At 40.2% G+C, this 114,669-nt stretch overlaps 1 protein-coding gene across 5 annotated transcripts; it reads left to right on the forward strand.

Annotated features, from left to right (window-relative positions):
• Window positions 1-31,013: 31,013 nt before the first annotated feature.
• ABCG2 (ATP binding cassette subfamily G member 2 (JR blood group)) lies at window positions 31,014-112,248 on the forward strand. Of its 5 annotated transcripts, none has more exons than XM_023553264.2 (17): window positions 31,131-31,241; window positions 35,065-35,174; window positions 59,043-59,264; window positions 68,950-69,009; window positions 69,801-69,915; window positions 70,261-70,413; window positions 72,876-73,033; window positions 77,247-77,398; window positions 79,131-79,235; window positions 79,622-79,872; window positions 86,326-86,408; window positions 91,721-91,810; window positions 93,041-93,165; window positions 94,799-94,953; window positions 99,108-99,197; window positions 100,480-100,571; window positions 103,222-112,248. In XM_023553264.2, exons 3-17 carry the CDS (start codon window positions 59,062-59,064, stop codon window positions 103,367-103,369), a joined length of 1,980 nt encoding a protein of 659 aa, XP_023409032.1. In that variant the 5' UTR covers window positions 31,131-31,241; window positions 35,065-35,174; window positions 59,043-59,061; the 3' UTR covers window positions 103,370-112,248. The 5 variants fall into 5 exon arrangements, with proteins under 5 accessions (XP_003414134.1, XP_023409032.1, XP_064141648.1 ...); XM_023553265.2 differs by lacking the exon at window positions 31,131-31,241 and adding an exon at window positions 31,351-31,668; XM_003414086.4 differs by lacking the exon at window positions 35,065-35,174 and having other exon boundaries at window positions 31,014-31,241.
• Window positions 112,249-114,669: the final 2,421 nt, after the last annotated feature.

Here is a 114,669-nt window from a genome sequence, read left to right on the forward strand (position 1 = left end):
ACCGACAGTCAGGAGGGTCTCCATTGGCCCAACAAATTTCTACTCACTAAATGTGAATAGAAAAAGGTAAGAGTGGAAAGTCTTTAGTACTGGTTTATGTGAAAGGGTCCCTAAAAGATATTTTCCAAGATTATTCTACCTATTGCCTTTATACCTCAGGGCCCAGTTGATGTGTCCTTGTGAGTCCTTGTGAGCCCAGCTCCAGCTGGGTCACATTCTCTATGCTCAAGGACGGGGAATAATGATTCCAATATTATTTCCTAAATCAAAACTCACAGACCATACTCACAGTTGTGAGGTTTAATAGGTAAGTAACAGGTTACAGTTCAGATTCAGAAATGCTCAGGATCAGGACAACCTCTTCCAAGCCATGCCGGTAGTCAGGCTTCTCTCTGGCTCTTGGCCCCTTGGCCCGTTGCCCAGCCTCTGCCTTGCTTGGGCAAGTGTTACAAAGCTCCTTTAGCATTGCTGACAAGTGCCCAGAGGCATCCCACTCTGAGAAGTGACTTAATTAGTAGCACAAATCCTTCATCAGTTCATTTGCAAAATTTCCAAATCATTTATTAATTTACAAAAACTGTTGATGATATCTTTTGTTTGATGCAGCTGTCACTAGCTAAATGATGTCCCTGTCTGAACCATGTTTTGACTTGTTGTTGTTGTTAGGTGTCGTCGAGTCGGTTCCGACTCATAGTGACCCTATGCACAACAGAACGAAACACTGCCTGGTCCTGTGCCATCCTTACAATCGTTGTTACGCTTGAGCTCATTGTTGCAGCCACTGTGTCAATCCACCTTGTTGAAGGTCGTCCTCTTTTCCTCTGACCCTGTACTCTGCCAAGCATGATGTCCTTCTCCAGGGACTGATCCCTCCTGACAACATGTCCAAAGTATGTAAGATGCAGTCTTGCCATCCTTGCCTCTAAGGAGCATTCTGGCCGCACTTCTTCCAAGACAGATTTGTTCGTTCTTTTGGCAGTCCATGGTATATTCAATATTCTTCGCCAACACCACAATTCAAAGGCATCAACTCTTCTTTGGTCTTCTTTATTCATTGTCCAGCTTTCACATGCATATGATGTGATTGAAAATACCATGGCCTGATGTTTTGACTTAGGAAGTATATTATTTATCTGTTACTGTATCTCTTAGTTCTCATGAGGAGCCTTTACATAGATCAAGAGGCAGTTGTTCAGACAGAACAAGGGAATACTGATTGGTTAAAGTAAAGAAAGGTGTGTGTCAGGGTTGTGTCCTTTCACCATACCTAGTCAATCTGTATGCTGAGCAAATAATGCTAGAAGCTGGACTATATGAAGAAGAAGGGGGTATCAGGATTGGAGGAAGACTCATTAACAACCTGCGTTATGCAGATGACACAACCTTGCTTGCTGAAAGTGAAGAGGACTTGAAGCATTTAATAATGAAGATCAGAGACCACAGCCTTCAGTACGGATTGCACCTCAACATAAAGAAAACAAAAATCCTCACAACTGGACCAATGAGCAACATCATGATAAAGGGAGAAAAGATTGAAGTTGTCACGAATTTCATTTTACTTGGATCCACAATCAACAAACCATGGAAGCAACAGGAAATCTAAGGACGCACTGCATTGAGTAAATCTGCTCCAAAGGACCTCTTTAAAGTGTTGAAAAGCAAAGATGTCACCTTGAAGACTAAAGTGCGCCTGACCCAAGCAATGGTGTTTTCAATCACATCATATGCATGTGAAAGCTGGACAATGAATAAGGAAGACTGAAGAAGAATTGACGCCTCGGAATTGCGGTGTTGACGAAGAATATTGAATATACATACCATGGACTGCCAAAAGAAGGAATGAATCTGTCTTAGAAGAAGTACAACCAGAATGCTCCTTAGAAGCAAGGATGGAGAGACTGCATCTTACATACTTTGGACATGTTGTCAGGAGGAATCAGTCTCTGGAGAAGGACATCATGCTTGGTAAAATACATGGTCAGCAGAAAAGAGGAAGACCCTCAATGAGGTGGACTGACACAGTGGCTGCAACAATGAGCTCAAGCATCACAATGATTGTAAGGATGGCTCAGGACCGGGCAGTGTTTCGTTCTGTTGTGCATAGGGTCACTATGAGTCGGAACTGACTCGACGGCACCTAACAACAACAGCATATGACTTAGTTATTTAGTGCTGCTATAACAGAAATACCACAGGTGGATGGCTTTAACAAAGACAAATCTTTTTTTTTATAGTAAATTAGGCTAAAAGTCCAAATTCAGGGTGTCAGCTCTAGGGGAAGGCTTTCTGTCTCTGTCGGCCTTCTCATAAATCTTCCCCGGAACTAGCAGCTTCTCCTTGCAGGGACCCCAGGCCCGGAGAACGTGCTCTGCTCCCAGTACAGCTTTATTGGTGGTATGAGGTCCCCAGCTCTTTGCTCGCTTACCTTTTATCTCTCGTAAGATAAAAGGTGGTACAGCCCACACCCCAGGGAAACTCTCTTTATGTTGGATTAGGGATGTGACCTTAGTAAGGGTGTTAAAATCCCACCCAAAACCTCTTTAACATGAAATTACAATCACAAAAGGGAGGACAACCACAGAATACTGGGAATCATGGCCTAACCAGGTTGACACGTATTTTGGGGGGACTCAATTCAATCCATGACACAATATAACAAATTACTTCCAAACTTAAAACTGGTTGCTGTCAAATTGATTCTGACTCATAGCAACCATTTAGGACAGAGTTGAACTGCCACATAGAGTTTCCAAGGCTGTAATCTATGGAGGAGCCCTGGTAGCACAGTGGTTAAGAGATTGGGTGCTAATCAGAAAGGTCAGCAGTTTGAATCCACCAGCTGCTCCTTGGAAGCCCGAGGTGCAGTTCTACTCTGTCTTATAGGGTCTCAAATGAGTTGGAATTGACTCGACAGCAATTTTTTTTTTTTTTTTTTTTAAATCTTTATGGAAGCAGGCTGTCACATCTTTCTCCCAAAGTGGTGCTACCTGGTTCAAACCATTGACATTTCAGGTAGCAGCTGAGTGCTTAACCACTGCACCACCAGGGCTCATTCCATTCTCAAACTTATTGGCTTAAAACAACAAACATTTTCTCGCAGTCTCTGTGGATAGGAGACTGGGTGGAGCTTAGCTGGGTGTCTCTGGCTCAAGGTCTCCTGCAAAGTTGTAGTCATGTCTTTGGTGGGGCATTTAGTCTTACCTAAAGACTTGACTGTTGGAGGATTTGCTCACACATGTAGTAATTTGCAGGATTAACACATGTTGTTGTTGTCAGGTGCCATTGAGTCAGTTCCGACTCATAGCGACCCTGTGCACAACAGAACGAAACACTGCCCGGTCCTGAGCCATCCCTACAATCATTGTGATGCTTGAGCTCATTGTTGTAGCCACTGTGTCAGTCCACCTCATTGAGGGTCTTCCTCTATTCCACTGACCCTGTACTTTGCCAAGCATGATGTCCTTCTCCAGAGACTGATTCCTCCTGACAACATGTCCAAAGTATGTAACACACCGTCTTGCCATCCTTGCTTCTAAGGAGCATTCTGATTGCACTTCTTCCAAGACAGGTTTGTTCATTTCTTTGGAAGTCCATGGCGTATTCAATATTCTTCACCAACACCGCAATTCAAAGGTGTCAATTCTTCTTCAGCCTTCCTTATTCATTGTCCAGCTTTCACATGCATATGATGTGATTGAAAACACCATTGCTTGGGTCAGGCGCACTTTAGTCTTCAAGGTGACATCTTTGCTTTTCAACACTTTAAAGAGGTCCTTTGGAGCAGATTTACTCAATGCAGTGCGTCCTTAGATTTCCTGTTGCTTCCATGGTTTGTTGATTGTGGATCCAAGTAAAATGAAATTCGTGACAACTTCAATCTTTTCTCCATTTATCATGATGTTGCTCATTGGTCCAGTTGTGAGGATTTTTGTTTTCTTTATGTTGAGGTGCAATCCGTACTGAAGGCTGTGGTCTCTGATCTTCATTATTAAATGCTTCAAGTCCTCTTCACTTTCAGCAAGCAAGGTTGTGTCATCTGCATAACACAGGTTGTTAATGAGTCTTCCTCCATTCCTGAAGCCCTATTCTTCTTCATATAGTCCAGCTTCTAGCATTATTTGCTCAGCATACAGATTGACTAGGTATGGTGAAAGGACACAACCCTGATGCATACCTTTCCTGACTTTAAAACATGCAGTATCCCCTTGTTCTGTCTGAAGAACTGCCTCTTGATCCATGTAAAGGTTCCTCATTAGCACAATTAAGTGTTCTGGAATTCCCATTCTTCGCAGTGTCATCCATAGTTTGTTATGATCCACACAGTCGAATGCCTTTGCATAGTCAATAAAACACAGGTAAACATCCTTCAAAAAAATCTTTTTTTTTAACATCCTTCTGGTATTCTCTGCTTTCAGCAAGGATCCATCTGACATCAGGAATGATATCCCTGGTTCCACGTCCTCTTCTGAAACTAGCTTGAATTCCTGGCAATTCCCTATCGATACACTGCTGCAGCCATTTTTGAATGATCTTCAGTAAAATTTTGCTTGCTTGTGATATTAATGACATTGTTCTATAATTTCCACATTTGGTTGGATCACCTTTCTTGCAAATAGGCATAAATATGGATCTCTTCCAGTGAGTTGGCCAGGGAGCTGTCTTCTGTATTTCTTGGCATAGATGAATGAGCACCTCCAGCATTGCATCCATTTGTTGAAACATCTCAATTGATATTCTGTTCTTTTTGATGATGAATGCAACACCATTCCTCCTCAAGTTGTCATCCCCAACATAGTAGACTATATGATTGTCTGAATCAAAATGGGCAATAGCAGTCCATTTCAGCTCACTAATGCCTAGGATATTGACGTTTATGCATTCCATTTCATTTTTTTTTAATTAACTTTTATTAAGCTTCAAGTGAACATTTACAAATCCTGTCACGTGTAAGTTTACATACATCTTACTCCCTTCTCCCACTTGCTCTCCCCCTATTGAGTCAGCCCTTTCAGTCTCTCGTTTCGTGCCAATTTTGCCATCTTCCCTCTCTCTCTATCTTCCCATCCCCTCTCCAGTCAAGAGTTGCCAACACACTCTCCAGTGTCCACCTGATTTAATTAGCTCATTCTTCATCAGCTTCTCTCTCCCCCCAGCTGACCAGTCCCTTTCATGTCTGATGAGTTGTCTTTGGGGATGGTTCCTGTCCTGTGCCAACAGAAGGTCTGGGGAGCATTGCCGCCGGGATACCCCTAGTCGCAGTCAGACCATTAAGTATGGTCTTTTTATGAGAATTTGGGGTCTGCATCCCACTGATCTCCTGCTCCCTCAGGAGTTCTCTGTTGTGCTCCCTGACAGGGCAGTCATCGATTGTGGCCGGGCACCAACTAGTTCTTCTGGTCTCAGGATGATGTAGGTCTCTGGTTCATGTGGCCCTTTCTGTCTCTTGGGTTCTTAGTTGTCGTGTGACCTTGGTGTTCTTCATTTTCCTTTGCTCCAGGTGGGTTGAGACCAATTGATGCATCTTAGATGGCCGCTTGTTAGCATTTAGGACCCCAGATGCCACATTTCAAAGTGGGATGCAGAATGTTTTCATAATAGAATTATTTTGCCAATTGACTTAGAAGTCCCCTCAAACCATGTTCCCCAGACCCCCGCCCCTGCTCCGCTGACCTTTGAAGCATTCATTTTATCCCGGAAACCTCTTTGCTTTTAGTCCAGTCCAATTGGGCTGACCTTCCTTGTATCGAGTGTTGTCTTTCCCTTCACCCAAAGCAGTTCTTATCTACTGATTGATCAATAAAAAACCCTCTCCCTCCCTCCCTCCCTCCCCCCTTCGTAACCACAGAAGTATGTGTTCTTCTCAGTTTTTTCTATTTCTCAAGATCTTATAATAGTGGTCTTATACAATATTTGTCCTTTTGCCTCTGACTGATTTCGCTCAGCATAATGCCTTCCAGATTCCTCCATGTTATGAAATGTTTCACAGATTCCTCACTGTTCTTTATCGATGCATAGTATTCCATTGTGTGAATATACCACAATTTATTTACCCATTCATCCGTTGATGGACACCTTGGTTGCTTCCAGCTTTTTGCTATTGTAAACAGAGCTGCAATAAACATGGGTGTGCATATATCTGTTCGTGTGAAGGCTCTTGTATCTCTAGGGTATATTCCGAGGAGTGGGATTTCTGGGTTGTATGGTAGTTCTATTTCTAACTGTTTAAGATAACGCCAGATAGATTTCCAAAGTGGTTGTACCATTTGACATTCCCACCAGCAGTGTATAAGAGTTCCAATCTCTCCGCAGTCTCTCCAACATTTATTATTTTGTGTTTTTTGGATTAATGCCAGTCTAGTTGGTGTGAGATGGAATCTCATCGTAGTTTTAATTTGCATTTCTCTAATGGCTGATGATCGGGAGCATTTTCTCATGTATCTGTTGGCTGCCTGAATATCTTCTTTAGTGAAATGTGTGTTCATATCCTTTGCCCACTTCTTGATTGGGTTGTTTGTCTTTTTGTGGTTGAGTTTTGACAGAATCATGTAGATTTTAGAGATGAGGCGCTGGTCTGAGATGTCATAGCTGAAAATTCTTTCCCAGTCTGTAGGTGGTCTTTTTACTCTTTTGGTGAAGTCTTTAGATGAGCATAAGTGTTTGATTTTTAGGAGCTCCCAGTTATCTGGTTTCTCTTCATCATTTTTGGTAATGTTTTGTATTCTGTTTATGCCCTATATTAGGGCTCCTAAGGTTGTCCCTATTTTTCCTTCCATGATCTTTATCGTTTTAGTCTTTATGTTTAGGTCTTTGATCCACTTGGAGTTAGTTTTTGTGCATGGTGTGAGGTATGGGTCCTGTTTCATTCTTTTGCAAACGGATATCCAGTTATGCCAGCACCATTTGTTAAAAAGACTATCTTTTCCCCAATTAACTGACACTGGTCCTTTGTCAAATATCAGCTGCTCATACATGGATTTATATCTGGATTCTCAATTCTGTTCCATTGGTCTATGTGCCTGTTGTTGTACCAGTACCAGGCTGTTTTGACTACTGTAGCTGTATAATAGGTTCTGAAATCAGGTAGAGTGAGGCCTCCCACTTTCTTCTTCTTTTTCAGTAATGCTTTGCTTATCCGGGGGTTCTTTCCCTTCCATATGAAATTGGTGATTTGTTTCTCTATCCCCTTAAAATATGACATCGGAATTTGGATCGGAAGTGCGTTATATGTATAGATGGCTTTTGGTAGAATAGACATTTTTACTATGTTAAGTCTTCCTATCCATGAGCAGGGTATGTTTTTCCACTTAAGTATGTCCTTTTGAATTTCTTGTAGTAGAGCTTTGTAGTTTTCTTTGTATAGGTCTTTTACATCCTTGGTAAGATTTATTCCTAAGTATTTTATCTTCTTGGGGGCTACTGTGAATGGTATTGATTTGGTTATTTCCTCTTGGGTGCTCTTTTTGTTGATGTAGAGGAATCCAAGTGATTTTTGTATGTTTATCTTATAACCTGAGACTCTGCCAAACTCTTCTATTAGTTTCAGTAGTTTTCTGGAGGATTCTTTAGGGTTTTCCGTGTATACGATCATGTCATCTGCAAATAGTGATAGCTTTACTTCCTCCTTGCCAATCCGGATACCCTTTATTTCTTTGTCTAGCCTAATTGCCCTGGCTAGGACTTCAAGTACGATGTTGAATAAGAGCGGTGATAAAGGGCATCCTTGTCTAGTTCCCGTTCTCAAGGGAAATGCTTTCAGGTTCTCTCCATTTAGAGTGATATTGGCTGTTGGCTTTGCATAGATGCCCTTTATTATGTTGAGGAATTTTCCTTCAACTCCTATTTTGGTTAGAGTTTTTATCATAAATGGGTGTTGAACTTTGTCAAATGCCCTTTCTGCATCTATTGATAAGATCATGTGGTTTTTATCTTTTGTTTTATTTATGTGATGGATTACATTAATGGTTTTTCTGATATTAAACCAGCCTTGCATACCTGGTATAAATCCCACTTGATCAGGGTGAATTATTTTTTTGATGTGTTGTTGGATTCTATTGGCTAGAATTTTGTTGAGGATTTTTGCATCTATGTTCATGAGGGATATAGGTCTATAATTTTCTTTTTTGTCATGTCTTTACCTGGTTTTGGTATCAGGGAGATGGTAGCTTCATAGAATGAGTTGGGTAGTATTCCGTCTTTTTCTATGCTTTGAAATACCTTCAGTAGTAGTGGTATTAAGTCTTCTCTGAAGATTTGGTAGAACTCTGCAGTGAAGCCGTCCGGGCCAGGACTTTTTTTTGTTGGAAGTTTTTGATTACCGTTTCAATCTCTTTTTTTGTTATGGGTCTATTTAGTTGTTCTACTTCTGAATGTGTTAGTTTAGGTAGGTAGTGTTTTTCCAAGAATTTTTCCTTTTCTTCTAGGTTTTCAAATTTGTTAGAGTACAATTTTTCGTAGTAATCTGAAATGATTCTTTTAGTTTCATTTGGCTCTGTTGTGATGTGGTCCTTTTCGTTTCTTATTCGGGTTATTTGTTTCCTTTCCTGTATTTCTTTAGTCAGTCTAGCCAATGGTTTATCAATTTTGTTAATTTTTTCAAAGAACCAGCTTTTGGCTTTGCTAATTCTTTCAATTGTTTTTCTGTTCTCTAATTCATTTAGTTCAGCTCTAATTTTTATTATTTGTTTTCTTCTGGTGCCTGATGGGTTCTTTTGTTGCTCACTTTCTATTTGTTCAAGTTGTAGGGACAGTTCTCTGCTTTTGGCTCTTTCTTCTTTTTGTATGTGTGCGTTTATCGATATAAATTGGCCTCTGAGCACTGCTTTTGCTGTGTCCCAGAGGTTTTGATAGGAAGTATTTTCATTCTCGTTGCATTCTATGAATTGCCTTATTCCCTCCTTGATGTCTTCTATAACCCAGTCTTTTTTCAGGAGGGTATTGTTCAGTTTCCAAGTATTTGATTTCTTTGCCCTAGTTTTTCTGTTATTGATTTCTAGTTTCATTGCCTTGTGGTCTGAAAAGATGCTTTGTAATATTTCGATGTTTTGGACTTTGCAAAGATTTTTTTTATGACCTACTATGTGGTCTATTCTAGAGAATGTTCCATGTGCGCTAGAAAAAAAAGTATATTTTGCAGCAGTTGGGTGGAGAGTTCTGTATAAGTCAATGAGGTCAAGTTGGTTGATTGTTGTAATTAGGTCTTCCGTGTCTCTGTTGAGCTTCTTACTGGCTGTCCTGTCCTTCTCCGAAAGTGGTGTGTTGAAGTCTCCTACTATAAATGTGGAGGTGTCTATCTCACTTTTCAATTCTGTTAAAACTTGATTTATGTATCTTGTAGCCCTGTCATTGGGTGCATAAATATTTAATATGGTTATGTCTTCCTGATCAATTGTCCCTTTTATCATTATATAGTGTCCTTCTTTATCCTTTGTGGTGGATTTAAGTCTAGAGTCTATTTTGTCAGAAATTGATATTGCTACTCCTCTTCTTTTTTGCTTATTGTTTGCTTGATATCTTTTTTTCCATCCTTTGAGTTTTAGTTTGTTTGTGTCTCTAAGTCTAAGGTGTGTCTCTTGTAGGCAGCATATAGATGGATCGTGTTTCTTTATCCAGTCCGTGACTCTCTGTCTCTTTATTGGTGCAATTAGTCCATTTACATTCAGCGTAATTATAGATAAATAAGTTTTTAGTGCTGTCATTTTGATGCCTTTTCATGTGTGTTGTTGGCCATTTCATTTTTCCACATACTTTTTTGTGCTGAGATGTTTTTCTTAGTAGATTGTGAGATCCTCGTTTTCATAATGTTTAACTTTATGTTAGTTGAGTCGTTACGTTTTTCTTGGCTTTTTCCTTGAGTTATGGAGTTGATATTCCTTTTTGTGGTTACCTTATTATTTACCCCTATTTTTCTAAGTAAAAACCTAACTTGTATTGTTCTATATCACCTTGTATCACTCTCCATCTGGCAGTTCAATGCCTCCTGTATTTAGTCCCTCTTTTTGATTATTGTGATCTTTTACCTATTGATTTCCATGATTCCCTGTTATGTGTATTATTTTATTTATTTATTTATTTTTTAGAATTAATCTTAATTTGTTTGTTTTTGTGCTTTCCCTATTTGAGTTGATATCAGGACGTTCTATTTTGTGACCTTGTATTGTGCTGGTACCTGATATTATTGCTCATCTGACCAATCTCCTTTAGTATTTCTTGTAGCCTTGGTTTGGTTTTTGCAAATTCTCTAAACTTGTGTTTATCTGTAAATATCTTAATTTCTCCATATTTCAGAGAGAGTTTTGCTGGATATATGATCCTTGGTTGGCAGTTCTTCTCCTTCAGTGCTCTGTATACGTCGTCCCATTCCCTTCTTGTCTGCATGGTTTCTGCTGAGTAGTCTGAACTTATTCTTATTGATTCTCCCTTGAAGGAAACCTTTCTTTTCTCCCTGGCTGCTTTTAAAATTTTCTGTTTATCTTTGGTTTTGGCAAGTTTGATGATAATATGTCTTGGTGTTTTTCTTTTTGGATCAATCTTAAATGGGGTTCGATGAGCATCTTGGATAGATATCCTTTCGTCTTTCATGACGTCAGGGAAGTTTTGTGTCAGGAGTTCTTCAACTATTTTCTCTGTGTTTTCTGTCCCCCCTCTCTGTTCTGGGACTCCAATCATTTGCAAGTTATCCTTCTCGATAGAGTCCCACGTGATTCTTAGGGTTTCTTCATTTTTTAAAATTCTTTTATCTGATTTTTTTTCAGCTATGTTGGTGTTGATTCCCTGGTCCTCCTGATGTCCCAGTCTACATTCTAATTCCTTGAGTCTGCTCCTCTGACTTCCTATTGCGTTGTCTAATTCTGTAATTTTATTGTTAATCTTTTGGATTTCTACATGTTGTCTCTCTATGGATTCTTGCAACTTATTAATTTTTCCACTATGTTCTTGAATAATCTTTTTGAGTTCTTCAACAGTTTTATCAGTGTGTTCCTTGGCTTTTTCTGCAGTTAGCCTTATTTCATTTGTGATGTCTTGAAGCATTCTGTAAATTAGTTTTTTATATTCTGTATCTGATAATTCCAGGATTGTATCTTCATTTGGGAAAGATTTTGATTCTTTTGTTTAGGGGGTTGGAGAAGCTGTCATGGTCTGCTTCTTTATGTGGTTTGATATGGACTGCTGTCTCCGAGCCATCACTGGGAAACTAGTTTTTCCAGAAAATCCGCTGACTGGTACGCTGGCTCCTGGCTCTGAAAACAATTGCCGTCTCCCCGTATTTGTTCGTTCTCCGTCTCTAAATCTGTGTTTGTTGTTCAGGGTTAGTAGATTGTTATGTATGTGATCGATTCACTTTTTTTTTCCGAGTCTTTGTTGCAAGAGGGATCCGCGGTAGCTTCCACCTAGTCCGCCATCTTGGCCCCACCCCGGAAGTCTCCATTTCATTTTTGATGATTTCCATTTTTCCTAGATTCGTACTTTGTTCATTCCAGGTTCCGATTACCAATGGATGTTTGCAGCTGTCTATTCTCATTTTGAGTCATGCCACATCAGCAAATGAAGGTCCCGACAGCTTTACTCCGCCCACATCATTAAGGTCAACTCTACTTTGAGGAGGTAGCTCTTCCCCAGTCATCTTTTGAGTGCCTTCCAACCTGGGGGGCTCCTCTTCCAGCACTATATCAGACACTGCTATTCATAAGATTTTCACTGGCTAATGCTTTTCAGAAGTAGACTGCTGCGTCCTTCTTCCTACTCTGTCTTAGTCTGGAAGCTCAGCTGAAACCTGTGCTCTGTGGGTGACCCTGCTGGTATCTGAATACCGGTGGCCTAGCTTCTAGCATCACAGCAACATGCAAGCCCCCACAGTAGGACAAACCGACAGACACGCGGGGGGATTATGTGAGGAGTCTTGGTGGTGTGATGAGTCAGAATTTGAGATAGGGAAGAAAAGAGGACTGAGACCCTAGGGAAGGAACCCTGCAATACCTGCAACTTGCAACTTACAGAAATTACGTGCTTAGCTAATGACATAAAAACCCTCGTCCTGGAATGTGCAATAAGGAAAGAACAAACAATGTACTTCCTTTAAGATCTTTTTCATAAGAACGGGCCGGATCTGGTCCCTGGAGCATGGGCAGACATCCGCAAGGTGACTGACAGATGACATCTGCCTAACACAAGTATTCATGAGAGGAATCCAACCAGTGCCACAGGGGACACCACATAATAATTCCAGCCACCCAGTCCCAGGATCCTTTGCTACGGGTTCCATCTTGGATTACAGATGCGCACACAGCCTAATTTCATATGCACTGCCATTCTGAGATGTACCCGCCACTTGAAAGAAACCTGCTAAATATTCATTATTATTCTAGCCAAACCCATATAAGCCCCAGAAAAACCTTTATTTGGGGGAACAGAGGCTTGCGTTTCTTAGTCCCTTTTTGTTCCCCACTTGTGAGTCTTTACTTTCTTTCTGCCGCTAATAAACCTTCGTTTGTGTGGGTTCTCTGAGCCTCTTCTGGTCATTCTTGGACCCAGGCAGGGCTTAGTCCCAAGCTGGGAAGTCTTGCTGTGCAACAAATTGACTGTACAGCAACGGATATGATTTTTTTGTTTGGTGCTGCAATGGTTAAGCTCTTGGCTTCTAAGTAAAACGTTGACGGTTCGAAACCACCAGTGGCCCTGCAGAAGAAAAGAACTAGCAATATTCTTCTATAAATAGTACAGCCTAGGAACCCCTTTGGGACAGTTCTACTTTGTCATACGGGGTCCGTATGAGTCAGAATAGACTTGATTGCAAACAGTAACATCTAATTTTGGTTAGAATTTACATAAAATATCTTTTCCATACCTTGGTTTTCAACCTTTCTATGTAGTGTATTTTATTAGGGAGTGGACAGTGAGTGAGGTGGCGGTGGGTGGGTGAGGAATTGGTGTAAGGAACTGTATCAATCTTGGGTCCAGGCAGGAGACAGAAACCACATCAGTAATTTGAATGGGGAAAAGTTAATATAAAGGATTATTTATTTGTGCTAAGAGGGAATAAGTTTAAATTCTAAAGAATACCCTTGGGCTGAGGCAGAGTATTTAATGAAGGAAAAACTTGGAAGGGGGCATCCTCCCGAAGGCTGAGATTCAGACTTCATTGGAAAGGGTGTGACTATGGTCCACAGGACAGCAGAAAAATTTGCTGGCTGTTTGGGTCAAAGTTGGTCCAGAGCTACAGGTTGAGATTGGTAAGCAGAGAATCAAAGTTCAGCACTGGGAGGCAGAAAGTCTCCCACTGAGGTGCCAACAATTCTTGCTGAAGTGTAAGCTACTGGGTGTCTTGCATGCATGCCCATGGCTACTGTGCCCAAGGAGCAAGAAGGGAGAGATCACATAGAAACCAAGAAGAGAAGCAGTAACCCTGCAGCACTATCCACTAACAAAGCTTCGTATTGTGCTAGGTGGCAAAGGAGATCTGTTTACAGGATCCAGCTCCAGCATCAAAAGCAGGGCAATCAAGGATGGATTTGGAGCTGACATAGCAGCATATACCTGGATTTTAAAAAGACAATCTGGATAGTTCTTTCTTTAATTGGTGTAACACATTAAGTTTATTCTCAACCTATACAGACTCAGATCTTACCATTGCCTTGTATGTTCCCCTAGCCTGACTTCCACCTGGCAGCATCTGCCATCTTTTGTTTGAGATCTTTTTTCTGGCGACTGGAACTACTCTGGCTATAGGCTTGATGTGTCTGGAAATTAATGTCCCGGGGAGAAGCCATCAATGAATGTCTCCTAGGAATCGGTGTATAAATGTCTCATCTGCCTCACCACTCAGGTAGGGAAACTCACAAGAGTAAGCTCTAGTTGCCACAGAGTCATCTTGCTTGATAATTTGCCCTTTATTGGCTATGTTCTTTCCCCTACCTTTCTTCCCTACTTCACTACAGTATTATCTAGAAACAGCTCCCAAATAAACTACTTGCAGGAAATCCTTGTGTTAGGTACTGCTTCTGGAGAAAGTCAAAATAAGACAATTGGTGAGTTTAATTAATTTACATGTATTTTGAGTACTGATATTTAAACTTATTTCTAACATTGCATTTTGTATTTTAAGTTTGCCATCGTTTTCTTCTCTGCCATGTATTAGATTGATAAAGCTTTCTATGCTCCCTTTTCTTTCCTCTGTTCATTTGAAATGTATATATCATATGGCCTTTCTTTTGGTAGTCACTCTTCCATTTTAAAATAGATGCTGTCTTAGTATTCTAGTGCTGCTGTAACAGAAGTACCCCAAATGGGTGGCTTTAAAGAATAGAAACTTATTTTCTCACAGTTCAGGAGGCTAGAAGTCTGAATTCAGCATGTGGCTCTGGGAGGAGGTCCTTTCTTGTCTATTTCAGCTTCTAGTAGCCAGCAATCCTTGGAGTTCCTGGGCTTGAAGATTCATCTACCTCAGCTGTCTTCAGTTAGTGTCTGTCTTCCCTGTTTGTGCTTCTTGTCTCTGTGTCTATGCTGCTTCTTATAACTCAGCAGTGATTAGGTTTAGGACGCACTCTATACTGAAATGGTCTTATTAACGTAAAAAGAGAAAACCCTATTCCCAAATGAGATTACGTCTACAGGTGTAACCAATTGCCATCAAGTCGATTTGGGTTCCTGGTCATCCTATAGCACAAAGTAGAACTGCCCCATAGGGTTTCCAAGACTGTAAATCCTTACAGAAGTAGACTGCAATATCTTTCTCCTGTGGAACGGCTGGTAGGTTTGAACCGCCAACCTTTCAGTTAGCAGCCAAGTGCATAACCACTGTTCCATCAGGGCTCCTTATCTACAGGTATAGGGATTAGAACGCCAACATATATTTTGAGGTGACACAATCCAATCCATCACAGATGCTTAACTACAAATTTTTCTAATCATATCTACCAGTATTTACTATACAAACTTTACCTACTAACTAAATGCACCTTCTGGATTTTGTTATTTTTATTTAGAATTCTACTTCAATATAACTTTACCACTAAAAAAATCAGTTGTTTTTGCAGTCATTTTCTAATTAAATTTACTGATATATTAGATCAATTTCTGTGTTCATTGTTTCTTGTCTTCTACATCTTCTCTCTAGGTTTACTTTCCCTTTTGACTGAAGCCTATCTTTTAGAATATCTTTTAGTATAAATTTGTAGTGACGAGTTTGTTTAGACTTTGTATTTCTAAAGAAGACCTTATTTTCTCTTTACTCTTTTATGATACTTGTTGCTGGGTATGCAAATTTTTAAGTTGATGGATATTTTCTCTCCACATTTAGAATATATTACATTCTTGTCTTATGGTATTTTTTGTTGCCAATTAGAAATCTGCTTTTCATTTAATCGTTAAGTCTTTGAAAAACTGGTTGCCATTGAGTAGACTTGCCTTGTCGTGACCCCCTTGTGTATCAGAGTAGAACTGTGTTCCATAGGGTTTTCAGTGGGTGATTTTTCAACAGTAAATTGCCAGGCCTTCCTTCCAAGGTGCCTCTGAGTGGGTTAAAACCTCCAACCTTTTGTTTAGCAGCTGAGTGCACTAAACATTTGCACCACCCAAGGACTCCTAACTCTTTGTCAGTAATCCTTCCTTTTTCCTCTAGTAGCTTTAAAACTTCTATAAAAACAGCTCTTGGTCATTAGACTGTATTTGTATCTTCCTGTTTCCTGTGGCTCAAGCAACCCACAAGCTACATTCCTAACCAGAGTTTAGCAGCATTTTTTTTTTAAGGATTAACACCATTTATTTCATTACCAGTTTTAAATATTGCTGAGCTTGAGAAAAACCAAGATGGCAGTTTAAATACCTAGCATTTTTGTTGAGTAATAACTTCGTTAGTGGGACCCTGTTACTGAGCAGATGGCAGTGGAAGGCAACCCAGGAACCACAGCTTATGTGGCTATGTTAAAAATAAAACCCTTCCCCTTAAAATGGTGCAGCCACTGTGGAAAACCCTTTGGTGGTTCCTCAAAAAATTGAACATAGATTTACCATAAAAAAAACAAAAACAAAAAAATCCCTGCTTCCATAAAGTCAATTCCGACACATAGCAATCCTCTAGGACAAGGAAAAACTGCCCCATAGGGATTGGAAGGCTGCAGATCTTTACAGAAGCAGACTGCTACATCTTTCTCCTGCAGGGCTGCTGGTGGGTTCGAACTCTGACTTTTCAGTTAGCAGCTGAGCAATTAACCACTACAACACCAGGGATATGGTTCAGCAATTCCACTCCTAGGTATATACTCAAAAGAATTGAAAAAAGGGACTTACATACTTGTATGCCAATGTCCATAGCAGCATTATGCACAATATCAAAAGGTAGAAATAACCCAAGTGTCTATTAATAGATAAATAGATAAGCAAAATGTGGTATATCCATATGACGGAATATTATTCATCCATAAAAGGAATGAAGCCATGATACTTGCTACAACGTGAATGGAACCTTGAAAACATTATGCTGAATGAAATAAGCCAGACACAAAAGGGCAAACATTTTATGATCCCACTTATATGAAATATCCAGAATAGGCAAATGCATAGAGACAGAAAGCAGGTTAGAGATTACCAGGGAATGAGGGGAGAGAGGATGAAGGGTTATTGCTTAATGGGCATGGAATTTCTGTTTGGGGTAATGAAGAAGTTTTGGAAATAAGTAGTGGTGATGGTTGTGCAACATTGTGAATGTAATTAATGCCACTCAAATGTACACTTAAAAATAATTAAAATGGCACATTTAATGTTATATGTACTTTATCACAGTAAAAATTAAAAACATAAAACCCTTTCCAGAGGCAACAAGTGCGACTTGACGCTTCACCGCTAGGGGTGCTCTCAGTACCCACTGTCGCCTTGAGAGGAGCCACAGAGGCCTCCAGAAGCATCAGGGAGGCAAGATGGGCTGGGTGAACAGCAAGCCTGGGGCTTCCCCACTGATGTTTTTTGTCTCTGGCCTCGGTATTCCCCATAGGGGGACATCAAGGTCAATCGGCATAACAAAGTTTATTAAGAAAATGTTCTGGATCCCACTTTGGTGGGTGGCGTTTGAGGTCTTAAAAGCTTGCAAGCAGCCATAAAAAAAACAAAAAACAAAAACCAAACCCAGTGCCGTCGAGTCGATTCCGATTCATAGTGACCCTATAGGACAGAGTAGAACTGGCCATTAGAGTTTCCAAGGAGCAACTGGTGAATTTGAACCGCCAACCCTTTGGTTAACAGCCATAGCACTTAACCACTACGCTACCAGGGTTTCCAAGCAGCCATGTAAGACGCATCAATTGGTCCCAACACACCTGGAGCAAAGGAGAATGAAGAACACCAAAGACACAAGGAAAATATTAGCCCAAGAGACAAAACCCAGTGCCGTAGAGTCGATTCCGACTCAGAGACAAAAGAGTTACATAAACCAGAGGCTCCATCAGCCTGAGACCAGAAGAAATAGATGATGCCTGGCTACCACCAATGACTGCTCTGACAGGGAACACAAGAGAGAGTTCCTCACGGAGCAGGAGAACAGTGTGGAGCAGAACTCAAATTCACGTAATAAGACGAGACTTAATGGTCTGACTAAGACTGGAGGAACCCTCAGTGCCTTGGCCCCCAGACGCTCTGTTAACCCAAAACTAAAACCATTCCTGAAGCCCACTCTCCAGATGAAGCTTAAACTGGACTATAAAACATAAAACAATACTCTTGAAGAGTGTGCTTCTTAATTCAAGTAGATACAGAAGACTAAACGGGCGGCTCTTGTCTGGAGGCAGGATGAGAAGGCAGAAAGGAACAGGAGCTGGTTGGAGTTACGTGGGAAACCCAGGGTGGAAAAGGGGAGTGTGCTGTCACATTATAGGGATTGCAATTAGTGTCACATAAGAATATGTGTATACATTTTTCTATGAGAAATTAACTTGAGCTTTGAACTTTCACCTAAAGCACAATTAAAAAAAAAAATTGACTCGATGGCACGAACACAATAACATCAGTGAGGACATAGGTAAGACTAAATATAGATCTGGGTGAGGCTCTAAGCATTTAGCTTTGTCAGTGTCATCTATTGTAATATTTAATATGACATCCAGGTGTGAAAAATATTTTGACATTGCATAATGAATTACAAGCCTCGTTTAAGGATCATTACACTCTGACTTTAGTTGCTCCCACAAATAAACTCTTATCTCTACAGGCAATAAAACGTTTATAGTAGTCAATAATATATCATATGAAAGAGGTCAGTCTTTTCATGAAACTCTCTGCTAGTTTTACAACATGGCAGATTCAGGTAAGGCAGGGTAGTCCCTGACCTAAAGGGTTGCTATGAGTCAGAATTGACTCAACAGCAAAGAGTTTTATCAGTCCCCAAACCAAAACCAAACCCACTGCTGCCGAGTCGATTCCCACTCATAGAGACTGTATAGGACAGAGTAGAACTGCCCCATAGAGTTTCCAAGGAGTGCCTGGGGGATTCGAACTGCTGACCTCTTGGTTAGCAGCCGTAGCACTTAACCACTACGCCACCAGGGTTTCCTATCAGTCCCCAGATGCTATAAATTCTTCCTTTACAATATTTCTCATGACCTTTTCCTCATAATTTTTTTGCCACCATTGCTCTAGCTCGGCCTTTATTTTTTCATTTTCAAATTAGTCTCTAAATTCCTACATCTCCCACACCCATTCATAAATGAACACATTGGTTTCTCTAAAACACTACTTAAAGAACGTCATCGCTCTGCACTAAACTTTCAGTGGTTTCTCACTCTCAAGATAAAGTCCGTACTCCTTGGTCTGGCGTTCAAGTTGTCAATCTGGACTAGAAAATTCTCTCACATTTTCCATTAGTATGTTGCAGAGAATACAATCTTTGAGATGGTTCTTGAGAAAGTTTCTATGATCAAATGCTATATGCGTATTCCACAATGATGAAACCTACTTGTTTTAATATAGCATTTCCCCATCTTTCTTTTCTTCATAACACCTCTTCTAATTCGAAAGATAAAATGATCTTTCCCTCATTCATTTACTCATCACATATTCCCGAGCATGGACAACATGTCAGGCACAGGTTCATGAATTATTTCCACACAAGGCAGAATGTAGAAAGTGTTGTATAAGTGGTAGGCAGTAAATGTCTTTGGTGTTGAAAATAACTTCGTGCTTGATTCATCAGGAAAAATGTAGTCCATCTATACTACTGTAGCACAGCATAAGGAATTATCTAAATACCTGAGGGATAAGAATCAGAATTTGTGCAAAGCTGGGTCCTATGAAGCCAGGGTCAGGTATATCTCCACCTCCCCACTTCCTCATAATTTCTGACAACAGAAACTCCTCCAGTGCCACTCTCTACTTCTCTGCTAGGTTCAATAATTCATTGCAATGGCCACACAGAGCTCACAGACCATACTCACATTTATATGGTTTATTATAGAAGTAACAGGTTACAACTTAGGATCAAGATCGGCTTGGAAGTAACAGAAACAGCTCAGAATCAGGATCAAGAAGCATATAGGCAAGGTCTGGGGAAAAAAAAGGCTTTACCAAGTGGAGAACACATTCCTTCCTTCTTCAGTGCAGGACACCTTCTGACCATGACAGCTCTATCAGCTATTCTCTGCCATCAGATTTCTCTGGTGCTATAATTAGCCCAGCTCATAGTGTAGCAACTTGTTCAGCTTTTTTAGCTGCTTTCTGCTGTGGGACCTCTCTGCCATCAGGGTATCTGTCATTGTCCTCTCTGCTGTTGGCCACTCTGCCACTAACTAGCCCAGCTCATAGGCAGTGTAGTAGCCTGCTCAGCTGCTGCTCCACTAGCAGCCTCTTGCTGCTGGCTCTGCTACCGGGCCCTTCTGGGCCTCTTGCTGTCTTAAGTGGTACAGCCTTTGATCCATATTACAGCTCTTTTAGGAGGTTCCCCTTGCAGGAACCCCAGTCCAAACTGTTCCACTCTAGGCTCTTCTTGGTCTTCAGGTTTCCTCCTTGCATCTCTCTAAAAACCTCTGAGGGGTTGGCTGCTTATATAAGCAAATCCTTGTCAGTTTCAAGGCATGGCCCTCCCAGCAGGACCATGAACCAATCAATCGCCTTGGTGAACCACAAATTTCTCAATCCTATTGGATGGTTTTACACAGAAAGGCCATGGATAACAGAAACCCATTGTATTTCAACTGTTGTTGTTGTTAGGTGCCATCGAGTCAGTTCCAACTCATAGCGACCCAATGTATAACAGAAGGAAATACTGCCTGGTCCTATGCCATCTTCACAATCATTGCTATGTTTGAGCCCATTGCTGCAGCCGCTGTGCCAGTCCATCTTGTTGAGGGTCTTCCTTGTTTTTGCTGACCCTCTACCTTACCAACCATGATGTCCTTCTCCAGGGATTGGTCCCTCCCAATAGCATGTCCAAATTACATGAGATGAAGCCTTGCTATACTCGCTTCTAAGGACCATTCTGGCTGTACTACTTCCAAGACAGATTTGCTCGTTCTTCTGGAAGTCCATGGTATATTCAGTAGTCTTCACCAACACCAGAATTCAAAGGCATCAATTCTTCTCCGGTCTTCCTTACTCAATGTCCAGCTTTTACATGCATATGAGGTGATTGAAAACCATGGCATTGCAACTATTAAAGTATGATTACACCATACTTTAAGAAGGAATATTGGTAATTCATGACCACATTTGAACCAAGAGAACCATGAGTTTGTATTAGAGCCCTTAAAACAATTAATGGAAGCTATTTTTTTTATTCTTAAAAGAACTACCCAATTTTTTTTTTTTTTTTTAATTTCTGCACATAATAAGCTCAGATGTTTCCTCCTAGCTCCATCATTCCAGGCCCTGAATTCCCAGGCAGACTTAATCATAACGTTCATAAAGCCTTTATAACACTTTTCATACCATTTTCATTGTGATTCAGCCATTTAGAGTTCTGTCTCCTCTTTTCTATCTGTTATTTATCTTTGTGTCCTCAGAGCTAAACACGGTGCCTAGTCAAGGTAGGCCCTCAGGAAAACATTCTTTATATTGTGTGGTTAGATGGAATCTGCTGTGTGTGAATCATGTTCCTGGAGGGAGACACGGAAACAGGGGTTACATATTTGTTCTCTTCTACAACATTGATCCTCATATCTCCTATTTTCCTTTTTCTTTGTGGTATTTCAGGCATAATCAATTGGAGAAGATTTTAGGCCTCCAACTGTGCCATTTTAGGGCATGATGGGGCAGTCCTTGGGAGTGAAAATGGTTAATAAGCTCCGCTGCTAAGCTAAAGATTGAGTACAGTCAGAGACACCTGGAAAGAAATGCCTGGCGATTTACTTCAGAAAAATCAACAGTTGAAAACCCTATGGAGCACAGTTCTACGCTGACACACATGGGGTCATCATGAGTCAGAACTGGCTCCACAGCTACTGGTTTATTTGGTTTTAGTGGATGACAAAGTAAGCTGATCATTTAGATTTTTTCCTGGTCTAACATTTTAGGATATATCTCAAAACTAGAAACAGCTCAAATGCTCATCAATAGTACAGTGAATAAGTGGTGGTATATTCACACAATGGAATTCTACATAGAACTTACAATTAATAAATTTTAATTACAAGCAAAATATGTGGATGAATCTCACATAAATACTATTGAACAAAAGGAGCCAGGCTCAAAAGAGTACCTACTTCATTTACATACAATTTAAAAGCAGACAAAACTAATACGTAGTTATAGAGGTCAGAATAGTGGTTATCTTTGGAAGAAATAATGATGAGGATGGAACATGTGGGAGACTTCTGGGATATTGATACTCTTTTTTAAATTTTTGTCTTTAAACTGAGTGGCAGATATACAGTTGTGTTCACTTTGTAAATAAATATACATCAGGCTGTTTACTTGGAATTTCTGCACTTTTTCATTATGTGTGTTATATGTCAATAAAAAGTTTACTTAATGAAAGACCTTTATGGCTATGTCAAATTTAGTTTGGTAAACTCTCAACATTAAAGATTTCAGCTCGTTTTGCAGGGACAAATGTTAGGCACTCTACTCCACTTTCTGAACTTGCAAGTTAAACGGCAATAGCCAATCATATATTTTCCACCACTTGTCTGTTAGTTTGTCATACTGTGGTGGCTTGCATGTTGCTGTGATACTGGAAGCTATGCCACAGTGTTTCAAATACCAGCAGGGTCACGCATGGTGGACAGGTTTCAGTGGAGCTCACTAAAACAGATTAGGAAGAAAGATTATCTACTTCTAAAAAATCTTGGCCAGTGAAAACCTTGTAGATAGCAACAGAATATTGTCTGATACTGTGCCAGAAGATGAGCCCCTCAGTTTGGAAGGCACTCAAAATACAACTGGGGAAGAGCTGCCTCCTCAAAGTAGACTTGACCTTAAAGACATGGATGGAGTAAAGCTTTTGGAACTTTCATTTGCTGGTGTGGCACATCTCCAAATGAGAAAAAAACAGTGGTAAATACCCATTAGTAATGGGAACATGAAATGTACCAAGATTGAAACCCGGAAAACTGGAAGTTGTCAAAAAAATGAAATAGCATGCTTGAAGATAGATGTCCTAGGCATTTAGTGAGCTGAGATGGACTTGTACTGGCCATTCTGAATTGGACAATCATATGGTCTTCTACGCCAAGAATGACAAATTGAAGAGGAAGGATGTTGTTTTCATGGTCAAAAAGAACATTTCAAGATCTATCCTGAAGTACAACGTTGTCAGTGATAAGACAACATCTATACTTATGGGAAAGAAGAGTTAGTATGAGCATTACTCAAATTTACACACCAACCGCTAATGCCAAAGATGAAGAAACAAAATTTTTACCAACTTCTGCAGCCTAAAATTGATCAAACATGCAATCAGGATGCATTGATAATTACTGGTGATTGGAATGCGAAAGTTAGAAACAAAGAAAATAGATTGGTAGGTGGAAAATACGGCCGTGGTGATAGAAACAATGGCAGCGATCAAACAATAGAATTTTGCAAGACCAATGACTTATTCATTGGAAATACCTTTTCCCAACAACATAAATGGCAACTATATACTTGGACTTAGCTGTGTGGAATACACAGGAATTAAATTGACTACACATGTGGAAAGAGATGATGGAGAATCTCAATATCATCAGTCAGAACAAGGCCAGGGGTTGAATGTGGGGCACACCATCAATTGCTCATATGCAAGTTCAAGATGAAGCCGAAGAAAATTAAAACAAGTCCACAAGAACCAAAGTGTGACCTTAAGTATATCCCAAATGAATTTAGAGACCATCTCAAGAATAGATTTGACACATTGAACACTGATTACTGAAGACCAGGCCGGTGGTGTAATGACATCAAGGACATCAACCATAAAGAAAGTAAAAGGTCATTAAAAACAGAGGAAAGAAAGATCAAAATGGATGTCAAGAGACTCTGAAACTTGCTCTTGTGCATAGGGTAGCTAAAGCTAACAGAAGAAATGAGGAAGTAAGACAGCCGAACAGAAGATTTCAGAAGGCGACTACAGAAGACAATGTAAAGCATTATAATGAAATGTGCAAAGACCTAGAGCTAGAAAACTAAAAGGGAAGAACACACTTGCTATTTCTCAAGATGAAAGAACCGAAGAAAAAATTCAAGCCTTGAGTTGCAATATTGACAAATTCTATGAGCAAAATCCTGGATTCATGCAGGATGAACCTAGGAAACCATTTCAGGAGGTAGCATATGATCAAGTACTGCTGGTATCAAAGGAAGAAGTCCAAGCTGCACGGAAGGCACTGGTGAAGAACAAGGCTCCAGGAACTGACGGAATACCAGTTGAGATGTTTCAACACATGGATGCAATGCTGGAAGCTTTCACTTGTCTATACCAAGAAATTTGGAAGACAACTACCTGGCCAACCAACTGCAAGTGATCCGTATTTGTGCCCATTCCAAAGAAAGTTTACCCAACAGAATGTGGAAATTGTGGAATAATATCATCAATATCACACCCAATTAAAATATACTGAAGATAATTCAAGAACAGTTGCAGCAGTATATTGACAGAGAACTGCCAGAAGTTCAAGCTGCATTCAGAAGAGGACATGGAGTGAGGGATATCATTGCTGATGACATATGGATCTTGGCTGAAAGCAGAGAATACCAAAAAGATGTTTACCTGTGTTTTATAGACTATACAAAAGCATTCTTCTGTGTGGATCATGGCAAACTATGAACAATATTTTGAAGAGTGGGAATTCTGGAACACTTTATTGTTTTTATGTGGAAACTGCACGTAGACCAAGAGACAGTTACTCAAATAGAACAAGCGGATACTGGGTGGTTCAGAATCAGAAAAGGTGTGCGTCAGGGTTGTGTCCTTTCGCTATACTTTTTCAATCTGTATGCTGAGCAAATAATCTGAGAAGCTGGACTATGTGAAGAACGAAGCATCAGCATTAGGATGGCACGAAGATTCATTAACAACTTGCGATGCGCAGAGGACACAACCTTGCTTGCTAAAGTGAAGAGGACTTATAGCACTTACTGATGAAGATCAAAGTCTACAGCCTTCAGTATCGATTGCACCTCAACATAAAGAAAACAAAAATCCTCACAGCTGGACCATAAGCAACATCATGATAAAACAGAGAAAATATTGAAGTTGTCCAGGATTTCATTTTATTTGGATCCACAATGAATCCCCATGGAAGCAGCAGTCAGGAAACCAAACGGCATATTGCCTTGGGCTATCTGCTGCACAAGACCTCTTTAAAGTGTTAAAAAGCAAAAATGTCACTTTGAGGACTAAGGTGTGCCTGACTCAAGCCATGATATTTTCAATCGCCTCGTATGTATGTGAAAGTTGGACAATGAATAAAGAACACCGAAGAAGAATTGATGCCTTTGCATTATGGTGTTGGCAAAGAATATTGAATATACCGTGGACTGCTGGAAGAATGAACAAATCTGCCTTAATAGAAGTGTACCCAAAATGCTCCTTATAAAAGAGGGCGGAGAGACTTTGACTCTTGTACTTTGGTCATGTTATCAGGAGTGACCAGTACCTGGAGAAGGACATCATGTTTGGCAAAGTGGAGAGTCAGTGAAAAACAGGAAGAACTTCAATGAGGTAGATGGATTACTGTGGCTGCAACAATGGACTCAAACATAGCAATGGTTGTGAGGGTAGCACAGGACCGGGCACCATCTAATTCCGTTGTACACGGGGTCTTTATGGGTCATAACTGACTCTGACAAGACCTAACAACAGCAGCAATACTGGATATTTTATTCCACTGAGCTACATTTTATAGGGCTTGATTACTCTGTGAGCTTTATAACCAAATTAATTATTTTCTAATAGGTCTCTTGTCTGTTATCTAAAGCTCACTATATGAACCAAGGTGTTCTGGCTCCAGTGTTTAGGCTCTGAACATCCCCCATTCTCCACAACTATGCTGTCTTTCTCTGTGCTATGGCCATCATATACCACCTTCTCTTTAGTCTTTCGTGTTTGTAAAGATATGGAACAAAAAACTTGGTGTTAGCATTTCTCTTCTCTGTAAGAGTGCTACCATCCTGGCAACTTTTGTGTTTATGAAGCTGATCTGCCCATCATACTAGGTTCTTGGCTCTTTAATCTTCTTCACTCAAGTGAACTTCACTTTCAGCGACAGGCAGAATTCTAAAGATGTGCGCCTCACCCCTACCCCCAGGATTCCCATCAGTCCCCTGGTTATTTAAACACTGCTTTGAAGGAATTTTTCAGTGGTAAGTAAAGTCCCAAGTCAGTTGACCCTAAAATAGGGAAATTTTGGGGATGGGTTTGTTTTAATCATAGGCGCCCTTTAAAAGGCAAAAGGGGAAGTCAGAGAGAAACCAATGTGAGAACCACTTTACCACCTTTGAAGATGGAGGGGGCCATGTAAGAAGGAAAGTAGGCAGCCTGGAAAAGATGAGGGTGGCCCCAGACTGACAGCAAGGAAACAGGGAGTTCAGTCCTAAAACTGAAAGAAACTAGATTCAGCCAACAAACTGAATGAACGTGGAAGCAGATTCTTCAGATAAGGTCTAACAGATAAGAGCCCAGCCGGCTGACACTTTGTTTTAGCCTTATTATAACTGTAGGCAGAGCCCTGCCTAACCTGCCTGTACTCCTGAACTACTGAGCTGAGAGATAATAAATGGGTGGTGTTTTAAGATGCTAAATGCAGACTAATTTGTTACCCAGCAATAAAAAGCAAGTACACCTTCCTTTCACTTCCAAAACCCTGCTCTCATATTCAAATTATGAGACCTTGTCAAAACCTGGAATGCCAGTACTAAATGTCAGTATCCTACAGAGTAATCTCAACTCCCTGTTTTGGCTCTTTCAGCCTCAAAGTGACCCCTCATGCGCTCCTTTTCTACCTGCCTTTTGGTAGCTTCCCTTTCCAATGATTAATCACTTCACTCACTCAACTCCTTTGCTCTACTTTTTTGTTGACTTATCTACCCAGCAAAACCACATCCTACAATTAATTCAGTCCTTTACCTTCTGTATGTTTATCTCTTTGAGAACGGGAAAACCATGCCCCTTTGTGGGTTTGACACCACTACGTTTATAATTTACAGAATCTAATTTTTTTTAATCTTATGGAAACCCTGGTGGCGTAGTGGTTAAGTGCTACGGTTGCTAACGAAAAGATCGGCAGTTCGAAACTGCCAGGTGCTCCTTGGAAACTCTGTGGGGCAGTTCTACTCTGTCCTATAGGGTTGCTATGAGTCGGAATCGACTCGATGGCAGTGGGGTTTTTTTTGGTTAATCTTAGGGGCTGTTCTTGTTCCTGTACAATCTCTCTCTAGGACTTTTTTTTTCTTTTTAACATCCTCTTCCTTTTTTTTTTTTTTAGGGTCTTGTGGTAGGCAGAATAATGGCCTCCTAAAGATGTTTTTATCCTACTCCTTGGAAAGTGAGTAATGTTAGGTTACCTGGCAAAGGGGAATTAAGTTTGCAAATGAAATTAAGGCTGCTAATCAGATGACCTTAAAATATAGAAATTTTCCTGGATTATCCAAGTGGGCTGGGCCCAAAGTAATCTATCTGTTTTAAGGATCCTTAACAGTGGAAGAAGGAGGCAGAAGAAGAGAGTCAGAGAAAGAAATGGGATGACTCAAGCAAGCAGGGTCAAAGAGGTGCTATGTTGCTGGCTTCGAAGATGGAGGAATAGGACCATAAGCAAGGAAAGCAGACAGCCTCTAAAATCAAAAACCAAACACGTTGCCATCCAGTTGATTCCAACTCACAGCAACCCTATAGTAGAACTGCCCCATAGGGTTTCCAAGGAGCAGCTGGTGGATTCCAACTGCCAATCTTTTGCCAACCACTGTGCCACTAGGGCTCCAATTGTATACCAGGTAGCGAATATAGTCATAGAAGAATATTGAATGACTGAAACTTTGTTTGCTACCTTCAACTGAAAAAGCAGCTTACAAAATAATAATAATAAACCAAAAAAGCCCATTGCCTTGAGTCGATTCTGACTCATAGTGACACTGTCAGACAGAGTAGAACTGCCCCATAGGGTTTCCAAGGAGTGACTACCATCTACTGAGTGCTAACCTGTGACAATGAAGAGCCCTGGTGGTGCAGTGGTTAAGAGCCAAGGTTGTTAACCAAAAGGTCGGCAGTTTGAATCCACTAGCCGTTCCTTGGAAACCCTATGGGGCAGTTCTACTTGTCCTAAAGGGTCACTGTGAGTTGGAATCGACTCAACGGCAATGGGTTTTTTGGTTTTCTGTGAGGATGACTTTGGTAAATGATTTAGAGGCATTATATCATATAATCTTTACAACTGCCCTGAGAGACTGTTTCCCCTGGTTACCAAGGAACACCTAGAGAAGGAGAGATCTTAAGTAATTTATTAAAGGTCATGTCCTGAGGGTTTTGGAGAGGTAGAATTCAGAAGCAGACTGTCTGACTCCAGAAACTTGTTTTTAACCTCTGTGCTTTGTGTATTAGCCCATTTTTTTTTTTTTTTGCTTTTTAGAAAATATGCATGAAACCCTGGTGGCGTAGTGGTTAAGTGCTACAGCTGCTAACCAAGAGGTCGGCAGTTCAAATCCTCCAGGCACTCCTTGGAAACTCTATGGGTCAGTTCTACTCTGTCCTATAGGGTCGCTAGGAGTCAGAACGGCCTCAACAGCAGTGGGTTTGGTTTTGGTATGCATGCATAGCTAAAGCCTGGAGGCAGATAGTATGTGGCTGGTAGGCTTCAGGCAAGTTTAAGATCTTGCTTGATGTGTAACCAGAAAATAAAAAGTACTAGATTGAGAACACATTCGGCAGAAGTCCCAACGCTGGGCTCAATAAATCTTGAGCAGTTACTCTTTTCAGGTAAAATAAAAGTGAGGTCATGGGGTGGTGGGAAGAGGGCAATGGTCTCGGGTAACTCATCTGTCAAATGAGCAAGCTTATCTGTAAGACTCCACCCTCCCTAAATTTCTGTGCCCTGAAAGGCCAAACACTAAATGCAAAAACAGGGCATTTAAAAATATTAAGCCCCCAAAATATAATGTTAACATAAATCTTTACGGTGCAACACATTTATGAAATGCTGGCTTTAATCTGAATTTCTCAGACAAATTTGATGGCATTTATAATCAGCTTGACAAAGTACTAGGGTGAAGTAGCAAATAAACAGACACGTCAATACGGAAGAACACAAACTAAACATTAAAAAAAAGTTAGACTAAAATAAGGCCAAATGTTTGTTTGCTTGTTTTAGTAGCTTTACCGCTGTTTTGGGTGAAGCTGTGACTTCACAAGTTATCATGTGCCTTTTATGTGTCCATTTTATGGACTGAAAACATTGAAATTTTATCAACTTACATTTTATTTTTAAACAAAATTCATTTTTTCATTATAAAATTTATATATCTGTATTACATCAAATTTAGGATGTGACGACATTGAAGTAGAAGGGAAAAAAAGGCATCCATACATTTACAGTCCAGAACAAACTAACGTTTTCTTATATTGCCATCCAGCTATTTTCTATGTATAGGTTTTTAGTTTGTTTTTATTTTACATAATTGTGTAAGGCTATACTCAACTTTTAAAAGAATGTACTTTTTATCAATTTCATGTGTGGTTTTTATATTTGTGTAAGTCCCCTCTTGGAATTGCCTTCAGAGTTTGCTGGAAATTATTTTAAATAGACTTTATTTTTCAGAGGAGTTTTAGATTTACAGAAAAACTTCGCAGGAAGTACAGAGTTCCTGTTCACCCTCCTCTGTGCATTGGGTCTCCTAGTAATATTTTACATGGCTGGAGATTAAAAAATCTTTAATAATGTGAACAAGGTTTTGTTTTTTGGAGGGTACTTTTCGGTTTTGTAGTCAGTAAGTGCCAGGGCTGAAGAACTTCCTAATTTTGGTCTAAAATGAAGCGCAACTAAAATGTAAATGATAATTGTATCTGGGTCTTTAAACTGACTCAGAAATTAACTCCAAAAGAACAATTTCACCTAAATGTTTGGGGTCATCAGGGACATATTTTTAAGTGCTTTAAAAGTATACATTTTAGTGTTCTTAATATTCTAAAAAATTGATGTATAATCAGTTTTCTTATCTAAGCTTCTTCGCTAAAACTTTCACGTATTGGGTGTAGAATTAAGAGTAATTCCCGGTGGTGTTTCCAATAATCTTACTGATATTATGATTTCTATTGGCAGATGCAAGCCAGAAAATATCTAGATGCATGTACTAATCCACAGGGTTGATGTAACAGGTGAATTTCGGGACAGCCATACACACTCCAAAAGCCTGATAATCAACCCTTTTCCTTAACCTGCACCATCACTTTCCAGCGTTTCTATACAATTCAGAGTATTGCAGAGAAGTGCTTCTTACAGGAATGTGAAGGTTAGAAAAGGCTTTGGACTTTTTTCCCACTCTAGGGGCCCTATGGAAATCCTGGTGGTGTAGTGGTTAAGAACTACACCTGCTAACCAAAAGGTCAGCAGTTCAAAACCACCAGGTGCTCCTTGGAAACTCTATGGGGCAGTTCTACTCTGTCCTATAGGGTCACTATGAGTCTCGACTGGACAGCAAGCGGTTTGGTTTTTTGGTTTTAGAGATCCTATGAGTCACAATCTACTCTAGGCGCTGGGTTTGGTTTGGGTTTACCCTTAGATTCAGTTCCTGCTTTTACTAACCCCGGGGCGCCTGCAGGAGCCCAGGTAGGTCAGAGGTTGGAACCCATCAGCAGCTCCCTGGGACAAAAATGTGGCACTCTATCTACTATTTTAGATCAAAAGCACACAAACAAAAAAACCCCTCATTGCTGTGGATTCCGACTCATAACGACCCTGTGGCGACCTGATGGGACACAGTAGAACTGCCCCATAAGGTTTCCAAGGGTGTAATCTTTACCGAAGCAGACTGCCACATCTTTCTCCCAAGGAGGGGCTGGTTGGTTGGAATCGCAGACCTTTCAGTTAGCGCTCTAAGCCTCCTTTCCGTCAAGATTTACAGCCTTGGAAACCATATTGAGCAGTTCTACTCTGCCCTATAGTGGGTTTTTTATTTTTTTAATTACTCTGCCCTATTATTATTATTTTTTTAATAGGGTCACTATGAGTCAGAATAGACCGGATGGCAAAGGGGTTTGGTTTGGGGCACCCGCACCTAATTTCTCAGGGGCATATTCACCAGAAAACGATTGCTTGGTCTCGGAGTGGACAACGTGTGGGACAGAAAAAATACTTGGCGACAAAGTTTTCAATTGCACAGGGCAGTGACCAAACTCACGCAGTGTGGAGAACGTACTGATTAGGTGGGATAGAGTCCAAGGATTACTAGGGCTGATCGCCTTTGGCCATTTCGTACTGGTCCTGGAGGCGGGAGTTTTTTGTTTGTCCCTGCGTGGGCGGGGACGGCTGTCTCCCCTGACACGGTTCCGCGGGAGGGTGGCGGTTACTGTCCTGTGCGTGCCTCGGCCGCGCGCTCCGCCTAGGTGCTCCTGGTTTATCTCGGCCCTGCAGGCGACACCGCGCCTTCCGCCAGCCCGCCCACCGCCCCCGGTCGGGAGCGCATGAGCAAGGGGCCGCCGCTTTGTGCTCGCCAAGCCTGCATCTCGAAGTGCGCGAAGGGAAGCACTCGTACGCGTCGCTTGCGCTCGCGGAGTTCGCCTGTTCGCCAGCAGTCCCAGCCTGTTACCAGCCACCGTTGACTGTGACCCCGGGCCCTAGCGCCTTCCCAGGCCGGCCGCCGCGCGTGTGAGTGCCCGGCCACAGGGAGAAGGGCGAACGCGGCTGGTGGGCTGCCGGGGGCTGCGGGGATTCGGCCTGGGAGGGTCGCCTCTGGCCGGGGCTTCGCTGGGCGCGCGCGCTGTGTCTCTGTAGTTCGGCTCCCGAGCTCGAAAGGGGGGGAAGTCAGTCTGGACGGTTCGACTGAGATTGGGGTAGACGCGGGAAGGAGATTGCTTGGGAAGGATCCAGTGAGATTTTGGAAAAACTTCTCACTATTTAGAAAGCACAGTGCAGATGCTTTGTGTAGGCGCTGCTTCCTTAGGGCACGTTTGGACGATCTGGCTGACTCATCTCAGCGTCTACATGAATGATTGTTAACTGCTCTGCCTCGGAGCACACGGATCTTCGCATTGGAGCCTTTGGTTTAACTTTGAACCGCTATTAAATTGCGTGAGTAAGTGATGAAATCCATCTGTGCCGTGTGCGTGTGTCTTGAAAAGTTGATGAGTATTGTTTGTACATTTGTTAGAAAATGAGATGACTAGGTTTTTAGCCTCTCCAGTTTCGTTTGAAAGTGAGTATGAAATAATAATAAAAAAAATAGTGACTGAAAATTCAGGATGGATTTTCAGAAAACCGTGGTTCAACTGATTCCTTGTGTGGTGGTGTGTTAACTCTTGCCTTTCCTCATATGTATGAAGCTAAATAGAGTTGATATTGTGGATGGATTAAAGGCTAAGCATGAAAGCTACTACGAGGTAGGGGGAAAATTTGCAAATACTAGTCTTTTTAGAGGGATTAACCAATATATTCAATGTTTTATCTTATCCCCATTTTGCTGAAAGTTTGCTAAAGAATCGTTAAGCTCCCTTTTGTAATTTTTCTGTGGATAGCTAAGTTTTAATGATACTTTTAAAAATGAACCAGCTTATTACAAAAATAATAATTATTAAAAATAATACTGAAAGGTTGAACAATATGAAAAATTACAAGGAAAAAAATCTAGGTTTTAACTCTACCACAGTTAAAAAATATACCTTGGAACGTAGCCTCATTTTATTTTCTTGCCTAATAGGAATGTAAAAGCTCATTTCTCTTTCAGGAAGAATACAAATGAAACATTAATCATAAATGTTTATTGGACATCTTTGTTCTAGGTACTGGGCATTCAGCAGGAGTCCCTCAGGGAACTTTTAATCTTTTGCATCACAACACAACCAAAATTTTATTTCTGTGTTTATTTTTATTAAAGATCCACAAAGCATTTGAGGTGCAAATAAATATTACAAGTGGAAAATAAAATGCGACCTAGAGTAGAAGTTTCGAGGAGAGGACAGCATTAGAATGGACATGAGCTGATTGTAGGGGTCCTATGCAGTTGTTAAAGTTTCATTCTGGAGCCCAGAATCAAAGGGAATGGTCAGTCACGCAGTTCTGTGAGGGTAAAGGGGGAAACATACCAGCTCTTCGCCAGAGCTTTTCCTGGCATTTATTTCTGAGAGAAATGTCTTATGTGTGTGCGACAGAGGGATGCAGAGGAGACCGAAGAATGGCAGTGGGAGAGCTTAGTGCCCACTGATAGTACGCACAATAGTGGCTTTTCTAAGACTTCTTGATCATTGTGGGAAACACTTGTTGGAGGCTAAGACTCTCAGGTTACATATGCAGCTTTCTGGTGGCTGCAGTGTATCCAGGGATAGATCTAGATTATATAGAGGGATAGATGGGCCTCATGTTCTTCAAATACTTTATTTCTGCACAAGTTTTTAATAGAAGTTTGGCAGCTCTTGATTATATCAAGTGGGAAGGTTTATTCTGTGTTTCTGAGGTTATAGGTTAGGGTTGAGATCTTTCATCGAAAGAACCTGAACCAGTGAAGAGCTCTAGAAGAAGCTAAAACTCATCTTTTAAAAAATTAGTTCCCACTTCACACCCACTAAAATGTCTATCAGCACAAGAACAGAAACTAGCAAGTGTTGATGAGAAACCCTATTCCATTGCTGGTGGGAATGTAAAATGGTGCAATGGTGTAGAAAATAGTTTGGCAGTTCCTCAAAAAGTTAAACATGAAATTGCCATATGACCCAGCACTTCCACTCCTAGAAGAAAGCAGGGACTAAACAGATACTTATACACCACAGCGTTTATTGCAGTATCATTCACAACAGTCAACCCATGTACTCATCAACAGATAAATGAATAAACATAATATGGTATGTATATACAATGGAATGTTAATGAGCCATAAAGAGAAATGAAGTTGTGATACATGCTATGACGTGAATGAACACTAACAAACTGTACTGGGTGATATGTCAGACGCAAGTCAGATTACACAAATATTGTTATGATCCCACATAGATTAAATTATTTAGAATAGACAAATGCATAGAGACAAAAGTTTATTAGTGGTTAAGGGGTAGGGGGAGGGAATGGGAGTTATTACTGAAGGGGTACTGGGTTTCTGTGATATAAAACTTTTGGAAATGAATAATGGTGATGGTAGCATAACATGATGACTAATGTCACTGAATGGTACACTTAAAAATGGTTAAAATGGCAAACTTTGTTACATATTTAAGATTACAACAGACTAGGAAGAAAGACCTGGTGAAATCTACTTCCGAAAATCAGTGAAAGCCCAATGGATTACAACTGCAATCTGCAACCAATCATGGGGATGACTCAGGACCAGGCAGCAGTTCATTCAGTTGTGCATGGGGTCACCATGAGTGAGGGGGGCTGACTGAAGGGCAGCTGACAATAACATAACATTGCACATGCCAAATGGATTCTGCCCATAATTTAGGTTTGAAATGGAATTTATTTCTTTTCTGTAAATCTCAGAATTTTGAGAAGCAGTGCTGCTGTCCACCTCTCATTTTCTATTCAGAAGCAGTTATGATTATTGAATATTACAAACTGGAAGGGAACAGGGACGTGGACCTTAATGTAGTAGACATGTATTAGACTCTTGAGAAAGGACTGGGTTCTAGACCCCAGACAGTATAGCTTTGGGCAAATTATAGCTCAAAGACTCAGCTTGATTTTTATCTTCTTCCTGATTTCCCCTTGGGACATTGGGATTCTGGAATTCTTAATCACTGTTCTCTTCCAGCTGCTCATCTCACCGTTCTCTTCCTGCTGCTCGTCACCAGTGGGGTGAATAGCATGCCTGGAGAGGAAGGGAAAGAGTGATGACTTCTCCAGGGCCTCTGCTAGTATCGTCTGAAAGCATCCCTACTCCCTTCCAGCCCCCACCCCAAATGCCTCTTCACAGCTCCAACTCTATTATTTTAATCTTATTGTACATATGTTTTTGAAAGAGTAAAATATTAAAAATCCTTACGTATTCATTCATATTTTATATTAAGCAGTATAATGTCTAATGATACTTTTTGTTGTCATAATTTCCTTTTCTGATCTATTAAAGTTTCCTAATACCTCATAAATTTCTACCTTTAGAAATTATTCTAATACCAAAATGTATAATTGTAACATATTCTCTTCATTATAACAACATTATAGTAATACAACTCTGAAGTCAATCTCATTATTTTTAGTAAATTTTTCCCACAGCAAATTTGATTCTGGCTCATTTTCTTTTAATTTCATTGGACTTGTGGTGAGAGTTTACAGCTCAAGTTTCTCATTCAAAAATTTATACACACATTGTTTTGTGACAGTGGTTGCAATCGCAGCAGTGTGACAGCATGCTCCCCCTTTCCACCTTGGGTTCTCTGTGCCATTCATCCAGTTCTTGTCTCTTCCTGCCTTCTCTTGTTTTTAGGCAGGATTGAACTAAGAAGCACGCTCCTCACGTGTGTTTTTTTTTGTTGTTGTTTTATAGGCCTGTCTAGTCTTTGTCTGAAAAGTGGGCTTCGGGAGTGGTTTCAGTTTTAAGTTTGCAGAGTGTTCTGGGGGACAGAGTCTCAGGGATTCCTCCAGTCTGTCAGACCGGTAAGTCTGGTCTTTTTATGTTAATTTGAATTTGAATTCTGTTCTACATTTTTAGTTCCTTTCATTTAAGTTAACAGGATTTTCTCTGAATCTGTTCCTTCTCAAATGTAAATGTTTTTTCTTCAGTTCTCCTGAACCCACAAGCCGAGTATTATTATTTATAGACTTGCCATTGTTTTCCCTGATTGGGCAGGGTGGAGGAGGTGGGAATTGCTGTGTGGCAAAAGTGCCTCCTGCCTGCAGACATCCTGGACCCTTCCTTATCCTCTCCCACCCCACCCATGTTGCAGGCAAGGTGTGTACCTGGCATCTTAAGATGTATATCTGAAAGCCATTTTCCTCTAGAAACCTTGTGCTTCTTCTCCAAGTACTTCTATTATGTCTGGTAATGTATTGGGGACAACAGAAATAAGGCTTCAAAGAGCTCTCAATGGCCCCATCGATGCTCTTGGATTGTCATGTAGCCTCTTAAGTGGTCTCCTGTCTCCCCCACTCCCCAAAGTTCCCCACTGAAATCAGAGTGATCCATTTACATACACACCGTTGGAACTCCGCTCCGTTGCTCAAAACTCTGGTGACATCCAGTCTCAGAGTGAAAGCCAAAGTTCTTATGGTGGCCAGTGGTAGGTGCTGCCTGACCTGGCTGTGTCCTCTTATCTCCCTCTGTCTGCTTCAGCCCCACTGGCCTTACTGTTGCTCATACTAGCACTTGAACTTGGCACATGCCTTTTCCAGCTAGACATCCTCAGGTTTCTGGCCTTCCCTGACCACCCTTCCCCTTTTACTTTGTTTTTTTTTTCCAGGTTGTAAATATTAATTATTTTATTTTTGTTATGTATTATTTAAAAAATAATTTTTTTATTGTGCTTTAGGTGAAAGTTTACAGAGCAAATAATTTCCCATTCCATAGTTTGTACATAATGTGTTCTGTGACAAACATCTTCTGCCATTTGAGCTTTTTAAGTTATGTTTGGTGTCTGTTTATGCTATATATTAGGGCTTCTAATGTAGTCAGAATAAGGCCAGGGGCTGACCCTGGGAACAGACCATCAATTGCTCCTACGCAAGTCCAAGTCGAAGAAAATTAGGACAAGTCCATGAGAGCCAAAGTACGGCTTTGCGTGTATCCCACCTGAATTTAGAGACTATCTCAAGAATAAATTTGATCTACTGGCCCCCGGCACAGGTGGCTGGGCATTGGGGCAGGTGCTTCTGGTTCACAGGCTCCCAGCACCGGTGGCTGGGTGGAGCAGCTGGTGCTTCAGGTGTGGATGGGTGGAAGAAGGGGCGTAGGCATCTTTCATTCAGAGCCTGTTATGTTGAACTGTGAGACATGAGAGAATCATTCCTTATTTATAAACTCTTTACACATCAGAAGAAACCCTGGTGGCATAGTGGTTAAGTGCTACGGCTGCTAACCAAAGGGTCAGCAGTTTGAATCTGCCAGGCGCTCCTTGGAAACTCTATGGGGCAATTCTACTCTGTCCTACAGAGCTGCTGTGAGTTGGAATCGACTCTATGGCACTGGGTCTGTTTTACAACATCAGAAATCAGATGATCATCTGTAAAATAAATGATTTGTTGTATAATTTGTGGGAATGAAAGAATTGTTCATTTTTAACTTTGTGAAGTTATGTATCTCTTGCTGTTACAGATATATAAACTTGACAAACTTCCTAACCTCCTCACTTTTAATTATAGCCTCAAGGCTCAGTCCTTGGACTTCTGTATCTATAACACTCCTTTCATGACCCTGTCCATTCTCAGCAGGGCCTTAACATCACATATGGATGTCTCTATACTTCTAGCTGAGACTTCTCCTAAACTCTAGACCAGTGCCTCCAACCCTCTACTTGATGTATCTACTTGAATGCCTAAAAAAAATCTCAGAGTTGGGTATGTCCCAAACTCATGCTCTGAAACCAAAGTGAAGAAATGGTTTCAAGGAGGGAGTATTCAGCTCTGTCAGTATTGTTGATGGTTTGCTTAAGAGGAGGACTAAGAATTGAGCATTAGTATACTAAACCCGACTGAAACATGCGTCCTTTAAAAAAGTATGTTTTATGGTATGTAAATTATATATTAATAAAGAATTGATTATTGGCTGTGTCACTTTGAAGGGTACCTGATTTTGTCAAGAGCAGTTTTGGTATAAAGGTGGGGTGAGGGTGGGGCGAAAGCTGAAAGTTGTGGGTTCATAAGAATGAAAGGAGAAAAATGAAGACTGGCGGTTGTAGATAGCCGTTTGGAGGAACAGTGGGCAGGGGCTGTGGTATCTTCTTTTTTTTTTTTAAATGTGTTGTTAGTTGCCGATTCCAGCTCATGGTGACCCCACATATGCAGAGTAGAGCAGCTCCATAGGGTTTCCAGGGTTGTGACATTTCAGAAGCAGATCACGAGGCCTGTTTTCGGAGATGCCTCTGGGTGTGTGCGAACCGCCAAACTTTTGGGTAGTAGTTGAGTGCTTAACTGTTTGCATCACCTAAGAACTCTTTTTTTTTTTTTTTTTACTATTTTTTAAAATTATGCTTTAGATGAAGGTTTACAGAGCAAATTAGTTTCTCATTAAACAATTAATACACATACTGTTTTGTGACACTGGTTGCCAACCCCACAATGTGTCAGCACTCTCCACTGTTGACCTTGGGTTCTTTGTTATCAGCTTTCCTGTCTCCTCCTGCCTTCTTGTCCTTGCCCCTGGGGTGGTGTGCCCATTTAGTCTCCTTTTGTTTTCTGGGCCTGTCTAATCTTTGGCTGAAGGCTGAAGGGTGAACCTCAGGAGTGACTTCAGTACTGAGTTAAAAGGATATCTGGGGGCCATATTCTCAGGTTCTCTCCAGTCTCTGTCAGACCAGTAAGTCTGGTCTTTTTGTGTGTGTGTGTGAGTTAGAATTTTGTTCTACATTTTTCTCTAGCTCTGTCCGGGACCCTCTGTTGTGATCCCTGTCAGGGCAGTCAGTGGCAGCCGGGCACCATCTAGTTGTGCTGGACTCAGTCTGGTGGAGGCTGTGGTAGTTGTGGTCCATTAGTCCTTTGGGCTAATCTTTCCCTTGTGTCTTTGGTTTTCTTCATTCTCCCTTGCTCCATGTGGGGTGGGATCAGTGAAGTATCTTAGCTGGCTGCTCACAAGCTTTTAAGATTGCAGATGTTACTCACCAAACTAGGATGTAGAACAAATTTTCTTTATAAACTGTTATGCCAATGGAGCTAGATGTCCCCCAAGACTATAGCCCCCAGCCCTCAGCCCAGTAGCTTAGTCTCTCAGGGTATTGTATGTCTGTGAAGCAGATTACCAGGCCTGTCTTTGGAGGTGGTACTTCTGGGTGGGTTCAAGCTGCCAGCCTTTCAGGTAGTAGTTGAGTGCTTAACTGTTTGCATCACCTAGGGACTCCTCTTTTTTTTATGAGAATTATAAAATTTTTATAACTGTCAAATCAGCTGTGACTCATGGCGAAACCCATGTGTGTCAGAGTAGAACTGTACTCCATAGTGTTTTCAGTGGCTGCTTTTTTGGGGAGTATATCACCAGGCCTTTCTTTCAAGGCATTTCTGGGTGGATTTGAACCTCTAACCTTTCAGTTGTCAGGAGGCATATTAACCACTTGTACCATCCAGACACTAGAGAAGGAAAAATTGATGCAGGGGAGAAAAAGTGAAGGGTGTTAGAAGTTGCTAAAGAGATGTCCTTGAATATGTCACAGGGAATGAGAAGTGGTGCATAAGTAGAGAGGGATTAACCTTAGCTAGGAACAGAGAAGTCATTGGAGTTGGCCTCTGATAACTAAAACAAGCTGGAAAGATAGGAGATGGTATGTGAGAAGCCAAGCCCGTTGCTGTCCAATCGATTCTGACTCCTAGTGACCCTATAGGACAGAAGAGAACTGCCCTGTAGGGTTCCTAGGGAGTGGCTGGTGAATTTGAACTGCCAGCCTTTTGGTTAGCAGCCAATCTCTTAACCACTGTGCCAATCCTGTTCACAGTGGCAGGGTGGGAGAGTGCACAGCTGAGGTAATGGGGAGGAGGACAAGATCATTAGAAGAAAGGAGGTCAAGGAAATTAACTTCAGTCACCAACATACTAAATTTTAAAATTGTGTTGTTGTTAGGTGCCCTGAGTTGGTTCTGGCTCATAGTGACCTTAAGTATTACAGAACAAAACTTTGTCCGATCCTGCGCCATCCTCACAATCATGGCTATTTGAGCCCATTGTTGTAGCCACTGTGTCAGTCCATCTCATTGAGAGTCTCCCTCTTTTTCCTTAACGGTGTAAATCCATCGATACAGCTCAGAAAACAGCTCAAACATTGACCCATAGCACAATCAAACATGGGTTTATAGTGTTTTAAAAAGTGAAGAGCAGTATGTTATTGCATGAAGACCTGAAGAGATGACGTAGTTTGTCATCCATGAGTCTTGTTCTGTGCTTTAGGTGAAATTTTACAGCTCAAGTTAGTTTCTCATTCAAAAATTTATACACATATCGTTTTGCGACATTGGTTGCAATCCCTGGAATGTGACAGCACGCTCCTCCTTTCCACCCTGGATTTCCTGGGTCCATTCTTCTAGTTCCTGTCCCTTCCTACCTTCTTGTCTTGCTTTTGGACGGGAGTTGCCCATTTGGTCTTGTATATTTGATTGAACTAAGAAGCACGTTCCTTATGTGTGTTATTTTTTATTTTATAGGCCTGTCTATGTCTGAAAAGTGGGCTTTGGGAATGATTTCAGTTCTGAGTTAGCAGTGTGTCCGGGAGCCATAGTTCTCGGGGGAGCCCTTGAACTGCCTTTCTTGTCCAAACATATCCCATCTGATTTTCTGCAGTAGTCTCCTAACTGATTCCTCTTCCTCTGCCAGTCTCCATACATCAGTCAGAGTGGTCTTTTAAAAATATTATTAAAATCAAGACTCTTTCCTGCTTAAAAGGCCTCAGTAGCTTTTCCATGACAGTATAGACCTTCCGTGATGTGGTCTCTTTCTGTCTGTCCAAACTTTCTTGCCACATTTCCTAGATCATGCTCCTAAAAGATGTGGGCGATCCTAGAGTGCCTAGGGTCCCCAGAATGCCAGACTCGGACTGTTCCCTTGGCTTAAAGACTTCGACTTCATACTCAAACTCTACATTACTGAGCTATCTTTGGACCTGAATACTGTGTCAACATTGGGTGCTTCAGAGTAGATCAAAGGAGAGACAACATGAAAACCCATTGAAAGGCAGAAGACATTTTAAATGCAAGGGATACTTTATGGAAGTTAAAATTCAGATTTTGAGTTTCTTTTCTAACAAGAGTATTCAATATGATCCTACTTCTGTTTCCATGCCATTGATAATTTTGTGACAATCACCTGACAGTGACTTGAGAAACCTAACGCCTTGTAACATTTGTAATCCCAGGGCATTAACTTCAGTATGTAGGTTAACAAGGTATGTGTTTATACAGTATGCTGTTAAGGCTATGAGACCAAACCCAACTCTTCTTCTGCTATTATCCTTAGGTGAAAAATGTAAGGGAAGGGAGGGCCCAGAACTCTTGACCTGAGGCTGCTATGGTTTGTACCATCCTGTGCAATAATTATAACTGAGCAGGGCTTTTGAGAGGTCTTTGGAATCTGTATACTTTTCTTAGCTCTTTGCTGTTTTCATTGTATTGTTCACTGTGTTTAGAGTAGACTTCATAATTAAGAGTACGGTATATATTGAAGAAAAATGTTTGAGCTTTTCAAACAGAAAAGATGTTGTCTTACTGTTTGGAAAGCAGTAAGAAATGGGTTCAGAGAGGAGAGGTGAGATAGGTAGACCACCAAAAAGGGAACAGGTGGAAAGGGGAAAACAACCTTACCATACATAGCCTATCAATCTTGTTGGAAAATACTCTTCCAGCTGGCTAGCAATATAATGGAAACCCTGGTAGTGTACTGGTTAAGAGCTACGTCTGCTCATCAAAAAGTCCCCAGTTCGAATACTCCAGGCACTCTTTGGAAATTCTGGGGCAGTTCTGCTGTGTCCTGTAGGTCGCGATGAGTCAGAATTGACTCGATGGCGACAGGTTTGGTTTTTTGCTTAAGAGATGTAATGAGCAGGCTAAGTTCAAGTGAGTTGAGAAGCCATTTGGAGACTTCTTTTATGCAAAGACTTAGGGTCTTTGAATGGGTAAAATAGATAGACAGTGATGAGGACTCAATTAAAATAAACAAGTACTGTGGAAGCAGGGAAACAGCAACCAGGTGGGAGGCTGATTTTTGCTACAGGTAAATTTGGATGTGATTTAGGTTTATTTCTTTATATTAAAGAAGATAGTGCTAGTTCAATGATAATAACACACACGCCCAGGAAACTTCTGATCATGGAGAAAGACTAATGTTCACTTGAAGGTAGTTCTAACTTTTAGTAAGTCACCTAAACCCAGTATACTGTATTAAGTAGAGATTGAGTACTTTGAGGTTAGAAAAAAGCTGAGGTGTTGTATAAAACTGATGCATCTGTCAGTTTGTCGTACTGTGGGGCTTGTGTGTTGCTGTGATGCTGGAAGCTATGCCGCCGGTTTTCGTATATCAACACGGTCACCCCTGGTGGGCAGGTTTCGGCTGAGCTTCCAGATTAAGACTAAGAAGAAGGACCTGGTGGTCTACTTCTGAAAAGAATTAGCCAGCGAAAACCTTAAGAATAGCAGCAGAACATTGTCTGATATAGTGCCAGAAGGTCAGCCCCTCTGGTTGGAAGGCACTGAAAAGATGACAGGGGGTGGAGACAAGCTTTTGGGACCTTCATTTGCTGATGTGGTACAACTCAGAAAGAGAAGAAACAGCTGCAAACATCCATTAATAATCAGAACATGGAATGTATGAAGTATGAATCTTGGGAAATTGGGAATCGTCAAAAATGAAATGGAATGCGTAAAGATCAACATCCTAGGCATTACTGAGCTGAAATGGACTTGTATTGGTCATTTTGAATGGGACAATCATATGGTCTATGTCATGGATTGAGCTGTGTCTCCCCAAAAATGTATGTATCAACTTAGTTAGGCCATGTGTGATTGTCCTCCATTTTGTGATTATAATTTTATGTTAAGAGGGCTAGGGTAGGATTGTAATACCACCCTTACTAAGGTCACCTCCCTGATCCAAGGTAAAGGGAATTTCCCTGGGGTGTGGCCTGTACCACCTTTTATTTCTCAAGAGATAAAAGTAAAGGGAAGCAAGCAGAGAGTTGGGGACCTCATACCACCAAGAAAGCAGCACCAGGAGCAGAGTACATCCTTTGGACCCAGGGTCCCTGCACCTGAGAAACACCTTGACCAGGGGAAGACTGAGGACAAGGACCTTCTTCCAGAGCCGACAGAGAGGGAAAGCCGTCCCATGGATCCGACACAGTGAATTTGGACTTGTAACCTACTAGATTTTGAGAAAAGAAATTTCTCTTTATTAAAGCCATCCACTTGTGGTATTTCTGTTACAGCAGCACTAGATGACTAACACAGTCTACCATGCCCGGAATGACAACTTGAGGAGGAATGACATCGCATTCATCTTCAAAAAGAACATTTCAAGATTTATCCTGAAGTATAATGCTTTCAGTGATAGCATCATATCCATATGCCTACAAGGAAGACCAGTGAATACGACTATTATTCAAATTTACACACCAACCACTAAGGCCAAAGATGAAGAAATTGAAGATTTTTTACCAACTTCTGCAGTCTGAAGTGATCAAACATGCAATCAGGATGCACTGACAATTACTGCTGATTGAAATGAGAAAGTTGGAACAAAGAAGGAGGATCAGTAGTTGGAAAATATGGCCTTGGTGATAGAAATGATGCCAGAGATTGCAGGATTGAATTTTGCAAGACCAACGACTTCTTCATTGCAAATACCTTTTTTCAGCAACATAAACGGCAACTATACACATGGACCTCGCCAGATGGAATACACAGGAATCAAATCAACTACATCTGTGGAAAGAGACGATGAAAAAGCTCAATATTATCCGTCAGTCAGAACAAGGCCAGGATCAGAACATCAATTGCTCATTTGGAAGTTCATGTTGAAACTGAAGAAAATTAGAACAAGTCCACAAAAGCCAAAGTACAACCTTCAGTATATCCCACCTGAATTTAGAGACCATCTCAAGAATAGATTTGATGTGTTGAACACTAATGATCTAGGACCAAACAAGTTGTGGAATGACGTTAAGGACATTACACATGAAGAAAATAAGAGGTCATTAAAAAGACAAGAAAGAAAGAAAAGACCAAAATGGATGTCAGAAGAGACTCTGCAACTTGCTCTTGAACATCGAGTAGCCAAAGCAAAAGGAAGAAATGAAATAAAAGAACTGAACTGAAGATTTCAAACGACAGCTCGAGAAGACAAAGTATTATGAAGACATGTGCAAAGACCTGGAGATTGAACACCAAAAGGGAAGAACACGCTCAGCATTTCTCAAGGTGAAAGAACTGAAGAAAAAAATCAAGCCTCGAGTTGCAATTCTGAAGGATTCTACGGAGAAAATATTAAACGATGCAGGAAGCATCAAAAGAAGATGGAAGGAATACACAGAGTCACTATACCAAAAAGAATTGGTCAACAACTTCAACCATTTCGGAAGGTAACATGATCAGGAACTGATGGTACTGAAGGAAGAAGTCCAAGCTGCACTGAAGGCACTGGCGAAAAGCAAGGCTCTGGGAATTGATGGAGTACCAGTTGAGATGTTTCAACAAATGGGTGCAGCATTGGAAGTGCTCACTAGTCTATGCCAAGAAATATGGAAGACAGCTACCTGGCCAACTGACTGGAAGAGATCCATATTTATGCCTATTCCCAAGATAGGTGATCCAACTGAATGTGGCAATTATCAAACAATATCATTAATATCACATTGCAAACAGTCCCTGGCAACCTCTGATCTACTTTCTGTCTAGGAATTTGCCTAGACTAGATATTTCATATAAGTGGAATCATACAGTGTTCTTTTTGTGTCTGGCTTCTTTCACTTACCATAGCGTTTTCAAGGTTAATCCCCGTTTTCTGGCTGAATAATATTCCATTGTATGGATGTACCACAATATGTTTATCCGTTCATCTGTGGACACTTGGGTTATTTCCACTTTTTGGCTATTTTGAATGATTCTATGAATATTGGCATACAAATATCTGTTTTAGTCGCAGTTCTTTTGGGTATACACCTAGGAGTGGAATTGCTGGATTGTATGGTAATTCTGTGTTTAACCTTTTGATAAAGGCAAACAGCTGCTGTGCTATTTTACATTCCCACTAGCAATGCACAAGTGTTTGAATTTCTCCACATCCTTGTTATTTTCCGTTTTTTTTTTTTTTTTTTAATTAAAGCTATCCTAGTGAGGAAACCCTGGTGGCGTAGTGGTTAAGTGCTACGGCTGCTAACCAAAGGGTCGGCAGTTTGAATCTGCCGGGTGCTCCTTGGAAACTCTATGGGGCAGTTCTTTTCTGTCCTATGGGGTCGCTATGAGTTGGAATCGACTCGACGGCACTGGGGTGGGGGCGAGCGAGTGTGATGTGGTATCTTGTTGCAGTTTTGATTTCCATTTCCCTAATGACTAATGATGTTGAGCACCTTTTCATGTGCTTTTTGGCTGGTCATTCATGTATCTTCTTCGAAGAAATATCTGTTTAAGTCCATTGTCCATTCTTTGTCTCTTTGTTGATGAGGTACTGGAGTTTATTTTGATGTATTCTGAATATGAAACCCTTATCAGATACATAATTTGCAAATATTTTCTCCCATTCTGTACATCATCTTTTCATTTGTTTATGTCCCTTAATGCATATAAGTTTTTAATTTTGATGAAGTCCAACTTACCTATTTTTTATTTTGTCGATCATGCTTTTGATATCATAGTTAAGGATCTGTTGCCAAATCTAAAGTCATGAAGATTTACCCCATTTTTTTTTTTTTTTAAGGAGTGTTATGGCTTTAGTTTTTACATTTAGTTCATTCATCCATTTTGAGTTAATTTTCATATGTATTGTGAAGTACGGGTCCAACATCATTATTTTGCATGTGAAAATCCAGTTGACCCAGCACCATTTGCTGAAGAGACTTTCCACGTTGAATAGACTTTGCACCCTTGTAAAAAACCTGTTAGCCATAGCTACAACTGCTAACCAAAAGGTCGGCAGTTCGAATCCACCAGGTGCTCCTTGGAAACTCTATGGGGCAGTTCTACTCTGTCGTATAGGGTCCCTGAGTCGTATTGAGGGCAATGGGTTTGGTTTTCTATAGATGAATATGAGTTTATTTCTAGAATCTCAATTCTTTAAAAAAATTTTTTTTTAATTGAACTTCATTTTTTTTCACATTTTTTTTTTGTTTACTTTTTTATTGAACTTTAGATGAAGGTTTACAGAACAAACTAGTTTCTCATCAAAGAGTTAGTGCACACATTGTTCTATGACATTGGTTAACAACCCCACGACATGTCAACACTCTCCCTTCTCAACCCTGAATTCCCTATTACCAGCTGTCTTGTTCCCTCCTACCTTCCAGTCCCTGCCCCAGGGCTGGTGCACCCCTTTAGTCTTGTTTTGTTCCATGTGACTGTTCAATCTGTGGCTAAAGGGTGAACCTCAGGAGTGGCCTCATTACTGAGCTGAAAGGGTGCTCGGGGGCCATACTCTCAGAATTTCTCCAGTCTCTGTTAGGCCAGCAAGTCTGGTCTTTCTTTTTGAGTTAGAATTTTTTTCTACATTTTTCTCCAGCTCTGTGTGGAACGCTCTATTGTGATCCCTGTCAGAACAGTCAGTGGTGGTACCTGGGCGCCATCTGGTTTTACTGGACTCAGTCTGGTGGAGGCATTGGTAGCTGTGGTCCCTTAGTCCTTTGGACTAATCTTTCCCTTATGTCTTTAGTTTTCTTCATTCTTCCTTGCTTTCGAAGGAGTGAGACCAGTGGAGTTTACTAGATGGCTGCTACAGGCTTTTAAAGACCCTGGACGCTACTCATCAAAGTAGAATGCAGAGCATTTTCTTTATTAACTGTGTTGTGCCAGTTGATCTAGATGTTCCTGGAGACCATGGTCCCCACAGTCCTCAGCCCAGCAATTCAGTCCCTCAGGGAGTTTGGATGTGTCTGTGGAGCTACCTTGCCTTGTACAGGCCATGCTTTTTCTCTCAGTATTGTGTACTCTAGTATTGTGTACCGTCTCACCCTTCACCAAAGTTTCCACTGATCTTTTGTCTATTAAGTGTTTTAATATCCCCTGCCCCTCCGCTCCCCTCCCTTGTAACTGTCAAATATTGTTTCTTTTTGTATGTAAACCTTTTCAGTACTTTTTACAGTAGTGTTCTCATACAATATTTGTCCTTTTGTGATTGCCTTATTTCACTCAGCATAATGTCCTCCAGATGCATCCATGTTATGAGATGCTTCCCAGATTTGTTGTTGTTCTTTAACATTCTGTAATACTCCATTGTGTGTATGTACCACAGATTGTTTATCCATTCATCAGTTGATGGGCATCTAGGTTGTTTCCATCTTTTTGCTATTGTGAACAATGCTGCAGTGAACGTTGGTGTACATATATATCAATTCATGTGATGACTCTTGTTTCTCTAGGATATATTCCTAGGAGTGGGATTGCTGATCATATGATATTTCTATATCCGGCTTTCTAAGGAAGTGCCGTATCATTTTCCAAAATGGTTGTATCATTTTACATTCCTCCGAGCAGTGCATAAGAGTTCCGATTTCCCTGCAGCCTCTCCCCCATTTGTTATTTTCTGTTTTATTGATTCGTTCCAGTAATGCCAGGGTGAGATGGTGTCTCGTTGTGGTTTTGATTTGCATTTCTCTGATGGCTAGAGATCATCAGCATTTCCCACGTGTCTGTTGGCTGCTTGAATGTTTCCTTTGGTGAAGTGTCTGTTCATTTCCATTGCCCATTTTTTAATTGGAATATTTGTCTTCTGTAAAGATGTTGGATTTTCTTGTAGATTTTAGAGATTAGACCTTTGTCTGATTTGTAATAGTCAAAATTTTTTTCGCAATCTATATAGGTTCTCTTTTTACTCTTTTGGTGGAGTCTTTTGATGAGCATAAGTGTGTAGTTTTTAGAACATCTCAGTTATCTAGTTTATCCCCTGGAGCTTGTGTGTTGTTGGTTGTGATTTGCATCCTGTTAATGCTGTGTATTGGTTCCTTTCTATTAGTTCTAGTAGTTTTCTCTCGGAGTCTTTTGGATTTTCTAAGTATAGTATCATATCCTCTGCAAATAGGGACAGTTTAACTTCTTCATTACCAATTTGTATGTCCTTTATTTCTGTTTCTTTCCTTATTGCTCTAGCTAAGACTTCAAAAACAATGTTAAATAGGAGTGGTGCTAAAGGGCATCCTTGTCTTGTTCGTGTTCTCAAGGGGAATGTTGTCAGCCTCTCTCCATCTTGAGAACGATATTGGCCATTGGTTTTGCATAGACACCCTTTATTAAGTTGAGAAATTTCCCTTGTATACCTATTTTATTGAGAGTTTTTTTTTTTTTTATCAGAAATGATGTTGGACTTTGTCAGATGCCTTTTCTGCATCGACTGAGATGATCATGTGATTCTTTTCTTTCCTTTTATTTATGTGGTAGATTACATTGATTTTCTAATGTTGAACCATCCTTGCATACCTGGTATGAATCCTACTTGGTCATGATGTGTTTTAGTCATCTAGTGCTGCCATAACAGAAATACCACAAGTGGATGCCTTTAACAAAGAGAAATTTATTTTCTCACACAGTAGTGGGTTACAAGTCCAAATGCAGGGTGTTGGCTCCAGGGGAAGGCTTTCTCTCTCTCTCTGTCGGCTCTGGAGGAAGATTCCTTGTCCTCAGATTTACCTGGTCAAGGAGCTTCTCAGCCGAGGGACCCCAGGTCCAAAGGATGCACCCTGCTCCCCGTGCTGCTGCCTTGGTGGTATGAGGTCCCCAACTCTCTGCTTGCTTCCCTTTACTTTTATCTCTTGAGAAATAAAAGGTGGTACAGACCACACGGCAGGGAAACTCCCTTTACCTTGGATCAGGGAGGTGGCCTGGGTAAGGGTGGTGTTATAATCCCACCCTAATCCTCTCAACATAAAATTATAATCACAAAATGTAGGACAGCAACACGATACTGGGAATCATGTTCTAACCAAGTTGATAGACATATTTTTTGGGGGACATAATTCAATCCATTACATGATGTATTAGTTTTTTGATATGCTGCTGAATTCTATTGGCTAGAATTTTGTTGAAAACTTTTGCATTTATATTCATGACAGATATTGATCTGTAATTTTCTTTTTTTGTGATGTCTTTGCCTGGTTTTGGTATCAGCATTATTCTGGCTTCATAGAATGAATTCAGAAGTATCGCTTCCTTTTCTATGTTCGGAAATAGTTTCTGTAGTACTGGGATTAGCTCTTCTCCGAATGTTTGGTAGAATTCTTCAGTGAAGCCATCTATGGCAGGCGCTTTTTTGGTTGGGAGTTTTTTAATTACCTTTTCAATTTCTTCTCTTGTTACGGGTCTGTTCCGACTTTCAATGTCATTTTGTGTTAATTTGGGTAGGTTGTGTGTCTCTAGAAATATGTCCATTTCCTCTGGGTTTTCAAATTTGTTGCCATATAGTTTTTCATAATAGTCTGTTATAATCCTTTTTATTTCATTTGGGTCTGTTGTAATGTCCCCCATTTCATTCCTTATTTGGGTTATATGCATTCTCTCCTGTTTTCCTTTTGTCATTTTGGCCAGTGGTTTGTTGGTTTTGTTGATCCTTTACAAGTACCAGCTTTTGGTTTTGTCGATTGTTTCTATTGTTTCTGTATTTCATTTATTTCTGCTGCGATCTTTATTATTTCCTGTCTTCTGGTTGCTGTGGGCTTCTTTTGCTATTTGTACAAGTTGTGTAACTAACGTTTTGATTTTGTCCCTTATTTTTTGATGTGTGCATCTAGTGTTGTAAATGGACCTTTGAGGACTGCTTTTGCTGTGTCCCAAAGGCTTTGGTATGATGTGTTTTCACTGTACAAATGAATGAATGGTTTGATTCTAGGAACTTTTTGATTCCATCTTTGATTTCTTCTATTACCCAGTGGTTTTTAAGCAGGGTGTTATTCAGTTTCCATGTATTTGATTTTTTTCCTTATTCTTCCTGTTGTTAATTTCTACTTTGATGGCATTGTGGTCAGAGAAGATACTTTGTGTATCTCAGTGTTTTGGATTTTGTTGAGGGTTGCTTTATGGCCTAAAATGTGGTCTATCGTGGAGAACGTTCCATGTACGTTGGAAAAGAATGTGTACTCTGCAGCTGTTGCGTGGAGTGTTCTATATGTGTCTATGATGTCAAGTTGGCTGATATGTGCTCTTTAGCTCTTCTGTATTTATGTCTAGATGTTTGGTCCTTTACTGAGAATGGTGTTTTGAAGTCTCCTATTATGGTGGAAGAGTCAATTTCTCTTTTCAGTTCTGTTAGAGTTTGTTTTATGTGTTTTGGAGCCCTGTCGTTGGGTGTGTGGATGTTTATTATGGTTAAGTCTTCATGATGAATCGTCCCTTTAATCATTATATAGTGCCCTTCTTTGTCTTCTATGGTGGATTTTGTTTTAAAGTCTATCTTATTTGAGATTAGTATTGCCATCCCTGCTTTTTTTCATAGTTATTTGCTTGATATTTTTTATATCCTTTGATTTTTAATAAATTTACATCTTTGTTTCTAAGGAGTGTCTCTTGTAGACAGCATAGGATGGATCTTGTTTTTTTAATCCATTCTGTTATTCTGTGTCTCTTTATGGGTACATTTAGGCCATTTACATTCAGTGATAGGTGTGAGTTTATTGCTGTCATTATGTTGTGTTTTTTTTTGTGGTGCTAATATTTTATTTGTTCTTGCCTTCTTGTGCTGAGTTCCTTCTGTTTGTGGATTTCTTTTTCATTTCTTTTGTTTTTGTCGATTTTGTTTTTTTTGGAGACTTTATGTTTTTCTTCTTTATTTTGATGAGTAGGTTTTTTAACTTTCTTTGTGGTTACCTTGAAATTTATCCTTATCTTCCTAGGTTTGAACCAGTGTATTATTACTTGGTATCACCTTGTCTTCCTCTCCATTAGAAAGTTCTACACCTATACCGTTTATTCCCTCTTTTATTGTTCTGACGTTGTTGTCATTTACAGATTAACCTCTCTGATTCCCTGTTGCAATTGTTTTGGTTTTGGATGATCCTTGAGAGTTCATTTCCTAGGTTAGTATCTGGCTGGTACAATCTCGTGTCCTAGATTCAGGCTGTGGTCTGATGTTGTTTCTTCTCTGATTGAAGGACTCCTTTTAATAATCCTTGTAAGTTTCGTTTGGTTTTTACATATTCCCTTAATTTCTGTTTATCTGGAAATGTCCTAATTTCACCATCATATATGAGTGAAAGTTTTGCAGTATATATTATTCTTGGTTGGCAGTTCTTTTCTTTCAAGGTTTTATATATGTCATCTCATTGCCTTCTTGCCTGCATGGTTTCTGTTGAATAATCAGAGCTTAGTCTTATTGTTTCCCCTCTGTATGTGACTTTTTTTTGTTTTTCTCGAGCTGATCGCGGGGTTTTTTTTTTTGGCTTCAACAAACAGAAGTTTATTCTCTTACAGTCTAGTAGGCTAGAAGTCCAGATTCAGGGCATCAACACCAGGGAAAGCCTTTCTCTCTCTGTCAGCTCTGGAGGAAGATCCTTGTCATCAATCTTCCCCTGGACTAGGAGCTTCTCCATGCAGGAACCCTGAGTCCAAAGGACGTGCTCTACTCCTGGTGCTGCTTTCTTTGTGGTATGAGGTCCCCCTGTCTCTCTGCTCACTCCCCTTTCTTTTTTTTTTATTAACTTTTATTAAGCTTCAAGTGAACGTTTACAAATCCAATCAGTCTGTCACATACAAGTTTACATACATCTTACTCTGTACTCCCACTTGCTCTCCCCCTCTTGAGTCAGCCCTTTCAGTCTCTCCTTTCCTGACAATTTTGCCAGCTTCCCTCTCTCTCTATCCTCCCATCCCCCCTCCAGACAAGAGTTGCCAACACAATCTCAAGTGTCCACCTGATATAATTAGCTCACTCTTCATCAGCATCTCTCTACCACCCGCTGAGCAGTCCCTTTCATGTCTGATGAGTTGTCTTCGGGTATGGTTCCTGTCCTGTGCCAACAGAAGGTCTGGGGACCATGGCCGCCGGGATTCCTCTAGTCTCAGTCAGACCATTAAGTTTGGTCTTTTTATGAGAATTTGGGGTCTGCATCCCACTGATCTCCTGCTCCCTCAAGGGTCCTCTGCTGTGCTCCCTGTCAGGGCAGTCATCGATTGTGGCCGGGCACCAACTAGTTCTTCTGGTCTCAGGATGATGTAGGTCTCTGGTTCATGTGGCCCTTTCTGTCTCTTGGGCTCTTAGTTGTCGTGTGGCCTTGGTGTTCTTCATTTTCCTTTCCTCCAGGTGGGTTGAGACCAATTGATGCATCTTAGATGGCCGCTTGTTAGCATTTAAGACCCCAGACACCACATTTCAAAGTGGGATGCCGAATGATTTCATAATAGAATTATTTTGCCAATTGACTTAGAAGTCCCCACAAAACATGTTCGATCGCGGGGTTTTTAATCTGTCTTTGGTTTTAACAAGGGTGAGTATGATATGCCTTGGTGTTTTTCTTTTGGGGTCTATCCTATACGGGGTTCACTGAGCTTTTTGAATGGTCAGGTTTTCATCATTCATGATATTAGGGAAGTTTTCTGTAAACAATTCTTCAACGATCTTCTCTGTGTTTTCCATTTTCTCTCCCTGTTCTGGAACTCCGATTGCTCACAAGTTTTTGCTTTTGATTGTATCCTACATAATTCTCAGTGTTTCTTCATTTTTCTTTGTTCTTTTTTCTGATTTTTCTTCAAACAGCTGTATCCACGTGTTTGTCTTCATTTCCCTGATTCTTTCTTCCATTGTTTCAAACTTGCTCCTCAGCCCTTCTAAGACACTGTCCATTTCTGAAATCTTGTTGTTTGTCTTCTGGATTCCTAATTGTTGTTTTTGTAAGATTTCTAGTTGTGAATTTATTTTGGCATTTTGTTTCTGTATTACTTCCCTACAGTTGTTCCATTTTTTGGTCTGTATTTTCCATGAATTTGTCTGCCCTTTCCAAAAATTTGTCTATTTTTCCTCATTTTGTCTTTTTGCTTCAACTCTTGGATTGCTCTGAATATTAGAGTTTTGAATTCCCTGTCAGGTAGTTCTAGTGCCTTTTCTTCTCCTGGAGAGTCATCTGATGTTTTATTTTGGACACCTACTGGACCCATCCTGTCCTTTTTTTTTTAAATATGTTTTGATATTGTCTGCTGTTTTTGGGACATTCAGTAGTTATTTTTGTCATTTCTTGATTGTAGATTTGTTTGTTGTGTTCTACTTTTTGGTTTTATTTGTTCATGCCTAAGTAGGGGGCTGTGTGTCCTTTGTTGTTTGGCCACCTGTATTTATGATACTTTTCACTTGCTTGTCCAATGGGCAGGGCCAGTTATTCAGCTGTGGTGCAGCAGGGCAGGTCCAGCTGAAGGGGAGGAGCTGGAATGGGTTGTTTGTGGTATGTACTAGAGCTGACAGAGTGGGCCAGGAATCAGTGCTGGGCCACTTCTCTCAGACCATGGTTGTGCTGCGTGGAGGTGTGATGTTCAGTGTGTGATGTAGGTAGGCAGGAAAGATGGGGGAGGTTGTGATGTGTGGAGCTAATAGGGGTATGGAAAAGAGGAGAGAGAGAAGAGAAAAACAGGAGCCAAAAACAAAGAAAGACAGAAAAAAAAAGAGTGCTAAGGGAGCTTGCTGTTGGAGTGGAAAGATGAGAAACCAAGAAATGGAGAAAAGCAAAAAAGGAAAAAAGAAAAAGGGAAGAATAAGGAAAAAAAACTGGATAAAAATTTGGAAAAGGACATAAAAGCCCCCCGAAGTCCCAGAGTCCCACCAGTGGGGCTGCTAAGACTGGGGAAGTGGCTCCCAGACTGCACAGTACAGTTTGGTTTGAGGGGGTATAGATGTCACACATCACCAGGTATTCAGGAGACAGGAAAAGAAGATAAGTGTAGAGAGATGAGAACTGAGAAATGAAGACAGACAGAAAGGGAAAAAGAGAAAAGAAAAGAAAAACAGGAATGAAAGAAGGAAGAAAAAAATAGTACCCCTAGGAATCCCACCTACGTGGCTGCACAGATTGGAGGAGTGGCTCCAAAGCCGTGCAGTGCAGCCCGGCTAGAAGGGGCTCCCCAGCTGCGAAAAGAAAAAGAAAACAAAGCAAAACTAGGGGAAAAAAAAGCCCCAGGGATTCCATCAGTGAGGTGTCGCAGGCAGGGGGAGTGGTTCCCCAGTTGAGCGTGGCTTCACAGTAAAGATGGCACTTGGACCCAGGTGTTCCAGAGAAAGGAGGGGGAGGTGTCGGAGGCATAGAAGGAAACAAAGGAGTTGGAAAGAACCAGTGCCAACTCAGGGGCCCAGCTAGTGTGAACAGGGTGAATCCAAACATCCTGAGGCCAGAGCAGTTGTCTTCTGGCCAAGAGACAGAGAAGGCCGAAGGGGGAAAGGAAGAAGAGGGGGTGGGGCTAGGAGAGCGTATATCACTCACTACTGGGTGCTCTGTCTCCTGCTGGGATCTTTGTGAAGCTCCTTTCCAGTACTCCTTGTCCGCTGATCTCAGACTTGCGTGGGGCGAATCCAAGTGGCACGGACGCTGCACTTCCTGGCCGTTTGTGCCACAGCAGCCAGCCAGGAAGCTTGGAGGTAGAGCAGCGGGGAGAGAATGGGGGGTGGGAAAGCGTGTATCACTGGTTACCAGGTGCTGTGTCTCCTGCTGGGAGTTCTGTGAAGCTGCTTTCCCATGCTGCCCGTGTGCCAGTCCCTGACTGGAGTCTAAGATGGTGGATCTGTGCTGCGTTAACTGGTGGGGCCCTACGCTCATATCTCTTCTTACTCTCTGTCCTCTGTTAGTTTCTTATTCCATTTGGTGTTTGGCTGAGTTCTGTATCTCTTCATTTGGCATTTCAGGTTCCAGGAATTATGTTTGTGTCTGCTTTACTTAGTTTTTTGGGTCTTTGCTGTGGAGGGATGGTGTGGTGCTTTTGTCTGTGGAGCCATGTTGGCCGGAAGTCTACACTATCCTGTTGGGATTTTCTTTCTTCCTTAATCCTTACTGTATCTTTTTTTTTGTTGTTTCATCTTAGAGTATTGCACTGTCCATATTGTTGTTAGAAATAAAAGACTTGTGATGTAATATGCTAGATGTGCCTTAATTATACTTTTTTAATCCCTTGGCTTTTTACGCATACTAAGCCTGTGCTGTCTCTCTGAGGAAGTTGTTAGAATCCTAGGAAAGAACTAAGTACCTTCTAAAAAAAAAAAAAAAAAACCCAGTGCGGTCGAGTCGATTCCGACTCATAGCGACCTTATAGGACAGGGTAGAACTGTGCCATAGAGTTTCCAAGGAGCGCCTGGCAGATTCGAACGGCCGACCCCCTGCTTGGCAGCCGTAGCACTTAACCACTACACCACCAGGGTTTCCGAGTACCTCCTGGGCAATGTAAATTACAAATTACAAATTTAATACTATACAGTGAAGGCAAACTCTATATGCACGTACTTCTAAAATTGTTATTGTATTTTTATAAGTTTTAGTCCTCTGTCTTCAGTGTGCATGGGTGGTCTTTCTTGGGTCTCAGTTACAATTGGTGCCTTTTTTGTAGGATAAATCACAAAAATCCTTTAAAAATTTCTGTCTTGAGCCAACAACGTATTTATATTTAAACAATAGATTATTTATATATTCAAGTAGCAATGTTATTTGATTTGCTTAATGAGCCTAGAGAGAGGGTTAGAAAGTGTCCTCAGTGGCTGGACCTGAGAACCTCAAATGGGGATGGCAGTAGGAGAAGTTATTGCTGGCTTTGGAACTGGCATCTCCTCATGAAGGCTACTTCAAGAGAATAGGATTTTGCTTAATTATTACCATTTATTGTGTTCACAGATTAAAAACTCAGCTATTTACCTTTAATTTCCTAGGTGCCAATCTTTAAATGGTTACTTATATTTATAGCTCCCAAAAGGAGTAGTGTTGTAAATGTAATAATAGAGCAGTTTTTGAGTACAGAAATAATTATTCAGAAATTACTTTGGGTTTTAGCAGCTTTACTATGATATAGCTACATTTTTTTTTTTTAAGTTTATCCAACTGGGTGTTTCCAGAGGTTTTGCAGCGTGTGGCTTGATAGCTTTAGGTGATTTTGAAAAATTCTAGGCCAATATTTTTTCAAATATTGGTTCTGTTCCATTTTTCCTTCTATCCCAGGTGTCTAGTTACATGCATCATGTCATACTTTCTTCATCATATGGTTCTTATGATCTTTTATGCAGTTTTTATCCTTTTCAATCTGGATTTCTTTTTCTTTTTTCATGGTGATAATTTATTTTTATCCATGCTTCAATCTGGATGATTTCTACATACCTTTTTCTTTTTTATCTTCTAGTTCACAAATTCTCTTATGTTTAATCTGCTGTTAAACTCATCTGTTGAATTCTTAATTTTGATTATTTACTCTTTTTTATAGTTTTGGTTCTTTGGTGATGTTCCCTATTTTTTTCTTTTTTTTTTTTGAATGTACTATTCAGCTTTTTTTTTTAATATTCAAGCTTTTTTTATTCAGTTGTTTTAATGTCAGTGTCTGATAATTGCAATATCTGGATTATCTGTGGGTATATTTCTATTTTTTTGTTTTGCTTTTATTTTTGAAACGTTGGGTTTCTGGCATACCTTGTAGTTTTTGACTGAAATTTTGGATACCTTCTTTGAAATGGAATTTAATTTTTGTTTTCTTTTTTTAGGAAGCGGTACAGACTTACCACCTTGATTAAGTAGAGGCTTGTTTATTTCTGGTTTGCCCGTTTTCCCAGGGTATAGCCCTTCTGGAGTATCAACTGAAAAGCTCAAAGTTACCAGGGTCTGTCTGGCCAGCCTGTAACTCCAAATTTTGTCTGCCCATAACCAAGGCACTCTGAAGTATTTGCTCAGCTTATTTCTGCTTGATTTTTCTGAGTTTTGCCCCATGTGTATGCAGTTTAACAGTTGACAAATGGCACTAAAGGAAAAAGTATAGAACACTGCGTTTGCCTCAGTGCTTTTCCGTCTTTTCCAGGATCTCGGCCTCTCAAGTCCTGGCTGCTTTGGTTGCTCTCTGATCTGTTCAAACAGTTGCTTCTCGTATTTTGTTTTTTATATTTTGTCTAGTTTATTGGTGCTCTCAGTAGGATGCTTAGTTTGGGACAAGTCCCATCATAGCCAGAGAGAAACTTCTTCATAGGTTAATTTGATGTTTAAAAATTAAAGCTAAATTTATCAGGTTTCAAATTCAGGACCTATTTCATAAGCTGTTAAATTCATCTTTAGATTTTACTCTAATCTTTTTTAAGGGGTCTTTTGTAACTGGTTTAATGAAACATTTTAAATTTCATTAATAGATTTAATGGAAACCTTGGTGGTGTAGTCGTTAAGTGCTACGGTTGCTAACCAAAGGTTCGGCAGTTCAAATCCACCAGGTGCTCCTTGGAAACTCTACGGGGCAGTTCTACTCTGTCCTATAGGGTCGCTATGAGTCGGAATCAACTCGATGGCACTGGGTGGGTTAATAGATTTAATATTACGTTACTATTTTAAATTCTTCAGTTGCTTAACTGTTGGTTTGATCCTGTTAATCATGTCTATATTCTAAATCTTCCTAGAATTTAACTGTACTCACTAAGGAAACATTTTGTCATCCCAAACAATTTTAGAGTCTGCCTTTGTAAGATGGTAGTAGTAGCATCGGAACCTAACTTCATTGGGAATAACGAGAATCAAGATTAGCACAAGGCTGATTCTTAGGAGGTGGAGGTCAGACCTACCTCCACTCTCCAACCTTTTTACCAGTTTTAACACTAGCTGTTCATCTCACAGCACACTGTACTTCTCTTCTGGGTTTGATAATCTATTTCAGTGTCACATAGAACTCACAGACCATACAGTTAAGTGGTCTGTTAAGGAGCAACAGGTTACAACTTGAGATCAGGACCAGCAGGCAGCAACTCAGGATCAGTATCAAGATACAAGTAGGCAAAGTCTGGAAGACTCCCCCAAAGAGGAGAGCACATCTTCCCTTTATCAGTGCAAGACAGCTCCCTTAGTTCCTGTCAGCTGTGCAAGCGAGCAGGGCCTTCTCTCTGCCGTGTATGGTCCCTCTTAGCCATGCATGGTCCCTCTCCACCGTGCAGGCCTTCTCACAGTCCCCTGAAGACAGCTTCCTCTCAGCCCCCTCAGGACAAGCCTCTCTGTCTTTGGCCTCCCTGCTGTTGGCCTCTCCACTGCTAACTCACCTAGCTTATAGTCTGTGTACTGGTTCTGTTCAGCCCTCTTAGCTGCATTTTTAGCAGCAGGTTTCTGCTGTCACCGCTGACTCTGCTGCAGAGTCCCTTCCAGGCTTGTTGCTGCCAGCTCTGCTGCAGTGCCCCTTCCAGGCCTCTTACTGTCTTCATTGTTACAGCCCTTGACCCGTGTTACAGCTCTTTTAGGAGGTTCCTTTCCTCCTCTCTCACTTCTTCTCTCTTGGCTTTTCACCTTTCTCCTCCTTTTTTCCTTCTGTCTGCCTGAAAACATCTGTGGGGTTGGCTCCATGTATAAGCAAACTGCTGGTCAATTTCAAGGCATGGCCCTCCCACCAGGGCTACAAGCTGACCAATCTCTACTCAGTAGGCCACAGATACTTCATTTGCATAGTAGGCCATAGTCACTTAATTTGTCTAAGTGTATCCACCAATCCCTGCAAGTTGTGTAAAATAGATCAATCATAGGGCATGCTGCTGCCCAGGGCCAGACGAAGTATCAAACCTATAATTGTTTATAGCTTACCTATGAATGTCAGTCAACCTGGACAAAAGTAACAAACACTCTGGGATAGCAAACTAGGGCAGAGGTAACTCCTCAGGGTTTAAGTGGAAAAATCTTTCAAGCTGTTTTTCCGAAGAATCAAGGCAAAAGGCCACGTAAAGAACTTATTTCTTAGCAGGTTAAAGGTGCATAACAACCAGAGATGTAAGGCCTGAACTTACACATTCCAGAGAAATTTCTCCTGTCCCTGACCGCCTGGCTAAGTCCTTTTTTATAGTAACTACCAAAATTAAAAATAAAAAAATATGCAGGGGGTGGAAACCCGGTGGCGTAGTGGTTAAAAGGTAGAGCTGCTAACCAAAAGGTCAGCAGTTTGAATCCACCAGGTGCTCCTTGGAAACCATATGGGGCAGTTCTACTCTGTCCTGTAGGGTCGCTATGAGTTGGAATTAACTTGACCGCAATGGGTGGGTTATGCAGGGAGTGATGGTGATCATGTAGTCTGTCTCTGAGCTTTAGTTGTAACATTATAGGCTTTCCAAGCCAGACAGGTTTGACCACCGCCCATCTTTTTTGCTGCTTAATGAGTTTTGAGTAGTTTTCATACTCTTCCCACTTACTTATTAGGGTCGTAATCTTAATGTATTTAATTGACATCTAATTGGAAGTTAATTGACATTTAACTGTAGTTAATTGACATCTAATTGGAGTTTGACATTTAACTATATTTAATACATTTAATAAACACCTAATTGGAGTTTATGTTCTCAGAATTGTGTCTGCCTCTGATATAGGTTCTAAGGCTGTTCTGGGCACAGTGTTATGGGCTGTTCCCCGGAAATGGAGCTCTTCATTGCAGTGCAGTTTAAAATGGACTTGTTTTAAATGTATTACTGTGTAGTGTTTACAGCCTTTTTATCTGGACTATCAACTTACTGTTGCTTTTTTTTTTTTTTTACCTGCAGAGAGGCAGAAGCTTTCCAGATGTCTTCCGATAATATCCAAGTTTTTATCCCAATGTCAGAAAACACCAATGGCCTACCTGGGACGATGACCTCCAATGACTTAAAGCCATGTACTGAAGGAGCTGTGTTAAGTTTTCATAACATCTGCTACAGAGTAAAAGTGAAGAGTGGCTTTATACTCTGTCGAAAAACAGCTGAGAAAGAAATACTGAAGGATATCAAGTATGTGGACCAACTTTCTTTTAAACCAGCATTACTGACATGAAATACACTTCACAGGTTTTGCCTATTACAAAAGAAGCTACTATGAATATTTGTGAGGAGTCTTTGTATGGACACATGGTTTCATTTCTCTTGGCTAAAATAGGAGTGAAATGGCTGAATCACCTGAGAGCTGTATGTTTAACTTTTTTTTTTTTTTTGGTGGAAATACACATAACAAAACACACACCGCTTCAGCAGTTTCTACATGTGCCTTTCAGTGACGTTGGTTACATTCTTCAAGTTGTGCCACCTTTCTTGACAACCTTGTCCAAGCTATTCCACCTTACTGTCCCCCAAAGCTTCTCATCTATCCTTTTCAGTTACTGTTGTCAATTTGATCACATATAGACAATTCTTTAAAAGAGTATGTTGCTTAACGCAGACTTTTTTTTTCCTCATTAGACTATTATTTGGTTCAAAGATGACTTCAGGGGATAATTTCAGTTCAAAGTTTGAAACTTTCCTCAGGGCAATAGTTTTAGGGAGCCATCCAGCCTTAATGGCTCCAGAAAGTTTGAATTCCATGAGAATTTGGAATTCTGTTCCTCTTTTTGATCAGGATTCTTTGAAATGTTTAGTAATGGTAGTTGGGTACCATCCAGTTCTTATGGTCTAATGGCAGAAGAGGCAGTTGTTCCTGGAGACAATTAGACATGTATTCCATTTCTACCACCAGTTCCTCCTTCTTCTGGCCCTCCAAGCAAATAGAGACCAATTGTTGCACATTGGATGGCCCCTCCACAAGCTTTTATATGTTTAACTTTTTAAAGGAACTGCTAAATTGTTTTTAAAGTGGTTGTACCGGAACAATTAATGTGTCATTTTGTTTTCTCTGGGTAAACCTTGGGCTTAATACAAAGAGGCATGGTTGTATGGTTTACAGCTTTCTGATTATGGGGATATAGTTATAATCTCTGAGCCTCAATTTTTCTAATCCGTGAAATAGAAGATCTGCTATTGTACCTTAGGAGCCAGTCACTTTTGGGTACTTGGACACTTTATGTCCTGTGCTTTTTAGAAACAAGAGTCAGGAGGTTGAAAGGATAATATATTGTGGAAAGCTTTTGGTTTTCAAACAGACTTGTTTTAAATGAGTGGGCTATTTATAATAATTTATAACAACTTTCTTATTGCTTTTTTTTCCTCTTATACAGAGCTGCAGAAGCTTTTTAAATGTATGACACAGTTTAAGTTTAGCTTAAGTTGTGCTATATGAGTCCAAAGGGATAAGAAAGCTTAGGATCCAAGTCGTTACATTTAGTTATATTTAATAAGCACTCAGTAACTGATTTCCATTTTCTGTATCCAACTAATTCATCCTGTGGTATTGGTGGCGTTGGCAGTAGAGTGGGTAGGAAAATGAACATTTATATAGGACCTTCTAGGTACCAAGTATTTCTGTTCTTTCACAGATGATAGCTATTGGCGTAGTTAATGTTTTTCTGATTCTAGAGAATTGTGCATGGTTCTTCTCCTCTCTGGGGTGGGGGGGAATGAATCTGGGTTTACTTGGACAGCGTGGCCTGTGTGTTATATTTTGTTTATTTGTTTAAGAGGTGAAATAATTACTCATACATAAGGCAAGCAACTTTTTCGGGCTCTCCACTGCTGGAGGAGTGATTACAAAAGAGCTATTTAATAAGGTGTGGCTACAAACTTATATGAAATCAAATGTTTCTTATTTTTTTGTTGCTTTGTATGGCACTGGTCTTTTCTGTTAATAGCAATCCACTTCTTCTAAGGGCTGGACAATGACAAGATAGGGGAAGATTCTTTTGGATGTGGGTCAGGGAGGCAAGATCTGAAGCTTGATTGGGTTGAGGCAAGGCCTGGAGTTGTGCAAGTGAGACCTTTGTCTAGGCAGTAGTACCTGCTGTCATTCCTACGTCCCGGTAGCTTTCTTGTATTAGTTGAGAAGAACTGTGAATGCAAAGCTTTTATCTTTTGTTCCTGGCCTAGATAGAATTGACTTTTTTAGAAAGGTGACAAATTTCTTTTTTTTGTGTGTGTGTGAAAACCAAGGAAATGTTGGTCATGTCAGATTTTGTGCTAAGAGGTAGAAGGCAACAACTGATTTGAAAATGTGTAGGTTGATTAGATTTAAAATGTGAAAGGCTGAATTCGCCACGCTTAAAAAACCCAAACAAACTAAACCAAGGCAAAAAAACCCACTACCTTTGAGATGATTCCAACTCATAGTGACCCTGTAGGACAGAGCAGAACTGCCCCATTGGGTTTACAAGGCTGTAAATCTTTATGGAAGCAGACTGCCACTTACTTCGCCCACTGAGCTGCTGATGGGTTTAAATCACTGACCTTTTGATTAACTGCTGAGTCACCAGGCCTCCTCAGGCTTTACAAATGTCACCTGCTCAAGGCTTGACAACATTTTTATGGTTGGGATGGTATGCATTTCAGCAATAGGTGAGTTCCTCCTTTGATGTGTTCCTGGGCTCATAAAAACTCAGTCAAATCTTGGAATTTTCCCACGTGTTTAGTAGTTTAGTGAATACCAAGGATTGGTGTCTTTGCTTAATCACATTTCTGGTTGACGTACGCATAACAGAAGTCATTGCTTTTGTGCTGTAGTGTTTCAACTAAATAGAATTTCTGGGATGAGGGAAGGGTCACTGTAAAAATGGCATGGGGACAGCGTCTGACCATCTCTCTTCGCAAGGGGGAAGGAGAGTCAAGATCAACAGTCCAAGGCTGATTCCTGTAAGGCAGGGGTCAGACATGCCTCCTCTCTCTACTGCCTTTACCAATTCTGATACCAACAGCCCCTCCCATGGCACTCTCTACTTTTCTGCTCAGTTCAATAACTCATTGAAGTGGCCACACAGAACTCACAGTACTTATGATTGTGGGGTTTATTAGAGAAGTAACAGGTTACAATTCAGGTTGAGGAATGCCCAGGATACAGTTCTTCCATCAGGACAGCCTTTTCCCAGCCGTGCTCACAGTCAGACCTCTCCCTGGCCCTTGGCCTCTACCCTGCACAGGCAAGTGTTACAAAGCTCTTTTAGCTCTCCTGATAAGTGCCCAGAGGTACTGCCCTCTGCCGGTAAGCCTTGGCCCAAAGGAAGCTTTCTCACCCTGTGGGCCTCAAAGCGCACTGCGTGGCTCTCTCTCTCTCCATCTCCTGGTTTCAGGAGCTTCTCAGTGCAGGAATCCTGGATGCAAAGGGTACATTCTGCTGTTACTGCTCTTCCTTGGTGAGGGGATCGTCTCCCTCTTTTAAGCCTGGCTTGATGGCAAAACTGACCATCCCCTTGGTGGGCCACAGTTACCTTATTTGCACAGTCCTGCCCAGTCAGTTGGGTGGGATTTACAAGACCATGGTAAGAGAGGCCACACAAAAGTGATTTCATCACACCACAGTTGCCCTATTTTATTTTTGACTTTGCTTGACAGCACCACCATCATTTCGAAGAGTATCATATTCCCAGAAAGTTGATGAGATTCTTGGCTTTTTTCCCTTGAACATTTTGCATTCTCACTTCTGGAAGTAAATAGCTGTCACCTGATGTCCTTTGTGGAGGAAAGAAGATAAAGCAACATCTGATTTTTGTACCTTCTGAGAAATTTTTCTCTTAGGCTTAGATTTGTCACTGTATACAGCATTTGTATATACTGCTGAACATCTGTGGAACAAAATCATCTATTCCACTAGGTGTGTGGATCGCCTATAATCTTCAGGAAAATTCATTATACTATTTAGGGGAATTTTTAATTAATAATTTAATTTGAATTTCAAACTTTAACCTTACAAGAACATAACCCCTCACCCAGATTCACCAACTGTTTCACTGCATTTGCTCTATCAGTTTTGTTTCTTTATATGCCTATTGTCCTTGGTATTTTTCCGGACCATCTGATGTTCCATTGTCCCTACCTGCTCCAGTGTATTTAAAAAAAAAAAAAAAAAACCCGACAAAATCCATTGCCGTTGATTCCAACTCATGGTGACCCGATGTGTTACAGAGTAGAACTGAGCTTCATAGAGTTTTCTTGGCTATAATCTTTATGGAAACAGATCACCAGGTCTTTCTTCCATGGCACCTCTGGGTGGGTTCCAACTGCCAACATTTTGGTTAGTAGTTGAGCACAAACCAGTCATTGTCTGGGACCAGCCAGGGGAAATATAATCTCTACAAGAACACAGTGGGGGATCCTGAAAGGCTGGTAGGTAGTCATGCTGTCTTAGTTGACCCACCACTGTGTCATGTCTCCTCAGTCTCATTCAGTCTGCTATCTTCCTGTTCCTCCATGGGTGAGGTTGACCTTGATCACTTGGTCATGTTAGTGTCTGCCAGGTTTGTCACAGTAAAGTTACCATGTTCCTCTTTGTTATTAGTTAGTATTACCAAGGGAGGTATTCTGAAATTATTACAAAATTCTGTTGCTCACTGACTATCCACCTACCAGCTTTAGCCTCCACTGGTGAGTCCTGCCTGCATCAGCCACCACTATGATAGTTGCCAAGTGGTGATTTTCTCTCTGTCCCTTCTATGGAAACCCTGGTGGTGTAGTGGTTAAGTGGTACGGCTGCTAACCAAAGGGTCGGCAGTTCAAATCTGCCAGGTGCTCCGTGGAAACTCTGTGGGGCAGTTCTACTCTGTCCTATAGGGTCGCTGTGAGTCGGAATCGACTCCATGGCCCTGAGTTTGGTTTTTTCAGTTTGGTCCCTTCTATATATATTAGTTTATATTTACTAAAAGAGCCCCGGCGGCGCAGTGATTAAGAGCTATGGCTGCTAACCAAAAGGATGACAGTTCAAACCCACCAGCTGCTCCTTGGAAACCTTATTGGTTGGTTCTACTCTGTCTTATAGGGTCGCTATGAGTTGACATTGACTAGATGACAACAGGTTTGTGGTTTATTCTAAAAGTAAAAAGCTTCATTCATCATTCATGTATTTATGTCAGTGTGGACTCATAGAACTTCATTTTATTCAATGGGTTGTAATGTATTACTGTCATTATTTATGTTGATTCTCATATTTGTTCCCTATTTGGTCACTGTGACCTCTTTCAAGGTTTTTTTCTTTAACTCTATGCTCTTTTTTTTTTTCTTTACTTGTAAGTTTTATTTTGTTGTTGAGAATATACATAGCAAAACATATGTCAATTCAATAGTTTTTACATGTACAATTTAGGGATATTGATTATATTCTATAAGTTGTGCAAGCATTCTCCCCTTCCTTTTCTGAGTTGTTCCTCCCTCATTAACAAACTCACTGCCCCCCCAGGTTCCTATCTAATCTTTCTTTTCAAGTTTCTGTTGTCCACAAACTGCTTTTTTGACCTGTCCCTTCATTCTTCGAGAAGCTCCTTAGAACAGCAAGATATTCCTGACTCACTGTGTACTTCCCCACCTCAGGCCTGGGATCATTCTGTTCCTTTGGGTGGAACATGGCTGTATACAAAATGTTCAAAGTGTTCCCTATTGGGACGTCGTTGCTTCTAGGTCTTCTCAGTGGACAGACTTAGGGAATAGATGTATATATATGTTGTCAGAGTAGTTAAAACACTTGCGAAAGGTTGGCAGTTTGAACCCACCAGCTGCTCTATGGGAGGAAGATGTGGCTGACAGTCTGCTTCCATAAAGATTACAGCCTTGGAAACCCTGCGGGACAGTTCTACTCTGTCTTATAGGGTCACTGTGAGTCAGAATCAACTCAGTGGCAATGGGGTTTTATGTGTGTAAACGCATGTGCATACTCGTATGCAGATACACCTACAGCTGTATCTACCTGTGTATATGTGTTAAAACCTATGAGTTCTCATCAATACCTCCAATTCCAGTCAGGTTCTTTCCATCTTTCCATGTTTGTAAATATCTTCTCAAAAGGTGAAAAGCCTCACTTTCATTGTCCTTAATATACTTACTTATTCGCTCAATCAGTATTTTTATTCCTTCATCTAAGCAATCTCTCCACCCTCTGGCTGTTGCTTCCTCTTGCCCTCCTTTACCCACTGCGTTCTTGGGTGTTGGCTGTTGTTGTGCTTCTAAGCGGGGCTTCACCACCTTTGTACTGAGAAGGGAAGCAAGGAGTAGGGAAAACCTAATAGAGACGGTTGACATATTATTTGAACTTGAAATAACATGTAGGAAATGTAAGAAAGCTTTTTTTTCCAGATTAAAAACAAACAAACCCATTGCCAGTGATCCAGTCCAACTCTTAGCCACCTTATAGGACAGGGTAGAACTGCCCCATAGTGTGTCCAAGGCTTCATGCCTTTCTCTTGAGGAGCAGCTGGTGGATTCAGACTGCCCACCTTTTGGTTCGCAGCTAAGCACTTTAACCGCTGTTCCACCAGGGGTCCAGGCTTTCTTTCCAAACAGACTATACTTATTTTAAATAGTTTTTTCCTGCTTCTTGGCATTTGTGATTTATCAAAAACATTTCTTTGCTTCTCTAGAAGTAATCCTATTTATAAAAAAAGGGGAAGTAGAGATTTGTTTATTCAACCAATTTTCAATGCTGCTAGATGCCTGGCATTGTGTAAGATGCTAGATACAGGTATGTTCTTGTTCTTAGAAACCTTGCTGTCTATTGGGAGATTGAGATAAACACAGTACTCATAACGTGTTGTTGTGCTGTGAAAATGTGATTAGAAGATACTGTGGAAGTCCCTATCCCTAAATGGGGGGGGCGGGCGGCTAGGGGTGTAAGGATAGAGAAGGTAAATGTGTGTGTGTGTAGGAGAGAGGTGTGATGCTCCAAGCAGTGTGAATAGTATTAACCTTTCTCGTCCGTAAACAAAACAAGCCCAAGTGATTCACCATTATCCACTAATGTGTAATAAATGCGACAGAAATACTTCAATTTAGTTTCATTTCAGTGGTCTGCATATGTATTCGGTGGTAGAACACTGTACTGCATGCTGAGTGGAGTGATAAGAAAAAAAATATGATGCAATTCTTGTCGTCAAGGTTTTACAGCGTAGTGAGAGAGACTTACTTGCACATGTATACTGTAAAGCAGTGAATCAGGTGGTATGATAGAAGGGTGGAGGGTGGTGTGGGGAAACAAAGCAATGTAGACTGTAGAACAGGGTCAGCAAACTTTATCTTTTTCAGCTTTACAGGTTATGTGGTGTCTGTTGTGACTGTTGAACTCTGCTGTTGTAGCGTGAAAGAAGCCCTTGACAATAAATAGTAGAATGAGCATGACTGTGTTCCAATAACATTCTGTTTATGACTGCAAGGGGCCAGCCGATCCCTGGACTAGAATGTAAAACCCATGAGAGCTAGAACTTTTTTTGTCTGGTTCCCATCTCTGCCCTATGTCCTAGCGAGGTGCCTCTGACTGGAGTTGAACCACGAAACTGCACCATTCAGGGAAGTTTATATTTCACTCAGACAATTGTGTAATCATATGATTGGCCTCTGTAATAAATAATATCTGGGAATGAAATAGCCTTCTGCTGTGGAACTTCCATTTGAAACAGATATTGTTTTCTTTATGGAGTAAACTACCTACCTACCAATTCCAAAGAGGGCTTGGGCATAGACACCAGGGTTTTGAAAGTACTGAGTTACACCTCCATTTCATCATGCCTGAATAACTGCATTGGCCTACTCCCAATTCTCCTTTCTCTGGTCCATTTTACTTACCATTCCACCCATTACATTCCAGATTAAATTCAACTATTTGTCTTCTTTGGTTTCTGCATGGTCAACATTGCCTTAGTTTTTTTCCCCACCTTCCTACTCTCAATAAATAAAACTTTTATGCTCTGTAGAAGGGAAGATGGCAAAACTTAGTCATGCTTACTTTGGACACATCATCAGGAAAGACCCATCTCCTAGAAAAAGACATCCGGTTGGTAGAGGATTGGCAAAAATGAAGGAAAGCCCAGCGAGATGAATTGAGACGCTAGCCACAACAATGAGCTCAAACATACCAAAGATCATGAAGATGGTGTAGAACTGGGCAGCGTTCTATTGTTATACATGAGGTCATTGAGTCAGGGCAGTTATGACTCATGAAATATGCTGTTTCTGCACCTTAGCTATATACATCCTTAAAGGACCTTCCTCACAGAGAGTGATATCTCCCACTTCTAAACTGTGAGAATTTTCCAGTCCACTTAATGAGGACGAAAACGATCTATTGTGAGGTTGTACCCTCAAAACTGGATTTAGAATTAAAAAAATTAATTAGATTTAGAATTTAAAACTTTTTAGTGTGGTAAAATATTGTTGTTGCTGTTAGGTGTCATGTAGTCAATTCTGATACATGGCAATCCTATGTACAGCAGAACGAAACAGTGCTGGGTCCTGCACCATCCTCACGGTCTTTGCTATGTTTGAGCCCATTGTTGCAGCGTCTGTGTCAGTCCATCTCATTTAGGGTCTTCCTCTTTTTCCCTGATCCTCTACTTTACCAAGCATGATGTCGTTTTCCAGGCATTGGTCCCTCCTGATAATATGTCCAAAGTAAGTGAGGCGAAGTCTTGTCATCCTCACTTCTAATGACACTCTGGCTGTGCTTCTAAGACATATTCGTTCCTTCTACTGGCAGCCCATGGTATATTCAGTATTCTTCACCAGCATCATAATTCAGAGGCATCAGTTCTTTGGTCTTCCTTTTCATTTTTCAGCTTTCAAATGCATATGAGGTGATTACAAATACCATGGCTTGAGTCAGGCACACTTTAAAGAGGTCTTTTGCAGCAGATGTGCCCAGTGCAACAGTCTTTTGATTTTTTGACTGCTGCTTCCATGGACATTGATTGTGCTTACAAGTAAAATGGAATCCTTGACAACTTCAAAATATATGTAACATAAAATTAGCCATTTTAACCATTTTTATTTGCATAATTTAGTGATATTAATTACATTTACAGTGTTGTGCAACCATTACCATTATCTAGTTCCAAAACTTTTTTGTGTTTCCATGATACAGAGACTCTGTCCTCATTAAGGATTAAGACTTTTTTGAAGGTCAGGAATTGGTGTTTTTTTTTTTTTTTTAAATCCTCTGAAGTACTTTATTCCAGTGGCTAGCCATTGAATTTCTACTTAAGATGTATTGGTTCTTGCTCTGACGAGATCTGAGCAGTGAGCTTTCAACTACTGGTGATTCTAGAAGTCTGTTGACTAATTGTGTACAACTTGACTAGATAGGAGATGAGGTGACTTGAAGATAAGTATCATCGAATATTACTAAGAACCTGTTATAAATTTTACACTGTGTTAAGGGTTTTTTTTTTTTTTTTTAAAGAGAAGCAGCTGCAACACTGGGCTCAAACAACGATTGTGAGGATGGCGCAGGATGGGGCAGTGTTTTGTTCTATTGTACATAGGTCTCTGTGACTTGATGGCACCTAACAACAAAAAGTTACTTTTTTCAAGAAACCTTGAAAGTTGGATGTGCCATTTTCTAAAAAACATAATTGGTTTAGGGAAAGTGAAAGGAATTTAGGGGGACCTGAGCCATTTTTCTTACAGGTCCTGACTAGCGATTAACATCTTTTGTATACTAGACCTCTATCAACTGTCAATTCTTTTTAATCTTTCAAAGTTGGTTTGTGCTTGTTTTCTGTCTGTTATTTCAGCAACCATAACCTTTAAGTAATGGAACACATTTTAAAGTAGAGCGGTGGATCAGCATTTTTTTTTGTATTTACAGTGGGATCATGAGGCCTGGCCTCAATGCCATCCTGGGACCCACAGGTGGAGGCAAATCTTCGTGAGTAACAGAATATTTATATTCTCAAAGCTTTTTCTTTGGTGTTTAATGTGCTTTTAAAAATCACTTTTCTGTGAGAAGGTATTTAATGAGCATTTACTGCATGTTCAGTCTGGTTCAAGGTGCCGTGGAGAACATGCAGTTGTGGTAGATTGGGGTTATGTATCCAGGACCATTAATCCATTGCTGTCGAGTCGATTCCAACTCATAGCAACCCTACAGGACAGAGTAGAACTGCCCCATTGAGTTTCCAAGGAGCTCCTGGTGGATTTGAACTGCCTATCTTTTGGTTAGCAGCCGTGGCACTTAACCATTATGCCACCAGGATTTCCAGGACAAGGTGGCCTTATTAGGTCGGTCTTACTAATGGGACATGGCACTGTGATGGTCATACAGCTGTTGGCCACCTTTTGAGCTAATGGAGTGTTTAAGGAAGCGTGTAAAATTAAAAGAGGGGTGATGGAGCAGGAAGTATAAATGAAAGCTTGAATCCTGGATAAAAGAGCAAATTGTCTGTGTTGGCATCACCAAGGCCAGGCATCAGGAAGAGCCTTTGGATAAACTTAATTTGTGATGTCTGTGCTGGATCAGCCAACAGTGCCTTGTTTTTATGTTTTTGGGCTTTGTGTAGTGAGAAAAAGGAAGGTGAGAATTTTAAATGATATGTAATCCCAGTTAAACCATAGAATTTCTTGACCTGTTAATTTTCTAACTTGAAACAGAATTTGGATATAGGTATGCTGAGACATACAGCCTTGATTAGAGAAAAATGCATATATGTCCTTTTATAGGTTGTTAGATGTCTTAGCAGAAAGGAAAGACCCACACGGATTGTCTGGAGATGTTTTGATAAATGGAGCACCTCGACCTGCCAATTTCAAATGTAATTCAGGTTATGTGGTACAGGTAAGTATTAGTGGGTTTGGATTTTAGATTTCTTCTCTTTCTATACAGGCAAGCACCTTGGCAGATCATTTAGTGTGCTTCTGATTGATTACACGACATGCTTATGGAACCAGCCCTTCACAATCTCCTGTAAGATTCAGGAAAAAAAAAAAAAAAAGATTCAGACAGATAGGAGATGGAAATTATTCCATCAGGCTTTGCATCTGCATCAGGCGTGACTATAATTTGTATAATTGAAAGCTGATCATTAACTAGTGTGTTATTTTTGTGGATTAAGTTTCACATACTAAAGAAGGAGGTTACGAAAAAAGACTCCACCTTCTTAAAATACCGTTTTGCCTTAAGGATGATGTCGTGATGGGAACCCTGACGGTGAGAGAGAACTTACAGTTCTCAGCAGCTCTTCGGCTTCCAACAACTATGAAGAATCATGAGAAAAATGAACGGGTTAACATGATCATTCAAGAGTTAGGCCTGGAAAAAGTGGCAGATTCCAAGGTAATGTGGAAAAAACTGGTAGTGTCATGGCCAGCAAATAGGACTTCATCTATATGCATAGTATATAACTCTTATTCAGAAGTTTTCTATTATGTATGTGGTCAAAAGTGACTGCTTTCTGTAACAATGAGAAAAGTTATTAATAACAGAAATTAACCTGGAAAAATCTAACAGTGACTGAGTCTTGGAAATGCAGTGTAACTGTGTGGTTTAGTATGTAAAAGTGTTCTTCAGCGAGGATGCCCTTTGCATGTGCTTACAGCTCTTGATCTTTCCCTCACCCCCAGTTGGTTAAGTCATACCCTCATTCGATATCTTTGCACTAACTTTCCTTCTTCCTGTTTTTTTCTTTCCCCTTCTAGATGTTCTTCTCCTCCAACGGACTTTGTTCTGTTGCTTTTGAGGTATATTTCTAGAATTGATAAATGACTAGAATTCAATGGTTCTTCCTTTATATGTTTCACTTTACTATAAATTGGCTTCCAAAATTATATCCAGTCAAAGTAGGACTCATTTCTAATTTGTGTAACATGCAAGTTATTTTTCTATAGCCTTTCTTTTGTCAATTTTGTCTCCCATCCTTCTCTTCTTCTTTCTCTCTCTCCCTTTCTTGTGCCAGTATTTATTTATAGTCTTCTAGGTTTTAGGGATAACATGGAGAAGAGAGGAAAAAAGCAGCTCCTGCTTCTGTGGGTTTTGGAGGTTCAGGAAGAAGAATTAACCTTACAGTTGATAAATAGGAATGGAAGATTTGCGGAGAGGACATTTGAAGCCGTAGATAGAAACGAGCCTTATAGATTGTGATGGCTACAGTTTAATGCCCCTGTGATATCCCTCATTTAGAGGCAATGAAGAATGGGGCAATTCTGTTGGCTGCTGCTTCATATGACGGTCTCTATGTGATGTATATTTTGCAGTATTTTTTAGGAAGAATATTTCGAGATGCTACCATTTACTGTTTATGTTCATTTTATGAGTGATTGAGTTTGCTTTGGCTCTGTTTTTGTATTTGATTTTTGTCTTTCCAGTAAGGTACTTTGTTTGCTTTGTTGTTTGCCTTTCGGTGGTCATCACCCTAAGTTGTTTGTTTCAATTTTCAGTGAAAACATTGAAGTCATAGTACTGTTTTCTAAGAATTGATTTATGTAATTAACTGAAACAATACATTTTTTAAAATTTTCGTTATGAAATTATTAAATGTAACAGACATATAGAGAAAATAGTATGATTACTATTAAAAAAAAAAAAAAAACCCGTGGCTGTCGAGTCAATTCCAACTCACAGCAGCCCTATAGGACAAAGTGGAACTGCCCCATAGGGTTTCCAAGGAGTGACTGGTGGATTCGAACTGCTGGCCTTTTTGGTTAGCAGCTGTAGCCCTTAACCACTGCACCGCCAGGGCTCTATATAGTAATGATGTAATTGTGGTATGGTTGGTTACTAATACCATTCACCTACATTTCCCAGTTAACATCGTATTCCCTAATTGCTTTATCTTTCTTAACTATTTTAAAGAAGGTTATATCATGATATTTCATCTCTGAATACTTATTATACATCTGTAAAAAACTAAGGTTTGCCTACATTAATACAGTACCATTATCACCTAACAAAATGAACAACAGCTTAATACAGTCTATGTTGAGCCCATATTTATTCACACTTACTAAATTATATCTAAAATGTATTTTATAGCTTGGTCGTTAATAGGATCCAGTCCAGGGCCATGCGTTGCATTTGCGTGTTATATTTCTGAACACGGTTAATTTGTTTCCTGCTTTCTGCCTCCAAAACCTTCCTGTCTCCCCCCACCCATACTCTCACAAGGACACTGATTTGTTGAAAGACCAGGCCAGTTGCCCTATAGAATATTCCACCTTCTGTATTTATTTGAAAGAATGAGTCAGGTATTTTGCAGTCAGGCGGGGCTTTGACAGGGTGACTTTGGGAAGCCTGTGGTAATTTAAGAAGGACTGATGTGGTGTGGTAGAAAGTGGGCTTTCCTGGCTGCCAAGCCCACCTTTTTTTCTAAGCCTACTTCAGGGCTTTTTTTTGGGAGGTGGTATATGAAGACTTATAAATAATAAATGTTCTTACCACCATTTCCTCTCTTACCTTTATCACCCTTTTTAGTCTGTGATTTTACTATGCCAGGACCATATCTTTTAGTGTTCTGACTTACTATCCTAAAACTATTTGTCTTGTTAAGGAACACATTCTTTTGACTTTTTAGCAAGTATAGAACTGTTAAAAGCATGGGCTTTGTATCAGGCTTAGCCACTCATTAGCTCTGACCTGAGCCTCAGTTTCTGTGCCTGATAAAAGAGAAACCAACTTGGTAAATTTGTTTACTGTTCAGAATAAATGAGGAAAAGTGCCTCTGACAGGGCTGGCACGTGTTTCACATCAAACAACAGTGGCTGTGAATGTTATTGTTAATGATGTTGATACTTGTGTTATAGGTTGGAACACAGTTCATCCGTGGTGTGTCTGGAGGAGAAAGAAAAAGGACTAGTATTGGAATGGAGCTTATTACTGACCCATCCATCTTGTTCTTGGATGAGCCCACAACTGGCTTAGATGCGAGCACAGCAAATGCTGTCCTTTTGCTCCTGAAGAGGTAAATGCTATGAGACCTTTATTCTTTAATTCACCAAATATCTGAGTACCACTGTGTACCAGGCATTATTCTTGGTGCAGAAGATTCAGCAATAAGTACAACAGACCAGAATCTCTTCTTTTTCTGGTGGAGGCAGACAGTCGATAAACAAATGTTAAGTGTTACTGAGAAACATGAAGCAGGGTAAGAGCATAGGGAAGGATGGCTGTGGTAGGGATAAGTGTGCTATTTTATATAGCAGGGTGGTCAAGGAAGACAGCAGGGTGGTTAAGGAAGACCTCAGTAATATGACGTTTGAGCTGTACAAAGTGAGTTAGACCTGAATATTTAGGAGAAGAGAGTTCTAGTTAGAGGGAATAGCCAGTGACCCCAAGGGAGAGCGTGCCTGCTGTGTTTGGAACATCAGAGAGACCAGAAGGACTGGACCCTGTGACCCAGAGGTTATAGAGGTTGCTTAGAATAGATATAAGCTGAAACTGGATGGGCAAAGACTATATAGGCCTTGTAGGCCCCTGGGCGGCAAAAACAGTTTGCACTTGGCCACTAACTGAAAGATTGGTGGTTTGAATCCACCCTCAGCACCATGGAAGAAAGGCCTGGAGAGCTACTTCTGTAAGATCACAGCCATTGAAACCCTATGGAATGCAGTTCTACTCTGAAACACATGGGGCTGCCATGAATTGGAATTGACTCGACAGCAGTGGGTAGGCCACTGTAAGAACTTTGCCTTTTGTTGTTACTGGGTGGCACGAGAAGCTTTTAGAGAGTTTTACAACAGAGGAGTGGTAGCAGTACAGAGTAAAGACTGCATAATTGAGCAAGGCTGAGTGCGAGGAAACCAGTAAGGAGGCTCTTTGTGGTATTTCCATTGAGATACAAAGGCGACTTTCACTAGCATGGCAGTGGCGAGGTGGTGAGGAGTGATGGGATTGGATATACGTTGAAGATAGAACCGACAGGATTAGGTCATGCATCGGTTTTGGGGTGTGATTACTGGGTGAGTGACTTATAAGATTTGGAGACAGAAACTGGAAGAGCAGAGTAAAAGGAATGCAATTTCCTTTTATGAAGAAAGACGACTAGAAGGAACATGTTTAGAGGAGAAATTGGAAAAGTTCCATTTTGAACTTTTGTTTTTTTAATTTTTAAACATAGTTTTAAACTTAGAGAAAAGTTACCAGAATAGTACAAAGAAATCCCGTGTGCCTTCACCTAGATTCCTCAACTGTTTTATTGTCTGTTCCCTTTTCCTCCCTACCCCTTACATAGTCTTTTTCTGACATACATCCTTAAGTATCCTAACACGTAAATCCAAAAAACAATGCCCAATCAGGAAGTCAACATTGATGTCATCACTGCCATTCACTGTAGACTCCATTGAATGTAGACTCCTCCCCAGCTGTCCCAATGGTGTGTCTTTTTCCTTTTTGGCTCAAGATCCTCTCCCGGAACACATGCCTTTTCAGAGTCTTCCTCAGTCTTTCCCTATTCTCATGTCCTTGTCAGTCCTCGACAAGTAACATTTTGTAGGGTGAACCTCAGACTGGATCCATCCAATGTTTCCTCCTGACCAGACTCAGGCCATGACTCAGGGACACCCCAGAAGTAAATAATGCTGTGTTCTTCTCACCTCAGAGGTTGCACAGTTTTGACCTCTCACTGTTGATGGTGATAACCTCGATCACCTAGTCATGTTGGCATCTACTGGGTTTCTCCACTGTAAAATTACTACTTTTCACTTTGTAATTGATTTGTATATGGTGGAGCTAACCAGCTTAGCATTCCCTGACAACACCTGCCTGTGTCAAGTACTAGTATTGTGATTACCAAATGGCGATTTTCTCTTTCCATCACTCTTTCTACATATGTTAGTGGGCATTCTGCTGTATGAAAGAGGTTTCCCGTCTTCCCTATTTATTTACTCATGTTCCTTTTTTTCCATTGGATTCTAATCTGTTACTTGTTTTTATTTATTATTATTTAAAAATTTTTTATGATTAAATTAACCTTGATTTGGCTAGTAGAAGACCCTTCAATCTGGCTTTGTGTCCTTTGGACATGTCCCTGTCATTCTTTAAGTGTTCCTTTACTTTATGTTTAACAAGATGTTCCAGGCTTATCTTGTACTTTTTCTGTGTTAGGTCTGACTCCAAAAAGTCCTGGTTCCTTCTGACGTACTTAAATGTTTAGACACTGAGTGTGTTTATTGCTACTATGATATCTTTGCTTCTAATCCCTCTCAGCAGGGAGAGCTAGGAAATAAACACACATATACGTATTACATATTTGTGTGTATGTGTACATAATATATATTATAAAAAGACTCATCTGTAACTATTGCTGTATCTGTCAGTGTATGTGTATTTTAAAACACCTGAGTTCATAATAACATTTCCAATTCCACTCTAACATCTCATTGTTCTTTTTAGTCTGCATCCTTTCAATGTTTGCAAAGGCCTTTCAGACGATGGGAAGCATGGCTCCCACTATCTCAATATATCTACTTACTTGCTCATCCAGTGAACTTGTTTGCTCCATGTAACCAATTTCCTGATCACTGTTCACTCTCTCTGTGCACTACTGCTGTTCCTGATCACTGTTCACTCTCTCTGTGCACTACTGCTGTTCCTGATCACTGTTCACTCTCTCTGTGCACTACTGCTGGGACTCTCCATCTGTCCCACTTTTTCAGCTGCCAGGACCATCATCTTCACATGGTACCATCTCCCTGTCACTTCCTGGCTTCCTCTGCTGCCTATGGCCTGGTCAGCAAGCCTGTCTGCTAGGATGAGAAATGGGAAGATGGGAAGGGAAGGGCTATTTTAGACATCTTAAATTAGAGATCAGTTACTCCTGTAAAGATGCTGAGTAAGTAATCACAGGCCTGGTGTTCAAGTTCAGTTAGAGAATTCATCCATGGTTTTTATATTTTCTGTATCTCTGCTGACAGTGTTCATTAGGGAATGATTCATTTACATGGAATAGTATAAATATTTTCTTTATGTTTTAGATTAGTTAGGGTACAAACATCCTCAAGCATGGTAGGTGCTTAGAAAATGCCTAGATCAAAGTGATTATTCTAATGAAATGCTTTAGAATGATGATTTTTGGCCTTTTTCTGCTACCCATAGGTAATAACTTTTGTGAGAGGGTAGTTTAGTACTGCTTTGACTGTGGAGTTACACCAGGGATCAAATCCTGCTCTGTCTCATGCTAACTGGGCCAGTTGTATAACCTTTAAGTCCCATCTATAAAATGAAGGTAATAATAGTATTGATACCGCCTCATAACAATGTTGTGAACATTTAAATGAGTTTAGCTAGAAAGTCTTTAGCCAAACCAAAAACTCATTGACATTGAGTCAATTCTGACTCATAGCAACCCTATGGGACAGAGTAGAACTGCCCGGTAGAGTTTCCAAGGATTGCCTAGTGGATTCGCACTGCTGACCTTTTGGTTAGCAGCTATAGCACTTAACCACTACGCCACCAGGGTTTCCAGTCTTTAGCCAAAGTCATAGTAAATACTCAGTAATGTTAACCATTATTAGGGCAGGAGGATGCAAACCATTCCTGAAGAGCCAGATGACTTAAATGATCACTGAGAGTGGGGTATTCCACTGTTGTTTTCATATTTAGTCAATAATAAGTTCTTAAACTTGAGTGCACTTACAAATTGCTTGGACTGTTTGTTAAAAATATGGATTCTCTAGACCTACTCTCAGAACCTCTAATTCAAAAGATTTGAGAAGAATGTCCCAGAATCTGCATTTTTAATAAACACTCATTCAGACTGTCCATACGCCAAAGTTTAAGAAATCTTTGCCTTTAAGCATTGAATTTATGTTCAGTAACTATCACTTAGGAATCATGGTGGTACAGTGATTAAACGCTCAGCTGCTAACTGAAAGGTTGGTGCTTCGAACCCACCAGCTCCTCCATAGGAGATAGATGTAGCAGTCTGCTCCTGTAAAGATTACAGCCTTAGCAACCCTATGGGGCAGTTCTCCTCTGTCCTGTAGGGTTGCTATGAGTTTGAATTGACTTGGCGGCAATGGGTTAACTACCAGGTAGAGAATATGAGATGAGAAGTTAGTAAGAGAAAATCAGGATGAACCAGGAACAGGTGATCTAAAGGCAGGACTAAAGTATTTTACCAAGAAGTGCCAATTTCAGATATTTAATGATTCATTATTTTCTCATTTTTAACTTAGGATGTCTAAACGGGGACGGACTATCATCTTCTCCATTCATCAGCCTCGATACTCCATCTTCAAGTTGTTTGATAGTCTCACCTTATTGGCCTCGGGAAGACTGATATTCCATGGACCTGCTCAAGAGGCTTTGGGCTACTTCGCATCAGCTGGTATGGTTGACTTTTTCATGCAGTAAGATCCTTCGTGGCTATAATTCTGAGAGTGAACAGAGTGGGGTTGACAGGAGTGCTGTTTAATTTTTGAGTAGAAGTACCATGGTTTTTACCACTTCAGCCTGGTGGTAGAGTATTTCTTCTTTTTGCAGCACTTCATTCTTGCTTATGTCTCTTTCCTGTCCTTTTTGAGTATGCATGCATATGTATATAAGTATTTTTATACCTATTCTACTTCCCAATTATGGTAACCTTTTCCTAAAAGTCCAATAATTACTATGTTGGCCTCATGGTCAGTTATTCCGTCACTTGAACATGATTAATACCCCATAATCATTGTCTTCTTGACTATGTAACAGATCAGGCTTTATCATTATTCTCTCCAGCTCATGATGTTGGCCTGCCTTGATGAGGGTTCATTATGTTACTGAATTTTCTGATGACGTTGGATTGCAGATTTAGGCCTTGAGTGGGTGTGAGTGACCTATCAGTCATTCAACTGGTCAGTCATAATTGTGGCTTCACTGGCCAACTTTTCTGACAATTCTGAGTCTTCTGGTTCTTTCTATTTCAAATGGAAATGTGTGTGTGTGTGAGAGAGAGAGAGAGATTGTATGTGTTTTATGGGTCACTATGCAATTGGTTTTTTTTTTTTTTTATGCAGTATGCTTCATTTTAGAAATATTTGGGTAAGATTCTAGATGATACCCTCTGACCCTAAGTATAGTTTTAAATATTCACTGACTAGTTTTCTTAATTGTTTTTGTTTGAAGTCTGTCCTTTAACATAATCAAGTATGTGTGGATCTAGGGAGGCTAGGGGAGATGAATCTCAGAGTCAGATTATTGGCCAGGTTGAGTTCAGATGATCATGGCACAGGAAAATGAGGTTAAGGGTTCAGGTGTGCTCCACTAGTTCTGTTCTCTTGAGAATATGATTGTGGTGATTTATTCTCTACATTAGAATCATGGCAGCATAACAAATAATATTTTGGATCTCTGAATTCAGGAGGTAGGGAAGCAATAGTTGTTGTGTGCCCTCGAGTCAGTTCTGACTCATAGCAACCCTATAGGTAAGAGTAGAACTGCCCCATAGGATTTTCTAGGCAGAAATCTTTACTGGAGGAGATCTCCAGGTCTTTTGTCCTGCAGAGCTGCTGGGTGGGTTCAAACTACTGACCTTTTGGTTAGCTACTGAGCTCTTAACCTTTGTGCCACGAGAGCTCCTTGAACCAGCAGTAAGCATTGCTAAAGCGGGGAGTGCCATTCACACTCTCCCCAGCTGGACTCAGCAGAACACACTGCAGGCCTTTCTCCAGCATAGCCCTGCTCTACCTTAGGCTGTGCCTTGCTTGCCTTTTCATTTTGAGGAGCATTAGTTCTACTTTCAGGTCTTTTTTCCAACTTTTTTTTTTATGGACCTATGTTTAGAATTTTGAAGAAGTACTGATAAGCACCAGAGCATATTGATGGTTGTTTCAGGTCTCATGAATTATGAATGGTAACCACCAAGCACTGATGTAAGACTTTCTGAGAGTCCATGGTTGGTTTGGAGTGTGGTTTTTGATGGGAGACAGATAATTGTTGAAATAATGTGTGAATGAGAAGATAAGAAAGAAGTTGTTGGATTCTGTCTCCTTTAGCCAGTCATCCTCATGCCCTGAGAGTAAGTCTTCTGTATTTTCCAAGATGACATCAAATTTGTGTACTTGGGTTGCCTTCTTCTTTAGGTTACAACTGTGAGCCTTATAATAACCCTGCAGACTTCTTCCTGGACATCATTAACGGAGACTCCTCTGCTGTGGTATTAAACAGAGAGGAAGAAGACCGTAAAGGTATGTGAGTCTGTTCACTTCACAGATTTTGCCTAATTAGATTCCTGAAGTTGGGCAATGTGGTGTCTCATTAAAGCGTAGCTTTGTGAATTTATGTTAATGTGTTGGTCTGATACCAGTCAACACGTAGAGTTGGTTGTCCTTGAATGCTGTTGGTTTTTATTTATTTAATTTATAAATTAGCATTTGTATGATAGAATCAGTTATAAGAGGAGTTTTTTTCTTTATTTTTGTAATGCATAAAGGAATGACAAATCAAATAATTTTCTGACAGACTTATAATTAAGGTCTGAGGGAAGAATCTAAGGAAGGGATAACAGAAAAATGGGCTAAATAAGTTATCTTGTTAATAATGTTTCCCTTCTTTATCTACTTTTATTCCAAAGCCAGGGGAGCTAAAGAGCTTTCCCAAAATGATCAGACCATAATAGAAAAATTAGCTGAGTTTTATGCCAATTCCACCTTCTCCAGAGAAACAAAAACAGAGTTGGATGGACTCTCAGGGGTTCAGAAAAAGAAGAAGAGCACAGCCTTCAAGGAGATCACCTATACCACCTCCTTCTGTCATCAACTCAGATGGGTTACCAAGCGTTCATTCAAAAATTTACTGGGTAACCCTCAAGCGTCTATAGCTCAGGTAACCTGACAGATTTTTTCAGTTATTCTGTGAAATGCTAACATTAGGAACACAGGGTTCTGATGTGATTTACTTCAGGAGCATGCTTATCGTCTTCCCACCCTTCCATCTGTTACCCTCATTCCATTTGGACAAATAGAACGAGGAAAACACAATTAAGTTTTTACTTACGGCAAGACTTTTATTTTACTTTATTTTTTGGTAAGTGGTTACTTGTTGATTTGGACAAGCTGTAATGGATAATCTGTGTAGAAACAATTTTTCCCCAAAAAAACTGTGAATTAAAGGAAATGCCTAACCACATTTGGGTTTTTCTAGTAGCTGTACAAGGAGCCTTGGTGGTGCAGTGGTTAAGTACTTGGTTGCTATCCAAAAGGTTGATGATTTGAACCTGCCAGCTGCTACACAGAAGAAAGATGTGGCAGTCTGCTTCAGCCTTGGAAACTCTATGGGGCTGTTCTACTCTGTCTTCCAGGGTTGCTTTGAATCAGAATCGGCTTGATGGCAATCAATGGGTTTGGTTTTAGTAGCTGTACACTTTCATTGAACAAGTCCTTATTGATCATGTTCTGCATTCCAGTGGCTTGTATACAGTAATGAGCAAAACAGGCAAAAATAAAAATTTCTGCTGTCATAGAGCTAATTTTCATTTGAGGAGAGACAGACAATAAATGAACAAGGAAATAAAATACATAGTACTAGTTTTTTTTTTTTTTTTTTTTTTTAGAGGGGCCATGGAGAAAAATTTAAGCAGGCAATGGATGGAAAAAGAGGGAGAGGGAAGGGGATGGGGAGAAAGGGAGGTGAGGTAGGGAGAAAGGAGGATGGGTTTACAGTTTAAATCTGATGGGCAGAGAAGCCTTCACTTAGGTGACCTTGAATACACCTGAAGGTAGTGTGAGGCTGGCTTCTGTCTGAGGGAAGAGCCTCTGTGAAAATGCTGTCCCTTATAACTAACCAGCCTTATTTAGTGATTCTGATATTAGGAGAGTACTAAAAACTTTCTTAATTAAGATGAGGTGATGTCTTTGCCTCTTTTTGTTGACTTTGTTGGTACTTGTTGATTATTATTCTTTATTGTTTTTCTATTATTCTCAACCCCACTGTCCGACAAAACACTAGTACTCCCAGTTCATTGGTCCACCTTTGTTTTAATCTTAATTGTGTTTTTGGTGATAGTTTGCACAGTAGTTTAGGTTCCCATTCAAAAATTTCTGTGAGTATCGTTCAGTGACATTGGTTACATTCTTCGCAATGCATGACCACTCTCATTATTTCTGTTTTGGTTATTCCATTTCCATTAATCTAGTTTCCCTGTCCTCTTACATTCTTATCTTTGTTTTAAAGTAATTGTTGACCATTTCATCTCATACAGATGATTTTTCAAAGGCGCATGGTACTCGTGGGTGGTATTTATTTTGTGAGTCAATTTGTTATTTAGCTAAAAGGTTAACCTCAGAAGCTATTTAGGTTTCAAGTTAAAAACATCTCACGGCAGTAGTCTTCTGGAGTTCTCCAGGCTCAATGGTCCAGTAAGCCTTTTTTTTTTTTTTTTTAAGAATTTGAGGATATGTTCCACATTTTTCTCCTATTCTATCAGGATACATTTATTGTGGCCCTGATCAGAATGGTCAGTAGTGATAGCCGGGCACCATCTAGTTCTTCTAGTCTCAAGGTAGATCAGGCTGTGGTTCTTGAGACCATTAGCCCAATAGACTAGTTTCTTCTTTGAGTCTGATTTTCTTCTTTCTCTGTTGCTCTGGATGAGTAGAGATAAATAGTTGTATCTTAGATAGCTACTTTCAAGCTTTTTAAGACCCCAAACACTACTCAAATCAGTTTATCCAGTTATTTTTGGGTTGTTATTTTAGTTTCTCTTGAATTCTGAAAGACAGCACATTGTTAGCTCTAGTGAAATATTACTGACTTCTTAACATGTGTACCATAATTTTTTATACTTAAGTTTTGTCACCTTCTAGGTATTAATGCTGAGAGCTTATGTCCCTGTTAAGGAGCCCTGGTGGTGCACTGGTTAAGCATTTGACTGCTAACTGAAAAGTTGGTGGTTTGAACCCACCAGCCACTCTGCTGGAGAAAAGACCTGGTCTGCTCCTATAAAGATGACAGTCTAGGAAAACCTATGAGGCAGTTCTACTCTGTCGTATAGGGTCTTTATGAGTCAGAATTGACCCACACAACAACATATCCCACTTGAGTCATTGCTAATTGTTGCAGACATTTTTGGTACTTGTTATTTGGCATTTCTGTCAGAACAGACACTTTGGTGTTCTATCAGTCAAGGGTAGATTTGATGTCGTTTGAAAACAAGTCTGGTGCACTGGGTTATACATTGTTCAACAAGGAGATGATGCAATTGAGTAGATTCTTTAGTGTGATTTGTGCATTAGATTTTTTTTTAAACTTGGAAACTTACTTAAATTTCCCTTGCCTCTAAAAGTGGACTATAAGTGTCTTACCCAAGTCACACTTAGGGCAGTTCTAGGCAGGGGTGTGATTTGAACTCCATGATATTTCCGGTATACCATGATTCTGTATCTTTTGGTGCTAGGCTTCTTTCCGATGCAAACCCTAGACCCCTCATACCTCCAGATTGCATGGTTCAGGTTCCTGCCTTTATCAGTGAACTCAGTTCCAGAAAAGGAGTTCCCAAAATTCCCACTCTCAGAGCAGTGACAGTCTCATAAAGATAGAATCTTACATTTCCTGAGCATCTGCTTAGATTGGCAACTCTTATTCAGATTTGCAAATACTAGAATGTTAGCCTAGGTCAGGAGTAGGCAAACTTACTCTGTGAAGAGCCAGATAGTAAATATTTTAGACTTCGTTGGCCATATGGTCTTTGTTTCAGCTTCTAACCCTTTGCCATCAAGTAGATTCCGACTCATAGTGACCCTATAGGACTGAGTAGAACTGCCCAATAGGGTTTACAAGGCTGTAAATCCTTTTGAAATCATACCACCACATCTTTCTCCCACAGAGCTCCTGGTGGGTTCAAACCACTGACCTTTTGATTAGCAGCCAAATACTTAACTTGTAGCACAAAAACAGCCATAGACAATACATAAACAAATGAACGTGGCAATGTTCCAATAAAACTTTATTCATGGACACTGAAATGTGAATTTCATATAAATTTCATGTGATGAACAATATTATTTTTGATTTTTTTCCCAACCAATAAAAATGTAAAAAACATTCTTTAGCCCATGAGCTGAACAAAAATAGGCTACGGGTCATATACAGCCTGTGAGGCATTGCTTGTTGACCCCAAATGGGGTTTTTTAATCTTGTATGTCATTTACTTCTCTAGGTTTTTGAATGTGGAGCTATTAATGTTTTATGGCTTTCTGTTGATAAATATTGTATGCATAGACTTACGGCTGTACTTTGGTTTGAAGTAGTTATTTATATGATTCAGAATTGGCCTCAGATAATGGGTTTAACCAAAGGTTATATCTGACAGATCTTGGAATGAATGTACGAGAATATTTTATGTTGATTTGATGTGTGGCAAGGGCTTCCTGATCAAATAAATTTGGAAAACACTGTAATATCTCTTTCCCTACTTGTCTGTCAGTTTGTCCTACTGTGGTGGCTTGCATGTTACTGTGATACTGAAAGTTTTCCACTGATATTTCAAATACCAGTAGGGTTCAGTGGAGGAGAGGTTTCAGCTGAGCTTCTAGACTAAGATAGACTACGAAGGAGGACCTGGCAGTCTACTTCTGAAAAAATTGGCCAATGAAAACCTTATGACTAGGACTGGGCAGTGTTTCATTCTGTTGTACATGGGGTCAATACGAGTTGGAACTGACTCAACGGCACTTAACAACACTAACATCGTATCTCTTGGAGATTGATTGTGTCTATTAGCATAATAACTGACTATGGGTTCCTTTTGTACGTGGCAGCCATAAATATCTCCCAGAATATACCTTGAGAAATACTGGTTAAATACACTTCAACAAAGAAAGAGTAACATATTTAGGGAATTTTTTATACTTTTGCTCAAAATAGAGGCCAGATGCATAGAGCTCACAGATAAGATCCTTTTGTGCTCCGTGATGCAATGTTTAGTTTGCCTGTTTTTTTTATTTCTTCCTCTTTATGAAAGAAAGAATAATACAGACCAATCTTGTAAAAACATAACAAAATTACCAGGCTAGGATTAATCATATTTTCAATATGTTTGAAAGCTGGCTTTGAAAATACTTTTAGAACTTTGAAACACCCTAATGATAATAGTGTCAATCTGTTGTTAAAAGATATCAACTTTAAATGGAAAAGGAAACAAAGCACCTGGAGTGTCCAATTTAAAAGGTCTGGATATTTTTTTTTAAGTGAAAGTTTACAAATCAAGTCAGTCTCTCACACAAAAATCCATATACACCTTGCTACACATTTCCAATTACTCTCCCCCTAATGGAGTAACCCTCTCTCTCCCTCCACTCTCTTTTTGTGTCCATTTCACCAGCTTCTAACCCCCTCCACCCTCTCATCTCCCCTCCAGGCAGGAGATGCCAACATAGTCTCAAGTGTCCACCTGATCCAAGAAGCTCACTCCTCACCAGCATCCCTCTCCAACCCATTGTCCAGTCCAATCCCTGTCTGAAGAGTTGGCTTCAGGAATGGCTCCTGTCCTGGGGCAACGGAAGGCCTGGGGGCCATGACCACTGGGGTCCTTCCAGTCTCAGTCAGACCGTTAAGTCTGGTCTTAGGAGAATTTGGGGTCTGCATCCCACTGCTCTCCTGCTCCCTCAGAGGTTCTCTGTTGTGTTCCCTGTCAGGGCAGTCATTGGTTGTAGCTGGGTACCATCTAGTTCTGGTCTCAGGATGATGTAGTCTCTGGTTCATGTGGCCCTTTCTGTCTCTTGGGCTCGTAATCACCTTGTGTCCTTGGTGTTCTTCATTTTTCCTTTGATAGGTCTGGATATTTTTTAAGTTGTACTGTGTGAAAGTATAGCCTCTCATATTCAGGTACCTACCTGCATGTTGACAGAGAGCTGTCATCATTTATTTTTGAGAACTTGATCTGTTGACATGAAGTATGGTGTATTCTGAGGATATTGAAAATATGCCAGGGTTAATAGAATTTTTTTCCCCCCAAATTTCTGTCTTAAGCCTTAGTAGCCAGGAAATTTAATTACATTTTATGACTGAAATATTTAAATCATATTCTCTCAAGACTATAGTCTTCATAGCTCATGGTCCTCTTTTTCCGCTTTGGTTTGTTTCATGCCATTACATGTCCTTAACAAGTTACTTCTGATTTTACTACCATTGGACTTTTGTAGTATTGAGATTTTTTAACATTGAAGGTTCCAAGATAGCTCAGGGTGTTTTCTTTTCTTTAGATTACCATTTCTTATATATAGATCTAAAATTAAAAAGAAAATGAATATTTTTATTGTGGTGAAAATATACATGAAAAAACATGCTATCTCAACAATTTCTACATATATAATTCAGTAGCATTGATTACATTCTTCAAATTGTGCAACATTTGTTGTATTTTTTATATTTAAGCTATGAATAATAAGAATTTCCTGAAATAATTTATAATGTCACCCATAACTCTTTGCTTATTCATGTCCTTAAGAGACTTTTTATCAGCCTTAAAAATGAAAGTGATGTTTATCTGGCCTTCTTAGGAGCCATCAGAACAGATTGGGTAGCTGAAGATAGTAGATAAGAGTGCCAAAGACTTAGCATAGGTCCACACTGTTGGCTGGAAGCCCTGATGGCTGAGGTTGCTGGAGAAGCAGTGACAGAGAAGATGTACAACGGAAGCACACTGGTGTCCTCAGAGATAGCTGGCTGCATGTTGTGGAGACAGTGACAATGCACTATTCCAGTGTAGGCACTGACTCCCCAGAGGTTGCATAGGCAGGCCCCAGCTCACCCCTACTTCCTTGTCGTGCAAAATGCCATTGTTAGAAATTGTTTATGTATGTTTTAAAAATTTTATTTATTTTTAATGTTGGGGAAAGATATCCTGTTTTTACTTGAATCTCTTGAAATAGGTACAAAGGTTCAGAGTTCAGGCCAAAATTCTTAGCCACTTGGGCAGTATTTTACTCGTAAAAGTACTTAGCCAGGCGCTTGCATTGCTGAGCTACTCTATGTGGCGTTCCCAGGCCCAGTAGTCTGTCACGGCCTGGTGAAATACGTGTCGGAATCTTAGCTTCTCCAGTATTCTGCTTTTTTCTGTCAGTCCCCCCAACCCACAAATTACTGTCTTTATTATTTATTAAACATACAGAGCAGTTTATCTTATTGTTCTAGGACATTTGGCCAAACCATTTAAAATATTTATCTCACTGGAGAGATCTGATTATGTAACTGTCCATATGTAGTATAATAACAAATGGTGTGTATAAATTTTTACCTCTAATTAAAAATCTTTCCTTTTTCATTTTTCTTTTTGAAAAGTTAATTGTCACTGCCGTCCTAGGACTGATTATAGGTGCCATTTTCTATGGACTGCAAAATGATCAAACTGGAATTCAGAATAGGTAAGTAAATCTGGATCTTGTTTTTCAGAAAGTGCTGTAAATTTCTTCAAGCTTACGAAAATTCGTTAAGAATTTGAGACAAAACTCATTGCTGTCAAATCAATTCTGACTCATAGCGACCCTGTAGGATGGAGTAGAACTGCCCCATAGGGTTTCCAAGGAGCGGCTGGTGGATTCGAACTGCCAAACTTTTGGTTAGCAGCCATAGCTCTTAAACGCTGCGCCACCAGGGGCTAATGGAAGAGTTAGTTTTTGTTTTACTTTTTGATTTGACTGGGGAGGTGTACTTGGTTGCTGTAGGGTTGCTATGAGTCAAAATTTGATGGCGATGGGTTTGGCTTTTCTTGGTTTGTTTTGGGAAGGTGTGTGGGACTCAGTTTTTTGTAGCCATTATGTGGTTAACACTTGTTGGTGTTGTGATCCTTACCTAGCTTCAGTCATAATGTGCCCTTAAAAAAAAATACTGTTTCATGATGAGACTTTTTTTGTGCCAAGTTTTTATTTATTTTTAATTTTTTGTTGTACTTTAGATGAAGGTTTACTGAACAAACTAGCTTCTCATTAGATAGTGCATATATTGTTTTATGACATTGGTTAACAACCTCATGACATGTCAACACTCCCTTCTCGACTTTGGGTTCTCCATTACAAGCTTTCCTGTTCCTTCCTGCCTTCTAGTCCTTGCCCTTTGGGTGTTGTATCCATTTAGTCTCGTTTTGTTTTATGGGCCTCTTTAATCTTTGGCTGAAGGGTGAAACCTCCAGAGTGACTTCATTACTGAGCTAAACAGTGTCCAGGGTCATACCCTCGGGGTTTCTCCAGTCTCTGTCAGGACAAGTAAGTCAGGTCTTTTTTTGTGAGTTAGAATTTTGTTTTACATTTTTCTCTAGCTCTGTCTGGGATGCTCTATTGTGATCCCCATCAGAGCAATCAGTGGTGGTAGTTGGGCACCATCTAGTTGTGCTGGACTCAGTCTGGTGGAGGCCTTGGTAGCTGTGGTCTATTAGTTGTTTGAACTAATCTTCCCCTTGTATCTTTAGTTTTTTTCATTCTCCCTTGTTCAAGAAGGGTTGAGACCATTGGAGTATCTTAGATGGCCTCTCACAGGCTTTTAAGGCCCCAGGCACTACTCACCAAAGTAGAATGCAGAACATTTTCTTTATAAACTGTGCTTTGCCAATTGAGGAAGATGTTTCCTGAGACCATGGTCCCCACAGCTCTCAGCTTAGTAATTCGGTCCCTTAGGGAGTTTGGATGTGTCTACGGAGCTACCATGATCTTGCCTTGTACAGGTTGTGCTGTCCTCCCCAGTATTGTGTACTGTCTTATCACTTACCTTTTGTCTATTTAGTATTTTTCCATCCCCACCCCTCCCTCCCTCATAACTATCAAAAATTATTTCTTTTTGTGCATAGATCTTTTCATGAGTTTTATAGTAGTGGTCTCTTAAAATATTTGTCCTTTTGTGATTGACTTATTTTGCTCAGCATAATGCCTTCCAGATTCATCCATATTGTGAGATGCTTCTCAGATTCATCATTGTTTTGTATCGTTATGCAGTACTCCATTGTGTGTATGTACCATAGCTTGTGTCTTAGTCATTTAGTGCTGCTGTAACAGAAATACCACAAGTGGATGGCTTTAACAAAGAGAAGTTTTTTCTCTTGCAGTCCAGTAAGCTAGAAGTCCAAATTCAGGGTGCCAGCTCCAGGGGAAGGCTTTCTTTCTCTCGACTCTGGAGGAAGGTCCTTGTCATCAGCCTTCCCTTGGTCTGGAAGCATCTCAGCATAGGAATCTCAGGTCCAAAGGACGCACCCTGCTCCCAGCACTGCTTTCTTGGTGGTATGAGGTCCCCACTCTCTGCTAGCTTCACTTTCCTTTTATCTCTTAAGAGATAAAAGGTGGTGCAGGCCACACCCCAGGGAAATCCCTTTACATTGGATCAGGGATGTGACCTGGTAAGTGTGTTACAATCCCACCATAATCCTCTTTAACATAAAATTACAATCACAAAATAGAGGACAACCACAGAATACTGGGAATCATGGCCTAACCAAGTTAATGCACACTTTTTGGGGGGACGTAATTCAATCCATGACAGTTTGTTTATGAAGTTTTTTTTTTAATCATTTATTTTATTTTTGTTGTTGAGAGTATACCTAGCTGAACATATACCAATTCAACAGTTTCTACATGTATAATTTGGTGGCATTGATTACATTGCATTCTTCGAGTCGTACAACCATTCTCGTTCTCCTATTCAGAGTTGTTCCTCCCTCATTAACATAAACTCACTGCACCCTAAGTTTCCTATCCGATCTTTCTAGTTGTTGTTGTCGATTTGATCCCATATGGATAGATCTTAAAAAGAACATAATGCTCAAGGCTGACATTCCTTTTACTAGTTAAGCTAAACTATTGTTTGATTTTAAGGAGACTTCAGGGGATAGTTTTAGTTTAAGGTTAAGATTATCATGAAAATCTTTAGTGGATGCTGTCTTGTTCTCACCGCCACCACCACCTGTTTGTTTGTCTTACTGGGGTGTACTGGTTATTGCTATGATGCTGGGAGCTATGCCACCAGGAACTCAAATACCAGTAGGGTCATCCATGGTGGACAGGTTTCAGTGGTGCTTCCAGAACAAGACAGACTAGGAAGAAAAGCCTGGCAATCTATTTCTGAAAATCAGCCAATGAAAAAACCCTATGGATCACAACAGAATAATGTCCGATATCGTGCTGAAAGATGAGCCCCTTAGGTTGGAAGGCACTCAGCATGCACAGTGGCTGTAACAATGGACTCAGAGCGTACCAGTGATCACGACTGTGATGCAGGACTGGACGATCTTGGTTTCATTCTGTTGTACAGGAGGTCGTCATGAGTGGAAGCTGACTCAAAGGCAGCTAACAGCAACATTTTGGTCTGAACATATGAGGTGCTCAGCAATGTCACAAACCTCAGGATTCTCACGGCCCCTCTGGCCGTGGATGGTCTTATCCTCATTTTACTATTGAGGAAAGTTGAAGTAGCTCAAGTTGAATCTATTCTGATGTCTAGAAAGGGCTGACTATTTTTGAAAAAAAGAATGAGCATGAAAGTTCATTCCTCATTCTGGTGAATTAAATTGTCATTTATGTGGAGTCCAGCAGTGTCACTTTATAATGAGATGATTATTGCATCTTTTTCCCAGGGTTATGTCATTGTTCATCTCGTTCCCTTCCCTGAGGGCTGTGTTCTCCTGGATTATTTCCAAACCTGCTGAAGATGCTAGACCACTTTTTTTTTTTACTCAACACAGAATACATCACAGGATGTAGGGCCTGTGTGCCTTTTGTGTTGTATAGCAAGAAACATTTGGAAGAGATACTGACAAACCTGTCTTCAACTGGAAATTCAAAGAGGAACCAGACATCTAGCCATTCAAGCTCTTATTAGAAGAGTCCAGAGAAATAAGGAATAGCTTTAGCTGTTTTCTCAAACGTTTTATGGAGAAGTAGGACGTTAGTCTTGTTTTAATTTTGACTTAAGTTGACTACCACTTTTCATAAGAATTTGGGCTATCTCAAGGTGGCCTGTCTGTGTGGTTTTTCAAATCCCTGCTGAATCTTTTGATTGTTAAAAATATTCCAGCATCATCTCTGGAACCAGCTTCTGAAGCTTAAGTTGTTTAGTAGTGAACAGTGGTATTTCATTATTTGAAATTGCTTAGAAGGCTAATGGTTTGGTTCTCTTGTAGAAAGAATTCTCCCAGAGATGGCAGTGTTCTCCTTGCTCTTTAATTTGTATAACCAAGAAACTGAGTTTTGATCATGTGTAGAGTATAAGTTTCTTTGATCTAATAGTTACCTCCAGAATGCCTTACAATGAATTTGTGTGTCTTAAGGAAAAAGGCCTTTTTTAAAAATAGTATTTGGATCAATAAGTGGATATAACAAATGTGGATTCCTGTTAAAAAGAAAAAAGCCCACTGCCGTTGAGTCGATTCCAACTTGTAGCGACCCTATAGGACATAGTAGAACTACCCCATGGAGTTTCTTACGGAAGCAGACTGCCACATCTTTCTCCCACGGAGCGACTGGTGGGTTCGAACCACCAACCTTTCGGTCAGCAGGCGAGCACTTAACCACTGTGCCACCAGGCCTCCAATGTGGATTACCACCTTGAAAAGAATTTACCAGTTGCCGTTGAGTTGGTTCCGACTCATGGCAACTCCACGTTTGTCAGAGTAGAACTAGTGCTTCATAGGGTTTTCAATGGCTGCTTTTTTGGAAGTAGATCCACAGGCCTTAATTCAGAGGCACCTCTGGGTGGACTTGAACCTTCAAAACCTTTTAGTTGCAGCTGAGGCTGTTAATTATTTGCACCACCCAGGGGCTCCTGAAAAGAATTAGAATGCCTTAAGTTCTTTAACAATAAAACCTTTACTTTATGCTATGATTTAGAAGGATTTTCACTATCTACTTTTTCAGAATCATTGTGAGTGTTAATATACTGCTAGGTAGGGATAAGACTTAACGAACTGAGCTGAACCTTTCTAATTACTGAAGTTAGCTTTTAACTTGCTATTAGGCTTATTTGTGTACAGAAATTTATACAGCTGTTTGTGTACTAGACCTGGTTATTTTCTGTTCATTTTAGTTATGGTGTAAACATGTTTATCACACAGATTAGTTTCTCATTCAAAAAATTTATACATAAATTGTTTTGTGACATTGATTGCAATCCCTGCAATGTGTTAGCTCTCTCCTTTCCATCCCGAGTTCCCTGTGTTCATTCATCCAGTTTTCCTGTTTCTTCCTGTCTTTTCTTTGCTTTTGGGCAGGTGTTGCGCATGTGGTCTCGTATACTTGATTATTAAAAAAAAAATTGTTTGTTTTATAGGCCTCTCTAATCTTTGGCTGAAGGATGGACTTCAGGAGTAGCTTCAGTTCTGAGTTACCAGGGTGTCTGGAGGCCATAGTCTCAGGGGTTCCTCTAATCTCTGTCACACCAGCAAACATTTACTTTTAAAGCAGCCAGTTCCCTAAGTTCTGTATTTTTTAGGTGTAAAAAATCCACTCCATGTCTAAACCCCATTGCTGTTGAGTCAATTCCAACTCATAGAGACCTTATAGGACAGAGGAGAGCTTCCCTGTAGGGTTTCCAAGAAGTGGCTGGTGGATTAGAACTGCCGACTTTTTGGTTAACAGCTGAGCTCTTAACTGTTGTGCCACCAGGGCTCCTCTCCATGTCTATGGACTCTTTTTTTTTTAAGGTTGTTGGGATTGTTCACTTGACTGCAGTGCCAATGTTACACTTCCTCTCATCTCAGGGCTGGAGTACTCTTCTTCTTGACGACCAACCAGTGTTTCAGCAGTGTGTCGGCCGTGGAGCTCTTTGTCATCGAGAAAAAGCTCTTTATGTAAGTAGATTTCTGTTCTGGGAAGAGGGCCATCTAGCATCAGGGTTATGTGTCAAACTGGTCACATCCAAAATTAGGCCAAGGATGAGATCCTGGGGATTACCTATACTAACTGAGAAAAAACAGCCAGAGGCTGGAGGAAAATCATGAGTGTGGCATATGATACCAGGAAAAAGAGAGTTTCAAGATTAAGTTGTGATTGACAGATCGAAATGCTACAGAAAAAGCAAGCAATAATGGGGCTGAACAATATCCTTTGTTCTTAGGAAATCACAAGTCATGGTGACCCCGTGATGGCAAGAAGAGTTTGAGGGGCTTGGTAGAAAGAACGTGGTGGATTGAGAAGCAAATTGTAGGTGGGGACGTGAAGTTGACAAAGAATGTAGAAAAAGTTTAGCCCTCAATGGAAGGGGGAAGGGAAAGAGCCAGAGGGCAGCCTTATGGTAAAGAGTGGGCTGCTTTTGTTTCTCGTGTTTTTCAAAAAAGAGATTCGCCCATATTTGCATGAGGAGAAAAGGAATCATTAGAGAGGGAAAGAGTGAGGATATTGGTGGAAGAGTTTGGAATGACAGGAAAAAGTTGTCAGGAAGGGGAGGACCTAGAGCTGCAGAGGGGGAACACAGAATTTGATAGCTGACAGGGATATATAGTCGGAAGGCATGATTGTTGAAGGAAGAAGTGCAATTTTCTTTTTCTTTTTTAACATGAGAGTGGGAGAAGTAGCAAGAGTAGGAGTATAGTGACCTGAAATTGTCACAAGTGGGGCTTGGAGGACAGCAATACTACCTTCTAGTTCCTTATAAAGCAAAGCCTCTACTACTGAGATCAGCTCCTGGAGTAGTGTTAATCTTCAAGCAGAGCCAGGTGTCCAAAGAGGGAAAAGAGCATTCTGAGAAGAGAGAGAAGGTATTCAGAATCTGTTTACCTGGTGTAGGTATTCTAGGAGGCAGAGTAGATGGTGTTAGGGAGTTCTGTAATGAGAAGAGGGATCATTACACAGAGCCTCCTGGGATGGTGTACTAAGATGGAGGCTTAAACTGACAGGGCTGAAGGGTACGGTGGAGCTAGTGCCGAGAATGTGGTAGCTGTAGCTGTTAGGCTCCTGGTGGCAGCAGAAATCTGTACAGCAAGCCATGTAATCTTCTAGCATATGAATTAAAATTGTGAAATATTGCCTCTGTGACTTCTTAAGTGAATGCAGGGTATATGATACATATTTTTGTTCTTTAGACATGAATATATCAGTGGATACTACAGAGTGTCGTCTTATTTCTTTGGAAAACTGTTATCCGATTTACTACCTATGAGGATGTTACCAAGTATTATCTTCACTTGCATAATATACTTCTTGTTAGGTAAGTAACAAGACAAAAAAGGATGTGTTTTTAGTCTTGGACATGAGCTGAAGCCAGTTCCTTTTTGCAAACAAGTTTTTGGTTCTCTCAACTGTAAACCAAGCCATGACATAAGGAAGCATCTGCCCATGATGCATTCTTTCTGAGATAGCTGTCCGCTGTGGGCATGTATGGCAAGACTTCTCATGACCCAACTTTTAAAACGAGTTATAAGGCTGCATTCTACTGAGGGATGAGTTGTTCTTTCTAATGAGAAAAAATGGTGACTTCGGGGGCTTATTGATTTAATAAAAGTACTGCCTTGTTTGATAGTCATAGGAGACAGATTTCATTTGTGCATTGTACTCAGGCATCGCCTCAGGAGTATTTCATCAGAATTTTCACATATTTCCCTGAAATAAATGCACTCACTCACACACCAGAAGTATATATTTTCCCAAAACCAGTACAGGATAAAAACCACTGATTTAGCCTACACCTTCCATTTTATAAAAAATTAGGCATAGAATCTAGATCCCCAAGTCTTTTTTTTTTGAGGAGGGAGTGTTTCATTCATTCATTTATTCACCCGCTATTTATGAAGAGCCTACTATGTGTCAGGCAGGTCCCTGGGTACCGCAAGAAGTTTGCTGTTGACTACTAACCCAAGGGTTGGCGGTTCAAACCCACCTAGGGGTACTGTGGAAGAAAGACCTGGTGATCTGTGCCCTTAAAGATTGTTGTTGTTGTTGGGTGCTGTCACATAAATTTTAGACTCATAGCAGACCCATGTGACAGAATAGCTGTCCCATAGGGGATCCCCAACTCTTGATTGGTAATCTAGTGTGGCCCATAGTATTAGCCCACTGTGGTTTATAAAGTAGTCTTATTTAGAAGGACTACTTGCAAAATGGTCTTAATTTAAACCAGTCTTCAAGCCCAGAGTTGCCGTGTGATTTGTCCAGGTTGACCTGGTCTAAAAATCCTCCCTCCCTCAGATATTAAAACCACCGCGAGGCCACGTATTCAGGTTCTCCCCGTTTCTTCACTAATGCATTTACAGCAAACAACGAGTAACGTGGTAATGTCTGGGTGAAATGAGTATACTGTTGATAAGTTTCCTGTGGGGAAAGAAGGCAGTAGAATTCTGGCCAGTTGTGTTGCCTGCCAGTGACTCTCCATTGAGGAGCTCAGAAATTGGTAATGACTTCCCATAAAGGGGAAACCCTGGTGGCGTAGTGGTTAAGTGCTACGACTCCTAACCAAGGGGTCAGCAGTTTGAATCCGCCAAGTGCTCCTTGGAAACTCTGTGGGGCAGTTCTACTCTATCCTATAGGGTCGCTGTGAGTCGGAATCGACTCGACGGCACTGGGTTTGGTTTTTTGGTTTTACCCATAAAAGAGCATAGGTGTGTATACGGGAAAGTGCTTCTGAAATAAGTACAAAAAAGAAAACTATATGATAACTTTGTAAAAGTGATACGTATGGGAAAGAACAGTGAAATTGGTAACCTAGGGTAGTTAGATAGTGGATGAATTTTTTTCATTCTGATATTAGTTTCTTAAGTATTATAGTGTTATTTATACAATAAACAATCCCACAGATATGGAGACTTAGACAATTGGGTCACCACTCCCTTCTCTTCCTTACTAAGGGTTGAAACCAACGGCGGAAGCCTTCTTCATCATGATGTTTTCCCTTATGATGGTGGCTTACACGGCCAGTTCCATGGGGTTGGCTGTAGCAGCAGGTCAGAGTGTGGTATCCATAGCAACCCTTCTCATGACCATCTGTTTTGTGTTCATGATGGTAAGTAGGAACTTTTGTTCTTTGAGAGGTAGTGTATTCCTCATTATTCTTTCCCCCCAATTCACCTGTCATGTAAAGCTTGTTTTGAGGATTCTCTAAATGGGACTCTGATAGTGTAAGGAGGCTATATAACTGAACTATAGCTTACATTTAAAGAAGTTACCAGGTTCCTTTCTTGTCCTTATCCAGCCTTTTTGCTACTGTTCTAATATAAGTACTATCTATAAATTTAGTTACCATGTTGTTACTAATGGGCTTTTAGAAGTTGCTTCTTGGTGACAAGTAGTGAAATCTTGATAAATTATAAGTTCAAAAACCAGAAAAGGTTTGATAGGCAGATTTTTTTTTAATCAAAACAACAGCTGAGTTGTCTGACGTCTGTGCTAATGTTAGAGAATTGCTGGTGGTATGGTTGGATCTACTACTCTCCAAGGCAAAAGCTAAGCTCCATGAAAAATAGAACAGTGTGTGGCATGGGTAGTCTATTTTGGGTCCATACAACACTCAGAACTCTTTCTGGGTTCCTGACATTCTCTTATATCAAGATATTTCTGCTAATCTTTTTTTTTTTAGTGCTTACTTAATTTTAATCTTGTTGCTGCTGTTGTTGTTGAGTGCCATCCAGTAGATCCTGACCCATAGCAACCCCATGGGATAGAATAGAGCTACACTGTAGGATTTTCTTGGCTGTAATCTTTACATGCGCCTAAATTTTGCACTCAGGTGGAGGAGTCAACAGGTGAAGGGAAGCAGGTGCTATAGTTTTCCCCTACTACATCAAGTGAACAGGAATACATAGCCTGTTTACTTAATGTGTATGTTCTTTCTGCTAGAGTAGAAGTAAGATGTCTTTACATGATTCATAAATGGCACGCTTTTTTTTCCCCCTAAATTTTATTTATTGTTGAAAAAAAGTATTTCCAATGAATAGGTCGTTGGTCTTACAAAATTCTATCGTATAAACTCCAGGGTCCTTTCTATCACCAAGGCCATATGTTCCAGCTACTGATCCTTCTTCTTTGTTTCCAGCTTTCACATTCCATTCACCAGTAATTATCAATGCATCTTGATTGCATGTTTGATCAATTTCAGACTGCAGAACAGTATTTTTTTTTTCAACAACGTGAAAGGTGACTATACATGTGAGTCACACCAGATGTAAAACAAAGGAATCAAATTGACTACATCTGTGGAACGAGATGAAGGAGAAGCTCGATATGATGAGCCAGACAAGGGCAGGGGCCGACTTTGGAACAGGCCATCAGTTGCTCATATTCAAGTTCAGCTTGAAGCTGCAGAAAATTTTAAAAAGTCCATGAGAGCCAGAGTATGACCTTCAGTATATTCCACCTGAGTTTAGAGACTATCTCAAGAATAGAGTTGACCCACTGAACACTGTCATGGATTGAATTATGTCCCCCAAAAATGGTGTTTATCAATTTGGCTGGGCCATGATTCCTGGTACTGTGTGGTTTTCCTGTCTGCTGTAAATCCTACTTCTGTGATGTTAATGAGGGAGGATGGGTGGCAGTTGTGTTAGTAGGGCAGAACTCAATATATAAAATTGGATTGTGTCTTAAAGCAATCTCTTGAGATATAAAAGAAAGAAGCTAGCAGAGAGACTGGGGACCTCGTACCACTAAGAAAGCAGTGCCAGGAGGAGAGCACGTCCTTTGGACCTGGGATCCCTGCGCAGAGAAGCTCCTAGTCTGGGGGAGGATTGATGAAAAGGCCAACACAGAGAGAAAGCCTTTCTCTGGAGCTTTTAATATACTTTACCGTAAGAAAATAAACTTCTCTTTGTTAAATCCATCCACTTGTGGTATTTCTGTTATAGCAGCACTAGATGACTAAGACAAACACCAATGACTGAAGACCAGATAAGCTGTGGGATGATATCAAGGACATCATACATGTAGAAAGCAAGAGGTCATTAAAAAGACAGGAAAGAAAGAAAACATCAAAATGGATGTCAGAAGAGACTCTGAAACTTGCTCTTGAATGTAGAGTAGCTAAAGCAAATGAAAGAAGCGTTGAAGTAAAAGAGCTGAACAGGAGATTTCAAAAAAGGCAGTTTGAGAGGACAAAGTAAAGTATTATAACGACATGTGCAAAGATCTGGAGATAGAAGACCAAAGGAAAAGAACACACTCAACATTTCTCAACCTGAAAGAACTGAAGAAAAAATTCAAGCCTTGAGTAGTAATATTGAAGAATTCTATGGGTAAAGTATTGAATGATCCAGGAAGCATCAAAAGAAGTTGGAAGGTGCTGAGTGAAATAAATCAGTCACAAAAGGATAAATATTGTGTGAGACTACTATTTCAAAAACCCAAGAAAAGATTTATACACAGAACAAAACAATCTTTGATGGTTACGAGGGAAGGGAGGGGTGGGGAAAGAAAAGCAGTAACTAAATAGTCCCCAAAAAAACCCTTGTTGTAACTCATAGTGACCCTATATAGGACAGAGTAGAACTGCCTCATAGGGTTTCCAAGGAGCCCCGGTGGATTCGAACTGCTAGTCTTTTGGTTAGCAGCTGAACTCTTAACCACTATGCCACCAGGGTTTCCAACTAAATAGTAGACAAGTATTACCTTCAGTAAAGGGAAAGACAACACACAATATAGGGAAGTCAGCACAACTTGACCAAGGCAAAGTTATACAAGTTTCCTAGGCACATCTGAACACCTTGAGGGACAAAATGGCTGGGGCTGAGAGCTGGGGACCATGATTTTAGGGGACATCTAGGTCAATTGGCATGATATAGTTCATAAAGAAAATGTTCTACATCCTACTTGGGTCAGTAGCATCTGGGGTCTTAAAAGCTGCAAGCAGCCATTTAAGATACATCTATTGGTCTCATCACATTTGGAACAAAGGAGAATGAAAAAAACCAAAGACACGAGGAGAATATTAGCCCAAAGGACTAATGGAACACATGAACCACCACCAGCTTGAGCCCAGAAGAACTAGATGGTGCCCAACCACCACCACTGACTTCTCTGACAGGGATCACAATAGAGGATCCCGGGCAGAGCAGGAGAAAAATGCAGAGCAAAATTCGTATTCACAAAAAAAGACCAGACTTACTGGTTTGACAGACACTGGAAGAACCTCGAAGACTATGGCCCCAGACACCCTGCTAACTCAGAACTGAAGCCTCTGCTGAAGTTTACCTTTCAGCCAAAGATTAGACATGCTTATAAAATGAACAGTTACGCACGTGAAGAATGTGCTCCTTAGTTCAATAAAGTATACAAGACCAAACAAATGCCTTCTTGTCCTTGCCCCTGAGCAGGTGTGCCTGTTTAGTCTCATTTTCTTTCATGGGCCTGTCTAATCTTTGGCTGAAGGGTGAACCTCATTACTGAGTGAAAAGGATGTCAGGGGCCATACTCTCTGAGTCCCAATTATTCTTAAAGTTATATGGATATACAGTGCAAACCATGGTGAAAACAAATCCTACTGTGATATAGGAGTAGAGAAGGCCATGAGATGCTTGGTTATGCTCTGGTATGTGTTCTCAGATAACCAGATTTATTGAGGTATAGTGGGTGCATCATTAGGGTTGTTGTTATTAGTTACCATCAGGTCGATTATGACTCAACAGTAACTCCATGTTGTGGAGTAGAAATGCTCCTTAGAGTTTTCAGGGCAGTGATCTTTCAGAAGCAGATTGCTGTGTCTGTCTTCTGAGGCACCTCTGGGTGGGTTGGAACTGCCAGCCTTTCGGCTAGTAGTTGTGTTCCTAACCGTTTGCACCACCCAGGGACTCCTTCATCTTTGGGGTAGTCAGTACTTATTGACCTTCCACTGTGTGCAGTTACAGAGGAAGTTGAGGATATATCTTGACTGTTAGGATCTTCCAATAAATTGGAACATATAAATACAGATAATATATATTATAGATACAGTGTCACATCTTTAAAGCCATAAACAGCCTCAGCTCTATAGAAGCTATACGTGGAAAGAAGGCTATGATAAGTGTTTAGAATAACGGGAAGAATTTCAAGAAATAGTTGACCTTAAGCAGAAATGTTTACAAGGTTGTCGGGGACTTGAAGAGGGCATTCTCTAGAGAACTGATTGCTAAGCCAGTGCTTCATGAGATCGCTTCATCAGTTCTGACTCTTGGTGTTTGCTTTTTGTAGCTGTTCTCAGGGCTGTTGGTAAATCTCAAAACCATTGTGCCCTGGCTGTCATGGCTTCAGTACTTCAGCATTCCTCGATACGGCTATACGGTAAGTGTTTCTGCATCTAGACGTTGTGCCCAGGTTATTGCTCCTAAGCAGGGAGCATCCAAAATAAAGTCTGTCTCATGTCCCCGACCATGAACTGTGAAGGTCTCCCTCCAGCAATTTCCTTTTTAGGAACAATGAATGAGAATTTCCTATTTGAGTTGATTAACAAAGGGCTTGGGGATTACTTGATAATCACTTGTAGTATTCCCCAACCACCATGTTCTTATTTGAGGGAGATGAAGGACAAGGAGATAACTCATGGTGAAGAGGAAAGATTAACTAATTGCTGAAAGAAATATTGTTGGGTTTCAGTGAAATAGGAAACAGATGAGAGGATGGGAGACTAGAATACATGATTTTATATTAAAGAAAAATTAGAAGAAAATTCACTAAAACCATACAATACTTAAAGCCACTGTTGGCTTTAGAAAATTGTCCTGTGTTTTAATATAGTATAACTGAGTTTCTAACTCTCAAGAATTACTAGTTTTTTTTTTTAATTTTTATTGTGCTTTAAGTGAAAATTTACAAATCAAGTCAGTCTCTCATACAAAACCTATATACGCCTTGCTATATACTCCTAGTTGTTCTCCCCCTAATGAGACAGCATACTCCGTCTCTCTACCCTGTATTTCCTGTGTCCATTCAGCCAGCTTCTGTCCCCCTCTGCCCTCTCATCTCCCCTCCAGACAGGAGCTGCCCACATAGTCTCATGTGTCTACTTGATCCAAAAAGCTCACTCTTCACCATTATCATTTTCTATCCCATAGTCCAGTCCAATCCCTGTCTGAAGAGTTGGCTCTGGGAATGGTTCCTGCCTCAGGCTAACAGGAGGTCTGGGGACTGTGACCTCCGGGGTCTGTCTAGTCTCAATCAGATGAATTACAACCAATTTTGATGAAATACAAGCAAGAACAATGCAAAAGATTGTTACCATAAATTAACAGTAGTCATGGAGCAGCACCGCTGTATTGTTGTAATTATAGTGTTTATAGGATTATAACGCTGGGGAGAGAAGAAAGAAAGCTAGGGGAGAATATAGCCAGAGGTTTCCTCTCTTGGCCAATACTTTGCTGCTTTTGTATTAGAAACCAAAATCCCAACCCTAGGCCTTTTGGTTGCCAGGGAAAATAATTTTGGTTGCTTTCTAGTAACAGAGTCTGAATGTGAAACTTAGTATGTAGACATAAACATAAAGATTAAACTAGGAGAACCTGATTGATAATTATTTGGAACCTTTTTGAAATTTAAACCTATCCCCCCCCGCCCCAATGTGTTGTAGGCTTTACTGCATAATGAATTTTCGGGACAACACTTCTGCCCAGATTTAAATGTAACAACAAACAATACCTGTGACTATGAAGCCTATGCAGTGTAAGTGTGCCTTAAATATTATAGTGGGTTTGCCTACTATTGCAGCTGACTATATCGTGGGAAGGACACTGCACTTAGCGCTAGTCTGAGTGCTCACAGGGTTACGAACTTCAGAGAGCCCAGGTTTACTCATCCATAGAAGCAGTCACTGTGCACTAATGCATGTGAAGGTGCTGTACAACTACCTACCAGGTATTTTTACAGTGAAAAGTATATTTAAGTTGAGGAAATATTTCTTATGTATTGCTTGTTTGTGTTCTGGTTTAAGTTTTTATTTTTCAGAACATTTAAGTTTGAAATAAGAGTTGCTTTGATAAAGCTTATAATTTTATAAAATATTGTGATATAGATATATAGGTGTAAATATAGATACATGGCTGTAAGATTTAGCTAGTAGTATCTGAACTATACATGGATAGCCACGAGCCCTACCCTTGGCCACTAACCAAAAAAACCTGTTGCTGTTGAGTCGATTCCAACTCATAGCGACCCTACAGGACAGAGTAGATCTGCCCCATATGGTTTCCAAGGAGCGCCTGGTGGATTCGAACTGCCGACCTTTTGGTTAGCAGCTGTAGCTCTTAATGAGACTATGCTACCAGGGTTTCCCCTTGGCCACTAGTAAGACCTAAAAGAGCAATGATAGCATATAGGGAAGACAGAAGACATATCCCTGCCAAGATCCTGGCACTTGCCTCTGCCTCATATGCGTTTGAAGACATCATGAAATCAAAGTCTGCAGTTTTTTAAAAAAAAACCTGTCTTGGTTATTCCCCATCAAAGGATGTGTCCTCTAAAGAAACAAACACTCATTTTAGTAAACTGAGAAGGAAACCCCACTTATGCTTAATTCATTAAAATAACTTCAGGTTTTAATAAAATCAGAGGATATTGTTTTGAAAATTGAATGATACTTTCTTTTTTATGATTGTTGTTAATGGCTTGGTGTTGCTATATTAATTAATTGGAGAGAAGATAATACTGGTATCTTAACTCTTTCATGAGAAGAGAAATAATTCTTAATAATAGGACAAATTGCTACTTTGAATTATTGCTGGGAAAACCTTTATGAAGAAAGGTTTTCTTTGATTCAGTCCATTTTGTTTGATCTGGTTGTGGTGTCTTTGTGGCACATAGTCACTGCCAACTAACTGGACGGGATGAAGGGGTTGGGAAAAGTAGGACCAGATGAGGGGGAGCCACCAGAGGTTTCATGGTGACAGAAGATGAGGCTTCATTTCCATAAGATGAAGGAGGAAGCCATTCCTTCAGTAAATAGACGCTATGGCTGGGTTTTGGAACTGCTAAATTCGAAGAGTCACACAGAAATGGTACCAGGCAATACTTGCGGCTGTACCGGGTATTTTTGTACCAGGTAGTTTTCTTATCTGTGGCACGGCCATGCCATCTTACTCTATTCCAGTTGCTGTGTAAGAAACCTGACAGCTTGTCCTGCTCATTAATGTCGTGTACAGGTTAGGAAACTCTGACTTAACGTATGACCTGTAGTTACGAGCCAATCCCCTTAAAACAGCTTGTCCTGCTCATTAATGTCGTGTACAGGCAGTCCCCGGGTTAGGAAACTCTGACTTAACGTATGACCTGTAGTTACGAGCCAATCCCCTTAAAACAGCTTGTCCTGCTCATTAATGTCGTGTACAGGCAGTCCCCGGGTTAGGAAACTCTGACTTAACGTATGACCTGTAGTTACGAGCCAATCCCCTTAAAGCCTGTTATATTACAAATTCAAAGTACGTATAATGGTTCACAATAACAAATAGGTGCCACTTTGTGAAGTGCATCAAAACATTGTTATTGTTACTGTATTATGTTAAGGATGTTTTAGTATGTCTGGAACTGTTTCTTTAATGTTTTTTGTGCCTAGAAATGTACACTATATACTGAGACAACCACTTAACTGACGTTTATTATGAACTGCACCTGACTGTTCTGACTTACATACAAATTTGACTTACAGACAGATTTAAGAATGGAATTTATTCATAATCCAGGGACTGCCCGTAGCTGAATATCTAATGCTCGTTATAGTCCTGATGCAAGAGTGGACAGAGGACGACCGTGGCAGGAAGCACTTGCCCATCTCTTTTCCTCATTTTAGAATTCTAAGCCTGTGTTCTTTTTTATGGCTGTTTTTATCTTTGTGGGTAATGCATCTATAAAAAGCTTTGATTATCTCAGTAAGGGCCGTAGACACCATCTGTTAAAGCTGAGGTTTCCTCCATCGAGGTTAAGTGAAAAATTACTTGATAAATACTTCTGCCCTTTGAAGAGAGCAGCATTTTAAATTTGGAAGCAGGTGAATTTGGGGAGGCCAGAAACTTGTTCAAAGTGTGACTCTGTGAACTGGGGCAAGTTCCTTAAACTTAGTTCCGTCATCTTTGAAATGTATATATATCTACTCCCATTGGATTGTTTTAGGGATTAACTAGGCTATTATACCTAAGTTGCTTAGCATAGTATCTAGCAAAATTGTCAGCACTCAATGATTGTTAGCTATATATATAATGGGATAATTATTAAAGACTGGGTTAACGTATAGGGTTGTTTAACTAAGGAATAGTGAATATGTTGAGTAAAATTTGGCAAATGCCAAGAATAAAGTTGTGTTCCTTTTTTTGTTGAATTTCAGATGTACTGGTGAAGAATTTTTGACAAGCCAGGGCATCGATCTCTCACCTTGGGGCCTGTGGAAGAATCATCTGGCCTTGGCATGCATGATTGTTATTTTCCTCACCATTGCCTACCTAAAACTATTATTTCTTAAAAAATATTCCTAAATTCCCCTTTAATTTACTATGCTTTAGGCACACATGAAAGAGGACATCTTGATTTATTTTAGGTATTTGTTGACATTTTCAGTGTTATCATTATACTGTGGCTCAGAAACATTTTAAACAGAAACTTTCTTAGAAATCACAAGGAACTGGATCATACATGAAGGAAACGAAATCATAAATTAATGATATCATGCATTATACATTAGTACACCCAGTCAGACAGTAACCATGTGGAAGAAACCTAGTGTAATTTATTGACCTGGGAAAGGACCTGAATTCTCGAAGTTCTTGACACGTCGCTGGTATCTCTGGCATCAGTTTCTTCTTTATAATGGATAGGTGGACTAGAAGCTCTCCAATCTTAATGTTACTTGAATCTATCTTCTGCCATTATTTAATAAATAATAAATGCATTTATGGTGTATTAGAAATATGAAATTAGAATATGTTGGAAAAACCAATGTTACTTATAGGATAAAAAGCCATCATGAGGGGAAAAAAAATCTTCGATAAGGTTACTAAGGCAAGGTAACAGAACTTAGTGATACTTGTCTATAGTGGGAGCATAATATTTTAGCAGTCTTGACTTGGGGCTTTGGACTGTAAGTGGAATAGAGGGCCAGGAGCCTGGTAATATGGTTCTTGTGCCGTTAATGGGCATTTCTAGCTCTGGAAAGTCATTTAACCCCCCTGAGGTCGTTCAGTGGGTCATGATGTGGGTGTTCATCAAACTTATCTGAGGCACTTTTCTGAAGTTTAGATGTCTAGACCCACTGTATCTGTATCTCCAGGGCTAGCACCATAAAGAACTCTGTTCACTCCTGCATTTCATTATTCCCAAGTTCTCTCCTAGCTCTGAAAATTTGAGACTGATAATAGCTCTTAGGTTTAGCCCTGAACAGGTTTTTCTCCTTCCTACATTATACACTTCATTTATTTATACAACTTCTCTGTAGTCTAAGCTTTTCCTGTAATAGGGAAGTGTTTTTTAACTTTTTTTTCATTCGTTTTTTTTTTTAATTGAAGGGTAATGCATAGAAGGGTACAGTTCAGTGCATTATCATAAAATGAACACACCTGTGCAGTCACCAATCTGGATTAAGAGTAGAACCTTACCAGTGCAGGAAAGCCCCCTCATACTCCTCCTCTCCACTCACTATGTCCTCCCTTGGTTAATTTTGAAATGACTTCTTTATATTTCCTGTGTTGCTATTATCAGACAGACCATCACTATGGTGTGTTTCTGTGTGCATAGGTACATACGTAAGTCTTACCCTTCCCCTTTTTCTTCTTTCATTTACTTCCCCTGTGTTGTGTGTGTGTTGTCCTTCCCTTCACCAAAGTTGATCCTTGTCTACTATCTAGTTAGTGATTTCCCTTCCCCTCCTTCCTCACCCTGATAACCATCAAAGAATGCTTTTTTTCTGTGTTTAAACCTTTTCTTGAGATCTTATAATAGTGGCTCATACAATATTTGTCCTTTTGTGACTAATTTCACTCAGCATATGCCTTCCAGGCTCATCTGTGTTGTCAGATGTTTCGAGAATTCGTCATTGTTCTTTATCATTGCATAATATTTCATTGTGTGTATGTACCATTATTTATCCATTGATCTGTTGATGGGCATGTAGGTTGTTTCCATCTTTTTGCTCTTGTGAATAGTGCTGCAGTGAACATGGGTGTGCTTATGTCTATTCGTGTGACAGCTCTTATTTCTTTTGGGTATATTACTAGGAGTTGGATTGCAGTTATATGGTATTTTTATTTCTGGGTTTTTACGGAAGCAGCAAATCATTTTCCAAAGTGGTTGTACCGTTTTACATTCCCACCAGCAGTGCATAATAAGAGTTCCAATCTCTCCACAACCTCTCTAAAATTTATTTTGTGTTTTTTTGATTTGTGCCAGCCTTGTTGGGTTAAAATGGTATCACCTTGTAGTTTTGATTTCCATTTCTCTAATGGTTAATGATCGTGAGCATTTCCTTATGTGTCTGTTAGCTTTCTGAATGTCTTCTTTGGTGAAGTGTCTGTTCATATTCTTTGCCCTTTTTTAAATTGGGTTATTTGTCTTTTTGTTGTTGAGTTGCTGCAGTATCTTAGAGATTTGAAAAATTAGACCCTTATTGGATATGTCGTAGCCAATTTTTTTTTCCCAGTCTCTGGGTTCTCTTTTGACTCTTTCGATGAAGTCTTTTGATGAACATAAGTGTTTGATTTTTAAGAGTTCCCAGTTATCTAGTTTGTCTTCTGGTGTTTGTGCATTGTTAGTTGTGGTTTATATACTACTTATGCCTTGTGTTAGGGCTTGTAGCATAATCCCTGTTTTTTTCTTCCATGATCTTTGTCATTTTAGATTTTATATTAGGTCTTTGATCCATTTTGAGTTAGTTTTTGTGTATGATATAAGGTATGGGTCCTGTTTCATTTTTTAATAGATGAATATCCAGTTATTCCAGCACCATTTGTTGAAGAGACTGTTTTTTCCCCATTTAACAGACTTTGGGCCTCCCCTCTTTTTAATACACCTGACCCAAGCCATGGTGTTTTCAGTTGCCTCATATGCATGCAAAAGCTGGACAATGAATAAGGAAGACCAAAGAAGAATTGATGCCTTTGAATTATGGTGTTGGCGAAGGATATTGAATATACTATGGACTGCCAGAAGAACGAACAAGTCTGTCTTGGAAGAAGTACATGCAGAATGCTTATTAGAGGTGAGGATGGTGAGGCTTTGTCTCACTTACTTTGGACATGTTATCAGGAGGGACCTATCCCTGGAGAAGGACATCATGTTTGGTAACATAAAGGGTTAGTGAAAAAGAGAAAGACCCTCAAGGAGATGGATTGACAGAGTGGCTGCAACAGTGGGGTCAAACAGCAACAATTGTGAAGATGGTGCAGGATCGGGCATTGTTTTGTTCCGTTGTACATAGGATCTCTCTGAGTCAGAACCAACTCGATGGCACCTAACAACTGCAACAACCGCCAATATAATAAGGTGGAAATGCCAATCAATCAATATGTTCAAAAAAGTTACAGAATTCTGTTGTTAGTTGCTGTTGAGTAGATTTCAGCTCACATTGACCCCATGTGTGTAGAGTACAGCTGCTGCATATGTTTTTCAAGGCAGTGACCTTTCGGAAGCAAATTGCCAGGCCTGTCTTCTGAAGTGGCTCTGGGTGCATTCTAACCACCACCCTTTTGTCTAATACTGCAGCGCTTCACCGCCTGTGCCACACAGCTGCCTTATGTAATTCTAGATGTCCTATTCATTGTTTTTACTGTCCTGGTTTGGAAGACAAACTGTGCTATGTTGGTAATACTGCTTTACCTACTTCACATGGTATGATGTAAAGATTGTGTAATTCCCAGTTCTTTTTCTGCGTTTTCTTTCATACGTCCTCTAAATTTTTCACACATCTATAAAACGAGTTTCTTTTAGCTTTAAAATTATGTGATTTTGTGGTTGTTTATACTGAATTGTTCATTTTTCAACTAACTTGAAGGAGAATAGCTGCCCAAGTTGACTTTTCCAACTTCCACTAAATTCCGTAGTATAATCTTATAACTTCTACAATGTGAATTATTACCAAAGTGTTTTTGAATACTTTATTATGCCAATTCTGACTCAGTTCCTGAGGTTCAAGGTGGGTGGCTTTCTGCTGAAAAGGTCAGCCTTTCAGTTGTCATCTGGTTGGTTTTGTGTGTTTTTATTACGCTTTATTTTTGTTGGTAGGAGCAGGATGGAGGGGCGTTCCTTATTCCTGAGTCTGGGAGTTGACAAACTTTTTCTGTAAAGAGCCAGATAGTAAATATTTTAGGTGTTGTGAACCACATACTTTCCCTGTTGCAGATTCTTTGCTTCTTTTACAATACTTTAAATTGGAAAATTCATCCATAACTCAAGAGTTGTACAAAAACAGACAGTGAGCCAGATTTGGCTGGGAGGCCATGGTTTGCAGATGCCTGCTGTAGACAGTTTTTGCTGCTGCTTCGTGTAAAAATGTATTAAAATATTGGTAAGACAAATGTCTAAGACTTTTTATCAAGGTTGTAAAAACCTATTAAAATATTGGTAAGACAAATGTCTAAGACTTTTATCAAGGTATTTAATTTTTAAGATGTTTTCTTGAAAATTTGTTCCCATTTAATAGAACAAATACATTGCTTCCTAATACTTCTCCCTTTCCCTTTTCTGTCCTTAACCTCCCAGTCCCCTGCCCTGCTTTTGCAAGCCTTATTACCCAATAAATGTCTGCAAGCAGTATTCCTGTTGCCTTCAACCTTCAGAGAGCCCAGAAAGGGCTGTGCCTTTTTCCTACTGATAAGTGGTACAAGGTGTAATTACTCGACCTTTGCCTTAGAGAGATTATCCCAGCATGACCCAGATCACTGGACTGGTGGGAAGATGAAATGAGATAATGCATGGAAAGTAGGCTGATAGATCTAGAATTCTTTCGACGTTGCCCTGGGTATTCTCAGTCCTTGTGTGATGGCAGTTAGTGTGGTTAAGCAGTGTAAGAAAGACCTAGTAGCTAGGAGTTGAGATGAGAGCTTGTAGGAGAGCCATTTGGTATATTCAGGAATCAGATTTTTTTATCAGTTCATTCAGGGGGCTATTTCTGCTGTGAGGAATTGGTTCACACCACCCATCCTTAAAAGCAAGGATTTTGAGACTTTGTCTTGCTTACTTTGGATGGACATGTTTTCAGGAGGGACCAATCCCTGGAGAAGGACATCATGCTTGGTAGAGGGTCAGTGAAAAAGAGGAAGACCCTCCATGAGATGACATGGTGGCTGCTTGTTTGGCTCAAATATACCTACTGTGTGAGGATGGTGCAGGACCAGGAAAGGTTTTGTTCTGTTACATATAAGGTCACTATGAGTTGGAGGCAACCCAATGGCACCTAACAACAACCTGCACTAGTTATAATTTCACTAGAAAAGCACATCATGTTTGATAAAGTTAGCAGGTCAGCAAAAATGAGAGAAACCCTCAATGAGATGGATTGATAACAATAGCTGCAACACTAAGCTCAAACATACCACCGGTCATGAAGATGACGTACCACTGGGCAGTGTTTCATTCTGTTATACATAAGGCTGCCATGAGTCAGAGCCGACTCAACAGCAGCTAACGGTTATAATTTGATGTTGATTCAATAACAAGCTAAAAATATTATTCAAAGCCATGCATTTTGTGTCCATCTGAGTAGCAGAATCACATTTAGAACTAAATGAGCATATTAATGTCACTTGATTTTCAGACCTTCTTAGCTGCAGAATCATTCTTCTCTTAGCCCCCAAGGAAAAGCATAGATGATAAATGGCAGATGAAAGTGGTGCTGCTTTGAGTCAAGTGAGGATGAATGCTCTCAGCTTGGTCTGTCTTTGCCAAGCAACAAAACCTGAGGCATCGCTTCAAAAATATAGAGCTTGACAGTATACCGTTTGGAAAACCTCAATCTGTTCAGCCTTACTAGGAATCCAAGAAACGGAACGTAAAATGAGATCTCATTTTAAAACGCTTACATTTAAGAAAGATGAGTTACCACCAGCACGGTACCAGTACTGGTGAGGGTAGGGATAAAACAGGAACCTTCATTCGTGCTAATGAATTGCAGACTTGTGCAGCCTTCCTGAAGGAGCCCTGGTCACGCAGTGGTTAGGCGCTCGGCTGCTAACCAAAAGGTCGGTGGTTTGAACCTACTAGCCCACTCCATGGGAGAAAGATGTGGCAGTCTGCTTCCATAAAGATTACCTTATGGAAACCTTATGGAGCAGTTCTACTCTGTCCTGTAGGGTCACCATGAGTCAGAATCAACTCAATGGCAATGGATTTGGTTTTGGTTTTTGCAGTCATCCTGGAGATCAACCTAAGAGTTCTGGGTAAAATTAAATATTTACTAACCTTGGACTCCTAGCTTTCACCCCCCAGGAACTCAGGAAAAGTCAACAAGGGAATTATGTATAAAAATTTTGAAGTAGCAGAGGAATTGGTGGCAACCACTCACTACAAAAATGGATTAATAAATTGTGGTGGCTGCACACTGGGAAATATACAATCATCAAATAACTTACTAGAGGTATGTACTACAAGAGAAATACATCTTACTAACATAGTGTTGTATGAAAAGAAAAACACGATTTATAAATCTGTTTATTTAGACACATAAACAACAAACAGGATTTGTTTTTCTACATATCTGAATGTATCAGAATGGATCCCCATAGGAAAAGGGCAGGAACGGTTGTAGTCTGGAGGTGAAATACAACAACATATATAAAAGCAGAAAATAGAAATTGTTATGCACATGGAAGATAGTATATTAGAAATCTTAATAGTAAAAAAGAATTACTGACCAAAAGGATTTTGGACAGACTTTTGCTTGGTCTTATTCACAGGAGGAAATCTCAAGAGAAAATAGGGAACCTATAATTTCTATGAAAACATTTTTAATTTTAAGGTCAACATGTAACTTGGAGGAATGTTTTTAAAACCTTTAAAATCTTACACTTTGATCTAATGGAAAACAAGTGTGTTTTCATTTAAAGAACACACTGGAGTAAAATAAATTAGGTGTTAGAGCATTTCTAAGATTCTAGTTTTTTTCTTAAGTTGAAAGTTCAGACTTAGAAATAAATAGAAAAAAGTAGTAGCAACTTTTTCTATATCTGCAACTGCACACACTATACCTCAGTTCAATCATATTTTCATATTTGCTTGATAAACTGAGAGACTGATCATGATAAATAAAATATTATTTTATTAAAAGCATTAACTAAGAATATTCTGTAAGCCTTTCTAGTACTAAAGTTCATAGGTGTTTTGCATTTTCTGAGGGCACTTTGGTTATTCTGCCTATTTGCTTTGTAGCAGCCCGGTGTTTTAAGAGTCAGACCTATCAGTGGTGTCTACTGCTTAACATACTGCCTTTCTGAAAGCTGTTCTGTTGTTCTGAGTTACTTGATAGATTTTAACTATTATAAATAGAACACAGCTTATACATTTAGGATAGCTCTTTACACTTTCCAGTTTCCTGGGTGACCGAGTATTTCCCAGTGTTCACTCCATTTGGCAGATTTGCAGGGAAAGGTGATGCATTTTCAGTCCTTTCATTCCTCGGGGTGCAGCACAGCGTAAGTGGCCAGTACCAGCCCTTTAATTAGATGTCCCTGCCTTCTTACTACATTTGTAATGTGATGAGGGACCATTAATCATTTTTGTTACATCTTTGGACCAGCCTTCCAATGGCATTAAGAATTTCCTTGATCAGTACGAGAATCAGTTCATAAAAGTATAGATGATTAATATGAAAAAATCAAAACCTCAAGGAATTGAAAAATTGATGCGAGTTTTACTTATTAAACTGGCATAAATTAAGTTTTAACTTTTTTTTTCCTTTTAGAGATTTGTGGTGTCTTATGATTTTTATAAAAATGTTGGTTATGTTTTACTGTCTCGAAACTTAAACTCCACCCACTGAAACAGTCCCTATCAAAGTTTTGCATGTTTCTTTTTAAACTGTAGAAGAATCTAGGAAGTCCTGCCTTTTGTGAGGTAACATCTAAGGTTTGGTCATTTCTTCACTTTTAATTTTTCATGTTTAATTTTCTTCCGTTGAATTCAAGTAAAAATAAATATTTTTTGTAAATAACGAAGGATTCTTTTTGTTGGCAGAGTGGGTGTATGATTCGTACTCTGTAGCCATTTAAAAATAAGGATTTCATGGCATGTTTGTGACACGACATGACGAGAAAAAAGCAGCACTCAAAACCGTACAAACAGGAGGATCCCAATTTTGAAATATAAACATTATGTACATTAACTTACTAAATTATTATTCGGCAACATCAGTCCCCCTTATTTAACATCCACATTTCTTTTTGGAGGATGCAATTCAATTCCTAACAGATACTGTGGGTATTTTGCCCATAGCCCTTGGGTCACACCACTTCAGTGTATGTGTCCTGACTTCCAGCTGCAAGTATCTGCATCTGTTTGCCAACAGGTTGTTCAGAAGCCAAGCAGGGCTGCTTTATCCACCAAAAGTGCTAGGGAATTACAGGTTGTCCCCAACTTACAATGTAGTCAAGTTACAATGAATCGCACTTAGGACTTTTTGTTTTGTACATTTATTGTTAGTAATACATACTACATACAATATTGTAGCATGTAATTTGCTGATGTCAACATATCTGTAAGTTTGGATGTTATGTTTCCAACCCCCAAAACAAATAAAGATCAGATTTATGAAGATACTGATAATAAAAGGCAATAATGAAAACTTAAAAAAAAAAAAAAAAAGGGTATTTGACTTAGATCAGAAATGACTGACGGGACAGGGACAGAGTCGGCTGAATGTAATCCTGTTATGAGTTGGGACTTCCCAGATCAGCCTTTAACCAAAGTCCTATCCCCTCAGGTGTGATGAGTCAGAGGTATGCATTCTGTATCATTTCCCAGAGTTTCCCCACAGCAATTAAGGTTCAGCAGCCTATAGTGTTAACCAGCTTGATCAAACAAACGAACAAAACAAAACCCAGACCCATTACCAATTTCTACTTATAGTGATACTGTAGGAGAGAGTAGAACTGTCTTATTGACTTTCCAAGGCTTTTAATCTTTTTTTTTTTAAATAATTTTTATTGTGCTTTAAGTGAAAGTTTACAAATCTAGTCAGTCTCTCACACAAAAACCCACATACACCTTGCTACACACTTCCAATTACTCTCCCCCTGCTCTCTCCCTCCACTCTCTCTTTTCGTGTCCTTTTCACCAGCTTCTAACCCCCTCCACCCTCTCATCTCCCCTCCAGGCAGGAGATGCCAACATAGTCTCAAGTGTCCACCTGATCCAAGAAGCTCACTCCTCACCAGCATCCCTCTCCAACCCATTGTCCAGTCCAATCCCTGTCTGAAGAGTTGGCTTCAGGAATGGCTCCTGTCCTGGGGCAACAGAAGGCCTGGGGGCCATGACCACTGGGGTCCTTCCAGTCTCAGACCGTTAAGTCTGGTCTTAGGAGAATTTGGGGTCTGCATCCCACTGCTCTCCTGCTCCCTCAGGGTTCTCTGTTGTGTTCCCTGTCAGGGCAGTCATTGGTTATAGCCTGGCACCATCTAGTTCTTCTGGTCTCAGGATGATGTAGTCACTGGTTCATGTGGCCCTTTATGTCTCTTGGGCTCGTAATCACCTTGTGTCCTTGGTGTTCTTCATTCTCCTTTGATCCAGGTGGGTTGAGACCAATTGATGCATCTTAGATGGCTGCTAGCGTTTAAGACCCCAGACGCCACTCTTCAAAGTGGGATGCAGAATGTTTTCTTAGTGGATTTTATTATGCCAATTGACTTAGATGTCCCCTGAAACCATGGTCCCCAGACCCCTGCCCTTGCTACGCTGGCCTTCGAAGCATTCCGTTTATTTAGGAAACTTCTTTGCTTTTGGTTTAGTCCAGTTGTGCTGACCTCCCTGTACTGTGTGCTGTCTTTCCCTCCACCTAAAGTAGTTCTTATCTACTATCTAATTAGTGAACACCCCCTCCCACCCTCCCTCCCTCCCTCCTTTCGTAACCACAAAAGAGTTTCTTCTCAGTTTAAACTATTTCTCAAGTTCTTATAATAGTGGTCTTATACAATATTTGTCCTTTTGCAACTAATTTCACTTGGCATAATGCCTTCCAGGTTCCTCCATGTTATGAAATGTTTCACAGATTCCTCACTGTTCTTTACAGATGCGTAGTATTCCATTGTGTGAATACACCATAATTTATCCATTCATCTGTTGATGGGCATCTTTGTTGCTTCCATGTTTTTGCTATTGTAAACAGTGCTGCAATAAACACGTGTGTGCATATATCTGTTCGTGTGAAGGCTCTTATTTCTCTAGGATATATTCCAAGGAGTGGGATTGCTGGATCGTATGGTGGTTCTATTTCTAGCTTTTTAAGGAACCGCCAAATCGATTTCCAAAGTGGTTGTACCATTTGACATTCCCACCAGCAGTGTAGAAGTGTTCCAATCTCCACAGCCTCTCCAACATTTATTATTTTGTTTTTTGATTAATGCCAGCCTTGTTGGAGTGAGATGAAATCTCATTGTAGTTCTGCATTTCTCTAACGGCTAATGATCATGAACATTTCCTTATGTATCTGTTAGCTACCTGAATGTCTTCTTTAGTGAAGTGTCTATTCATATCTTTTGCCCATTTTTTAATTGGGTTATTTGTCTTTTTGCAGTATCATGTAGATTTTAGAGATCAGGGGCTGATCAGAAATGTCATAGCTAAAAACTTTTTCCCAGTCTGTAGGTAGTCTTTTTACTCTTTTGGTGAAGTCTTTGGATGAGCATGTGTTTGATTTTTAGGAACTCCCAGTTATCTAGTTTTTCTTTTATGTTCTTCATGATGTTTTCTATACTGTTTAGGCCAAGGCTTTTAATCTTTATGGAAGCAGACTGCCACATCTTTCTCTCCTGGAGCAGCTGGTAGGTTCTAACCACTGATCACTGTGCCACCAGGGCTCCTCTAATCACTGTGCCACCTTGTACTGACTACCCTCCCTTCCCAGTACTGACTACCCTCCCTTCCCAGTCTTATTTCCCCACTCCACTATCCGTGTTGCCTATACCTCCCAAATAACCCACCTGCACCAGAACCCTTGTCTCAGGGTCTGCTTTTGACACTAAACAGCCCTGTGTTTAAAATCTGATTAGTTACCTGAAATACATATTTGGTGTAGAAGAGTATCATGGATTGAACTGTGTCCCCCAAAAATATGTCTATCAATTTGGCTAGGCCACCCGTGATTCCCAGTATTGTGTGACTGTCCACCATTTTGTCATCTGATGTGGTTTTTCTATGTGTTGTAAATCCTAACTGCTGCCTGTGGTTAATGAGGCAAAATTAGATGATTTTAAGGAGGATTAAGGTGGGATGTAACACCCTTGCTCAGGTCACATCCTTGATCCAACGTAAGGGGAGTTTCCCTGGAGTGTGGCCTGCACCACCTTTTATAAGAGATGAAAGGACAGGGAATCAAGCAGAGAGATGGGGGACTTCATACCACCAAGAAAGCAGCACTGGGAGCAAAGCTCGTTCTTTGGACCCGAGGTTCCGGCTTGGAGAAGCTCCTAGACCAGGGGAAGATTGATGACAAGGACCTTCCTCCAGAGCCAACAGACAGAGAAAGCCTTCCTCTGGAGCTGATACCCTGAATTTGGACTGCTAGCCTGCTAGACTGAGAGAATAAACTTTTGTTTATTGAAGCTACCCACTTGTGGTATTTCTGTTATAGCAGCACTAG

This window comes from Loxodonta africana, chromosome 5 (genome assembly GCF_030014295.1).
Source record: "Loxodonta africana isolate mLoxAfr1 chromosome 5, mLoxAfr1.hap2, whole genome shotgun sequence".
NCBI classification, from domain to species: domain Eukaryota; kingdom Metazoa; phylum Chordata; class Mammalia; order Proboscidea; family Elephantidae; genus Loxodonta; species Loxodonta africana.

What these genes read in the sequence shown, in the direction of transcription:
- ABCG2 (XM_003414086.4), top strand. Translation starts at nt 59,062, where the DNA reads ATGTCTTCCGATAATATCCAAGTTTTTATCCCAATGTCAGAAAACACC. An exon ending in CATAATATACTTCTTGTTAG is followed by an intron (nt 93,166 to 94,798) that starts GTAAGTAACAAG and finishes TTCCTTACTAAG; the next exon opens with GGTTGAAACCAACGGCGGAA. An exon ending in TCTGTTTTGTGTTCATGATG is followed by an intron (nt 94,954 to 99,107) that starts GTAAGTAGGAAC and finishes TGCTTTTTGTAG; the next exon opens with CTGTTCTCAGGGCTGTTGGT.